Source organism: Coregonus clupeaformis, chromosome 13, assembly GCF_020615455.1.
Source record: "Coregonus clupeaformis isolate EN_2021a chromosome 13, ASM2061545v1, whole genome shotgun sequence".
Taxonomy (NCBI): domain Eukaryota; kingdom Metazoa; phylum Chordata; class Actinopteri; order Salmoniformes; family Salmonidae; genus Coregonus; species Coregonus clupeaformis.
The window spans coordinates 52331345-52462599 of record NC_059204.1 but is presented as its reverse complement, the minus strand read 5'-3'; the positions used below and the strand labels follow the sequence as shown (position 1 = coordinate 52462599).

At 42.9% G+C, this 131255-nt stretch overlaps 1 protein-coding gene and 1 long non-coding RNA gene across 3 annotated transcripts; one reads left to right on the top strand and one right to left on the bottom strand.

Annotated features, from left to right (window-relative positions):
- Window positions 1-19505: 19505 nt before the first annotated feature.
- On the bottom strand, window positions 19506-68856 carry LOC121579726 (segment polarity protein dishevelled homolog DVL-2). 2 transcript variants are annotated; one of them, XM_041894565.2, is made up of 15 exons: window positions 68376-68856; window positions 47184-47253; window positions 46742-46887; window positions 46290-46399; window positions 45876-46002; window positions 45535-45625; window positions 41182-41251; window positions 40791-40930; window positions 40622-40698; window positions 31982-32049; window positions 31529-31720; window positions 30952-31083; window positions 26491-26667; window positions 25852-26076; window positions 19506-21699 (listed from the first exon to the last, which is right to left on the bottom strand). In XM_041894565.2, the coding sequence occupies exons 1-15, from the start codon at window positions 68534-68536 to the stop codon at window positions 21143-21145; spliced, it is 2343 nt and encodes a 780-aa protein (XP_041750499.1). In that variant the 5' UTR covers window positions 68537-68856; the 3' UTR covers window positions 19506-21142. The 2 variants fall into 2 exon arrangements, with proteins under 2 accessions (XP_041750499.1, XP_041750500.1); XM_041894566.2 differs by having other exon boundaries at window positions 31529-31696.
- On the top strand, window positions 33524-34088 carry LOC121581411. The gene is made up of 2 exons (XR_006003198.2): window positions 33524-33936; window positions 34015-34088. It is a non-coding gene; the product is annotated as an uncharacterized LOC121581411 (long non-coding RNA).
- Window positions 68857-131255: the final 62399 nt, after the last annotated feature.

Genomic DNA, 131255 nt, shown 5'->3' with positions numbered 1-131255 from the left:
TTTAAATATGTTATTGGACCATAAACAGATTTGGCTCATTAATCTATACGGTCCAATTAATGATGATCCACGCTTCTTTGAAAATATATATAATAGTTTATCAAACCTACAAGCAATACAAGACTCTATTTTTATGGTGGGAGATTATAATATGGTTCTAAATACCTCAAACGACTGTAAATGAAATCACACTACAAACTATCACCCGAATGCACTTAAGGAAATCAGGAATATCATGGATATATTGGAACTAGTGGATATATGGAGGCTTAAATATCCTGACCTAGTGAGATATACATGGCGGAGGCTCAATCAAGCTAGTATTCTTGACAACTTTCTTATGTAATTCTCGCAGGCACAAAAAGCTAAAAAAGTGTTGATAGGGGACAGAATGCGGTCGGACCATCAAATAATTGGCATATACATTACTCTTACAGAATTTCCACGTGGGCAAGGATATTGGAAATGTAATCAAAGCCTATTGGATGATAACTCGTTTTTTAACTAGGACAGAATAATTTATAACTTACTTTTTCCGACATAACATTGGTACAGCAGATCCCCTTATTGTATGGGACACTTTTAAATGTGCCTTTAGAAGCCATGCAATTCAATACTCATCTCTAAAACAAAAGCAATTTAGGCCAAAAGAGTCCATATTAACAAAGGAAATAGAAGGACTAACACTACAGCTAGATATACAAATCAAAATCTGTACCACAGAGGCACAGAATAAATTAGAGGAAAAACAAAAAGAAATTGAGGAACTTATTCAAGAAAGATCAAGTGTAATATATTATAAAAATAAAGCGAACTGGATGGAATATGGGAAAAATGCACAAAATTATTTTTTAATCTTCAACATAGAAATGCTACCAAAAATAATTGACTGAAACCTGTTACAAATGACAGAGTCACCCTTGATTTACCAAACAATATTTTGAAAGAGGAAGCAAAGTACTTTAAGCAAATGTTTTCGTTTCAGTCTCCTCCATCTCCACTAACCGAAGTTTATTGTATGGATTTATTTCTATAAATAATGTAAAATTAACAGCTGTACAGAAAGACTCATGTGAAAGCCAAATTACAGAGGAACTTCTTGATGCAATTAAATCCTTTAAGTCCGGGAAAACACCTGGGCTGGATGGCATACCAGTTGATGTATACCAAACCTTTTTGAATGTATTCAGAGGACCGTTATTAGCATGTTTTAACCACTCCAATAAAAATTGTAGATTATCAGATACTCAACAAGATGGTCTGAATTCATTTTTACTGAAACAGGACCCAAGTGTTAAATATAAAGATCCAGTCCATTACACTTAAACTTTTGTGATGCAAAAATTCTAGCAAAATGCATAGAATTAAAAAGGTATTATCCAATATTCCTAATCCTAATCAGACAGGTTTTTTACATTGACGATACATTGGAGATAATATAAGACAAGTACCGGAAACAATAGAACAGTATGAAAGATCTGGGAAACCAGGCCTGGTATTCATAGCGGACTTTGAAAAGGCTTTTGATAAAGTACGACTGGAATTTATATATAAATGCCTGGAATTTTTGTAGAATCTCTTATACAATGGGTTAAAGTTATGTATAGTAACCTTGGGTGTAAAATAGTAAATTATGGCTAATTCTCAGAAAGTATTAAACTGTCAAGAGGACTAAAACAAGGTTGTCCACTATCGGCATATCTAGTTATTATGGCCATTGAAATGTTAACTATTAAAATCAGATCCAACAATAATATCAAGGGGCTAGTATTCCAGGGCTTAAAAACAAAGGTGTAACGTATACAGTGGGGAAAAAAAGTATTTAGTCAGCCACCAATTGTGCAAGTTCTCCCACTTAAAAAGATGAGAGAGGCCTGTAATTTTCATCATAGGTACACGTCAACTATGACAGACAAATTGAGAAAAAAAATTTCAGAAAATCACATTGCTGGATTTTTAATGAATTTATTTGCAAATTATGGTGGAAAATAAGTATTTGGTCACCTACAAACAAGCAAGATTTCTGGCTCTCACAGACCTGTAACTTCTTCTTTAAGAGGCTCCTCTGTCCTCCCCTCGTTACCTGTATTAATGGCACCTGTTTGAACTTGTTATCAGTATAAAAGACACCTGTCCACAACCTCAAACAGTCACACTCCAAACTCCACTATGGCCAAGACCAAAGAGCTGTCAAAGGACACCAGAAACAAAATTGTAGACCTGCACCAGGCTGGGAAGACTGAATCTGCAATAGGTAAGCAGCTTGGTTTGAAGAAATCAACTGTGGGAGCAATTATTAGGAAATGGAAGACATACAAGACCACTGATAATCTCCCCTCGATCTGGGGCTCCACACAAGATCTCACCCCGTGGGGTCAAAATGATCAAAAGAACGGTGAGCAAAAATCCCAGAACCACACGGGGGGACCTAGTGAATGACCTGCAGAGAGCTGGGACCAAAGTAACAAAGCCTACCATCAGTAACACACTACGCCGCCAGGGACTCAAATCCTGCAGTGTCCCCTGCTTAAGCCAGTACATGTCCAGGCCCGTCTGAAGTTTGCAAGAGTGCATTTGGATGATCCAGAAGAGGATTGGGAGAATGTCATATGGTCAGATGAAACCAAAATATAACTTTTTGGTAAAAACTCAACTCGTCGTGTTTGGAGGACAAAGAATGCTGAGTTGCATCCAAAGAACACCATACCTACTGTGAAGCATGGGGGTGGAAACATCATGCTTTGTGGCTGTTTTTCTGCAAAGGGACCAGGACGACTGATCCGTGTAAAGGAAAGAATGAATGGGGCCATGTATCGTGAGATTTTGAGTGAAAACCTCCTTCCATCAGCAAGGGCATTGAAGATGAAACGTGGCTGGGTCATTCAGCATGACAATGATCCCAAACACACCGCCCGGGCAACGAAGGAGTGGTTTCGTAAGAAGCATTTCAAGGTCCTGGAGTGGCCTAGCCAGTCTCCAGATCTCAACCCCATAGAAAATCTTTGGAGGGAGTTGAAAGTCTGTGTTGCCCAGCGACAGCCCCAAAACATCACTGCTCTAGAGGAGATCTGCATGGAGGAATGGGCCAAAATACCAGCAACAGTGTGTGAAAACCTTGTGAAGACTTACAGAAAACGTTTGACCTGTGTCATTGCCAACAAAGGGTATATAACAAAGTATTGAGAAACTTTTGTTATTGACCAAATACTTATTTTCCACCATAATTTGCAAATAAATTCATAAAAAATCCTACAATGTGATTTTCTGGATATTTTTTCTCAATTTGTCTGTCATAGTTGACGTGTACCTATGATGAAAATTACAGGCCTCTCTCATCTTTTTAAGTGGGAGAACTTGCACAATTGGTGGCTGACTAAATACTTTTTTTCCCCACTGTACACTAAGAAGCAGAAGGTGAGTTTAATAATGAGAAGAAGCAGAATTGGGGTTCACGGTCGGAAACGATGTCCTCCGGAAGGCCATAGTGCCGGAAGATCTGCTGGAATAGTGCCTCAGGGACCTGGAGAGCGGTAGGTAGACCAGAGAAAGGGATAAAATGGCAGGATTTGGAGAATATGTCAACAACAACCATAATAGTGGTAAAACCATCAGAAAGGGGGAGATCAGTTACAAAGTCGATGGACAGATGTGAACAAGGCCGCTGAGGCACTGGAAGCGGAAGTAGTTTCCCTGCTGGAGCGTGCTGGGGAGATTTGGATTGGATACATACGGTGCATGAGTTGACATAGAGGCCGACATTCCTGCGCCAAGGCGGGCCACCAGTATTTATCGGAGGGGGATTGGATGGTGCGGGTGATACCTGGGTGTCCAGCAGCGAGGGATGTGTGTGCCCAGGTCAACAGCCGATCTCTCACACCCATGGGGACGTAGATGCGCTCTGGAGGGCAGGTAGCAGGAGCGGGTTCCCTCTCCAGAGCCTGGCGGATGTCCTCATCTACGTCCCAACACACAGGGCCAATGAGTCGGGAGGACAGATTGATAGGCTGGAGGGCACTTACAGGACCCTCCACCAACGTGGAACCACAGGGTGTGGGAAAGCTGGTCCTTCGGCTTCCTGGTCCCAAGGCGGTGATTCTCATCCTCGACCAGGAGATGGTGGGGTTATGAAGCTGGAGCCCCGGGAAGTCGAGGATGACTTTGTGTATGGGTGCGGTGGTGATGAGGAAGGCTTTCCTGGTGCATGGGTCCCACAGTGAGGGTGAGTGGTGCTTTGTTGAGCGTAATTGTGCCGGATCCCAATGGTCACGTATCCAGGTCTTGGACAGGAAAAGGAGAGTTGGAAAAGTCGCTCACCTCCCTCTCTGTCCTCTGGAGGATGGTCAAAGACCGCCCTGAACAGAGCCATGAACCTCTCATAGGAACCCAGCTCCTCTTCTCCTCTCTCCCAGATGGCCGTAGCCCACTCCAACGCCCGTCCGGTCAGCAGGGAAATGACCATGGCAATCTTGGACCTCTCAGTGGTGGGGGCTCCCGTCTGATAGGCGAAATAGAGGGAGCACTGGAGTAGGAAGCCACAGCATTTTGATGGAGTACCATCATACTTCTCCGGAAGGGTCAGTGGGGCATCACTGACCTGGGCGGACGGCTGGGTAGGCTGGGGGACTGTCTCACTGTGACAACCCGTGGTAGGAGGCCCTCTGTCAGAGGTATGGAGAACCTCGCTGGTGGTGTCGAGGGGGCGGAGAACGCGGAGGACCTCCTTCATGGTCCTACCCAGTAGAGCCAGCAGGTTGTGGTGTTGCTGGAGTAGATGACCCAGTTCCTCAACCATCCGGAAGATGGCGTTATCTTCTGCTGCTTCCATTATTTTCAGAGGCAGTATTCTGTAACGTATACGCTAGGAGTCAGGAAGCAGGTGCAGAAGGTGAGTTTAATAATGAGAATAAGCAGATAAACAAAACAGGAGAAGCGAACTGAACGTAAACAAAACCAATACTGCTTGAAGACTGAGGCTACTGAGGGCTAAATAAAGGGGAAGTAATCAAGGTAATGAAAGTCCAGGTGTGCATAGCAATGGAGAGCAGGTGTGCGTAATGATGGTTGCCAGGTGTGTGTAATGTGGGTTGCCAGGACCGGTGGTTAGTAGACCGGCGACGTCGAGTGCCAGAGAGAGGGAACGGTAGTAGACGTGACAAAAGGTGTCATTGTACGCTGATGATTCATGTTTTGTTTTAAATCCATAATTTGGATCTCGCCACAGCCTCAGAGGATCGAGATACTTTTTCTAACCTCTCTGGATTACAACCAAATTATGATAAGTGTACTTTATTACGTATTGTATTACTAAAAAATACAACTTTTACATTACAGTGTAGTTTACCAATAAAATGGTCTGATGGTGATGTAGACATACTCGGTATTCATATCCCAAAATAAATAAATGAAAATTTTTATAGAAAGTTAGCAAAAATAGAATAGATCTTGCTACCGTGGAAAGGAATATACAGTGTGGAGAACAAGTATTTGATACACTGCCGATTTAGCAGGTTTTCCTACTTACAAAGCATGTAGAGGTCTGTAATTTTTATCATAGGTACACTTCAACTGTGAGAGACGGAATCTAAAACAAAAATCCAGAAAATCACATTGTATGATTTTTAAGTAATTAATTTGCATTTTATTGCATGACATACGTATTTGATACATCAGAAAAGCAGAACTTAATATTTGGTACAGAAACCTTTGTTTTCAATTACAGAGATCATACGTTTCCTGTAGATCTTGACCAGGTTTGCACACACTGCAGCAGGGATTTTGGCCCACTCCTCCATATAGACCATCTCCAGATCCTTCAGGTTTTGGGGCTGTCGCTAGGCAATACGGACTTTCAGCTCCCTGGGGTCGTGGCTAGGCCACTCCAGGACCTTGATTTGCTTCTTACGGAGCCACTCCTTAGTTGCCCTGGCTGTGTGTTTCGGGTCGTTGTCATGCTGGAAGACCCAGCCACGACCCATATTCAATGCTCTTACTGAGGGAAGGATGTTGTTGGCCAAGATCTCGCGATACATGGCCCCATCCATCCTCCCCTCAATACGGTGCAGTCGTCCTGCTTGGGCCAAGAAACACGAGCAATGGACATTAGACCGGTGGAAATTTGTCCTTTGGTCTGGAGTCCAAATTAGAGATTTTTGGTTCCAACCGCCATGTCTTTGTGAGATGCGGTGTGGGTGAACGGATGATCTCTGCATGTGTATTTCCCACCGTAAAGCATGGAGGAGGAGGTGTTATGGTGTGGGGGTGCTTTGCTGGTGACACTGTCTGTGATTTATTTAGAATTCAAGGCACACTTAACCAGCATGGCTACCACAGCATTGTACAGCGATACGCCATCCCATCTGGTTTGGGCTTAGTGGGACTATCATTTGTTTTTCAACAGGACAATAACCCAACACACCTCCAGGCTGTGTAAGGGCTATTTTACCAAGAAGGAGAGTGATGGAGTGCTGCATCAGATGACCTGACCTCAACCCAATTGAGATGGTTTGGGATGAGTCGGACCTCAGAGTGAAAGAAAAGCAGCCAACAAGTGCTCAGCATATGTGGGAACACCTTGAAGACTGTTGGAAAAGCATTCCAGGTGAAGCTAGTTGAGAGAATGCCAAGAGTGTGCAAAGCTGTCATCAAGGAAAATGGTCGCTATTTGAAGAATCAAAAATCTCAAATATATTTTGATTTGTTTAACACTTTTTTGGTTACTACGATTCCATATGTGTTATTTCATAGTTTTGATGTCTTCACTATTATTCTACAATGTAAAAAATTGTACAAATAAAGAAAACCCCTTGAATGAGTAGGTGTGTCCAAACTTTTGACTGGTAGTGTATATATATATATATATATATATATATATATCTTTGTAAATTATATCATAAATAGGACCGGTGGAGTTATGTCACACATGCAGCTAACAAAAATATATGGAAATGTCTGCTCTACCCACAATTACAAGCAACTAATTGCAGCATTACCGCAAAAATGGAAGAGGCAAGTGGAAGGTGGGAAAAGTAAGGAACTTGTCTGTCGGCCCTGCATTAAAGACCAAAATTGGTTAAAGAAAATTGTGATATGTAAAAAAGTGTACCAGTTTCATTTAAGGACCAAAAAATGTACCGCAGTGCCATATAGATTGCAAAATATTTTGTTTGAGATTTTCGATGTACAAATTCCACGGCACATGGTTTACGAATTGATATGCAAAACGACGCCGGAGTCAAAACTGCATTTTTCCATTTAAATTATACAATATTCTTGCAACCAATAGAATGTTATATACAGTGGGGAGAACAAGTATTTGATACACTGCCAATTTTGCAGGTTTTCCTACTTACAAAGCATTTTCTATTGGGTTCAGGTCTGGAGACTGGCTAGGCCACTCCAGAACCTTGAGATGCTTCTTACGGAGCCACTCCTTAGTTGCCCTGGCTGTGTGTTTCGGGTCATTGTCATGCTGGAAGACCCAGCCACGACCCACCTTCAATGCTCTTACTGAGGGAAGGACGTTGTTGGCCAAGATCTCGCGATACATGGCCCCATCCATCCTCCCCTCAATACGGTGCAGTCGTCCTGTCCCCTTTGCAGAAAAGCATCCCCAAAGAATGATGTTTCCACCTCCATACTTCACGGTTGGGATGGTGTTCTTGGGGTTGTACTCATCCTTCTTCTTCCTCCAAACACGGCGAGTGGAGTTTAGACCAAAAAGCTCTATTTTTGTCTCATCAGACCACATGACCTTCTCCCATTCCTCCTCTGGATTAAACCAGATGGTCATTGGCAAACTTCAGACGGGCCTGGACATGCGCTGGCTTGAGCAGGGGGACCTTGCGTGCGCTGCAGGATTTTAATCCATGACGGCGTAGTGTGTTACTAATGGTTTTCTTTTAGACTGTAGTCCCAGCTCTCTTCAGGTCATTGACCAGGTCCTGCCGTGTAGTTCTGGGCTGATCCCTCACCTTCCTCATGATCATTGATGCCCCATGAGGTGAGATCTTGCATGGAGCCCCAGACCGAGGGTGATTGACCGTCATCTTGAACTTCTTCCATTTTCTAATAATTGCGCCAACAGTTGTCGCCTTCTCACCAAGCTGCTTGCCTATTGTCCTGTAGCCCATCTCAGCCTTGTGCATGTCTACAATTTTATCCCTGATGTCCTTACACAGCTCTCTGGTCTTGGCCATTGTGGAGAGGTTGGAGTCTGTTTGATTGAGTGTGTGGACAGGTGTCTTTTATACAGGTAACGAGTTCAAACAGGTGCAGTTAATACAGGTAATGAGTGGAGAACAGGAGGGCTTCTTAAAGAAAAACTAACAGGTCTGTGAGAGCCGGAATTCTTACTGGTTGGTAGGTGATCAAATACTTATGTCATGCAATAAAATGCAAATTAATTACTTAAAAATCATACAATGTGATTTTCTGGATTTTTGGTTTTAGATTCCGTCTCTCACAGTTGAAGTGTACCTATGATAAAAATGACAGACCTCTACATGCTTTGTAAGTAGGAAAACCTGCAAAATCGGCAGTGTATCAAATACTTGTTCTCCCCACTGTATATGTACCATCCCAGCTCTGCAGATTTTGCTGCGAAGAGACAGAATCATTAGATCATTTGTTTTGGTACTGTCCATATGTAGCTTGTTTTTTGTCGCAGGCCCAGGAATGGCTGAGGAACTGCAACATTTACCTGGAGCCAACTCTGCAAATAGCAATGCTGGGTGATTTGAAAAGTCATAGTCAATCGATCAATAATATAATAATACTTTTAGCAAAAATGTTTATCTTTAATTTACAATATTTAGAAACTATGAGAATAGAAAGGTTCAGAACTTTTGTGAAACATCACAGCACAGTTGAAAAATATATGGCAAATAGAAATCAAACTGGATGGTCTTCAGAGATAGATGGGAGGGGTTGAAGGTAGCTGAAGGATGGGATTAAAAACAAACAAAAGATAACTATTGTAAAATACATTGTGTCTGTAAAATGTATATAGCATGTATAAACTGGAAGTAGAAGCTTAAGTGTTGTTGTCCATTAGTTTACTCCAATTAGGGGAGGGGTGGTAGGGTTAGAGGTAAATAATAAAAGGAACATATATTTAAAAATATATATACACTGCTCAAAAAAATAAAGGGAACACTAAAATAACACATCCTAGATCTGAATGAATGAAATAATCTTATTAAATACTTTTTATTTTACATAGTTGAATGTGCTGACAACAAAATCACACAAAAATTATCAATGGAAATCAAATGTATCAACCCATGGAGATCTGGATTTGGAGTCACCCTCAAAATTAAAGTGGAAAACCACACTACAGGCTGATCCAACTTTGATGTAATGTCCTTAAAACAAGTCAAAATGAGGCTCAGTAGTGTGTGTGGTCTCCATATGCCTGTATGACCTCGCTACAGTGCCTGGGCATGCTCCTGATGAGGTGGCGGATGGTCTCTTGAGGGATCTCCTCCCAGACCTGGACTAAAGCATCCGCCAACTCCTGGACAGTCTGTGGTGCAACGTGGCATTGGTGGATGGAGCGAGACATGATGTCCCAGATGTGCTCAATTGGATTCAGGTCTGGGGAACGGGCGGGCCAGTCCAGAGCATCAATGTCTTCCTCTTGCAGGAACCGCTGACACACTCCAGCCACATGAGGTCTAGCATTGTCTTGCATTAGGAGGAACCCAGGGCCAACCGCACCAGCATATGGTCTCACAAGGGGTCTGAGGATCTCATCTCGGTACCTAATGGCAGTCAGGCTACCTCTGGCGAGCACATGGAGGGCTGTGCGGCCCCCCCAAAAAATGCCACCCCACACCATGACTGACCCACCGCCAAACCGGTCATGCTGGAGGATGTTGCAAGCAGCAGAACGTTCTCCACGGCGTCTCCAGACTCTGTCACGTCTGTCACATGTGCTCAGTGTGAACCTGCTTTCATCTGTGAAGAGCACAGGGCGCCAGTGGCGAATTTGCCAATCTTGGTGTTCTCTGGCAAATGCCAAACGTCCTGCACGGTGTTGGGCTGTAAGCACAACCCCCACCTGTGGACGTCGGGCCCTCATACCACCCTCATGGAGTCTGTTTCTGACCGTTTGAGCAGACACATGCACATTTGTGGCCTGCTGGAGGTCATTTTGCAGGGCTCTGGCAGTGCTCCTCCTGCTCTTCCTTGCACAAAGGCGGAGGTAGCAGTCCTGCTGCTGGGTTGTTGCCCTCCTACGGCCTCCTCCACGTCTCCTGATGTACTGGCTAGCGCCTCCATGCTCTGGACACTATGCTGACAGACACAGCAAACCTTCTTGCCACAGCTCGCATTGATGTGCCATCCTGGATGAGCTGCACTACCTGAGCCACTTGTGTGGGTTGTAGACTCCGTCTCATGCTACCACTAGAGTGAAAGCACCGCCAGCATTCAAAAGTGACCAAAACATCAGCCAGGAAGCATAGGAACTGAGAAGTGGTCTGTGGTCACCACCTGCAAAACCAGTCCTTTATTGGGGGTGTCTTGCTAATTGCCTATAATTTCCACCTGTTGTCTATTCCATTTGCACAACAGCATGTGAAATGTATTGTCAATCAGTGTTGCTTCCTAAGTGGACAGTTTGATATCACAGAAGTGTGATTGACTTGGAGTTACATTGTTGTTTAAGTGTTCCCTTTATTTTTTTGAGCAGTGTATATATATATATATATATATATACACACAGCACATTCGGAAAGTATTCAAACCACTTGACTTTTTCCACATTTTGTGTATTTTTTGTAATTTTTTTTTACATGTCCTCATCAGTCTACACACAATACCCCATAATGACAAAGTGAAAACAGAAATACCTTATTTACCTAAGTATTCCGACCCTTTGCTATGAGACTTGAAATTGAACTCAGGTGCATCCTGTTTGCATTGATCATCCTTGAGAAGTTTCTACAACTTGGATTCCACCTGTGGTAAATTCAATTGATTGGACATGATTTGGAAAGGCACACACCTGTCTATATAAGGTCCCACAGTTGGCAGTGCATGTCAGAGAAAAACCAAGTCATGAGGGCAAAGGAATTGTCCGTAGAGTGCCGAGACAGGATTCTGGCACAGATCTGGGGAAGGGTACCAAAACATTTCTGCAGCATTGAAGGTCCCCAAGAACACAGTGGACTCTTCATTCTTAAATGGAAGAAGTTTGGAACCACCAAGACTCTTCCTAGAGCTGGCCACCCGGCCAAACTGAGCAATCGGGGGAGAAGGGCATTGGTCAGGGAGGTGACCAAGAACCCGATGGTCACTCTGACAGAGCTCCATAGTTCCTCTGTGGAGATGGGAGAACCTTCCAGAAGGACAGCAACCTCTGCAGCACTCCACCAATCAGGCCTTTATGGTAGAGTGGCCAGACAGAAGCCACTCCTCAGTAAAAGGCACATGACAGCCCGCTTGGAGTTTGCCAAAAGGCACCTAAAGGACTCTTAGCTCATGAGAAACAAGATTCTCTGGTCTGATGAAACCCAGATTGAACTCTTTGGCCTCAATGCCAAGCTTCAAGTCTGGAGGAAACCTGGCACCATCACTAAGGTGAAGCATGGTGGTGGCAGAATCATGCGGTGGGGATGTTTTTCAGCGGCAGGGACTGGGAGACTAGTCAGGATTGAGGGAAAGATAAACGGAGCAAAGTACAGAGAGATCCTTGATGAAAACCTGCTCCAGAGCGCTCAGGACCCCAGACTGTGGAAAAATGTGGAAAAAGGGTTCTGAATACTTTCCGAATGCACTGTATATTTACAAAAATATATATATTGCGGGATTGGAAATGATGCAGACAATTACATTGATGGAAGCTACAATCTATCTGCAGTATTAAAGCTGATCTACCCTATTTCTGTTTGTAATAATACCTCGTGTAGGGATTTCAAAGACATTGAAATGATTTGCGCACATTCAACAAATCTGATCTAACAAAGTGCATATTTGTCAAATCCGTCATGATTGACGTATTGTAACAGGGCCACACTGTGGTTACTAAAATCCGATTTGGATATATTTGGCTGTTTTCGCTGCATAACATTTAGAAGTTGTCCCTTTTCAGGTTTAGAAGAAGTGACTACTAAATGCTAACTCCCGATCATATAAGCTGGTAGCATAGCTAGCATACAGAAAATCGGTGGTGAGTCTTTTTTAACTCTAGTGCAGTTGATTGATGACATGAACATGTATTGGGGTTGACATCCAAACAAGCATTATACTCAGATTTCTACCTCACCATAGTGTGAAATACACATATAGGGCCTTAACAACAGCCTAAATGTAAGCACATTTTGCTGGGGGGCAATGGGGAGAAACGGGATGGAGATGCATGTTGGAAAACAGTGCATTGTTTATTTTATTCATGCTATCTTGGCTGAGCTCCTATGTCATGCACCGGAAACGGACTCCAACATCTCAGAAGAGGTAAGGTGTTGTCTTTTCGTTTAGCCAGTTGCTCGTAATTAGCTGGATGGCTATAGAGATTAGCCCTGAATCACTATGACAGCTCCCCAAAGTGCAATAATCAAATAAAATGTTATTTGTCACATGTGCCGAGTACAACAGGTGTAGACCTTACCATGACATGCTTACTTACAAGCCCTTAACCAACAATGCAGTTTTAAGAAAATAAAGAAAATACTTACTAAATAAACTAAAGTAAAAAAAAATAATATATATAAGGGCAAAGGAATTGTCCATAGTGCTCCGAGACAGGATTCTGGCACAGACATGGGGAAGGGTACCAAAACATTTCTGCAGCATTGAAGGTCCCCAAGAACACAGTGGACTCCATCATTCTTAAATGGAAGAAGTTTGGAACCACCACCGCCTAGTATATAGGTCCTGGATGGCAGGAAGCTTGGCCCCAGTGATGTACTGGGCTGTACGCACTCCCTCTGTAGCACCTTACGGTCGGTCAGTCAGGATGCTCTCGATGGTGCAGCTGTAGAACTTTTTGAGGATCTGGGGAACCATGCCAAATCTTTTCAGTCTCCTGAGGGGGAAAAGGCATTGTTGTACCCTCTTCACAACTTTCTTGTTGTGTTTGGACCATGATCGTTTGTTGGTGATGAGGACACCAAGGAACTTGAAGTTCTCGACCCGCTCCACTACAGCCCCGTCGATGTGGATGGAGGCATGTTCGGCCCTCATTTTCCTGTAGTCCATGATCATCTCCTTTGTCTTACTCACGTTGAGGGAGAGGTTGTTGTCCTGGCACCAAACTGCCAGGTCTCTGACCTCCTCCCTATAGGCTGTCTCATCGTTGCCGGTGATTAGGCCTACCACCGTTGTGTCGTCAGCAAACCTAATGATGGTGTTGGAGTTGTGCTTCGCCACACAGTCGTGGGTGAACAGAGAGTACAGGAGGGGACTAAGCATGCACCCCTGAGGGGCCCCGGTTTTGAGGATCAGCGTGGCAGATGTGTTGTTACCTACCCTTACCACCTGGGGGCTGCCCGTCAGGAGGTCCAGGATCCAGTTGCAGAGGGAGGTGTTTAGTCCCAGGGTCCTTAGCTTAGTGATGAGCTTTGTGGGCACTTTGGTGTTGAACACTGAGCTGTAGTCAATGAACAGCATTCTCAAATAGGTGTTCCTTTTGTCCAGGTGGGAAAGGGCAGTGTGGAGTGCGATTGAGATTGCGTCATCTGTGGATCTGTTGGGGCGGTATGCGAATTGGAGTGGGTCTAGGGTTTCCGGGATGATGGTGTTGATGTGAGCCATGACCAGCCTTTCAAAGCACTTCATGGCTACCGACGTGAGTGCTACAGGGCGGTAGTCATTTAGGCAGGTTACCTTCGCATTCTTGGGCACAGGAACTACGGTGGTCTGCTTGAAACATGTAGGTATTACAGAATCGGTCAGGGAGAAGTTGAAAATGTCAGTGAAGACACTTGCCAGTTGGTCCGCGCATGCTCTGAGTACACGTCCTGGTAAAGTATGAATGCTTCGGATTGACCATAAATCGGCTTTAAATAATACAAGCTCCTCCGGCGCAGCGGCTCCAGAGATGTGCTCCGACCAACAGCTGTGTCACATATGCATGCAGGAAAATATATTATGATGCAGACAGCATAGAGAAGAAAAATACATATTTAAAATTGATTGATCGCATGGTGCAAGAATTAATGTAATTCATTGATTATTGAATGTTATGGTGGACACATCTTTGTAGAACCAAAACATACACAGCCTTTGTTCAACAAACTCAAACTCGAGAAATAATTGTTTGGGGTGCTGCAGTTCGAACAATACTTATCACCCTCTCAGCAGTCAAGCAATGCCTTCCGCCAAGAGTTGTTCGTAATTTAGTCCGGTTGCGGCCACTAGACCTCATTTCAAATGTATCAAGAAATAATCGTATTTGTATGCCTAGCAATCAGATAATTTTGTCATGATCATGACATAACAAAAATTGTTTTGTCGATATCACAAGATAAACTCTATAAATAGGAGTGGAGGTATTGGTGATAGATTGCCAGTGTGGCTGAGTCGTCAGAGCCCACGGTGGATCAGTGCATATGTTTTTATTGATTGCTGCACTAAGGGATGGTCCATTTCATGCTAACATCATGCATTCATTTGTGTTTGGAGTTCATTATCAGTGTATACGTTAGAATTATAGCAAGCTAAATGTCCCTTAACTTCAGCTAAGAGCTCTTGGGGCATCTAAGCCCTCGTGGGGCATGTAATCCCTGAATGATGCCTGACAGGCTGAACTGTCTTTGTCTCCCAGGCTGTGTGCCACCCCCAAGACCACAGCCAATCGCATGCAAGCAACAACGCAGCTACCTAGTCTTGTGAGCGAGCGAGCTACCTAGTTAGCTAGGTAGTCTTGTTAGCTAGCTAGCTTGTTATCTATGCTGATGGTTAGCTTCAGATATGTGTATTATCGTATATGAAGATTATGTCTTTGTTAAATGTTTTTCATGAAGAAATGGAATGTTGTTTATGTTAGTATCAAAAGGGAATGTTTTAGTGTAACGTCACATACAACAGACAGGAAGTGTGTTGTAGACAGGGGAGACTGGTGATTGGCCAGAAGAGGGAGCATCTTTTTGCATTGTTTATAAATAGGGGCTAGACTACAGAAAGGGCAGAACGGCCATGACAATCTGAGACGCCGTTCTCCGGACACCGTGGGTCTGTAACTTATGCTGTAACCTCATGATTTTAATAAAAGCCTCTAACACGGTGCAGCTTGAGCGGACTCTTTGTTGACAGCAATAATTGCCACCATTCACCCGATACGACAGTATAATTGTAAGGGACACTTCATGTTTTATGGATAATGTTTACATTTACAGTAGGTGAGCTCCATTCCTGACAGGCTAATCAGATTACATTTCAGCCTCATAGCTTGATCAGATTCTATAGCAGCCTCAGAGGCTAATAAATCAGGATGCTGCCTTGTAGGCTGTCTGCAAGGAGCCTTACATTTGAAACAGCCTACAAGTCAGCATCCTGATTTATCAGCCTCTGAGGCTGCTATTGAATCTGATCAGCCTGCTAGGAATAGAGCGCACCTACTGTAAATGTAAATATTATCCACAAAACATGAAGTGTCCCTTATAATTATACAGATATCAGTTATGCACGCTAACAACCAGCCTAGATAACGAGCTAGCGAGCTAACAAGACTACCCAGCTAGCTCACAAGACTAGCCAAGTTAGCTGGGTTGTTCCTTGCATGCAATTGGCAGTGGTATTGGGGGTGTCATGCAGCCTAGGAGACAGGCATCATTCAGGGCTTAAATGCCCCACACTGCGAACAACGCAGCCACATGATGAAGTGGTTATCCTGCATCTGAACAAATGGATGGATGATGTGTGGTACTTTAGATTATCTTGTGTTCTCGACAAAACAACTTGTATTATGTAATGATCATAAGATACATTATTTGTGATCGACATAACGAGGGAAATAAAATGAACAAAAATATTAAGGCAACTTGCAACAATTACAAAGATTTGACTGAGTTACAGTTCATATAAGGAAATCAGTCAATTGAAATGAATTCATTAGTCCCTAACCTATGGATTTCACATGACTGGGAATACAGATATGCATCGGTTGTCTGCCATCTGCCCAGTACAGTTGAAACCGGGATTCATCCATGAAGAACACACTTCTCCAACGTGCCGTTGGCCATAGAAGGTGAGCATTTGCCCACTGAAGTCTGTTACAACGGTGAACTGCAGTCAGGTCAAGACCCAGGTGAGGACGACGAGCACGCAGATGAGCTTCCCTGAGAAGGTTTCTGACAGTTTGTGCAAAAATTATTCGGTTGTGCAAACCCACAGTTTCAACAGCTGTCCGGGTGGCTGGTCTCAGACGATCCTGCAGGTGAAGAAGCCGGATGTGGAGGTCCTGGGCTGGCGTGGTTACACGTTGTCTGCAGTTGTGAGGCAGGTTGCATGTACTGCCAAATTCTCTACAATGACGTTGGAGGAGGCTTATGCTAGATAAATGAACATTCAATTCTCTGGCAACAGCTCTGGTGGACATTCCTGCAGTCAGCATGCCAATTTCAAGCTGCCTCAAAACTTCAGGGGAAAAGCTCACTAAAAGGGATGTAAACAAATTTGTGCACAAAATGTGATAGAAAAAAGCTTTTTGTGCATATGGAAAATATCTGGGATCTTTTATTTCAGCTCATGAAATATGGGACCAACACTTTACATGTTGCGTTTAAACGTTTGTTGTGTATTTTTTAAAATGCACATCCTCTCTGGACTTCCGTAGAAACTAATACATCAGATGACAAATATTTAAGGAGAGTGAATCGATATACCCAAATCAGCTGTAACTGTCAGTTGTAAAACAAAGCTTAAAATGTTTGAGTGAACCTGAATCTAGAAAATCAATAGTGAAGTTGCCAGAGAGGAAGAGGCGAAGCAATAAGGATAACTTGGACCAAAATCTGTCTTCTCCAGCAGGTGGTGTTTTTTGTTTTTTTCACTCACCAAGCGAGGAGTTTTTGTATGGAGGTCAATGAGTGTCGAATTTGGTCAACTAAAAATGTAATGGCTTATTTGCTGCGTGAGGCTTATTTGATCAAATATACGTTCTGTAATGCTTAGGTTGTTAAGAGTGTACCGATACCCTACATGGACAAAAGTATGTGGACACCTGCTTGTCGAACAGCTTTTTCCAAAATCATGGGCATTAATATGGAGTTGGCCCCCCTTTGCTGCTCCAACAGCCTCCACTCTTCTGGGAAGGCTTTCCATAGAACATTGCTGTGGGGACATGCTTCCATTTAGCCACAAGAGCATTAGTGAGGTTGGGCACTGATGTTGGGCGATTAGGCCTGGCTCGCAGTTGGCGTTCCAATTCATCCCAAAGGTGTTCGATGTGGTTAAGGTCAGGGCTCTGTGCAGGCCAGTCAAGTTCTTCCACACCGATCTCGACAAACCATTTCTGTATGTACCTCGCTTTGTGCACAGGGGTATTGTCATGCTGAAACAGGAAAGGGCCTTCCCCAAACTGTTGCCAAAAAGTTGGAAGCACAGAATAGTCTAGAATGTCATTGTATGCTGTAGCGTTAAGATTTTCCTTCACTGGAACTAAGGGGCGTAGCCCGAACCATGGAAAACAGCCCCAGACTATTATTCCTCCTCCACCAAACTTTACAGTTGGCACTATGCATTGGGGCAGGTAGCATTCTCCTGGCATCCGCCAAACCCAGACTCGTCCGTCGGACTGCCAGATGGTGAAGCGTGATTCATCACTCCAGAGAACGCATTTCCACTGCTCCAGAGTCCAATGGCGGCAAGCCTTACACCACTCCAGCCGACGCTTGGCATTGTGCATGGTGATCTTAGGCTTGCGTGCAGCTGCTCGGCCATGGAAACCCATTTCATGAAGCTCCAGACAAACAGTTTTTGTGCTGACGTTGCTTCCAGAGGCAGTTTGGAACTCTGTAGTGAGTATTGCAACCAAGGACAGACGTTTTTTACGCGCTTCAGCGGTCCCGTTCTGAGCTTGTGTGGCCTATCACTTTGCGGCTGAGCTGTTGTTGCTCCACTTCACAATAACAGCACTTACAGTTGACCGGGGCAGCTCTTGCAAGGCAGACATGATGAACTAACTTGTTGGAAAGGTGGCATCCTATGACGGTGCCACGTTGAAAGTCACTGAGCTCTTCAGTAAGGCCATTCTGCAAATTTTTGTTAATGGATATTGCATGGATGTTTGCTCGATTTTATACATCTGTCAGCAACGGTTGTGGCTGAAATAGCCAAATCCACTCATTTGAAGGGGTGTCCACCTACTTTTGTATATATAGTGTATAAGTAGGACACGTGACATCCAAGCAACTTTGAGAACTTTGCCCTCTCATTGTCTAGAATGGTCCCACCTGATCTTGCCTCCTCCCAACTTTTTATTGTTAGAGCGGCCACTTGAGTATCTGATCAATATAATGGACGTGGTAGACTCCTCCTCACCACTCTATTTGGGAATGCAGAGCTAAAATTGTGGGAATTGTAGTTTTAATATATACACTAAATAAAAATTATAAACGCACTATCTAAAGTGCTGGTCCCATATTTCATGAGTTTAAAAGAAATCCCAGACATTTTCCATACACACAAAAAGCTTTTTTCTCTAAAATGTTGTGCACAACTCTGTTCTACATCCGTTAGTGAGCATTTTATCATTTGTCAAGATAATCCATCCACCTGAGATGTGGCATATCAAGAAGCTGATTAAACAGCATGATCATTACACAGGTGCACCTTGTGCTGGGGACAACAAAAGGCCACTGTAAAATGTGCGGAGGAGTATTTCTGTCTGTAATAAAGCCCCTTTGTGGGGATAAACTAATTCTGATTGGCTGGGCCTGGCTCCCAAGTGGGTGGACCTATGCCCTCCCACGCCCACTCATGGCTGCGCTCCTGCCCAGTCATGTGAAATCCGTAGATTAGGGCCTAATTAATTTATTTCAATTGACAGATTTCCTTATATGAACTGTAAATCTTAGAAATTGTTGCATTTAGATTTTTGTTCAGTATAATAACCATGTTATGTTCTTTTATTCAAGGACAGTGTCAAAAGTCAAATTAAGCTCCTTCTTAAAACAATTAAACAAGTGTCTCAAAAATTGTTTTGCCCCCATCATTGAATTCCAATTAAGGCTTATACACAAAATTATGTTATGTTATCTACAAATAAAAGGGAAAACTCTTTAAATCTAGTAGAAATGTATTTAAACTGTAATACAATTGCAATTTCCCCCTTACTAGCTCTGACTTTGCTTATAGCTACTTTATTGAGGAAAAATGTACTTACTATGACTGTGATATGTGGTTGTCCCACCTAGCCATCTTAAGATGAATGCACTAACCAAGTTGCTCTGGATAAGAGCGTCCGCTAAATGACTAAAATGTACAAATGCAAAATGTAAAAGTGACACAAACAAGCAAATATGACAATGCATTACTGACTGTGCCATACTAGGAAACATAACTATTCTCTTCAAGCACCTTTAATACGATTATATCAATGTATACATAAAAAATGTGTATGTCACTCAGTTAAAAAACAATGTGGGTAGGAGTGTGAGATCAAAGCTATATGAACTATTTTGTATTTTAAAAAGAAACATTCTTTGTAGCCTGGTTAAACCAGACTGAATGCAGCACTCGAAACAATGGTGAGAGCATAGCGTTCAGGCTGGTTTAACCAGGCTACATTCTTTGACCCTCCCCAACTGCTATCCCAAATACTGCAGTCAGTCCGTCTGTAACAGCTTCCATTTCCCAGTCATCCAACCAGTGCTTGAAGTGAACTGAAATAGGTGCCGGTACGGTACTCATTTTGGGTGCCAGTACTCATCATATATTTAAGCCAATATAAGAGGGGCCAGTACTAAAACAGTACAGTATTCGAGGTGCCTGTTATCAGTACCTGTGTGTACTGGCCCAATTCACGCACTGCATCAAGCTGACTGACCAGTGATGTGCAAATCACAACAGTATCAGGGGGCTCCCCAGTTACTGCAGAGGGCAGGAGGCCTCCACAATACCTGGGCCCTTATTTATAAAGCATAGCAGAGTAGAGTGCTGATCTAGGATCAGTTTTGTATTTTTGTCAAATCATAATGAATACGATTATATGGATGGGGGGACTTGATCCTAGATCAGCCTACCTACTTGCTTTGTGAACACAAACCCAACAACAGAGCTTCTCATAAAACACATCCCTACTGCTGTATATCAGTAATAACATTAGGCAAAATGTGAATGCATGAATTCATCCATTCCAATTAACAGATACATGATGTATATAACACTTTTTATCCAGCTGGTAGTGTTTAGTACCATATTCCAAGAACACCACAGCAATTCACTTCCTAGGTAGGCTAAATAACCTCCTAAGTAGACTATAGTAGTGCTATGCTCCATATCGCTACGAGTGACGTGTGTGACATGTTTATAAACATGTTATGACATGATCACAGCTATGTGACAGTGGCCGTAAAGGCGTGGCACATTGAATTATGTACAATTACTTGAATATTCATTTTTTGTTCTGTTTTCATATTGTACAAATGGACATAATAATACTGACGTACCCATGTCCTGTCTGTCTGAATAACAGAGAGAGATATAGGTATTCCTATTACCTTAGATTAAGCTCAATTTAAGGTTTTTATTAGGTGACTGCTCATCTGACAGGAATTAGTTATCTTTGCTTCCTCTAGATGTTTACCAGCTTGTAAGATAAGGCACAGATAGGTAACAATCTAGAGGAAACAAAGATAACGGATTCCTGTCAGATGAAGAGTCACCTAATAAAAACCTTGGTTAACCAATGACATCACAAAGACATAGAAGAATGGTTTGGGCTGGGTTTTTAAAGCTTTCGAAGAGTTCAAATGAATCAAAGCAACATGTGAATGTTGCTGGTACCGCTCTAATGTTGCCTTGTGCTGCAGCGTGCATCCTTCTGATTCTGCACACCAACTTCCCCATATACATACTCTGGGTGAGTCCCAGAGGGCACAACTTTTGACCAGGGCTCAATGGACTCTGGTCAAAAGTAGTGCACTACGTAGGGAATTGGGTGCCATTCGGGACACTGCCCTCTGTAGTGTCTCCACTCCTACATGACGTCCACAAAGAACTCACTGGGGTTTCCCATGGCCAGGTGGAAGGACTGGCGCGAGGCGGTGAGTTCTGGGGGCACAGAGCCCAGGTCACGGGTTGGGGGTGCCCCTGGAGGTCCCCCGGGGGTGGTGCCAGGGGGCAGGCCCTGCATCGAGGGCCCCGTGTGCCCCATGCCCTGGAGGGTGTGTGGGTGTACGTGAGGGTGATGGGGGTGCTGGGGGACCATCATAAGCATCATGGGGTTGTATGAGAGGGGGATGCCCTGTGGGAATTGGAGGTGTGGAGGGGGTGCACGGTGGTGTGAGCGCTGGCTGAGGTGGCTATGGTGGCTGTGTTCGCTGGGGGTGGCCGAGCCTCCATGTTCCCCCCTCCTCAGGCTGCTCCGTACAGAATACTCTGATTCGCTGCCGCTGCCTGAGCGAGAGTCCCTGCCTCCGTCACCGCCTACCGGTGACTTCTCATCCCGGCCGCTAGTACTGCCCACCCCTCCTCCGCCTTTCCCTCCCCTCCGTCTCTCTCCCTCGCTCCGGGTGGAGCCACTGCTCCGGCTCCCTGCGGGAGAGAAGAAGACAGGATAATGTGAGAACATGCCCCCAGGAAATCTGATATCACAGACTAACAAGAATCATACAGAGGCTATCTATAGCTCTGATTCAAGCTAGACATTTTTTAACCCTTGTTTCAATCTTCACTACAATCTAGTTTCTGAGTATGGCCTGTCAGGAAAACACTTTATGACAGCTAAAACTCTGAAATCTGACATCCTTAATTAATAATCCTTAACACATCTATTACACCGAACAAAAATATAAACGCAACATGTAAAGTGTTGGTCCCATGTCTGATGAGCTGAAATAAAATATAAAATACATTTTCCATATGCATAAAAAGCTTATTTCTCTCAAATTTTGAGCACAAATTTGTTTACATCCCTGTTAGTGAGCATTTCTCCTTTGCCAAGATAATCCATCCACCTGACAGGTGTGGCATATCAAGAAGTTAATTAAACAGCATGATCATTACACAGGTGCACCTTGTACTGGGGACAAAAGGCCACTAAAATGTGCAGTTTTGTCACAACACAGTGCCAAAGATGTCTCAAGTTGAGGGAGCGTGCAATTGGCATGCAGACTGCAGGAATGTCCGCCAGAGCTGTTGCCAGAGAATTGAATGTTCATTTCTCTACCATAAGCCGCCTCCAACGTCGTTTTAGAGAATAAGCTACGGACAACAAACACAATTGCATTTTAAATCGATGGCAATTTGAATGCACAGAGATACCGTGACGAGATCGTGAGGCCCATTGTTGTGCCATTCATCCGCTCATCACCTCTTGTTTCAGCATGATAATGGATGGCCCCATGTCGCTAGGATCTGTACACAATTCCTGTAAGCTGAAAATGTCCCAGTTCTTCCTTTGCCTGGATACTCAGTCATGTAACCCATTGAGCATGTTTAGGATGCTCTGGATCTACGTGTACAACAGCGTGTTCCAGTTCCCAACAAAATCCAGCAACTTCGCACAACCATTGAAGAGGAGTCGGACAACATTTCACAGGCCACAATCAACAGCCTGATCAACTCTATGCAAAGGAGATGTGTCACGCTGCATGAGGCAAATGGTGGTCACAACAGATACTGACTGGTTTTCTGATCCATGCTCCTAACTTCTTTTTTTAAGGCATATATATATATATACAGTGGGAGGAAAAAGTATTTAGTCAGCCACCAATTGTGCAAGTTCTCCCACTTAAAAAGATGAGAGAGGCCTGTAATTTTCATCATAGGTACACGTCAACTATGACAGACAAAATGAGAAAAAAATATCCAGAAAATCACATTGTAGGATTTTTTATGAATTTATTTGCAAATTCTGGTGGAAAATAAGTATTTGGTCACCTACAAACAAGCAAGATTTCTGGCTCTCACAGACCTGTAACTTCTTCTTTAAGAGGCTCCTCTGTCCTCCACTCGTTACCTGTATTAATGGCACCTGTTTGAACTTGTTATCAGTATAAAAGACACCTGTCCACAACCTCAAACAGTCACACTCCAAACTCCACTATGGCCAAGACCAAAGAGCTGTCAAAGGACACCAGAAACAAAATTGTAGACCTGCACCAGGCTGGGAAGACTGAATCTGCAATAGATAAGCAGCTTGGTTTGAAGAAATCAACTGTGGGAGCAATTATTAGGAAATGGAAGACATACAAGACCACTGATAATCTCCCTCGATCTGGGGCTCCACGCAAGATCTCACCCCGTGGGGTCAAAATGATCACAAGAACGGTGAGCAAAAATCACAGAACCACACGGGGTGACCTAGTGAATGACCTGCAGAGAGCTGGGACCAAAGTAACAAAGCCTACCATCAGTAACACACTACGCCGCCAGGGACTCAAATCCTGCAGTGCCAGACGTGTCCCCCTGCTTAAGCCAGTACATGTCCAGGCCCGTCTGAAGTTTGCTAGAGTGCATTTGGATGATCCAGAAGAGGATTGGGAGAATGTCATATGGTCAGATGAAACCAAAATAGAACTTTTTTGGTAAAAACTCAACTCGTCGTGTTTGGAGGACAAAGAATGCTGAGTTGCATCCAAAGAACACCATACCTACTGTGAAGCATGGGGGTGGAAACATCATGCTTTGGGGCTGTTTTTCTGCAAAGGGACCAGGACGACTGATCCGTGTAAAGGAAAGAATGAATGGGGCCATGTATCGTGAGATTTTGAGTGAAAACCTCCTTCCATCAGCAAGGGAATTGAAGATGAAACGTGGCTGGGTCTTTCAGCATGACAATGATCCCAAACACACCGCCCGGGCAACGAAGGAGTGGCTTCGTAAGAAGCATTTCAAGGTCCTGGAGTGGCCTAGCCAGTCTCCAGATCTCAACCCCATAGAAAATCTTTGGAGGGAGTTGAAAGTCCGTGTTGCCCTGCGACAGCCCCAAAACATCACTGCTCTAGAGGAGATCTGCATGGAGGAATGGGCCAAAATACCAGCAACAGTGTGTGAAAACCTTGAAGACTTACAGAAAACGTTTGACCTGTGTCATTGCCAACAAAGGGTATATAACAAAGTATTGAGAAACTTTTGTTATTGACCAAATACTTATTTTCCACCATAATTTGCAAATAAATTCATGTGATTTTCTGGATTTTTTTTCTCATTTTGTCTGTCATAGTTGACGTGTACCTATGATGAAAATTACAGGCCTCTCTCATCTTTTTAAGTGGGAGAACTTGCACAATTGGTGGCTGACTAAATACTTTTTTTCCCCACTGTCTATATATATATATATATATATATATATATATATATATATATATATATATATATATATATATATATATATATATATATATATATATATATATATATACACACACACACACATATATACATACATACACACATACAAATCACATTTACATAAGTATTCAGAACCTTTACTCAGTACTTTGTTGAAGCACCTTTGGTAGCGATTACAGCATTCGAGTCTTCTTGGGTATGACGCTTCAAGCTTGGCACATCTCTATTTGGGGAGTTTCTCCCCTTCTACTCTGCAGATCCTCTCAAGCTCTGTCAGGTTGGATGGGGAGCATTGCTGCACAGCTATTTTCAGGTTGTTGTCCTGTTGGAAGGTGAACCTTCGCCCCAGTCTGAGGTCCTGAGCGCTCTGGAGCAGGTTTTCATTAAGGATCTCTATGTTCTTTGCTCTGTTCATCTTTCCCTCGATCCTGACTAGTCTCCCAGTCGCTGCCGCTGAAAAACATCCCCACAGCATTGTGCTGCCACTACGCTTCACCGTAGGGACGGTGCCAGGTTTCCTCCAGACGTGACGCTTGGCATTCAGGCCAAAGAGTTCAATCTTGGTTTCATAAGACGAGAGAATCTTGATATGCCTTTTAGCAAACTCCAAGTGGGTTGTCATGTGCATTTTACTGAGGAGTGGCTTCCGTCTGGCCACTACCATAAAGGCCTTATTGGTGGAGTGTTGCAGAGATGGTTGTCCTTCTGGAAGGTTCTCCCATCTCCACAGCGGAACTCTGGAGCTCTGTCAGAGTGACCATCGGGTTCTTGGTCACCTCCCTGACCAAGGCCCTTCTCCCCCGATTGCTCTTGGTAGTTCCAAACTTCTTCCATTTAAGAATGATGGAGGCCACAGTGTTCTTGGGGACCTTCAATGCTGCAAAAATGTTTTGGTACCCTTTCCCAGATCTGTGCCTCGACACAATCCTGTCTCAGAGCTCTACGGACAATTCCTTCTACCTCAAGGCTTGGTTTTGACATGCACTGTCAACTGTGGGACCTTATATAGACAGGTGTGTGCCTTTCCAAATCATGTCCAATCAATTGAATTTACCACAGGTGAACTCTAATCAAATTGTAGAAACATCAAGGATGATCAATGGAAACAGGATGCATCTGAGCTCAATTTCAAGTCTCATAGGGTCTGAATACTTATGTCAATAAGGTATTTGTTTTTTATTTGTAATACATTTGCAAAAATATCTAAAAACCTGTTTTCACTTTGTCATTATCAGGTATTGTGTGTAGGTTGCTGAGGATACATTTTTTTTTAAATCAATTTTACAATAAGGCTGTAACGTAACAAAATGTGGAAAAAGTCAAGGGGTCTGAATACTTTCCGAAGGAACTGTATACCCCTCCCATCCCCTTCCTCTGTCCCTCTAGTCTCACCCTCGCTGTGCTGGCTCCCTGTGCTGCCTGGGGCATAGCTGTAGCTGGACAGCTCGTGGTAGGGGGGCGGCTGACTGGAGTAGGGGTTGGAGGTGTACTGGTAGGAGGGGAACGTGTGCATCAGGGGCCAGGGTGTTGCCCCCGGGAGGGGCAGGGGGGCCAGGGTGTCCTGGTCTGAGGCCCCACTAGAACCGTCGTTGTCATTCAGGGAGAGGTTCGCCATGTCTGGGAGAGGAAGAGAGAATAGAGTAATGTTACTGTTATAATCAGTGATGTATGATGCATTATTTGGCCTTTATTTTCAATATAAATACATTGGACATTTTACTCACCTGAGCTCTCACAAAATAAACAGCAAGAAAGTGCCATGGCAAATATACATATTTACAACAAACAGCAATGAAACTGTAAAGCTAATATACATACACAAAGTAGTACAGCAGGCATAGGCAACATCTTAAGGCTTGAGGGCCACGTCGGGATTTTGAAATTCAAAGGAGGGCCGCACATATTTATTTGGACCATTTTTTCTTCCAAAATAATCATAATACAGAGATGGCCACCTGTTGCCCATCTCTGTAGTACAGTAAAACAGGCCTACGGGCAATCAGCTTTAAAGGCTTGTGCTGTTTTACTCACAGTTCTCACAGTCGCTGAAGTCACCGAAGATGTAGTAGCACTGCTCTGAGAAGGTGATCTTGTTGACAGTGTGGCGGATGAAGCCAGCCTTCAGCAGGTTACTGGCATACTTCCTGGCTTCACGACGGTCCTGGAAGCCCTCAATGTGTTGGTAGAGCCACTCCACCACATCAGAACCTGCCAATCAATCATCCATTAGAACCCCACACTAGAACCCCACCTATGATCTACTGTAGGGTTTAATATTTTCCTGAAAATCTACCAATTTTCCTTACTGAGAAAATTGCAACCATCCCGGTAATATCCTGGTATTCCCGTTCAAACCGGAAAGGCTATTTAAAAGCATATAATACCAGTCAAAAAAAATTGACATGATTATACCACTGTAAATGGAGAAATATGGACAGGAATCTAATGGGTTTATTTAAGCAATAAGGCTTGAGGGGGTGTGGTATAAGGCCAATATACCATGGCTAAGGGCTGTTCTTAGGCACAGCCCTTAGCCGTGGTATATTGGCCATATATCACAAACCCCAAAAGGTGCCTTATTGCTATTATAAACTGGTTACCAACGTAATTAGAGCGGTAAAAATACATGTTTTGTCATACCTGTGGTATACGGTCTGATATACCACGGCTGTCGACCAATCAGCATTCAGGGCTCGAACCACCCAGTTTATAATATTGTATTTGCCACAACTTAATCAACTCAAAGTTCTGTCAAAGTCGGCACACAATTTGTTTAAAGTTTAAAGGGACACTTTGGGATTTTGGCAATGAGGCCCTAGATCTACTTCCCCAGTGTCAGATGAACTCATGGATACCATTTTTATGTCTCTGCGTGTAGTTTGAAGGAAGTTGCTAACTAGCGCTAGCGCAACTGCTAACTAGGGTTAGAGCAATGACTGGAAGTCTATGGTATCTGCTAGCCGCTAGTAGATAGCACAATGACTGGAAGTCTATGGGTAACACTAGTTAGCATTGGCTCGCGAAACTACCTCCGATTTCCTTCATACTGGACATAGAGACATACAAATGGTATCCATGAGTTAATCTGACTCTGGGGAAGTAGATCCCGAAGTATCCATTTAAATGTAGGCCTAAAATATTATAAGGTTATTAGCCTACAGCCTAGTTAAAATTAGTTTTAGCTCAGCCAGCTTGTTGGACATTTTCTCTCCCCTTGCACCTGGCTATAAGGGGGATTTTGGAAGGTTGTGGCTGTTTTTACTTTATGATAACCCGCTTATTGTGGTGACTTTGTCACAGGGAACATATCCGCTAAACAACAGACAGGAAAATAGGCCTAGTAGCGGAGATTCAGCACCAAGGATAGCGCTGCGGATGATCAAATCCCACGAATCTGAGTCAAGCCCGTGCACTCGCTTTTGTTATTTTAACATCATGGAACAATGTTGCAAATATCTATTTCCTAGAGCCGCGTTTGTAGTCACAATATAACAGTCATTTTGTTAACAGTGAGTAGCTGCAGTTTATAGTTTGAGCTTCTGCCAGTGCCACAAAGACATTTGTGAAAATGAGACGAGATTGCCTTCAGTGACTGCGTCATGTGTAGCCTGCTGCCTACACATGACAGACAGCAATTTATATAAGTCATGCAAGTAAGTGATGTATTCTATTGGGGACATTACATTGAGTAGGCTAAATATGGCTGCTAGCATTGTGATGACTGGTCTAATGTAGGCTATGAATGACGCCAGAGAGTTTGCCAGCAGCATACCACCCTGCATCCCACTGCTGGCTTGCCTCTGAAGCTAAGCAGGGTCGGTCCTAGTCGGTCCCTGGACGGGAGACCAGATCCTGCTGGAAGTGGTGTTGGGGGGCAAGTAGGAGGCACTCTTTCCTCTGGTATAAAAAAATATCCCAATACCCAGGGCAGTGATTGGGGACATTGCCCTGTGTAGGGTGCCGTCTTTCAGAAGGGACGTTAAACGGGTGCCCTGATTCTCTGTGGTCACTAAAGATCCCATGGCACTTATTGTAAGAGCAGGGGTGTTAACCCCGGGGTCCTGGCTAAATTCCCAATCTGGCCCTCATACCATCGTGGCCACCTAATCGTCCCCAGCTTCCAATTGGCTTATTCATTCCCCCACCTCTCCCCTGTAACTATTCCCCAGGTCGTTGCTGTAAATGAGAATGTGTTCTCATTCAACTAACCTGGTAAAATTAAAGTTGATATGTCCGGTTCATGCATGCAGCTATTCGCACGTGCATATTTTGTATTAGTGCAGCATAAATGTTTAATATTATTGGTCCACGGGACCTGACAAAATGTTTCTTGGGAAACTGGAAGGTGCTTGGCCAGGAAGTCCTGGGATACCGGTGTCATGACTCTCCTGACAGTGGATCAAAGGACACAGATCATCTAGGCAAATGGCTGACAACAAACAGACCCTCTCACCCACAGAAGAGGGGAGGGGGTCTGTGCCGGTCTAGACACCTTAACACTGGGTCATAAATTTAAGCAGGAGAGAACTCTCTCCCTGGCTCTCTAGTAATGAGAAAATAATGCCTTTGTGTAGAGAGAGACTTTTGATGCCAAAACCTTTTCCCCAAAAAAAGTGCAACATTGGAACATTTATTTCTATCATCCAAATGTTAAAAATGGTCAGGAGGTACCTAAAGAATAATCATGTCATATCGTTTATTATTTTGTGATGTCATTAAGGATGGTATCAATAAATAACTGTAACTCTGAAAGTGTACACATTCTATTTGTCAACTTTACATCTAAATGTTGTATAAAATACATGACTAAGTATGAGAGTATTTTGGTGAAGACAGGAATGTGATTTTAGTCTTCTAATGAGATAATTGTTTTTCATATAAACTTTTGCCCAGTCAGTAACCACGCCCCAAGTGAGCACATACATTGTGTCGGTGTGATGGAACGCCCCCTTTTTACCCGTGGATAAAAAGCCTTGGTAACGAACTTTACCTCAGACCAGAACGCGTGGAGCTGTGGCTACACAGCTTAAAAATGGTTAGACCAGAAAGACCAGAAAACATGAGAGAGTGGCGACTGCACGTTTAAAATGGTTAGACCAGAAAGACCAGCAGACGTGAAGCGTGAGCTAAACGTTACAAAATGGTTAGACCAGAAAGAGTGTAGCTGTGGCTACACGGCTGAAAATGGTTAGAACTTTGAATCTCTACACGAGGTGAAGAAGATGAACTCCCTAGACCAGAACATTGCCAGTCTACAGCTAGACATGTAAAGTAGTCTAGAACTTTGACTAAAGACACAAGGTGGGAAGAAAGGAGAATCCCATCTCAGACAACCATTGGTGCATCTGAAGTATCTGTCTAACAAACACTTCACTGCCAGAGAAGCTCTACAAAGAAGGACATTGTGACCTCTGGTGGACAATCGGAGCCTTACAAGTGAGCTGAGCGAAGACCCAGCCAAAACCTACTTTCCAGGAGGGCTTGGGTCAACAGAGATAGATGAGTGGCAAACACGTAAATACATTCATTGGTTTCTTACTATGAACGGGCGGTGGTTAGGGTGCTAAGTATTCTGATTACTGTGAGCGTAGTTTCCAATTGTATGTACAATATAAGTTTGAACCTCTTTGTCCATCTCTCCCTCCTTCTATTGACCCCTCCCGTTTTGATAACCAAGCAGTCATGCTGTTGTTAGTCCGCTAGGGACTTTTCTCATGTATGAAGTATGTATGTATTCTGTGTTATTATTTAGTTAGCTAGTAAATAAATGATTAAGCCAATTTGTGTATTGCTGACTCATAAGTAAGGTTAGGGTTCTTGCGGATTCAAGGATTATGCAACGTTCAGAATGTGACTGATATGAGGTAATGATTAATAAGTGACTGTTATCGATATATAACCTATATATATATATATATAAAAAACAATTATCTATATATATATATAAAAACAATTATCTATATATATATAAAAACAATTATCTCATTAGAAGACTAAAATCACATTCCTGTCTTCACCAAAATACTCTCATACTTAGTCATGTATTTTATACAACATTTAGATGTAAAGTTGACAAATAGAATGTGTACACTTTCAGAGTTACAGTTATTTATTGATACCATCCTTAATGACATCACATTTATTTATTTATATCTTCTAAGAGTTTAATACGGGAGATGTTAAACATCTTCTTCCGTGGTGCCCCAAAATCTTAATGAGTTAATTGTTACATGATTAATTTAAATCGAGTGACAATTAAACATAGTTAGTTGATTCGATAAATAACGGTAATCAGATTCAGATTAATGAAAGACACATCACCGGTCATCTGTATTATTATTATTTATATATTTTTCATTAAACCCTAATAATAGTTGTAACTTTTCAACCATATAACCTTTCTTTCCAATCCAAATACAACAGCACCCTATCCATGACAATGGCCATAGAAGTTGGCTATACAGCACAAACAGATCTGGAAGCAGTTCTCACCAAGGAAGGCATTGGGGATGGTGATCTTGAGCCACATCCTGTCCCGGACCTCCAGACCAGACTCTGGAGAGGCCATGGCCTTAGCCACCGACGCCATGTCAGAGTGGAGGGACAGGTTGAAGTCCTCAAAACCTGGAGAGAGATGAGGGGAGGAGAGGAGGGTAAGATTCAGAGATAACAAAGAGACTGGCAAAAAATCTTGTCATTATCAACAACTAAGGTAGACAGAACTTGACACTTGAGGGAGAAGAAGAGCGAGAACTTAAATCAGCGTTTCCCAAAGTCGGTCCTCAGGTCCCCAAGGGGTGCACGTTTTGTTTTTTGCCCTAACACTATACAGCTAGTTCAAATGATCTACGATTGATGATTAGTAGTTGACTATTTGAATCAGCTGAGTAGTGCTAGGGCAAAAACCAAAATGTGCACCCCTTGGTGTCCCAAGGACCGAGTTAGGGAAACCATGACTTAAATCTTAAACAGAGTTCAATGAGAAAAATTACAAAACTTGACTTGAGAGAAAGAGAGAGACACGAGATGACTCAAGCATACAGTGTAGTAAAATGAAAGCAGACCTTACCTTTGTGGGCCAGAGACAGGCAGAGGGACTCACGCTCTGTCTCGGTCACAGAGGAGTTGGAAGTGATGGTGCTGAGAGAGGAGCTGCCGGGGTAGGGAGGGTAGGCCCCTGTCAGGGCCACAGAATGGCTCACCCACACAGCCGGGTCTATGGGCCGGATCGGCTCATCTGGGAGAACAATGGGGGTGTACACTATGAGGAGGGGTTGTAGTCTCCTCTACCGTTGGGTGTATTTCTCAGCCAAGGCTCTTTTTGCAGTTAGTCTTTCCTCGATTTCTCGCGTCCTCCCTCTCCTCGCCTCCTTCTCAAAACACGTTGGAGGAGAAGGTCAGAGGGGAAGGGACTTTGGATTTTCGACCTCCAGTGTTTTATGAGGAGGTGAAGAGAGAGGATGCAAGGAATCAAGGAAAGAGGAACTGAGAAAGAGCCTAGGGGATATAACAGGTTACTCACTGCGTGGGAGAGTGAAGTAGCCCTGGGGTGACGGGTCCCAGCATTTAGCTACTGTCAGGATAATAGGTCTGAGTGGAGAGAGAGAAGGATAAATAGTGTGAGCAAGAGACAGCGAGATAATTATTTATCGTATTTATTTCCCTCTATTTTTTTTTAGGAGGTAGATTAGCTTTAAATAGCGCAGATAGATTGTAGCTTCCATCAATGTAATTGTATGCATCATTTCCAACCCCCATATATTGTTTTGTAAATATGTGTGTGTGTATATACATACATATACATACACACACACATACACACATACACACATACACACATACATACATACATACATACATACATACATACATACATACATACATACACATATATACATATATAGTACCAGTCAAAAGTTTGGACACACCTACTCATTCAAGGGTTTTTCTTTATTTTTACGTTGTAGAATAATAATGAAGACATCAAAACTATGAAATAATACATATGGAATCATGTAGTAACCAAAAAGGTGTTAAACAAATCAAAATATATTTTATATTTGAGATTCTTCAAATAGCCACCCTTTGCCTTGACGAGAGCTTTGTACACTCTTGGCATTCTCTCAACCAGCTTCACCTGGAATACTTTTCCAATAATCTTGAAGGAGTTCCCACATATGCTGAGCACTTGTTGGTTGCTTTTCCTTCACTCTGCCGTCCGACTCATCCCAAACCAACTCAATTGGGTTGAAGTCGGGGGATTGTGAAGGCCAGGGGCCTCATGTATCAATCTTGCGTACGCATGAAAACACGGCGTACGCCAGCTTTCACGTTCACGGTCAGATAATAATAATAATAATAATATGCCATTTAGCAGACGCTTTTATCCAAAGCGACTTACAGTCATGCGTGCATACATTTTTGTGTATGGGTGGTCCCGGGGATCGAACCCACTACCTTGGCGTTTCAAGCGCCGTGCTCTACCAGCTGAGCTACAGAGGACTACAGATGTACTAACAGTGAAATTAACGTAAGAATGTGCGTTCTTCCACGTAAACTTCAGGCCTGGCGTACGTACATTTTTGTGATGTTTGTCCGTTGGCGACTCATAGAGGCAATAAAGTGAAGTGGCAAACATTACACTACGAACTGTTCTATCGCACCTGCCAGATATTGCTTATAATTTGTAATTGATAAATGATTTGCCATATTATTGTCACACGAGTCTTATTAGAATATTCTATTAATTATGCAATTAAGTAAGAACATATATAAAGGATGTGAAAATTGATACAACCCGTCTAGCAATGGCAGCTTTGGCTTTATTAGAAGACATTTTCAATGGACAAATCCGGAGAGAACGAGTTTTTAGGGACCACGGTGATTTTCTGGCCCACGACGATGACTGGCTCATCAGCCGTTTCAGATTTCCAAGGGCTATACTCTTGGAGCTCTGCGCTGAGTTGGGTCCGAATTTGGAAAGAGAGACGGTGAGGAGCCACGCATTACCCGTTCCTTTACAGGTGCTTACTACACTTGGTTTCCTAGCAACCGGTTATTTCCAAAGAGAACTGGCAGACCGCTCAGGAATAAGCCAGTCGTGTTTGAGCCGTGCAATGCCACCTGTATGGGACGGCATCATCCGCTTGTCTACCAGGTATATAACGTTCCCATACGATGCAGGTGACCAGCCAAACATCAAAGCGCAATTTGCAGCGATAGCCGGTTTTCCTAATGTAATCGGAGCGATCGACTGCACACATATTGCTATAAAGGCGCCATCTGAAGACGAATTTGCATATGTGAATCGGAAACATTTCCATTCAATAAATGTGCAGATTATATGTGATGCACAAATGCGCCTAACAAATATTGTGGCAAGGTGGCCTGGGTCAACCCATGATTCATATATCCTTACAAACAGCATGGTTGGGATGAGACTCCAAGCTGGCAGGGTGCGCGATGGGTGGCTACTTGGTAAGTTATGCATTTAAATGTATGGTTCTATCTAAAAGTAAAATGTTTGTGTCTGTAATTATTATTACTGCCCATCAGGAGACAGTGGTTATCCACTAAAGACGTGGCTGTTAACCCCCCTCACCAACCCACAAACTGACCGAGAGCGCAGATACAATGATGCCCATTCCGCTCTCGGTCAGTTGTGGAGCGGGCGATTGGGCAGCTGAAATGTCGGTGGCGCTGCCTTGACAGGACCGGGGGATGCTGTTATACCGCCCTGACAAGGTTTGCCGCATCATACTGGCCTGTGGAGTGCTGCACAATGTCGCGCACAGGCATGGCATACCCCTTGGTGAGGTGGGGGCACCGCAGATGACCCTGACCCAGGACCAGTATATGTGCAGCACAATCAACAAGCCATTCAGGCCCGTCAACGTGTAATTGCGACAATATAAATGGTACTCAGACACAAAGTTCATTTTTGACCAATTCTTTTAATGAATGGCTTATTTCTGTGAGTGCGTCAGTGACATTTTTAAGGTGACTGTTCATTTCTTCAATGGCCCTAACAATTTGTTGTTGTGACTCCAGAACAGCATGCGTCAAGACACGGCCAGATGGACGGGCTTCAGCACTGGGGGAACATTAGAGACACGGGAGACGCTGGACTGAATGGGCTCTGGCTGCTCAGGTGGTGCGGACTCTGAGTGCGTGCCAGTGGACGTTCCCTGCGGTTCCTAAGTCCAATTAAACACAGGCACATCTTAACAGTAATTTGAGTCTGTTCCTTATTAATGGGTACACGCATTTGCAATAAAAGCAGTGGATACGTGAAATCTCTGGTGTACCTTTTTGCTATATTGCATGCATTTTAAAATTAAACGGTGGCTGGCTATGTATATCAAAGTTAAGGAAATAAATCTGAGTCACCTTGCTGGCAGTCCTGTAGTATATCCGAGTCTCCTACATCAGCGGATACGATTCCAGAGATTAACGTGTCTCCTACAATAGAGGCAACTCTCTGATCAAAGGGTGCAAGTTCATCGGTCCCTGTACCACCGCCTGTTCTGCCCACACTTTGTCGGTGCGCAGCAGTTCTCCGCTTAACTTCCACCTTTATGTCTGACCATTTCTTCTTCAGTTCATTTACGGTGCGACTCTCAGATCCCACCGCGTTGACGGCATCAGACAAACTCGCCCACTCTTTTTCTTTCTTTTGTTATTAATTCCAGAGGACAGATTTCCAAATAAAATATTTTTTCTTGTTTCTACCTCTGATAGTAGCACCTCTAATTCGTTTTCAGTGAAATTTCGTTTCTTGCTTGCTTTAGCCATGTTCTTGCAGGTTTCTTTTGCCAAATTGGACTAATTACCATATTTAAATTGATTTAATTGAGGGAGGAGACAGGGTGTGGTGTGGTGCTCGTGCATGTGCGCTCAATTTCGCGTTGATTGGGATGTACAAAGAGAATGTATGTGGAATGCTGCGTACGCAGAGATTCATACATCAGATTTTTTTGGTGCGTACGCACATTTATGGCTTTGTCCGTACGCAATGTTTTAGTATGAATTCAACGCAAGTCTTTGTACATGAGGCCCCAGGTCATCTGATGCAGCACTCCATCACTCTCCTTCTTGGGCAAATAGCCCTTACACAGCCTGGAGGTGTGTTGGGTCATAGTCAATTTGAAAAACAAATGATAGTCCCACTAAGTGCAAACCAGATGGGATGGCGTATCGCCGCAGAATGCTGTAGTTGCCATGCTGGTTAAGTGTGCCTTGAATTCTAAATAAAATCACAGACAGTGTCACCAGCAAAGCACCCCCGCACCATAATACCTCCTCCTCCATGCTTTATGGTGGGAACTACACATGCAGAGATCATCAGTTCACAAAGACACGGCGGTTGGAACCAAAAATCTCCAACTTGGACTCCAGACAAAAGGACTAATTTACACCGGTCTAATGTCCATTGCTCTTGTTTCTTGGCCCAAGCATGTCTCTTCTTCTTATTGGTGTCCTTTAGTAGTGGTTTCTTTGCAGCAATTCGACCATGAAGGCCTGATTCACACAGTCCCCTCTGAACAGTTGATGTTGAGATGTGTCTGTTACTTGAACTCTGTGAACTTATCCTCTGCAGCAGAGGTAACTCTGGTTCTTACATTCCTGTGGTGGTCCTCATGAGAGCCAGTTTAATCATAGCGCTTGATGGTTTTTGCGGTTTTTGATGGTTTTACTTCATGTCTTAAAGTAATGATGGACTGTCATTTCGCTTTGCTTATTTGAGCTGTTCTTGGAATAATATGGACTTGGTCTTTTACCAAATAGGGCTATCTTCTGTATAACGCCCCTACCTTGTCACAACACAACTGATTGGCTCAAACGAATTAAGAAGGAAATAAATTCCACAAATTAACTTTTAACAAGGCACACCTGGTAATTGAAATGCATTCCAGGTGACTACCTCATGAAGCTGGTTGAGAGAATGCCAAGAGTGTGCAAAGCTGTCATCGAGGCAAGGGTGGCTATTTGAATAACATCAATTCTCAAATATATTTTGATTTGTAAAAAAAAAAAAATTGGTTACTACATGATTCCATATATGTTATTTCATAGCTTTGATGTCTTCACTATTATTCTACAATGTAAAGAATAGTAAAAATAAAGAAAAACCCTTGAATGAGTAGGTGTGTCCAAACTTTTGACTGGTAACTGTATGTATGCACGCATGTATGTATATACAGTGAGGGAAAAAAGTATTTGATCCCCTGCTGATTTTGTACGTTTGCCCACTGGCAAAGAAATGATCAGTCTATAATTTTAATGGTAGGTTTATTTGAACAGTGAGAGACAGAATAACAACAACAAAATCCAGAAAAACTTATGTCAATTTTTTTAAAAATTGATTTGCATTTTAATGAGGGAAATAAGTATTTGACCCCTCTGCAAAACATGACTTAGTACTTGGTGGCAAAACCCTTGTTGGCAATCACAGAGGTCAGATGTTTCTTATAGTTGGCCACCAGGTTTGCACACATCTCAGGAGGGATTTTGTCCCACTCCTCTTTGCAGATCTTCTCCAAGTCACTAAGGTTTCGAGGCTGACGTTTGGCAACTCGAACCTTCAGCTCCCTCCACAGATTTTCTATGGGATTAAGGTCTGGAGACTGGCTAGGCCACTCCAGGACTTTAATGTGCTTCTTCTTGAGCCACTCCTTTGTTGACTTGGCCGTGTGTTTTGGGTCATTGTCATGCTGGAATAGCCATCCAAGACCCATTTTCAATGCCCTGGCTGAGGGAAGGAGGTTCTCACCCAAGATTTGACGGTACATGGCCCCATCCATTGTCCCTTTGATACGTTGAAGTTGTCCTGTCCCCTTAGCAGAAAAACACCCCCAACGCATAATGTTTCCACCTCCATGTTTGACGGTGGGGATGGTGTTCTTGGGGTCATAGGAAGCATTCCTCCTCCTCCAAACACGGCGAGTTTAGTTGATGCCGAAGAGCTCGATTTTGGTCTCATCTGACCACAACACTTTCACCCAGTTCTCCTCTGAATCATTCAGATGTTCATTGGAAAACTTCAGACTGCTTTCTTGAGCAGGGGGACCTTGCGGGCGCTGCAGGATTTCAGTCCTTCACGGTGTAGTGTGTTACCAATTGTTTTCTTGGTGACTATGGTCCCAGCTGCCTTGAGATCATTGACAAGATCCTCCCGTGAAGTTCTGGGTTGATTCCTCACCGTACTCATGATCATTGCAACTCCACGAAGTGAGATCTTGCATGGAGCCCCAGACCGAGGGAGTTTGACCATTATTTTTTGTTTCTTCCATTTGTGAATAATCACACCAACTGTTGTCACCTTCTCACCAAGCTGCTTGATAATGGTCTTGTAGCCCATTCCAGCCTTGTGTAGGTCTACAATCTTGTCCCTGACATCCTTGGAGAGCTCTTTGGTCTTGGCCATGGTGGAGAGTTTGGAATCTGATTGATTGATTGCTTCTGTGGACAGGTGTCTTTTATACAGGTAACAAGCTGAGATTAGGAGCACTCCCTTTAAGAGTGTGCTCCTAATCTCAGCTCGTTACCTGTATAAAAGACACCTGGGAGCCAGAAATCTTTCTGATTGAGAGGGGGTCAAATACTTATTTCCCTCATTAAAATGCAAATCAATTTATAACATTTTTCACATGCGTATTTCTGGATTTTGTTGTTGTTATTCTGTCTCTCACTGTTCAAATAAAACTACCATTAAAATTATAGACTGATCATTTCTTTGTCATTGGGCAAACGTACAAAATCAGCAGGGGATCAAATACTTTTTTCCCTCACTGTATACACATACATACATATACAGTGCCTTGCAAAAGTATTCATCCCCCTTGGCGTTTTTCCTATTTTGTTGCATTACAACCTGTAATTTAAATTGATTTCATTTGGATTTCATGTAATGGACATACACAAAATAGTCCAAATTGGTGAAGTGAAATGAAAAAAATAACTTGTTTCAAAAAATTCACCCCCTTTGCTATGGAGCCCCTAAATCAAATCTGGTGCAACCAATTACCTTCAGAAGTCACATAATTAGTTAAATAAAGTCCACCTGTGTGCAATCTAAGTGTCACATGATCTGTCACATGATCTCAGTATATATACACACACACCTGTTCTGGAAGGCCCCAGAGTCTGCAACACCACTAAGCAAGGGGCACCACCAAGCAAGCGGCACCATGAAGACCAAGGAGCTCTCCAAACAAGTCAGGGACAAAGTTGTGGAGAAGTACAGATCAGGGTTGGGTTATAAAAAAATATCAGAAACGTTGAACATCCCACGGAGCACCATTAAATCCATTATTAAACATTTTAAAGAATATGGCACCACAACAAACCTGCCAAGAGACGGCCGCCCACCAAAACTCACGGACCAGGCAAGGAGGGCATTAATCAGAGAGGTAACAAAGAGACCAAACATAACCCTGAAGGAGCTGCAAAGCTCCACAGCAGAGATTGGAGTATCTGTCCATAGGACCACTTTAAGCCGTACACTCCACAGAGCTGGGCTTTACGGAAGAGTGGCCAGAAAAAAGCCATTGCTTAAAGAAAAAAATAAGCAAACACGTTTGGTGTTCACCAAAAGTCATGTGGGAGACTCCCCAAACATATGGAAGAAGGTACTCTGGTCAGATGAGACTAAAATTAAGCTTTTTGGCCATCAAGGAAAACGCTATGTCTGGAGCAAACCCAACACCTCTCATCACCCCGAGAACACCATCCCCACAGTGAAGCATGGTGGTGGCAGCATCATGCTGTGGGGGTTGTTTTTCCATCGGCAGGGACTGGGAAACTGGTCAGAATTGAAGGAATGATGGATGGCGCTAAATACAGGGAAATTATTGAGGGAAACCTGTTTCAGTCTTCCAGAGATTTGAGACTGGGATGGAGGTTCACCTTCCAGCAGGACAATGACCCTAAGCATACTGCTAAAGCAACACTTGAGTGGTTTAAGGGGAAACATTTAAATGTCTTGGAATGGCCTAGTCAAAGCCCAGACCTCAATCCAATTGAGAATCTATGGTATGGCTTAAAGATTGCTGTACACCAGTGGAACCCATCCAACTTGAAGGAGCTGGAACAGTTTTGCCTTGAAGAATGGGCAAAAATCCCAGTGGCTAGATGTGCCAAGCTTATAGAGACATAACCCAAAAGACTTACAGCTGTAATTGCTGCAAAAGGTGGCTCTACAAAGTATTGACTTGGGGACTTGTCTTATTTCTTGTTTGTTTCACAATAAAACATATTTTGCATATTTTTTTTAATTTATTTTATTGTCATTTAGCAGACGCTCTTATCCAGAGCGACTTACAGGAGCAATTAGGGTTAAGTGCCTTGCTCAAGGGCACATCGACAGATTTTTCACCTAGTCGGCTCGGGGATTAGAACCAGCGACCTTTCGGTTACTGGCACAACGCTCTTAACCACTAAGCTACCTGCCTCCCATCTTCAAAGTGGTAGGCATGTTGTGTAAATCAAATGATACAAACCCCCCAAAAAACAATTTTAATTCCAGGTTGTAAGGCAACAAAATAGGAAAAATGCCAAAGGGGGGGTGAATACTTCGCAAGCCACTGTACACACACACACACCTCTTTTAAATATATTTTCCTTTATTATTTTCCCCTAACCCTACATACTATATACATTTAATGGACACAATGTATTTTACAATAGTTATCATTTTTTGTTTGTTTTTAATCCCATCCTTCAGCTACCATCAACCCCTCCCATGTATCTCTGAATCCCATCCAGTTTGATATCAATTTTTCCATATATTTTAACTATGCTGTTTCACAAAAGTTTTGAATCTATATACATTTTACTGACACAGTATATTTTACATTAGTCATCTTGTTTTTAATCCCACCCTTCAGCTCCACTCAACCACTCCCATCTATCTCCATCCATTTTAATTTTTATTTGCCATATATTTTTCAACTGTGCTGTGATGTTACACAAAAGTTCTGAACCTTTCTATTCTCATAGTTTCTACAGATTGTAAATTAAAAGACAAACATTTTTGCTAAATGTATTATATTATAAATCGATTGATAGTTATTTATCTTTGTAGAAGGAGCAGAAGGCATGCACACATAGACCAAGATGCAGACTGAAGGTTAGTGCATACAGGAAAGAGGAGATGCCTTACCCAGGTTTATGTACAATCTCTCTCAGCACACGGACAGCATCGTCATTACTCATGTTCTCAAAATTGATGTCGTTCACCTGAGATGAAGCAACATCAGAGGATAGACCTTAAACAAAGAGCTTTCCAGCTCTAAGTGACGCAACTTATTGTGTGTGTGTGTGTGTGTCACCTGAAGCAGCATGTCTCCTGGTTCGATCCGCCCATCAGCAGCCACAGCCCCTCCCTTCATAATGGAGCCGATGTAGATACCCCCGTCGCCCCTCTCATTGCTCTGACCCACGATACTGATGCCCAGGAAGTTGTATTTATCTGCCCGGGGGAAACCATTAGGATACATATATAGTACATCAGCTAACAGATAGTCTTATTATCCTATTCCATTTGATTTCAGATCAGAAAAACTAAACCTTACAGATAAACTAGCACGTGAGCCTGATGTAGGGATAAGGCAATGGAAGAGCGTGAGGTGATAGTGGAGTGAGAAGGGAAGAAAAGTAGGAGAAAGGGTAGTGAATAAGAAAGAAGTGAGAAGGTGGGGAGCAGTTGAAGGGGGAACTCACCCATGTTGAGTGTAACAGTGATGATGTTGAGGGACATGGTGGAGTCTGTCACACTGCTGAACGAAGACGCCTGAAACACAGCAAAACAAAAACTTAATAATAAAAAATGTACTGTTACATCACATACACCGAGTCTACAAAATATTAAGGACACCTGCTCGTTCCATGACAGACTGACCAGGTGAATCCAAGTGAAAGCTATGATCCCTTATTGATGTCACTTGTTAAATCCACTTCAAATCAGTGTAGATGAAGGGTAGGAGACAGGCTAAAGAAGGATTTTGAGACAATTGAGACATGGATTGTGTATGTGTGCCATTCAGAGGGTGAATGGGCAAGACAAAAATATTGAAGTGCATTTGAATGGGTATTGTAGTAGGTGCCAGGCGCACCGGTTTGTGTCAAAAACTGCAATGCTGCTGGGTTTTTCACGCTCAACAGTTTCCCATGTGTATCAAGAATGGACCACCACCCAAAGGACATCCAGCTAACTTGACAACCGTGGGAACCATTGGAGTCAACATGGGCCAGCATCACTGTGGAACGCTTTCGACATCTTGTCTTGTCATTTCGTCGAGTCCATGCCCCGACGAAATGAGGCTGTTCTGAGGGCAATAGTGGGGTGTGCAACTAGGGCTGTGGCGGTCATGAAATTTTGTCAGCCGGTAATTGTCATGCAAATAACTGCTGGTCTCACGGTCATTTACCATTAATTAACGTAAAGGGGTTCCACACATACAAGCTGTTGATGAAACATCTACATTTTAAAAGTCTAAAGTCTAATAAATCAATTTAATAGCCTGTACACCATCACAATAAATCCATTATTCAACTTTTTTGGGGGGGAGATAGTGCGCACATGGTGCAGTTACAGTGGGGAGAACAAGTATTTGATACACTGCCGATTTTGCAGATTTTCCTACTTACAAAGCATGTAGAGGTCTGTAATTTTTATCATAGGTACACTTCAACTGTGACAGAAAATCACATTGTATGATTTTTAAGTAATGAATTTGCATTTTATTGCATGACATAAGTATTTGATACATCAGAAAAGCAGAACTTAATATTTGGTACAGAAACCTTTGTTTGCAATTACAGAGATCATACGTTTCCTGTAGGTCTTGACCAGGTTTGCACACACTGCAGCAGGAATTTTGGCCCACTCCTCCATACAGACCTTCTCCAGATCCTTCAGGTTTCGGGGCTGTCGCTGGGCAATACAGACTTTCAGCTCCCTCCAAAGATTTTCTATTGGGTTCAGGTCTGGAGACTGGCTAGGCCACTCCAGGACCTTGAGATGCTTCTTACGGAGCCACTCCTTAGTTGCCCTGGCTATGTGTTTCGGGTCGTTGTCATGCTGGAAGACCCAGCCACGACCAATCTTCAATGCTCTTACTGAGGGAAGGAGGTTGTTGGCCAAGATCTCGCGATACATGGCCCCATCCATCCTCCCCTCAATACGGTGCCGTAGTCCTGTCCCCTTTGCAGAAAAGCATCCCCAAAAATGATGTTTCCACCTCCATGCTTCACAGTTGGGATGGTGTTCTTGGGGTTGTACTCATCCTTCTTCTTCCTCCAAACACGGCGAGTGGAGTTTAGACCAAAAAGCTCTATTTTTGTCTCATCAGACCACATGACCTTCTCCCATTCCTCCTCTGGATCATCCAGATGGTCATTGGCAAACTTCAGACGGGCCTGGACATGCGCTGGCTTGAGCAGGGGGACCTTGCGTGCGCTGCAGGATTTTAATCCATGACGGCGTAGTGTGTTACTAATGGTTTTCTTTGAGACTGTGGTCCCAGCTCTCTTCAGGTCATTGACCAGGTCCTGCCGTGTAGTTCTGGGCTGATCCCTCACCTTACTCATGATCATTGATGCCCTCACGAGGTGAGATCTTGCATGGAGCCCCAGACCGAGGGTGATTGACCGTCATCTTGAACTTCTACCATTTTCTAATAATTGCGCCAACAGTTGTTGCCTTCTCACCAAGCTGCTTGCCTATTGTCCTGTAGCCCATCCCAGCCTTGTGCAGGTCTACAATTTTATCCCTGATGTCCTTACACAGCTCTCTGGTCTTGGCCATTGTGGAGAGGTTGGAGTCTGTTTGATTGAGTGTGTGGACAGGTGTCTTTTATACAGGTAACGAGTTCAAACAGGTGCAGTTAATACAGGTAATGAGTGGAGAACAGGAGGGCTTCTTAAAGAAAAACTAACAGGTCTGTGAGAGCTGGAATTCTTACTGGTTGGTAGGTGATCAAATACTTATGTCATGCAATAAAATGCAAATTAATTACTTAAAAATCATACAATGTCATTTTCTGGATTTTTGTTCTAGATTCCGTCTCTGACAGTTGAAATGTACCTATGATAAAAATGAAAGACCTCTACATGCTTTGTAAGTAGGAAAACCTGCAAAATCGGCAGTGTATCAAATACTTGTTCTCCCCACTGTATATTCTGTGTTCAGCTTACAAAGTGATGATTTGAAACCGGTCCTATATGCTTGATTTAGAGTCATGAACGATACAAACCTTAGAATGTCTTACGAAAATCAAAACATATATGGGCTGCATGATTCCACTATATTGATTACTTTTTTTTTTTTTATGGGAAAAAAGGCATGCACCATTTCTTACCGCAGTGTAATTGCCTATATGTGTGAAATTAGTTTCGATTTAAAATGGCCAATTAGCAGCTGGGCAGGCTAAACACCCTCTCTGACGCAGTGCTGGTAGCACAAATTCACATATACTTTTTAGCAAGGAGAGCCAATAAAGGAAAACGAGAGTGGTTATCCCGCCACCATGACAGGGGGTCAGCAGATGTGGCCGGTTCCTTCTCTTCCATATAGCGGGTCATCTCGGTGTCGGCACACACTCTCACAGGTACGGGGGGGAGCTTTTAGGGCCAGTTTCTTCTAAGAAGATCACCAAGATTCATATTTTTAGTCGGGGGCTGTGCAGTCATCCCCATCTCCAGCTGTCCCACTGGTGCCGCCTCCGTCTACTTCCCCGAGTGCCAACATCTCCTGGAGGAGGGCATCTTTCGTGCAATCCAAGCCATCTCCCACACGGCCTTTGCACCAGGGGTCAAGTACGCAGGCCTTTGACGAAAGTCCCTGTAGTGCTGGTTCTTTGTACTTGTCCTGCAATACACTGCCCATCATTTTTTATATTTTCCGTTAGCTCGGAGTCGTCGGGTTTGGGAGAGGTATAGGTTGTCTCATGACAATGGGACATGAGAGACCAATCACTGGATATGTAGTGAAGAGTCAGGCTCATGAATGGGGTCATGTTTACGCTAGACCACAGATCTGTTGTGAGAGAGACCTTTGAGGTCTTGGAGAATTTCTCCCCTCACTTTGTTATACATATTGGGAACAGCCATTTGTGAAAAGAATGCTTGATGGTAACTCATACTGATTGTCCATTTCCTGCATTAATTCTTTAAATGATTGCTTTTCAACTGTACGAAAAGGAACCATCTCCCTTACCAAGTAGCGAGTCACATGGTCAGTTATTCTCTGCCATTTGTTGCTGTCTCGTTTGTATTTCTCCACTCGGGGGAACGCGTGCGCAACACTCAGCTGCCCCTTGCCACACGTTTTGCCGCCACCTGTTGAATCTGGTGTGGTAGAGGTTCCTCTTAGTTCAGCAAATTTTGCAGGGTGGTTAATTCGAAGGTGGCTTCTCCGATTGGCGGCATTTGCATGTTTAACAAATATTTTCCTCACGCATATTCGGCAAATGGCTTCATCCAGGTTCATTGGCTGACCTCTTGCATTTGACTTGAATCCAAAATGTGTCAAAATGGCTGCAGTTGTGTTTGGCTTTGAAACAATATCCATGACAGTGTTTTAGAATCAGTTTCCACCTGTTGTTGACAAACTGGGCCTGATGGGACCACTCAGATCTTCCGCTCTTTTCTGTCCATATGGGAAGGCGTGGTTAAATCAAGGTAAGTAAATACACCTGATTTTTCTAAAATGTTCGTTTCTGCTGAGTACCAGGCCATTAGTGACGATGGCCGTTAGCAAGTGCGCAGTTTTAGAGTAGCCTAGTTACCGTGAATCAACGATCACGTGGAATTTGACTGCGGTCATGATGTGTGACTGCCGGTGTGGCGGTAATATGGTCACCGTAACAGCCCTTTGTGCAACTCAATATTAGGAAGGTGTCCTTAATGTTTTGTACACTCAGTGTATACTGAAACACAAACTGGCCCCTACTGCAGGCCCCTACAGATGTCCTATCCATACCATATCTGCTAACTATAGTATAGTCTTATGAACTGAGAATTACTGTATGTTCCTAGATAAATATGATATATTAAAAGCTGTAGCTGCAGTACCCTCTCTAGCCTGGTGGGGCGCTGCTTCCGGCGTCTGCGGTGGCGCTTCAGTAGCCGAGAGGCTGTGCTCTGTTCTGTGGTGCTGCTGAACCTGAGGGGGGAGAAAGGGAAGCGTTAACGACCCCATTCTGGCTAAGGAAGCCTGTAATTGTCTCAGAAACTATTTCCTGGATATCACAAAAAGGGTTCCCCAAGGCTCTATTTTAGGGCTTGTTTTGTTAACCATTTATATAAATGACATAGGTAAAGTGGTGATGTTGGGCCAAATAGGATTTGATAAAGTTCAAGTTATTAAACAGTCGTGGTTGACGGCCCATGCTCTGTGTGTGTGTGTGTCTGACCTGCTCATGGTGTCGTCATCCGAGTCACAGAAGCTGGTGGTGTCCAGCTCGCTGCTCATGATGGTGGAGGCACTCTCGTAGCCTGCCAGGTGGCGCTCCCGACGGCTCTGACCGTTCATCCGCGGCCCTTTGGAGAGCAGACGGACAACAGAGATAAGGACGATCCGATGGGAAACGAGCGTCGTCCAAACATTACTCCCTCAGCACCTAGACTAGGAGCATTTCACCTATATGCATGCCACTTTGCCAAAGCGATAGTACAATTAACATTTGAGTCATTTAGCGCTTATCCAGAGCAACTTAGTCGCATACATTTTTAGGATGTGTATGTAATGCCTGCAGGGATTGAACCCCCGACCAAGGCGTTTCTTGCGCGATGTTCTTACCAACTGGACCACTCAAACAGTTACTGACCGTGCTGCTCTATGCTCTCCCTCCGTCTGGGCCTCTCCCTTCTGAATGACACCACTGACTCGGTCTCGGTACGCTCATCCAGGTTCTCAACACTACCCGCCACGTTGGGACTGGAGGGGTGGAGAAAGAGTGAGAGAGAGGGCAGAGAACGAGGGGGATGAGATTGTGGAGGATGTTGTAGAATGCCATTGTCATTAATGGAGAAAAAAAACTCCCATGTCTCAGTTTCCCAATTTTTTTTTGACATATTGTAAAGGCATCCTGATGAAAGTAGTCAGCATTTTTCCTGTTCTCCCTCTGAAATGTTCTTCTCACAATCCCAATCCACTGTACCGTTCAATCATTATACCATTCACTGGAGCTGCCACTTTGTATTGCATTTACTTAACTCCCAGCCGTGTGTGTGTGTGTGTGTGTGTGTGTGTGTGTGGGGGGGGGGGGCTTCAACCTACTGGAACGAGGGGGGTCTGGAGTCTCCGATGCCCCCTGTCCTCTCCACCGGGAGGGGAGGCAGGGGGGGAGGAGGGGGAGAGGACTCCGTACAGACCTCCACCGGGGGAGGAGGGGGCTCCGCAAGGGGACTGTCTGAGGACACCAGCTAGAGAAGGAGAGAGGGGAGTGGGGGAGAGAAAGTCGAAAAACTGACCTATTCAAACAAGCAAACGCCATGCTTACTCGCCTACTACCAAACTAGCATGCTGTCAAAACAAACATCAGGATCACATCAGTGAAAACAAGATCAAAGTTATTATTCTAGATGAATAACTCAATACTGTATTGACAGTCTCTAGTCATTGACACAAGTGAGAAGTATTGAGGTTACTGCTGACCGGGTGGACAATGTGTCATGTAACACGATCAGTAGAAGAAAGGTGAAAGAAGTCAGCATCTTACCCATGACACAACTCTCCCATTGAAGCAAGGTAGTTTGGCAGCATCATCCGAAATCTCTTCCTTCACCACACTATGGACATAACACAGATCGAGAGATAAGTGATGTAAACGCACACACACACAGAGATAAAGATCTCAAACATGCCATTGCTAATTCGCCCATGCTTCAGGCAGAGTGGATGTCACATGCTCACTCACTCAGACCTACAACATTATCTCAAATAAACACAATGGATGAATTGTGCACTGATAAGTCTAGAATGCAAAACATTTATGTCATTTAGCAGACGCTCTTATCCAGAGCGACTTACAAATTGGTGCATTCACCTTATAGCCAGTGGGATAACCCATTTATGATGAAATATGGAGGCTACTTTTCCCTGTTATTTCAAATAGGTACTTTTAGTCTCTCTCTCTCTCTCTCTCTCTCTCTCTCTCTCTCTCTCTCTCTCTCTCTCTCTCTCTCTCTCTCTCTCTCTCTCTCTCTCTCTCTCTCTCTCTCTCTCTCTCTCTCTCTCTCTCTCTCTCTCTCTCTCTCTCTCTCTCTCTCTCTCTCTCTCTCTCTCTCTCTCTCTCTCTCTCTCTCTCTCTCTCTCTCTCTCTCTCTCTCTCTCTCTCTCTCTCTCTCTCTCTCTCTCTCTCTCTCTCTCTCTCTCTCTCTCTCTCTCTCTCTCTCTCTCTCTCTCTCTCTCTCTCTCTCTCTCTCTCTCTCTCTCTCTCTCTCTCTCTCTCTCTCTCTCTCTCTCTCTCTCTCTCTCTCTCTCTCTCTCTCTCTCTCTCTCTCTCTCTCTCTCTCTCTCTCTCTCTCTCTCTCTCTCTCTCTCTCTCTCTCTCTCTCTCTCTCTCTCTCTCTCTCTCTCTCTCTCTCTCTCTCTCTCTCTCTCTCTCTCTCTCTCTCTCTCTCTCTCTCTCTCTCTCTCTCTCTCTCTCTCTCTCTCTCTCTCTCTCTCTCTCTCTCTCTCTCTCTCTCTCTCTCTCTCTCTCTGATGCGTATTATTTGGTCTGTATGGGTTTATCCACCCATCTCTCCTTTGTTGGAATGCCCGGGTGCCTGTCCATGCCTGTCACTGTGTGAAAGAAGGCATTATTCTGTGTATGCCCTTGTGATTATCATCCCATGTCCTCCATCACTTGAGCTAAAGATATCATGAATAACCAGACACTGATGATGATTTACAGTTTATGAGAAGCACATGTATTTATTGATAATGTGGGTAGAGATGTCCTCTTGATTGTTGCTGATCACCTGTAAAGGAGAAAGGAACATGTATTAGGAGTTGGGAGCGCTGGCAATTGGTTCGGCGCAGAAAGGTTTTGCGTCTCCCAGTATTATACAGTGCTATGAAAAAGTATTTGCCCCCTTTCTAATTTTCTCTACTTTTGGATATTTGTGATACTGAATGTTATCAGATCTTCAACCAAAACATAATATTAGATAAAGGGAACATAAGTGAACAAATAACACAACAATTACATTTTATTTCATAAACAAAGTTATGCAACACCCAATTCCTCTGTGTGAAAAAGTAATTGCCCCCTTACACTCAATAACTGGTTGTGCCACCTTTAGCTGCAATGACTCCAACCAAATGCTTCCTGTAGTTGTTGATCAGTCTCTCACGTCGCTGTGGAGGAATTTTGGCCCACTCTTCCATGCAGAACTGCTTTAACTCTGTGTTTTCAAGCATTAACTGCTCGTTTCAAGTCCCGCCACAACATCTCAATTGGGATTAGGTCTGGACTTTGACTAGGCCATTCCAAAACTTCCAATTTCTTGCTTTTTAGCAATTTTAATGTAGACTTGATTGTGTGTTTTGGATCATTATCTTGCTGCATGACCCAGCTGCGCTTCAGCTCCAGCTCACAGACGGATGGTCTGACATTCTCCTGTAGAATTCTCTGATACAGAGCAGAATTCATGGTTCTTTCTATTAAGGCAAGTCGTCCAGGTCCTGAGGCAGCAAAGCATCCCCAAACCATCACACCACCACCACCATGCTTGACCTTTGGTATGATGTTCTTACTGTGGAATGAAGAGTTTGGTTTTCTCCAGGCATTACTGGAACCATGTCGTCCAAAAATCATCTGTCCATAGAAAGTTCTTCCAAGAGTCTTGATGATCATCCAGGTGCTTTTTGGCAAACTTGAGTCAACGTTTTGGACGAGATGGGTCCCATTATGCCTGGCGAAAACCAAACACTGCATTAGACAGTAAGAACATCATACCAAAGGTCAAGCATGGTGGTGGTGGTGTGATGGTTTGGGGATGCTTTGCTGCCCAAAGTCCAGACCTAATCCCAATTGAGATGTTGTGGCAGGACTTGAAACGAGCAGTTCATGCTTGAAAACCCACACGTCACTGAGTTAAAGCAGTTCTGCATGGAAGAGTGGGCCAAAATTCCTCCACAGCGACGTGAGAGACTGACCAACAACTACAGGAAGCATTTGGTTGGAGTCATTGCAGCTAAAGGTGGCACAACCAGTTATTGAGTGTAAGGGGGCAATTACTTTTTCACACAGGGGAATTGGGTGTTGCATAACTTTGTTTATGAAATAAATATGTAATTGTTGTGTTAGTTGTTCACTTATGTTCCCTTTATCTAATATTAGGTTTTGATTGAAGATCTGATAACATTCAGTATCACAAATAAGCAAAAGTAGAGAAAATTAGAAAGGGGGCAAATACTTTTTCATAGCACTGTATCTCTTTATGTTTGTGCATTTAGTGATAAAAAGTAACATGTGCAATGTGATAAGAATTAAAAATGTAAAGACAAAGCTGTAAAAATTTAAATGATTACCTTGTATTTCCTCATTGATTGAAGGGGGTATCTGTTCGCTTCCTGGTGGGAGTCTAGGTTGAAGATAATCAATTTTGTTCGACCTAGATGGGCGTTTGACTGTCAAACAGTGGGTGTTTTCGCATTAATTAATGCTACTGGGTATGCAGAAGTAGTATATCCCCAGGGGACGTATACGTTTCTATCCCAAGTGGTTTTATATGGTGTAATACCTTTGACGTTTGTGCTATGGAAATATATTTGTTTATAATATGAACAGGTGTATATTGTAATGTTTGCCTTTGATTGTTTGAAACCAAAGATGATCTACTATATTGACAAGATAGTCGAGTGATAACAATGTAAATACATGTCCTCAAAAGATGGAAGGTGGGACCATTCTAGCCAATGAGAGGGCAGATACATGTGTGAACAACAGGCACAACTCTGATATATATATATTTTTTTAAAGATGCGGAAATACGTGTCCAATTACGTCAGTGCTTTCATAACAACCTAACCATTTCAAAACATATATTTGATCAAATAAGCCTCACGTAGCAAATTAGCAATTACATTTTTTGTTTACCAAAATCGACACTCATTGCCCTCGATACAAAATTATTCACTTCGTGGTCTTATTTTAATGGACAGATTTTGGGCGGAGTAAACCCTCTCGCTTCGCCTCTTCCTCTCTGTATGCCCATTGGCTGATGCATTGTGGGTATTCCTATAAGAACCCTGTAATTTCTTTGTTTGAGAGACAGAGGCAGGGAACAGGTCTGCATGCTGCCGGTCTCAGGCAAATTTGAAGCCTGTATTTTTATTTGGAGATCTCCAGTTTAGTTCATGTCCTTGCTCTAGAGCAGGGATTTTCAAACTGTGGTCCGCGGCGGTACTGCAGAGGATGATAACTTTCTTCTTCTGGAAAATATTTTTGGGGATTTTTTTATGTGAAATATTTTAGGATATTGCTAGCTGCAACCGAATACCATCGTGAATACCATTTTTAATGTCTCTGCAACCAGTATGAAGGAAGTTGGAGGTAGTTTCACGAGCCAACGCTAACAGCATTATCGCAATGACAAAGTCTACAGGAACAGTTAGCATGCTAGCTGTTGCTGTTCATCAGACTCTGGGGAAGTAGATAAATGGCTTCATTGCAAACATCTCTAACTATCCCTTTAATATGGTGGAAATTACAGTCATTGGAGCTAATTAGTGTTTTTTTTTGTCTAGAAAATTCTTACGCGGGCCACCTAAGTGGTAATTATCGGGATGCTTTTTTATTTTTTTTGTGTCAACTTAAATGTCCAAAACCAGATAGAAAGCATGCAGAAAAGATATTGATATATATTTCTATAATACAATATTCGAGAGAAAAAATAAAAAATAAAAAAGCTAGACAGTCAGGGAAAATAAAACATTCCCGAAACTGGTCATTCAGAGCACATGCCCATTGATTTTGTTATGTTTGAACAGAGGAACACAGCATTAGCCATGGCAAAATACATAGCATTGCTGGAAATTAGCTTCAAAACTGCAAAATGTGCTTTCAGCACAATGAAAGTGTAGAATTGCAGAAAATTTGCTTTACAACAGCAAAATTCCCTACACCGCCAAGATACCTTTTTAGCTAATAGACTATGTTAGTTCACACTTCCTCTTGCAATGAACTGTAGGGAGGTCAAAATCATGAAACCTTCTACCAAATCTATTCATATTAAAATGTTGATTACTTCTACTAGCCATTATCATTCACCTGATGACAGGTTCAAAAGTGGTGTGTCAAAATTTGTACGTGACTTCTGGGGCCTGGAATTTTTCCTGATCTCATGACCTGGTCAGGTAAAACTCTTGGTCCTATTCGTAGGCTATAACAGGGTCCAACTTAACTTTTCTTCCTCACTGGCCCGGACATGGTGTAGTTTTTAAATGCATTGGGGTCATGCAGGACCTACAGGTTGGCATGCATTCTCTCTATATGCAGCTATTAATAGGCTATATTTGGTTATTATGATATGCATTAAAAAGCTGTTTAATAGATTACTTACATTGCTAAATTATATTAATCTATTCTTTAGAATTGCATTGAATTAATTGCATTCATTTTTGTTTCTAAAGTATGTAATTTTTAGAAGATGTATTTTTACATCTCAATATAGGACGCTGCCCCTTTAAGACAATTGCGTTCCAAAAAGAGACATCTACCTGGCTACAGGAGGCTAGCCAAGACAAATGCTCGTGTCTTTCTGTAGGTTTCTTTTTGCAGACCATCAACAGTAGCCAGCATATTGCTAGTATGTTCACTATTGAAAGTTTACTTTTGTAAATCACTTCCCCTAAAATAAATAAGCTCAGCGAGTAGATTGATGGGCACTTATTTTTGCTCAGGACAGCTCATGTGTGCTGTGTGAACGTAGCTATCAACTTCTGTATTGCTCGAGAAGTTGTGACTTGAGGGAGAATATTAGTGCTTGAATGAACGGCCAATCACATTGCACAAATAGCACGCTTGTCTGCGTGTAGTCTTCAATGGTTTTTAAAGGTAGACTGCGACGACAGAGCAGGTACATTTTAAACTGGAATGCAAAAATGCGCTGATAAGTAGGCTAACTGGCCCGGTTGGCGGCGCCACACCAGAATGAAAAGTAGGCCTACTGGGGCAAATGCTGCCTCGCCACATGTTTTCCAGATGCTCTGCCTGACGTTAAGACACGTTTTAGTTTTTTTTGCTAACATATGATGGGGGTCCCTGGGTCACCGGTTTGCCCTGGGCAAGAAAAGTTTAAAAATCCTTGCTCTACAGCAGAGGTGGGCAAACCTTTTGGCTCCAGGGCCACATTGAGTTTTTGAAACCAAGTGAAGGGCCACATACTATATGCGTGACAAAACATGTGAAGCCTTTATTCATTTTCACATTGACACGCAACTACTAGTGTACTGTAGGTGTACATATGCTTGCAGAACAATTCTACCCTTGTAGAACAATTCTACCCAAATTTTCCACAATATTTTCACACAATTGTTATAATTTATAACATCACAGACACAGTCAAACACACACACACACACACACACAGATCCTGCATCTCTACCCTTGTAAAGTACAATCAAACTTAAAGTCACAATATGCTAACTTTAAAATAGATACAGTGAGGGAAAAATTATTTGATCCCCTGCTGATTTTGTACGTTTGCCCACTTTTTTGTTGTTATTCTGTCTCTCACTGTTCAAATACACCTACCATTAAAATTATAGACTGATCATTTCTTTGTCAGTGGGCAAACGTACAAAATCAGCAGGGGATCAAATACTTTTTTCCCTCACTGTATATTGTATGACTGGAGACATGCAAAATGTAACAGCAGATGTGTAAAAAAAAAAAGATTCTAAAATTTGAGTGAAACATATGGTTAGAGCATCCGTTTCATTTGGAATGGTCTGTTTTTGAAAGCATATTAAGGAACAATTATCATCTCCATTGTGAGCCATATTTACAGTTATCCAATCACCTCAGCCCAAATCTGACTGATTAGTTATTACCTGTATCCAAGTGCATTGCTGGATAATTCTCATTGCATAACCATCACCAACGAAAAGTATAATCCTTGCCTACCCCAGTCACGGTTATTCGAGTTTTGATGTGAGCAATGGGTCTGGTCATCTCTCTTGGCAAGGGCATCAAAGTCTGTTGTCATCTTTAATGTAGAGATTCTCAGAACAGCTGACAAGTGGTGACGGGATTTGTTATAATTAATGACTGAGAACGTTTGTTCACACACCTATGTGGACCCGAATAAAACAAGCATCCTTTGGGCGTGCTTTTTAATGTTTCGAAACTTTGTTTCATTCAGTGAGCCATAGAACTGGTCTATTGTGGCTGTTTTGTACTTCTCCTTCAAGCACTTTCACATTGTATGTCGATGAGCTCCAATTGTGTGTCTGGTGGTGCTTTCTCACTGTCGAAAGACAGGGGGCATGATACAAGCTCCAGCTCAGTCTCAAATCGGGAAAACTCAGCATGCAGGTCGATTAGGCACTGCATCGCAGTACTAGCTGTGCCACTAGAGATCCTGGTTCGAGTCCAGGCTCTGTCGCAGCCGGCCGCGACCGGAAGACCCATGGGGCGGTGCACAATTGACGATTGAGATTACATTTCTTAAAAACGCAACACTTTCTTGGCATATCAGACATACCGCCTTATGTCCAATATTAGTAAAAAAGTATTTTGCTGTCCATGCTTCTTTAAAACACACGATATTCAGAGTCTACTTTTCTCATTTTCACAGCACTCATTTTTCACGTCAAAAGTCATCAAGCAATGAAGTGGCTATGATGACTGAGCGCATTCTGAATCTGACTGTAGGCCCAAATACAGAGCGCGCTGCCAGGTTACAGCGCCATCTATTGGATGTTGTTTGTATATCATGGAATAAGTCATTTTAGGCCAAAAATCGTAACTCAAATATAATCATATTCAATACATTTAAAAAATGTACCGCGGGCCGGATACGCGGGCCGTACTTTTCCCCCTTGCTCTAGAGCCTGTTAGTATTTTTTGTATTTTTATATATTGTACAGTTGCCGGCTATTATCTTCACTTACAAATAAAAACGCCTCACTCTGGTCAAGAAAAGTCAAGATCTGCTGTTGCCTCACTTAAAATCCAACCGCATGGTCAACTTCACAGGCCTCTAAAGGATATTGAGGTAAAGCAAAATATAACAAATAATTTTCTGCAACTTTACTTCATCGCTTTGACAAACTTTCGAAGGAAATTAAGTAGGGCTGGGCGATATCGAATTCATTAGATTAATTTGAATTTATGTTTTTGCGCAATATTTAAAATGCCTGTATCTCAAGAATCAAGGTTTTGTCATTTTTAGCTTTTATGAGCATTTATGGTCGCTTGTTCTCGTGTTGCATTTTGTCTCTTGTATCCTTCGCTCCTTCTGTGCACCTCCCCATTTACACCAGAGATCTGTATATAATGAAGAGATGCACGTCTCCGCCCTTACAAAGGGAGTCGTTGTCCCAAAGGCTGGAAGGCAGGCGACAAGTTTAGGTCCAAAATAAGCTCATAGAAACGCATTGGGCTTATTTTGGACACATTTTAAGGAGAGGCTTCTTCGCCTTTTCCTCTATGGTTTACACACATCAAGCCCCTCCCTCTGCCTCTCACACCAACAAAGTTGAGAGATCACATCTTTCTCTCTGACAAGCGGTTTCAACTCGCTATTTGCATTTGAGGTTTGGTCCAACAGAAATCGGTTATATGGACACCAACACATTGAGACATTATTTTACTGTAATAGAGAAGTTAACTTTTCTAACGATACCCTTTTTATGTCTCAACTACTCAAATTGCGCGCAGAGCAGACTAAAACGAGAGTATAAATTAACATTGAATCTGGAAAATGAATGCTCAGTTTGTCGCGCACGGTATTGGGGTACCGCTAGCAGCATTTTAGCCAATAAGCATATAAATGTGCAATAAACATAACACACAATAATATATGGAATTGTCAACTCATTCTCATTCTGAGAAATAAGGTAGGCCACTTGATTTCAAGATCTGAACAAAGTGGACAGGCTAACATGCTTTTCAAACAGTTGGAGACAGACAGAAGGGTGTATTCATAACAATTCAACTGTTCAACCTTGTTAGCTAGCAAATAGATCCAAGTTGGCTGAACTTGAAATATAAAGATCAGCTGGCTAATCACTAGCACGTGGGATTGAGAGATTGTGGATGAGACCTGTGTTAATTTTCTATAGCCTAATGCCTGCTACAAGAAGTTAGTCATTATTAGTGAATGTGCATTATGCATGGTTTTAGTTACATTTGTAACAAAAAAAGGGCATTTTCATATACTTGAAAGCCAGATCAGTGATTATTGCAAAAAAAAGCAGGTTTAAGTTTAAGACAATGGTTTAGCTATCTTGGAATTAAGAACATTTCCAATAACTTTTTTTTCAAGAATCTAATTGCTTCTTAACTTTTTGCTTAAGGAGAAACATAAGAAATAGAGCAAGAAAATTTCCAATAACCTTTTTGAGGAATAGCAACTTTGCTTAACTTTCTTCTTAAGTCTATGGTTAAGGAAAAAATGCCAGTTAAGAAGAAATGCCTTCTTAAGAAGGTTATGTGAATCTGGGCCCTGAACCTTCTTTCACAATTATATTTCTTCAATTTCTATTTGATAGTTTACCATTTCAAATGTTGTGTGTGGTAATATGGTGGTGAGCACTGACTATCATTTCTTAGGCTGTGTTTACACAGGCAGCCCAATTATCGGCAAAAGATCTGATTGTTCAAAAGACAAATCATTGGGGAAAAGATCAGAATTGGGCCGCCTGTGTAAACGCGGCCTTAGAGACTAGAGGCTAAGTTGTGTAGTTGTACATGGTAACAGGATGTTGTAGAGTAGACATAGATGTTCAAAGTCTACATTCTCTCCATTATGTCCCCCCCCCACCCCCCCATATGTCTCATAGCCTAATGAATGTCAGCAGTCCATAAATTAAATGTACAGTCAGGGGGCCTCCAGTATAGCTGTATTACCCAGGAGATAATTTGCCTGTTGTAGACGGGAGGGAACTTATCTTACCAGGGAGGCCAGCACTCAAACTAATGGCATAATAACATTTGTCTGAGGTAGAAAATAGCTTTTGTATGTAGTGTGTGTGTGTGTGTGTGTGTGTCAGGGTTTCCTTTAGGAAAATGTGGCGCCGGACAAATTTAACAGACCCATATGCATTGGGTACGTAACCCATTAGGGCATCCACTCACGGTGCTCAGAATGACAGAAATCACATATAGATGATGGTAATTCATCTTAAGAGAACATGCAACTCCTGTAATGAAGCAGCCAATAAAACATCATTTTCAAACATTTGTCAAAATGCAATTCGCAGGAAAACTCTAAACAGCGCACCTCATGAGAGCAGTTCCTTATGTGACCGAAACAAAAATCTTAGATGGGGAATCTAAAGATGCAACAACTAGGATGGGTTGCTAATATGACTAGGCGTATGCCTTTGGCTTCTGGACAACAAAAGCAAGTTGATCTAAAAACCAATAGAACAGGAGAGAAATAGCATATGAGGAAGATTTTCATAGGCGGCGCGTCGACTTGGCCAGGAAGTAAATTGAAATAAATAAGCCTAAATTATAAAATTACTCCTGTCTACACATAAATAAAATCATTCAAAATACTTCACCAGAATGCAGGACTTAGCCACAGCGTAATCATTAGCTTTTTATTTTTTACAGCTGTGCATTGTTTTAAAATCACAAGCTTGTAGAACTATGCCTATTTGGGAAGCCCGCAATTTGGGCAGAGCGCCTGGCAGTAGGCCTAGCTGATTATTGAGTTGCGTATGTCAGTGAAACGCATCTAAAATGTGTGTCTTGAGTATGATTAAAATGTTGAGACAAGAAGGGGAGGGGTGTGTGGCAAAGATATAGGCGGGTCTCTCTCCAGAATGGCTCAGCTGTCTCCCACCAATTCATTGTTTCATTGGGTGAATTGTTTGCCTTTTGATTGTTTCTTTTTTATTAATTACCGATTACATACAGTATGTCACCAGTAGTAAACATATGTAATGGGGAATTGATAAAAAGTGTAGCTCAAGACATATAGAAAGACATATAGAAAGAGATGAATGCAATTGAAAGAACCTGAATTTATATTTTCTACTGTTTTTATTTGTCGACTTTATGTATTTTACTTAGTTGATAATGGAAGTTATAGGCCTACTGCTGCATTGACCTATAGGCTATGAGTTCCACACGCTCATTTCTTTAACCACCAATGGATCACAGTGTATCAATGTGTCAATATGTGAGGCTGGTACAATCACATTAGTTTAATTTTAACTTCGATTTTTAAAATTTTAATTCAGATTTTTATGACCACGTGATAATGATTGAGAAACGAATATTGTATTCTTGAAATTAAACTGTTCCATGAAAATGTGCATATGAAAATCTTAACTGGCATGCAGATCGGTAGAAATGGTAGGATAAATTGTAAGCTTCCCCAAACTTAAAACTCATGCGCCGCCTATGAAGTCTTTATAAAATAATTGCCTCCACGTTTCCATGGTCAGATGTACCTTTAAGCTACTATGAAGCAAGGTAAGACATGCCTCATAATATGAAGTAAAACATTCAGGTTTCAAACAATTAAGTAGGCCTATGTTTTCAAAATGCATACTGCCTCCAGCTCACATTGTAAAGTGGAGGTGACGTGCTGATAGCCTGTTACCTGCTGTTGAATGGTGTATGGGAGGCCTTCTTCAATTAAACTACCAGTTGAGAAAAAATTATATATTAGGCCTAGCTCTTTTTAATCCTGCACCAAAACTGTTAACATGCGATTGCATTTAGAATGGTTGCACAATCAATGGGCTTATAAAAGCATGTTTTACTTCAGCAGCAACCAGTTGAGGAGCTGCAGGAGAAACATCCCCCTCAAAATAGGCTTTGCATGCTGTGCGTGTGTGATAGTTGTGTTGGATAAATTAAATGGGCCTCATGATGACTAACAAAAATACCCACACGCCAAATTATTTCCACTACAGTGCCTTCGGAAAGTACTCAGACCACTTGACTTATTCCACATTTTGTTACGTTACAGCCTTATTCTAAAATGGATTAAATAAAAACAGGATCTGCAATCTACACACAATACCCCATAATGACAAAGCAAAAACAGGTTTAGAATTTTTTGCAAGTGTATTACAAATACAAAAACAGAAATACCTTAAATACATAAGTATTCAGACCCGTTGCTATGGGACTCGAAATTGAGCTCCATGCATTCTGTTTCCATTGATCATCCTTAAGCTGTTTCTACAACTTGGAGTCCACCTGTGGTAAATTCAATTGATTGGACATGATTTGGAAAGGCACACCTATCTATATAAGGTCCCACAGTTGACAGTGCATGTCAGAGCAAAAACCAAGCCTCGAGGTCAAAGGAATTGTCCATAGAGAACAGAGACAGGATTTTGTCGAGGCACAGATCTGGAGCACACAGTGGCCTCCATCATTCTTCAATTTTGGAACAACCAAGACTCTTCCTAGAGCTGGCCACCCGGCCAAACTGAGCAATCGGGGGAGAAGGGTGACCAAGAACCTAATGGTCACTCTGACAAAGCTCTTGAGTTCCTCTGTGGAGATGGGAGAACCTTCACGAAGGACAACCATCTCTGCAGCACTCCACCAATTAGGCCTTTATGGTAGAGTGGCCAGATGGAAGCCTCTCCTCAGTAAAAGGCACATGACAGCCCGCTTGGAGTTTTCCCAAAAGGCACCTAAAGACTCTCAGACCATGAGAAACAAGATTCTCTGGTCTGATGAAACCAACATTGAACTCGCCTGAATGCCAAGCATCACGTCTGGAGGAAACCTGGCACCATCACTACGGTGAAGCATGGTGGTGGCAGCATCATGCTATTGGGATGTTTTTCAGTGTCAGGGACTTGGAGACTAGTCAGGATAGAGGAAAAGAAGAACGGAGCAAAATACAGAGAGATCCTTGATGAAAACCTGCTCCAGAGCGCTCAGGACCTCAGACTGGGGCGAAGGTTCACCTTCCAACAGGACAACGACCCTAAGCACACAGCCAAGACAACGCAGGAGTGGTTTCGGGACAAGTCTCTGAATTTTCTTGAGTGGCCCTGACAGAGCCCGGACTTGAACCCAATCTAACAACTCTGGAGAGACCTGATAATAGCTGTGCAGCAACGCTCCCCATCCAACCTGACAGAGCTTGAGAGGATCTGCAGAGAAAAAACAGGAGAAACTCCCAAAATACAGGTGTGCCAAGCATGTAGCGTCATACCCAAGAAGACTTGATGCTGTAGTCGCTGCCAAAGGTACTTCAACAAAGTACTGAGGAAAGTGTCTGAATACTTATGTAAATGTGATATTTCAGTTTTTTCGGGATATACGCTACATCGGCAGGATAGAACGGCTGACTCCGGTAAGACAAGGGGTGGCGGTCTGTGTATATTTGTAAACAACAGCTGGTGCATAAAATTGAATACTAAGGAAGTCTTGAGGTTTTGCTCGCCTGAGGTAGAGTATCTCATGATAAGCTGTAGACCACACTATTTACCAAGAGACTTTTCATCTATATTTTTCGTAGCAGTCTATCTACCACCACAAACCGATGCTGGCACTAAGATTGCACTCAATGAGCTGTATAAGGCCATAAGTAAACAGGAAAACGCTCATCCAGAGGCAGCGCTCCTAGTGGCCGGGGACTTTAGTGCAAGGAAACTTAAATCCGTTCTACCTAATTTCTACCAGCATGTTAAATGTGCAACCAGAGGAAGAAAAAAAACTCTAGACCACCTTTACTCCACACACAGAGACGCATACAAAGCTCTCCCTCGCCCTCCATTTGGCAAATCTGACCATAACTCTATCCTCCTGATTCCTGCTTATAAGCAAAAACTAAAGCAGGAAGCACCAGTGACTCGGTTAATATAAAAGTGGTCAGATGACGCAGATGCTAAGCTACAGGACTGTTTTGCTAGTACAGACTGGAATATCTTCCAGGATTCTTCAGATAGCATTGAAGAGTACACCACATCAGTCACTTGCATCATCAATAAGTGCATCGATGACGTCGTCCCCACAGTGACCGTACGTACATACCCCAACCAGAAGCCATGGATTACAGGCAACATCCACACACTAAAGGGTAGAGCTGCCGCTTTCAAGGAGCGGGTCTCTAACCCGGACGCTTATAAGAAATCCCGCTATGCCCTCCAACAAACCATCAAACAGGCAAAGAGTCAATACAGGACAAAGAATGAATCGTACTACACCGGCTCTGACGCTCGTCGGATGTGGCAGGGCTTGCAAACTATTACAGACTACGAAGGGAAGCACAGCCGTGAGCTGCTCAGTGACACAAGTCTACCAGACGAGCTAAATCACTTCTATCCTCGCTTCGAGGCAAGCACCACTACTCCGAGCATGTGCTGACCAACTGGCAAGTATCTTCACTGACATTTTCAACATGTCCCTGACTGAGTCTGTAATACCAACATGTTTCAAGCAGACCACCATAGTCCCTGTGCCCAAGGACACCAAGATAACCTGCCTAAATGACTACCGACCCGTAGCACTCACGTCTGTAGCCATGAAGTGCTTTGAAAGGCTGGTCATGGCTCACATCAACACCATTATCCCAGAAACCCAAGACCCACTCCAATTTGCAAACCGCCCCAACAGATCCACAGATAATGCAATCTCTATTGCACTCCACACTGCCCTTTCCCACCTGGACAAGAGGAACACCTACGTGAGAATGCTATTCATTGACTACAGCTCAGCGTTCAATACCATAGTGCCCTCTAAGCTCATCACTAAGCTAAGGATCCTGGGACTAAACACCTCCCTCTGCAACTGGATCCTGGACTTCCTGACGGGCCGCCCCCCAGGTGGTAAGGGTAGGTAACAACACATCTGCCACGCTGATCCTCAACATGGGGGCCCCTCAGGGGTGCGTGCTCAGTCCCCTCCTGTACTCCCTGTTCACTTATGACTGCATGGCCAGGCACGACTCCAACACCATCATTAAGTTCTCCGACAACACAACAGTGGTAGGCCTGATCACCGACAACGATGAGACAGCCTATAGGGAGGAGGTCAGAGACCTGGCCGTGTGGTGCCAGGATAACAACCTCTCCCTCAACGTGATCAAGACAAAGGAGATGATTGTGGACTACAGGAAAAAAAAGAGGACTGAGCACGCCCCCATCGACGGGCTGTAGTGGAACAGGTTGAGAACTTCAAGTTCCTTGGTGTCCACATCACCAACGAACTATCATGGTCCAAACACACCAAGACAGTCTTGAAGAGGGCACGACAAAGCCTATTCCCCCTCAGGAGACTGAAAGGATTTGGCATGGGTCCTCAGATCCTCAAAAAGTTCACTGGGGCCAAGCTTCCTGCCATCCAGGACCTCTATACCAGGCGGTGTCAGAGGAAGGTCCTCAAAATTGTCAAAGACTCCAGCCACCCTAGTCATAGACTGTTCTCTCTGCTACCGCACGGCAAGCGGTACCGGAGCGCCAAGTCTAGGTCCAAAAGGTTTCTCAACAGCTTCTACCCCAAGCCATAAGACTTCTGAACAGCTAATCATGGCTACCTGGACTATTTGCACTGCCCCCCCCACACCCACCCCCACCCCATCCCCCTCTTTTACGCTGCTGCTACTCTGTTTATTATTTATGCATAGTCACTTTAACACTACCCACATTAACATATTACCTCGACTAGCCAGTGCCCCCGCACAGGTACACCCCTGTATATAGCCTCCCTACTGTTATTTTATTTTACTGCTGCTCTTTAGTTATTTGCTTTTCTTTTTCTATTTTAAATTTTTTAATTTGGAAAAAAAATGCATTGTTGGTTAAGGGCTTGTAAGTAAGCATTCCACTGTAATGTCTACACCTGTTGTATTCGGCGCATGTGGCAAATAACATTTGATTTGATCTAAATTGGGGAGAAAAGGGGGGTAAAATAAATAAGAACATACAAAAATAAAAAAAAGTGCCATTTAAGACGGATTTATTGAAACTGTAATAAAAGTATTGGATGACACCCATTCAAATTAGTGGATTTGGCTGTTTCAGCCACACCAGTTGCCGACAGATGTATATAATTCGAGCACACAGCCATCAATCTCCATAGACAAACATTAGTAGTAGAATGGCCTTACTTAAGAGCTCAGTGACTTTTAACGTGGCACCATCATAGGATGCCACCTTTCCAACAAGTCAGTTCGTCAAATTTCTGTCCTGCATGAGCTGGCCCGGTCAACTGTAAGTGCTGTTATTGTGAAGTGGAAACGTCTAGGAGCAACAAGGGCTCAGCCGCGAAGTGGTAGGCCACACAAATTCACAAAACGGGACCACAGAGTGCTGAAGCGCGTAGCGCGCAAAAATAGTCTGTCCTCGGATGCAACTCTCACTACAGAGTTCCAAACTGCCTCTGGAAGCAACGTCAGCAGAAGAACTCCTCGTTGGGAGCTTCATGAAATGGGTTTCCATGGCCGAGCAGCCGCACACAAGCCTAAGATCACCATGCACAATGCCAACCATCGGCTGGAGTGGTGTAAAACTCGCCGCCACTGGAGCAGTGGAGCGTTCTCTGGAGTGATAAATCACACTTCACCATCTGGCAGTCCGACGGACCAATCTGGGTTTGGCGGATGCCAGGAGAACACTATCTGCCCGAATGCATAGTGCCAACTGTAAAGTTTCGTGGAGGAGGAATAATGGTCTGGGGCTGTTTTTCATGGTTCGGGCTAGGCCCCTTAGTTCCAGTGAAGGGACATCTTAATGCTACAGCATACAATTACATTCTAGACGATTCTGTGCTTCCAACTTTGTAGCAACAGTTTGGGGAAGGCCTTTTCCTGTTTCAGCATGACAATGCCCCTGTGCACAAAGCGAGGTCCATACAGAAATGTTTTGTTGAGATCAGTGTGGAAGAACTTGACTGGCCTGCACAGAGCCCTGACCTCAATCCCATCGAACACCTTTGGAATTAATTGGAACGCCGACTGCGAGCCAGGCCTAATCGCCCAACATCAGTCCCCGACCTCACTAATGCTCTTGTGGCTGAATGGAAGCAAGTCCCCGCAGCAATGTTCCAACATTAGTGGAAAGCCTTCCCAGAAGAGTGGAGGCTGTTATAGCAGCAAAGGGGGGACCATCTCCATATTAATGCCCATGATTTTGGAATGAGATGTTCGACAAGCAGGTGTCCACATACTTTTGTTAATGTAGTGGATCAACTGGTTATATTATATCGTGGAACACAATCTTCAAAAAGGCCGTAACTTTAGCAGCGACACTTGCTTGTAGAAGGCTATGGCTGTGCAATGGCATAGCCTTGTTGTTAATTTAGCAGGCAAGATGCTCATTTCTCAGAGCCACAGTCAAGACACCTATTTTATAGTTTAAAAAACAATAACGGAATAAAATTGAACAGAATATATATTTTTCCAAATGAAAAAAGTTGCACATCTTGCGTCTGGAACAGTTATTCCCAGAGTGATAATTTGAAACGGGCCTCAGTTTGGTGAGTTGAAAAAAAAATAATGCAGGGTTACAAACCAAAATGTATTTTCGATATACAGATGTTCGATTGAGTTTATTCTGCCTGTTCTTCTGAATTTTCTAAATGGTCAATTCCACATTGAACATTGCATGGTGATGAATTACGGCCACAACATCTGTTTGGTGAGTAGGCCTAGGCTTAATGATTCTGATGAAAATATGCTCTGTGTCTTTATCAAACTACTGTTTTTGCATATTTTCAGTGGGGAACCTGTATGTTTAGGGGGCTTATAGCAAAGCAATAGGCTAAATAATTATTCTGCATGCTTCGGTTTGGCTGGATCATGTGCTAGAGTGTGCTGGCATACCTTCGACCTTGGCTTGAAAATAGATTCGCTTTTCAAGACCTTCGTTTGTCCATCTTGATACGCCGTAGCCACTTTCCTCAAAATAGTCAAAATAAATCTACGATAACTCAAGAATTTGTCATTGATGTTTTTGCTGAGGAGATCTTAGTCACGCAATAATACATCTAACTAGGATGTTGGGTGCAGTATTTCAAGTGAAAAATGTGCATGAAAACGAGTCATCTATCGTTGAACGACACTTAATTGATGAATCCCTATTGTTGACCAATCACAGACAAATGGGTGGCGTAGACTTAGGCTTCCGAACTTCGGCTTGCCTCGAGAAAATATGTTGAGTGCGAACATCCGAGAAAAAAAACTTGCCAATGGCCAAAACGAACAGAAACGTCACAAAATGTGTTCATAATATATATCCACGAACTGTTCCGAACTGTTTTGGATGGGAAGCATGCAGACACCTTAAGCTGAAAATAGACAGGACGCAATTATTCCAAAACTGCAGCTTGTTGTTGGAACACATTTCCCTACATCAATCAACCAGTCCATTTTGAATGTGATAAAACTGTCGTCATTTGGCAAGGAATGTAGTTTGTGTATCCCATCAGATATGTTCTTATCAAAATGTATTTCTGTAGGCCTAATGGGAGCTTGTGTGCACACTCAGGACGCCTGCATAGAGGGAGCGGTAAGAACGCAATTGAGTGAGTGAGACACGGGGAGGGAAAGGGAAAGAAGAACTGTGTGATGCTTGGCTTGGCTTGGTTTATTTTCTGTTGTGCCCCACAAATGCACATGGAACAAGCAAAGTCAACATCGTCTTCAAGACAAAATGTCAAATTTTTTCTAAGCACATTCAACCGAATAGTTTTACAGTATTTGAATATATTTTTAAATCTCTGGTTAAAAACTGTTTTGATTTCCTTCAAGACTCATGCCCTTCGCTATCTCCGACATTGACTTTTTGTAGTTTGAAGCGCTGTCATAGTGTCACCATGAAAATGTATAAAACTTGTCTCAGTAGCATAAATATTTGATGCAACGAGGTTAGAAATAGCTTATTTGGTCTATATATTACTTACCTAGCAAAGCAGAGCTTTTTCATTTTGCACATAGTTGCATACAGACACAGCTTGGCTACATTGTAAGCATCAAGCGGCCATGATGCACTTGCATATGGGGCTCAGCCCGGACTTACTTTTGTAACTGAATGAAAACATTGAAACAATTTGATTTAACCAATTGACATTGAGAAAATAGACGGCAAAAATACATAACGGTGTTAAAGGTTCACTATGCAGACATCACTCTGACATTTCCTGGTTGCTAAAATTCTAATAGTTCACCTAATTTCTGTTTGTGACAAAACAAGCAAGTATAGTGTAGAGAATCATTATACCATCTAAACCGCTGTGAAATATATTTTCTATAAGCAAAAATATTGTATTTTTCACCTGTTGTACAAAACCGAAAGACGCAAAAACAGGAAGTATAGAAATAGCGCACATAGAACAGCTCTATAACTCGCATTTCTCTGTGAATTTGGTCAGGTTGCCCAAAAAGTTACATATTGCAGCTTTAAAATGGCTGTAAACAGCATGGGGAGAATTATTTTCACATATTTAATATGTTATATTAGCCCTACAGTCATGCCCGTGCTCATCGTGGTTCTTACAGGCAAAGTGAAATGACATAATGTGTTCCTGGTGCATGCAGCACAAATTATATGTAACAACACCCTGAGTGCATCGGACAGGAAACAACGATACAAATGTAACATTTACATTACATTTTAGTCATTTCGCAGACGCTCTTATGCAGAGCGACTTACAGTTAGTGCATACATTTTCATACTGGCCCCCCGTGGGAAACGAACCAGCACAACAAAATAGATAAACAATTTTCTTTTGCAGGTGCATTTTCATTTTAAGCACTCGTGGTGCAACTAGTGCTTTCTAACTGCACTGAACCAAAAGTGGCGCCGGAGGGAAGCAAAACTTTCCAGTGGGCAAAATCATTAACCTTGAGGCATTGGGGAGGGGGTGCAAAAGTTAATTATGATATATATTTAAAAAATAATAATGGACATATCTATTTTAATACAGACTAGCGCAAAACATTACTTATCATTGAAAATGAAAAATTACCCAATGGATCATCTGGGGGTGCAAAAACATACAGTACCAGTCAAAAGTTTGGACACACCTACTCATTCAAGGGTTTTTCTTTATTTTTACTATTTTCTACATTGTAGAATAATAGTGAAGACATCAAAACTATGAAATAACACATATGGAATCATGTAGTAAAAAGTGTTAAACAAAGCAAAATATATTTTATATTTGAGATTCTTCTGTATGTTTGCACCCCTATTTTGAAAGTGGGGATGCAGCTGCTCCATTTTCTCCATCGCTCAGGCGCCTGTGTGTGTGTGTGTGTTTTCAATGGTTGAAGTTGCTAAATCATGGCGGTCATGCTTTAAATCGCTGGAACGGTGAATGTGTGAATCTAACCTCAGGCAGTGCAGAGCAGGAAAGGCTCATTTGTTAAAGAGAAAAGTCGACAGTCTGTGGCAGTGGCAGAGTGTTTTCTCCTGACTCTACTTAAGGGTCGAGAAGGAATGGGGTTTAGGTGAGGAGGAAGTGCAGCTGCTGTGAAGAGGGGCGAGTTCTGGCACTTAGCCCAAACACTGAGATTGCGTTCCCAATGGCACCATATTCTCTATAGTGCACTACTTTTGACCAGGGCCCTATGGTCAAAAGTAGTGCACTATATAGGGAATAGGGTGCCCTTTGGGATGCATTCAAACACAGAGGGATAGATAGACTTAAGACCCCCAGAGCTGTATAGACTATAGGCATTATAACATCCCCTCTGTTTAAACAGTGCTGTTGAATAGGGAGTCGTGAATTTGTTTAATTTGCCCATCTCATAAGACAATATATTAGTTTAGGAACTGCCTGAATATTGGGACAGTAAAAACATAGCTAGAATATCTAAATATAGGCCCATGTTCCATTAGCAGATCATGATATGCCATCAGTCTAACTATTGGTTATTACTATATAATTAGGTCAACATATTACTATTTGATTATAATAGACATATACCCCCTGAATTTCAAGGACAGCAATAAGGACTCAGGGGTGAATAAAGGAGGCTGTGAAATAGCTACATCATGTGTGAGTATAGTACTTTCATTTGAGTTTTTTCTGAACTCACAGAATCATAACTTGTTTGGATAGCTGTTACAATCACAGTTACTTTGTCTCTCGCAAAGAGAGCCAAACGTGTTACATTGTTGCCAAAAGTTTGCAACATTGTTGCAACTCAGCCACAGCCGACTAAACTCAACTCCACGATTTAAGATGGTGTTGAGTCGCCACTAGTGTGGGCGGACTGCGGTTCTGAAGCAACATAAAACATATGTTTCAAAAACAACGGATTTCAGCACCCAAAGAATAGGTCATGTGTGTAGCTTAAATTCTGGCTGTTCTTTGAGTGCTGAAATCCCTCGTTTTCTATAAATAATAATAATTGAAATGTCATGTCGATGCTCCAATCCGCCAACACTAGTTGTTCACGTGGAGTTGAATCGTGGAGTTGAGTTTTGTCGGCTACTCAGTGGTGCCTTTTCAGAATGATCGTTTACATTCGGTAGGATGATGCTGGCCCTGGAATTAGAGACAAAAAAGCTACCTTGTGCGCAAAGTCAGCAGTTTATCACAGTAAAAATAACATCTCCAGCAATAGTTATTGGTAAACTGACATGGGACAGGCCTACGTTAAGAAGCAATATCTGAATACCACTGCCAATTCCTTTAATTTAATTCATACCTCGTGACAGAAGTTCGTTCTGTCCAACATCAATTACCCTAGGCCATAAGGCAAAACATAGCTGGAGTAGCCAGCCAGCTTCTCAGCATCATCACATTCACACCCTTCCTTACCCGAAATCCTGATCCATAGATTTGAAGAAAAATTTATAATTCGGCTTGTTCAAAACTTGTTTGAAATCCAACAGTGTTATCTCTTCAGAAGGAATAGGGATCTTCACCAGATACGGCGTCTCCTCCTCGTCTATGTGGTAGATTATTTTGGTTTCCGCCATTTCACCAGCGCTTTTCGGTCCCTCTAAACTATCCACACCGCTGGTTAGAACAGTACGAGTGGACGAGATCTGACGGTAAAATTACCCTCCCAGCAAACTATTCTACCTCCGAAATCGCGACCATTTAAATCCTTCGGTTGGTTGGTTACTTGCAGCTGTCCTTGCACAGATTAATTATTCGGTCTCTTTCCAGTCTTTGTTAGATCGTTTAAATCCCTCAGGTATGCTGAAATTCGTACGGTTTCCTAAAACTTTTTCTGCATCAACTGGGTAGGGGAGGGGGCACAAAGCTTTCCCTGCGCTGCTAGTAGCCAACGCGGCGTGTGACGTTATAGGCTACACAGGCGTCTCTTTACGCCCCTATATCCCCTTCACCGCTCCGGACATTCCAACAGATACCATAGTAGTAGTATATAGGCCTACTCACGATAGGACTTTCACATGGCACAATACAATTGGCTTGTACCCGATATAATGTTTAATTCCAGGGAAACTTGTGGCAGTAATATTAAAGCGTATCCAATGCTCTGATATATAGGATTTTACCCAGCCTGCTTTCACAGATGCATACACAGTCTGGGCACAAATGTGAAAGCAAAGGTCAAAACAGAATGTTTTAAGACTGATTGGCATCTGTCAATTAGGTCTATCAAAGACAAATCACAGAACATATCACATTAACTCTTTGTGTAATAAGAACTAGATATTTTTTTGACAAGATAATCACAGTCACGCTGTCACAAGCCACAGCCTGAAATGGAATACAGGATACACAATGTTAACAGGGTTGCTTTAGATGGGTGATCCATTGCTTCAAACAGAATAATCTTGGAAACCCAAAACCTTTTGTCCACGAGAGATTACAAACTGAAGGACTTGGATGTGTCCTAGCTACAGATTGTAACACCACATAATGTGATTTCACCCCCCAAAAAAATTAAGATTATACTGGTTACAGGAACCAGTGTTTCAAAAGTTATCTGCTAGGATTTCCCCAATCGGAAACAATTAAATGTTAGAAATTGGGTTTTTCAAAACGGAAAAATTGATTCCGATCCTCCTGATAGGGATAAGAATTTTGTCATCCAATCTCACCTTCAAATCAGGATTAAATGTTGTTTTTGTGTTTTTAAAAACTAAAAAAAGGTAGTGATTAAGATGGAAGGCATCTTGAGAAAGACACCAGTGATTAAATCTTGTTAAGAAGGAAACGGAGAGGGCAAAAAATCAGACTTGTCTTGCTGAAGAGAAGATCAAGTTGGCAGTGCTCCAACAAAAAGAGAAATCTGTGCCTTCACTTACTTCAAGCACGCTTGAAAGATGCTAGGGTTACATTTTCAGATGAAGACTTCTGAACAATATGGATTGATGTTTAGAATTATTTGAGTTATCTGGTGAGATGGTGAATTTTCAAAAAAATTCACCATCTCACCCTTAAGTGTTATATTAAAAGTAATGCAAATACATTTTCTTACAATTGACATGCAAGCTCTTTTCTACATGGCTATATTAATGAAGTTCATAATGCGCCAGTTTTTCAAAAGTTATTTTATTGGATTTTGGCAATCTGCTAGGATTAAATGTAAGCATTGGGTTTTTTCAAAACTGAAAAATTTGATTCTGATCCTCCGGATATTGATAAGAGCCAATTTATGCTTTATCCGAAAATGTGATCGAACACTCCGTATGGAGGGTGTGACGCAATTGTAGAGCCTCCAGAGACACGCAGAGGCCAAATTGAGGTCCGTACCGCATTGTTGTGCGCCTCCCAAACGTTGTAACAATGCGGAGTGCTCTGTATAGCTCCGCATTGACATGATTGGATGATGGTGGGTGGGGGCGGGAGGTCCTGTATAAACACAAACTCACTTCCTTGACAACTTCCTTCACAACAGCTCTGCTCAACAGCTCTGCGCTGCTCAGGAAACTACAAGAAGTATGAATGCCCGTGACCTCTGCAGAGGCCGTATCACCGTAAATGCTGCACGGCCAATGTAGACATAGGATTGATCATGCAGCACGTTTAAGTGTGGCATTTATGGACAAAGGAAAAACTTTTTAAGGTGTACCAAATTGTAAAAATTATACTTGACTGATTTATATGCCAGACCACGCCCACGTGAATGTTTATGTTGTTTTAGGTTTTAGTCTGGAATATATTGCGTTACATTGACATTTTAGTCATTTAGCAGACGCTCTTATCCAGAGCGACTTACAGTTAGTGAATGCATACATGTTATTTAAATTTAAATTTTATTTTTTTCATACTGGCCCCCCGTGGGAAACGAACCCACATCCCTGCCGGCCAAACCCTCCCCTACCTTGGACGACGCTGGACCAATTGTGCACCGCCCATGGGTCTCCCGGTCACGGCCGGCTGCGACAGAGCCTGGACTCTAACCAGGATCTCTAGTGGCACAGCTAGCACTGCGATGCAGTGCCTTAGACCACTGCGCCACTCGGGAGAGACCTTTGAGAGACCTTTGTCCATAAGGGACACACTCTTTTCGATAGGTCTCTATATTGCCATCTACTGGGCGACTTATGTTACAACATTTTGTTTAGCCAAAAAGACAGCAACGTTTTTCAAGACTTTGTATCTGAATCAACATAACTCACCCAGTAGATGGCAATATAGAGACCTAACCAAAGCACTGAATATGGATTCTGTGATCTTGATATTGTGGTATCTGGATCAGAACGATCCCATCCGATAAGTCTGAAAAACCGGCTCAAAAACAGCTAGATCGATCTGATCCTGGATAGCAAAAAAACTGGATTACAGAATCCACATCATTCTGATCATCCACAAAAGGTTTTGATAAATTGGCCCCTGGTGATCACAGCATGCCAAAGACAAATTGTAGCAAAAGCCACATTCACATTGCACTAAGTTCAGGTCTAACAATTACTTGTATGAAAGGATGTGAAAGTTGCCCTCTGCTAATTTTAACCCAGGGTTAAGATGAGCCCTGGGCTAAGATAATGCAGTGTGAAAAGGTATAGAGAGGCCACGATATCTTGGTTAGTGACTAGGCTGATGAATCAGACTGTGATACCAGCTTCTCGTACAGTCTGAAACTAAACAGTGCAAAAACGTGGGACGTTTCCTTACAAGCCAGAATGTTGAATAATATTTTTTCCACTAATTGGTCTTTTGACCAATCACAGATTTTTTCACATCAGATCTCTTTTAGAGCTGATCTGATTGGTCTAAAACGCAGCCATAGTGTGAATGGTCACCTGCTAATTTACCATCTCTGGCTTGTTAAAATCAGAAGAATAGTTACTGTGGAAATCTCGTGTGCATTTCTGACAGTAGCAAAGGTAGAGTTCCTGCCCAACTACATGCATAGGTGTTGCATCAACCAATGGTTGCGTGCCATGTCATCAACTGTGCAGTATGGCTAACTTTATTAGCAATGTTAGCAAGCTTATCAAGCTAGCTAAAATCTTATTGGTTGAAGAATTGTTCCAACTTCAAAAGCACTTGAACACAATCATGTCGGACATACGACTTCCCAGTTTTCCACGAGCACGTGAAGACACCATATGCCACAGATGGCTGATACGATTAACAAAAACAGACCTAAGACCCTGTTCCTCATAAGACCCCTTATAACAAGCCCAACATTGAAAGCCCAATTTCCCTAGGAATGCCCTGTAACTTGATTAATCAGGAACCTTGGGACTTGTGATAAGCTGATTCACATTAAGCCAGGACTAGCGATAGGTCTGGCTTTGCAAACTAATGCAAGCCATAGAAATCTAGGAATGTTAGGATTTGCAGGAACATGTGAAAAGAGTTTCCATACTCCATGTGCAACATTCTTGTTGGTCGAGTCTACGGAATATGCCCCCTGATGATTTGTACATCTGAGTTGGGCTAGAGTTGGGCTGAATCTGCTCTCAATTATAATGAAAAATAATTAACATGTACATAACTGCACTGACCATCTTTAACCCATTAGAAAACCCCCGTAAAACACTGCAAAGGATATTATCATAAAGCTCTTAAATCGGCATTCACTTAAAAAACAAGGTAATATTTCAGATTACTCTAGCCAGTATACAGTGCGTAACGATAAAGACAGAAACGCATTGTCAGACCATACTGAACAAAAATATACATTTACATTTACATTATTATATAAATGCAAGATGTAAAGTGTTGGTCCCATGTAGGATAATCAGACATTTTCCATACGCACAAAGAGCTTATTTCTCTAAAATGTTGTACACAAATTTGTTTACATCCCTGTTAGTGAGCATTTCTCCTTTGCCAAAATAATCCATCTGCCTGACAGGTGTGGCATATCAACAAGCTGACTAAACAGCATGATCATTACACAGTTGCACGTTGTGCTGGGGACAATAAAAGGCCACTCTAAAATATGCAGTTTTGTCACACAACACAATTCCACAGATGTACAGTGAGGGAAAAAAGTATTTGATCCCCTGCTGATTTTGTACGTTTGCCCACTGACAAAGAAATGATCAGTCTATAATTTTAATGGTAGTTTTATTTGAACAGTGAGAGACAGAATAACAACAACAAAATCCAGAAAAACGCATGTCAAAAATGTTATAAATTGATTTGCATTTTAATGAGGGAAATAAGTATTTGACCCCCTCTTAATCAGAAAGATTTCTGGCTCCCAGGTGTCTTTTATACAGGTAATGAGCTGAGATTAGGAGCACACTCTTAAAGGGAGTGCTCCTAATCTCAGCTTGTTACCTGTATAAAAGACACCTGTCCACAGAAGCAATCAATCAATCAGATTCCAAACTCTCCACCATGCCCAATACCAAAGAGCTCTCCAAGGATGTCAGGGACAAGATTGTAGACCTACACAAGGCTGGAATGGGCTACAAGACCATCGCCAAGCAGCTTGGTGAGAAGGTGACAACAGTTGGTGCGATTATTCGCAAATGGAAGAAACACAAAAGGACTGTCAATCTCCCTCGGCCTGGGGCTCCATGCAAGATCTCACCTCGTGGAGTTGCAATGATCATGAGAACGGTGAGGAATCATCCCAGAACTACACGGGAGGATCTTGTCAATGATCTCAAGGCAGCTGGGACCATAGTCACCAAGAAAACAATTGGTAACACACTGCGCCGTGAAGGACTGAAATCCCGCAGCGCCCGCAAGGTCCTCCTGCTCAAGAAAGAACATATGCATGACCGTCTGAAGTTTGCCAATGAACATCTGAATGATTCAGAGGAGAACTGGGTGAAAGTGTGAAAGTGTTGTGGTCAGATGAGACCAAAATGGAGCTCTTTGGCATCAACTCAACTCGCCGTATTTGGAGGAGGAGGAATGCTGCCTATGACCCCAAGAACACCATCCCCACCGTCAAACATGGAGGTGGAAACATTATGCTTTGGGGGTGTTTTTCTGCTAAGGGGACAGGACAACTTCACCGCATCAAAGGGACGATGGACGGGGTCATGTACCGTCAAATCTTGGGTGAGAACCTCCTTCCCTCAGCCAGGGCATTGAAAATGGGTCGTGGATGGGTATTCCAGCATGACAATGACCCAAAACACACAGCCAAGGCAACAAAGGAGTGGCTCAAGAAGAAGCACATTAAGGTCCTGGAGTGGCCTAGCCAGTCTCCAGACCTTAATTCCATAAAAATCTGTGGAGGGAGCTGAAGATTCGAGTTGCCAAACGTCAGCCTCGAAACCTTAATGACTTGGAAAAGATCTGCAAAGAGGAGTGGGACAAAATCCCTCCTGAGATGTGTGCAAACCTTGTGGCCAACTACAAGAAACGTCTGACCTCTGTTATTGCCAACAAGGGTTTTGCCACCAAGTACTAAGTTATGTATTGCAGAGGGGTGAAATACTTATTTCCCTCATTAAAATGCAAATCAATTCATAACATTTTTTACATGCTTTTTTCTGGATTTTGTTGTTGTTATTCTGTCTCTCACTGTTCAAATAAACCTACCATTAAAATTATAGACTGATCAAATCAAATCAAATCAAATCAAATCAAATTTTATTGGTCACATGCGCCGAATACAACAAGTGCAGACATTACAGTGAAATGCTTACTTACAGCCCTTAACCAACAGTGCGTTTATTTTAAACAAAAAAAGTAAGAATAAGACAACAACAAAAAAAAAAAAAAGTGTTGAGAAAAACAAAGAGCAGAAGTAAAATAAAGTGACAGTAGGGAGGCTATATATACAGGGGGGTAACGGTGCAGAGTCAATGTGCGGGGGCACCGGCTAGTTGAGGTAGTTGAGGTAATATGTACATGTGGGTAGAGTTAAAGTGACTATGCATAAATACTTAACAGAGTAGCAGCAGCGTAAAAAGGATGGGGTGGGGGCAGTGCAAATAGTCCGGGTAGCCATGATTAGCTGTTCAGGAGTCTTATGGCTTGTGGGTAGAAGCTGTTGAGAAGTCTTTTGGACCTAGACTTGGCACTCCGGTACCGCTTGCCGTGCGGTAGCAGAGAGAACAGTCTATGACTAGGGTGGCTGGAGTCTTTGACAATTTTGAGGGCCTTCCTCTGACACCGCCTGGTATAGAGGTCTTGGATGGCAGGGAGCTTTGCCCCAGTGATGTACTGGGCCGTACGCACTACCCTCTGTAGTGCCTTGCGGTCAGAGGCCAAGCAGTTGCCATACCAGGCGGTGATGCAACCAGTCAGGATGCTCTCGATGGTGCAGCTGTAGAATTTTTGAGGATCTGAGGACCCATGCCAAATCTTTTTAGTCTCCTGAGGGGGAATAGGCTTTGTCGTGCCCTCTTCACGACTGTCTTGGTGTGCTTGGACCATGATAGTTCGTTGGTGATGTGGACACCAAGGAACTTGAAGCTCTCAACCTGTTCCACTACAGCCCCGTCGATGAGAATGGGGGCGTGCTCAGTCCTCTTTTTTTTTCCTGTAGTCCACAATCATCTCCTTTGTCTTGGTCACGTTGAGGGAGAGGTTGTTGTCCTGGCACCACACGGCCAGATCTCTGACCTCCTCCCTTAGGCTGTCTCATCGTTGTCGGTGATCAGGCCTACCACTGTTGTGTCGTCGGCAAACTTAATGATGGTGTTGGAGTCGTGCCTGGCCATGCAGTCGTGGGTGAACAGAGAGTACAGGAGGGGACTGAGCACGCACCCCTGAGGGGCCCCCCGTGTTGAGGATCAGTGTGGCAGATGTGTTGTTACCTACCCTTACCACCTGGGGCGGCCCGTCAGGAAGTCCAGGATCCAGTTGCAGAGGGAGGTGTTTAGTCCCAGGATCCTTAGCTTAGTGATGAGCTTAGAGGGCACTATGGTGTTGAATGCTGAGCTGTAGTCAATGAATAGCATTCTCACGTAGGTGTTCCTCTTGTCCAGGTGGGAAAGGGCAGTGTGGAGTGCGATAGAGATTGCATCATCTGTGGATCTGTTGGGGCGGTATGCAAATTGGAGTGGGTCTAGGGTTTCTGGGATTATTAGCACATATCATTTCTTTGTCAGTGGGCAAACGTACAAAATCAGCAGGGGATCAAATACTTTTTTCCCACACTGTACCTAGCGTGCAATTGGCATGCTGACTGCAGGAATGTCCATCAGAGCTGCTGCCAGAGTATTGAATGGCAATTTCTCTACCATAAGCCTGACAATGTCGTTTTAGAGAATATGGCAGTACGTCTAACCGGCCTCACAACCGCAGACCACGTGTAACCATGCCAGCCCAGGACCTCCACATCCGGCTTCTTTATCTGTGGGATCGTCTGAGACCAGCCACCCGGACAGCTGATGAAACTGTGGGTTTGCACAACCAAAGAATTTCCACACAAACTGTCAGAAACCGTCTCAGGGAAGCTCATCTGTGTGATTGTCATCCTCACTAGGGTCTTGACCTGACTGCAGTTCGGCGTCGTAATAGACTTCAGTGGGCAAATCCTCACCTTCGATGGCCACTGGCACGCTGGAGAAGTGTGCTCTTCACAGATGAATCCCGGTTTCAACTGTACTGGGCAGATGATATGATGTCTTGTGGGAGAGCGGTTTGCTGATGTCAACATTGTGAACAGAGTGCTCCATGGTGGCGGTGGTGTTATGGTATGGGCAGGCATAAGCTACGGACAACGAACACAATTGCATTATATCGATGGCAATTTGAATGAACTGAGATACCGTGACGAGATCCTGAGGCCCATTGTCGTGCCATTCATCTGCCGCCATCACCTAATGCACGGCCCCATGTCGCAAGGATCTGTACACAATTCCAGGAAGCTGAAAATGTCCCAGTTCTTCCATGGCCTGCATACTCACCAGACATGTCACCCATTGAGCATGTTTAGGATGCTCTGAATCGACGTGTACAACAGCGTGTTCCAGTTCCCACCAATATCCAGCAACTTTGCACAGCTATTGAAGAGGAGTGGGACAACATTCCACAGGCCACAATCAACAGCCTGATCAACTCTATGCGAAGGAGATGTGTCGCGCTACATGAGGCAAAATGTGGTCACACCAAATACTGACTGGTTTTCTGATCCACGCCCCTACCTTTTTTTGTAAGGTATCTGTGACCAACAGATGCATATCTGTATTCCCAGTCATGTGAAATCCATAGATGAGGGCATAATGAATTTATTTCAATTGACTGATTTCCTTATATGAACTGTAACTCAGTAAAAACGTAGAAATTGTTGCATGTTATGTTTATATTTTTGTTCAGTGTAGATATTCTAAACTAAGTGTACCTTGGCAAACATGTCAGAGTGGTCATACTGTCCTGTGTGGTGTCCTGTATACAACAGGAGTTCCCTCATCCTGATGCAGTATACACAGGGTTTCTCCCTCCCCATATTGACTGATACCATTAAATAATAAAACACAATACAAGTAAAAGTTGTCAAGTAAAATGTTAATGCCGATGTCTCTCTCCATTTAGAGACATCAGTATCAAGCCCGTCTGGACTTCATCACATAATTTTGCAAGTCTCCATGTGAATGCTCGATACACATTTCTGTGAACATAGTCACTATTCTACTAGAAATGGCATTTAGGATAGCTAATATCTGACAAACAGGTACTATGTTGAAGTTTTAAAAAAGTCTGACTAAACGTACCCAATTCTGGTCTCTCCATCGACGACTGTTGGTGAGCAGGCAAGAGGTGAGGCTGGAGGTAAGGTTATTGCCAGAGCCCCATTGATGGGCATGGCAGTGTAGATCAGCTCCTGGCCCCTCAAACATACTGGTTGGTTACACACAGAGCACTGATTACATTATCAATAGTGATTATGATTAGCATGGTGGAACCAAACTGATCGCTGCATTTACCTTTCTATTTCTCTTCTGATATCATGATGTGTAGTGAAATAGAATGCTAAATGCAGCGATCAGGCTGGTTCTACCAGGCTAATTTATGAAGGTGAATTCTGACAAAACACGGAACTGCTTTAACCTTTGACCAGGTAAAATGTCACCAACCTGATTCAAGTGTCCTCCCTGTTCCATTTATAGGAATGCTCACAGCGAGGGCATGTCTGTGTGATGCTGAGGGTTCCCTTGCTGATCTTCTCTATGTTGCATATTTGGCTGCAAAACTGGACATCTCTCGAACAACTGCAGCAGGAAATACTCATAAACAATGTATTTCCTAATCTTATGAGGTGGTGTTGACTGGGAGGGCCTGTGACACAACAGACAACCAAGTGGTAAATTGTATTTTGTTATAAAGGACAAAGGTTTTTGATAATACACTTCACAACCAAAATGACTACTACTTGTATCTGCTTGGCTGGGTAATTAACCTACTAGTTTATCAAACCAGTTATTTATTTTATACAACTTTTCACATAACACACATTACAGTTGTTGATGAAGTCTTGTCAGGGCAGTAACTCTGGTCAAGTCAATTCTAGGTCATCACTAGTTACCACAGCCACAACGTCATAAACCCCACCCATTTCAAAAAAATATTCATTTGATTTTAAACCTAACCTTAACCAGACTGCTAACCTCATGCCTAACCTTTAAGACCAAAAAGTACATTTTTGTTTTCCTGAATTTTTATGATATAGCCAATTTTGACTTTCTGGCTGTGGTAACTCTAATTCTATGCTTTACAACAGGGTTGACCAACCCTGTTCCTGGAGAGCTACCCTCCTGATTCATCTTATCAACCTGCTAATTATTAGAATCAGGTGTGCTAGATTAGTGTTGGAGCAAAAACCTACATGACGGTAGCTCTCCAGGAACAGGGTTGGGCAGTCCTGCTTTACAAGATGTAGACTGACTATCTCCAGATTGGATTGATTCAGGCAAGTGACATCGTTACGGTTTGTTGCGCCTAGTTCACTGTATTAGTCAGACTCAGACATTAGTTAGCTACCACCATATCTGCATCCATTATTTCGTTTTGCCCTAGACAATACAGAACACACTTGTTAGATCTACGAACTTGCAAATGAGCTAACTAGCTAGCCTGCCTCGCTAGAGTTATCAAATGAAGTATCTAGACAATGCAAACTTGTATGAGCTATTACCTAGCTAAGTTTTAATCTAGCTAGCTAAGCTAACATTAGCTAGCCTGCCTCACTTTAGCAAAATATGGCTACCTACATAATGTTTTATACTAGAGAGGTCATTAGATTCCAGTATATTTGGTTATACTCATCATGCATGGTCAATCCCAATAGGGCTTTTCAGTCTGCCGTTCTTTGAACTCGTTGGGGGCGATGAAACAACGGAGCTCCATTCAATGAAGGGAAGCGAAGTGGGCGGAGGGGCGAATTGCACATGGAGCTTTTCAAAAGGGGGCATGGTTTGTTGACAATGGTTATCGAAACTTAATTTACTCATTGTGATGCACTGAGGTTCCAAACTCAGTTTTAGACAGACTATGACCAATATTATCCTATTGACACTTTGTAGTTTGACACTAGAATAAATGTGTGACTCATATCAATGCCACCTAGGCAGTTATCAAAGGGATTAGTTGCTTTTTAGGGACAGTCACTCTTGAAATTCACATACGCACCATGATACAGTACATACCATTTCCATAAGTTCCAATCTTAGAACGATCCTTGTCAACCAAAGGCTTGGCATCATCCTTCTCGTCACCTAGATCTTCAATCAGACCCTCTTTCTCTGTGGTAAACTCTGCTCCAAGGTCTCCAATGGGCTCAGGAATTAACTCAGGGTCTGAAGTGGACTCCGGCTCTGAGAAGAGACTATAGTTAGCACAGAGCCTATATTCAATTATCACACATCCAAACTTCTGATAAGCTTCCCAGTAAAGCATTAAAAACAATCAAGCAACCCAGAAACGTGCTAAAAATAGCACATATTAACATATGCAGCCTGAGAAACAAGGTCCATGAAGTCAATAACTTGCTTGTAACAGATTACATAAATATTCTGACTATCTCTGAAACTCACTTAGACAATACATGGTTATAACAGCTACCGAAAATACAGAAATGCCAACGGAGATGTGTTGCGGTCAATTTTCAGAACCACATTCCTGTAACGCTTAGAGACGATCTCATGTTAAATACTGTTGAAGTAATATGGCTACAGGTTCATCTGCCTCACCTATCTTGATAATATGTGTGAAATGCTTAAAAATGTATGTGATATCAACAGAGAAGTATATTTTCTGGGTGATTTAAATATTGACTGGCTCTCATCAAGCAGCCCATTCAAGAAAAAACTTCTAACTGTAACCAGTGCCTGCAACCTGGTTCAGGTTGTCAGGCAACCTACCAGGATATTTACAAATGGCACAGGAATGAAATCATCAACATGTATTGATCACATCTTTACTAATGCTGCCAAAATTTGCTTTAAAGCAGTATGCAAATCCATAGGATGTAGTGATCACAATATAGTAGCCATATCTAGCAAAAACCAAAGTTCCAAAGGCTGGGCCTAATATAGTATATAAGAGGTAATACAATATGTTTTGTAGTGATTCATATGTTGTTGATGTAAATAATATTTGTTGGTCTGTGGTGTGGAATGAGGAGCAACCAGACGCTGCACTTGACACATTTTATGAAATTGCTTATCCCAGTTACTAGTAAGCATGCACCCATTATGAAAATGACTGTAAAAACGGTTAAATCCCCATGGATTGATGAGGAATTGAAAAATGGTATGGTTGAGAGAGATGAGGCAAAAGGTAAGGTATGGCAAATAAGTCTGGCTGCACAACTGTTTTGCAAACGTACTGCAAATTAAGAAATAATTTGACTAAACTAAATAAAACGAAAAATAAACTATACTATGAAACAAAAATAAATGATATAAAGAATGATAGTAAAAAGCTTTGGAGCACCTTAAATGAAATATTGAGAAAAAAGGCAAACTTGGCTCCATCATTCATTGAATCAGATGGCTCATTCATCACAAAATCCACTGATATTGCCAACTACTTTAATGACTTCTTCATTGGCAAGATAAGCAACATTGGCAAGACATGCCAGCAACAAACGCTGACACTACACATCCACGTATATCTGACCAAATTATGAAAGACAAGAATTGTACTTTTAAATTCCATAAAGTCAGTTTGGAAGAGGTGAAAAAAGTATTGTTGTCTATCAACAGTGACAAGCCACCGGGGTCTGACAATCTGGATGGAAAATTACTGAGGTTAATTGCGGACGATATTGCCACTCCTATTTGCCAAATCTTCAATTTAAGCCTACTAGAAAGCGTGTGCCCTCAGGCCTGCAGGGAAACAAAAGTCATTCCACTAACCAAGAATAGTAAAGCCCCCTTTACTGGCTCAAATAGCCGACCAATCAGCCTGTTACCAACCCTTAGTAAAGTTTAGGAAAAAATGCTTTCTCAAACAGCTGTAACTGTATATGCATTTGTAAATCTGGTCCTTTCTTGAGTTGGGCTCTGGGATGTAACAACTGTTGAGCATCTGAGCTTATGGTTGATTGTGGTGGAAAGGGGTTGAGTGTGTAAGAGTGTGTGTGTGTGTATCCCACATCTGTTGCAAGGGGGTAAGGATGTTAGGGAGAATATAGGATGAACCACAATAATTGTTTGCTAAAATAATAATTGCTTGACAAAAATGTAATGTAATACAATGGCAATCCGGGTCATAGGTAACAATCCTTCACATGAACTGCCGCCATTATTACGCATATTAATTGATAATGATGGAAATGAAGATATGCAAGATATTTGAATAGATATATATTTTTAATAGATATACAGTATATGTATATATACACTACAGGTCAATAGTTTTAGAACACCTACTCATTCAAGGGTTTGTCTTAATTTTTTACAATTTTCTAGATTGTAGAACATTTGTGAAGACATCAAAACTTGGCATTCTCTCAACCAGCTTCCCCTGGAATGCTTTTCCAACAGTATTGAAGGAGTTCCCACATATGCTGAGCACTTGTTGGCTGCTATTCCTTCCCTTTGCGGTCAGACTCATCCCAAACCATCTCAATTTGGTTGAGGTCGGGGGAATGTGGAGGCCAGGTCATCTGATGCAGCACTCTCCTTCTTGATAAAATAGCCCTTACACAGCCTGGAGGTGTGTTGAGTCATTGTCCTGTTGAAAAACAGGACACCTCCTCCATGCTTTATGGTGGGAACTACACATGCGGAGATCATTCTTTCACCCACACTGCGTCTCACAAAGACATGGCGGTTGGAACCAAAAATCTCAAATTTGGACTCCAGACCGAAGGACAGATTTCCACCGGTCTAATGTCCATTGCTCGTGTTTCTTGGACCAAGCAAGTCTCTTCTTCTTATTAGTGTCCTTTAGTAGTTGTCACGGTTTCGGCCGAGACTGCTCCTCCTCCTAGTTCGGGCAGGCTTCGGCGTTCGCCGTCCCCGGAGTACTAGCTGCCACCGCTCTATGTTTCGTCATTTGATTGCTTTTGTCTGTCTGTTACACCTGTGTCCATTTGTGTGTTGATTACGTGTCTTATAAGTTCCTTGTTTTGCACTAGAATGATTGTGTGTTGTTATGACTGCCACTGTGTCGGAGCTACGTGTTTGCACCCTGTTTGTTTTGTGTTTAGTGTTTACGCGTGTGCGTAATTTTCCCTCGCCTCTTGGTGTATTTCGAGGTCAGGGTTTTTCTCGTAAACATTAGACTATTAAAGTCTGTTGGACTTAACCTCTGTGTCCTGCGCCTGACTCCTCCACCACATCCACATCGGTTCTAGTGACAGTAGTGGTTTCTTTGCAGCAATTCGACCGTGAAGGCCAGATTCACACATTCTCCTCTGAACATTTGATGTTGAGCGACTTACAGGAGCAATTAGGGTTAAGTGCCTTGCTTAAGGGCCACCTTGTCACAACACAACTGATTGGCTCAAACGCATTATGAAGGATATAAATTCAACAAATTAAGTTTTAAAAAGGCACACCTGTTAATTGAAATACATTCCAGGTGACTACCTCATGAAGCTGATTGAGAGAATGCCAAGAGTGTGCAAAGCTGTCATCAAGGCAAAGGGTGGCTATTTGAAGAAACTCAAATATAAAATATATTTTGATTTATTAACACTTTTTTGGTTACTACATGATTCCATATGTGTTATTTCAAAGTGTTGATGTCTTCACTAGTATTCTACAATGTAGAAAATAGTAAAAATAAAGAAAAGCCTTTGAATGAGTAGGTGTTCTAAAACTTTTGACTGGTAGTGTATATACAGCATTAAAGTCTCACTGCCTCCTTCTCACAAATGATCCCAAAAATATAAAAATTTAATAAAGTTGGTTCAACACAGTGGCGGGTCATTTTGACCCTAGGACAACGGGAGGGTTAAGAAAAATTCTTAATTTTTTCCACAGCTGTATATACAGTATATTATGATAAATAGATTTGAAACTTGTATCTCATTATGGTAAGTGGTGAAATAAGTATAGAGGTCATAATTGTGATGGCTTAGCAGATAATAACAAAAGAAGAACAATATTTACATGGCTCAAAGAGAAGGAATATAATATCTGACTGGGGGGGGCGAAATATACTTCTCCCATGGGCAAAGAAACTCAAAAAGGGTGATGATATTAATTAACAGTAATTTTGATCCAAATGTGCAAATTGTCCAAACAGATCCGCAAGGTAGATGGATGATTTTAAGTATGTTATTGGACCATAAACAGATATGGCTCATTAACCTTTACGGACCAAATAATGATGATCCACACTTCGTTGACAATATATATAATACATTATCAACCCTGCAAGCAATACAAGACTCTATTATTATGGTGGGAGATTATAATACTGTTTTTAAATGGCTCAATGGACCGTAAGGAAGTCACACTACAAACTATCACCAAAATGCTCCTAAGGAAATCATGACATTCATGAATACATTAGAACTAGTGGATATATGGAGGATTAAATATCCTGACCTAGTGAGATATACATGGCGGAGACTCAATCAAGCTTGTCGTCTTGACTACTTTCTTATGTCATTCTCTTTGGCACCAAAAGTTAAAAATGTGTTGATCGGGGACAGAATGCAGTCGGACCATCATATAATTGGCATATACATTACTCTTACTGAATTTCCACGTGGGCGAGGATATTGGAAATGTATTCAAAACCTATTGGATGATAACTTGTTTTTAATTAGAACAGAGGAATATATAACTGCATTTTTTCAACATAACATAGGTACAGCAAATCCCCTTATTGTATGGGACAATTTAAAATGTGCCTTTGGAGGCCATGCAATTCAGTACTCATCTTGAAAACAAAAGCAATTTAGTTCAAAAGAGTCCATATGTCACGACTCCCTCCGAAGCGGCCTCATCTCCTTGTTCGGGCAGGCTTCGGCGTTCACCGCTCCTCTTTTCATCATTCTATTTGTTTTGTCTTGTTTTTCACACACACCTGGTACATACCCCCTCATCAGTCTCTGTATAATTATTCCCTCTGCTCCCCCATGTCTTTGTGTGTTATTGTTCCATGTGGAGGTGTCGCTAGCTCGCATTGAGAATTATGTTACTTTTATCGCCGAGATATTCACCCGTGTGTTTTGTTTTCCCAGTACGCATTTAAGTCGCACTGTATTTGGTTAACGCATTGCTGCAGACTGCTGTATTGGTCAAATAAACCCCATTCTTTGATTCATAACTCCTGTGCTTGGCTCTGTCCTACTCACCATACTAACAAAGGAAATAGAAGGTCTAACAGAACAGATAGAAAGCAATAAAAACTGAAACATACAGTGAGAGAAAAAAGTATTTGATCCCCTGCTGATTTTGTACGTATGCCCACTGACAAAAAAATGATCAGTCTATATTTTTAATGGTAGGTTTATTTGAACAGTGAGAGACAGAATAACAACAAAAAAATCCAGAAAAACGCATGTCAAAAATGTTATAAATTGATTTGCATTTTAATGAGGGAAATAAGTATTTGACCCCCTCTCAATCAGAAAGATTTATGGCTCCCGGGTGTCTTTTTTATACAGGTAACGATCTGAGATTAGGAGCACACTCTTAAAGGGAGAGTACATGTCCACAGAAGCAATCAATCAATCAGATTCCAAACTCTCCACCATGGCCAAGACCAAAGATCTCTCCAAGGATGTCAGGGACAAGATTGTAGACCTACAGAAGGCTGGAATGGGCTACAAGACCAAGCAGCTTGGTGAGAAGGTGACAACAGTTGGTGTGATTATTCGCAAATGGAAGAAACACAAAATAACTGTCAATCTCCCTCGGCCTGGGGCTCCATGCAAGATCTCACCTCGTGGAGTTGCAATGATCATGAGAACGGTGAGGAATCAGCCCAGAACTACACGGGAGGATCTTGTCAATGATCTCAAGGCAGCTGGGACCATAGTCACCAAGAAAACAATTGGTAACACACTACGCCGTGAAGGACTGAAATCCTGCAGCGCCGCGCACTATCCCCCTGCTGAAGAAAGCACATATACAGGGCCGTCTGAAGTTTGCCATTGAACATCTGAATGATTCAGATGAGAACTGGGTGAAAGTGTTGTGGTCAGGCTCTTTGGCATCAACTCAACTCGCCGTGTTTGGAGGAGGAGGAATGCTGCCTATGACCCCAAGAACACCATTCCCACCGTCAAACATGGAGGTGGAAACATTATGCTTTGGGGGTGTTTTTCTGCTAAGGGGACAGGACAACTTCACCGCATCAAAGGGACGATGGATGGGGCCATGTACCGTCAAATCTTGGGTGAGAACCTCCTTCCCTCAGCCAGGGCATTGAAAATGGGTCGTGTATGGGTATTCCAGCATGACAATGACCCAAAACACACGGCCAAGGCAACAAAGGAGTGGCTCAAGAAGAAGCACATTAAGGTCCTGGAGTGGCCTAGCCAGTCTCCAGACCTTAATCCCATAGAAAATCTGTGGAGGGAGCTGAAGGTTCGAGTTGCCAAACGTCAGCCTCAAAACCTTAATGACTTGGAGAAGATCTGCAAAGAGGAGTGGAACAAAATCCATCCTGAGATGTGTGCAAACCTGGTGGCCAACTACAAGAAACGTCTGACCTCTGTGATTGCCAACAAGGGTTTTACCACCAAGTACTAAGTCATATTTTGCAGAGGGGTCAAATACTTATTTCCCTCATTAAAATGCAAATCAATTTATTACATTTTTGACATGCGTTTTTCTGGATTTTTTTGTTGTTATTCTGTCTCTCACTGTTCAAATAAACCTACCATTAAAATTATAGACTGATCATGTATTTGTCAGTGGGCAAACTTACAAAATCAGCAGTGGATCAAATACTTTTTTCCCTCACTGTATCAGTTTTCACGACTATCTCCACATTTCCTGAATGGCATGTCACAGCTACCGCTTTCACTCGATCTGGTCTGGAAACTGCTTTTTGTTGGTCAAGTAGAGGCTGTTTAAAGAGCGGATGATTGCCAAATTGTGGTGTTCGGTTTGGAAGTTGATGTTGCCATGTGTCAGTGCTAGAAGTATATGAACAAGTAGGAGAGATAAAGAAGTTTTCCACCAGTGAAAACAAAACCAGTTGCTTTAACAATACTCTGAGCATGTTTGCCATCGTGAGCCCCATGCTGACAACTAAGTAAGAGGGAAATGTAGCTGTTCTTCTGTGGATTTGATATGGCGGTTGGCATCCAACTTTAAGGTGCATTACCACCACCAACTGGACTGGATTGTGGACCTCAGACAGTGAAGGTCTAAATCCTACCCAATATTCTCCTCTCCCTAAGGAAACGAAATACATAATTAAATACTATATCCCCTGTAGATTTCCCCAGCAGATCACTTAATCCTGGCTCTTCAACCCAATTGCTCATCAAATCAAATAACAATCACTCCGTTTCCCTCCCATATTTCTGGCACTGAAATAGAACATGTGCTACTGTCTCCATCTCCTCCTGACAATGATCACACTTCCCAGTCGGACGTTTCCCACCAATTTCAATGTACTATTGATTTAGATTTTAGTCATTTAGCAGACACTCTTATCCAGAGCGACTTACAGGATCAATTAGGGTTAAGTGCCTTGCTCAAGGGCACATCGACAGATTTTTCACCTATTCGGCTCAGGGATTCGAACTAGCGACCTTTCGGTTACTGGCCCAACGCTCTTAACCACAAAGCTACCTGGCGCCCCTGATCCTTGTTTGTCCCAGTCTCAACCTTGTGATTTACACTTTCCTCCCTGCCCCCATCTTTTCCTGGATCTTATACAGGTGTCTTCCCTTTCTCTCCCTGTTCCACAACTCTTGCCATTTGTTTTTAACCACTGTTCTTATTAACCCCTTGGCTTCTGCTTTACTGATTGACAATTCCATCCCAACATTAGGATATTTAAGAGCCTGCTTGGCGATAACATCCACCTCCTCATTCCCCTCTACTCCCACATGAGCTGGTACCCAGAGGAATATCACAAATACCCCCATCTGTTTCACCCTATACAAGCACTGAAAAACCTCATTCAATACATCCTGTTGGCTCTGAGAGACAAATTAATTTAAGCTCATCAGTGCTGCACAGGAGCAGATGACTACTCTGTCTGGCCTCACCTCCTCCACCCACTCTGCAGCCAATAGTATGGCCAACAACTCCATTTTGTCACTATCACAAACTCAGGAACACTAAAAGCTACACCTGTCCTCCCTGTTTTTGGGTCATTAGATCCATCTGTGAATATATTCAAGAAAGCATAGTATTGTGTTCTTAAATGTTCACTTACAACTGAATCTACTCCTTCCTCAACATCTCTTACCCTCTCAAGCAGCCCTAGAGCTATCACTGGCTGAGGGAGAAACCAAGGTGGTGTTGTGGAAATAAGGACTCTAAGTCAAAGTTAAATGAACAGATCTTTATTATCACAGCTGGAGAGGTTACAACAAACTTAATACTCAAAGTACAAGTCTGTCAGAAGCTCTGAAGGGATGCTCATGCACAAACTAGGCGTCTCTGCCTTCAGGGTGCAGTAGGCTGATCATGACCTTGCACACACAGTTTCTAGGCATTGGGCCAAAGTAACAATGTGTTCCCTTCTTTCTGTTCTTCTATCAATCCTTTCCCTGAGAGCAAAGTCACAGAACATCCTAACACAATAGCAAGAAACAATACACTACATGTAGTCACGCATTTGCAGAGACATAGAAAACACTAAACATTTCCACTACACTCCCTCCTTTTATGACCAAATGTGATAACAAACAATTATTTTACTTCTTAACATACATTCAGTCTATCAACAGGAGTGCATTTAGTAAATACCGATTAGTACATACAATAGGCATAACAACAGACAAAAATCCATCTTCATATTTTATCCTTTTTCCGTTACCCTTTACATTATAAGGTTGCTGTCATTTAACAACCTAACTTAAAACCTTCATGTACTTAATCAAACATGGATACTAACTCATTATTGAATATTATCATCCATTATAGGGGGAAAGGGGAGTTCCTGGAGAGACAGCAAGCTATCAGTATCACCTTCTTTAGTAGCACTGAACATGATAGTTGCTGAGACTCGAGTTGCCAGGGAAGTACAAATGGCCTTACAACACTAAATCAATGTTATCACACACCCAAGGACATACACCCAACATAGCCCATTTTGCAAAGTTCACAGACTATGATTCAAACATAGTTGACAGCCAAGCTGTCACCCCCTCATTATCTTCATTGCCAGAGCAGCTTCTAGCAGTTTCTGATAATGACATTTCAGCTGGAGCTTTTGACTTTCTCTTCCACCTTCGGGTTCCTAAGAGAGTGACAGCAAAAGGCTTGAAAAGAAAAACTGAAAATATGACAAGTATTAGTAATGTCACATTTAGGAACCAATCCAATGAATCATGTTTATGTAGGTTTAGGTAGCCATATATAAGGCTCTATGTAAGGAACGCCCTTTAAGAGCTCACTTCAGACCGTTACTTTATGCATCTAAGTTTGACTGTGACCTCTACAGCTTGCTGACAATAAAGAGTGATTCATTTAAGATTGACTTCGAGTGTCCCTGTGTAAGAATGTCCACAACAATTTGGCGTCAACGAACAGGATGATTGATTCTGCGTGCTGAGCTTTCCAGTGGGAGTCTGCGAGGAAAACCGGTGGCACGTTTCATGAAGCGTGAGGGACATTCCCGTCTGACCAAAAGATGACGAGACCCGCCCAGAACAGATCCTTACTGTGAGCTGCCCAGGAGGAGACACATCATCTGCGAACAGTTGAGGGATGGCAACTGATTTCAGTAAGTCCATTTAAATGAAACTGTATACAAATTTAAAAGAAATGATACAAAATAAAATCAAGGCGAGTAACGCATAAAAAGGTACCCATACTCTTATAGAAAAGGCTATTCACTAGTTTATGAGAAGACTAGAGCGAGGGCGTAACGGTACCATGGAAAGCTCTCCTGACAGCTGTCTGTTGTAGACATTTCTTATAAATGCCGTGGTCTGCAGCCACTACAAATAACACAAGGTATTTTTGAAAATGGGAGTATACATGTGGTGCATAGCAAGTAACAACAAGAGAATCATTGAAGATGCACATGGGTAATAAGGGAGATTACCGAGTGTGTTTTGAGAATAGTACTAAGTGAATGTGGATGTGAAAGTTGTGTGATTGTGAGATATGACACATTAAGCTGATTGAAATTTGGATAATAAATAGGATGAAATTAGTACTATTAAGAATGAAATTTGGATTGAAATTTGGATATTAAGCTGATTTGAAATTATTACTATTAAGATTAAAATGTGGATAATAAGATTGATTGAAATTTGGATATTAAGCTGATTGAAATGTGGATAACAAGATTGAAATATGGATAATACACTGATTGAAATTTGGATAATAGGAGATAGAAATTTAGCTATAACGTACAGAGTGAATGAGAGCTGTCAGGGAACTAGCTCCAGTGTGAATGTGAGCGGAGTTGTCCAGTTCTGTGTGAGAGAATTTTTCCATCTATAACGTTATCTAGGCGTTCCGTCCACCACCACCCATCGTAGTCTTGGACTACTTATAATAGCATATTATCTAGGCGTTCTGTCCACCACCACCCATCGTAGTCTTGGACTACTAATAATAGCACGTGATGTTATTGAACACGGTGTTGCTTTATATGTATAGGAAGTAGCCATCTATAGGCATTTCTGAATTGTCTATGTGGTCTGGGACCACTATCTCTGGGAGGCTAGTAGATACACAACCAGTCAAAAGTTTGGACACTCCTACTCATTCAAGGGTTTTTCGTTATTTTTTACTATTTTCTACATTGTACAATAGTAGTGAAGACATCAAAACTATGAAAGAACACATGGAATCATGAAGTATCCAAAAAAGTGCTAAACAAATCAAAGCATATTTTATATTTGAGTTTCTTCAAATAACCACCCTTTGCCTTGATGACAGCTTTGCACACGCTTGGCATTCTCTCAACCGGCATCATGAGGTAGTCACCTGGAATGCATTTCAATTAACAGGTGTGCCATCTTAAAAGTTAATTTGTGGAATTTCTTTCCTTCTTAATGTGTTTGAGCCAGTCAGTTGTGTTGTGACAAGGTAGGAGTAGTATACAGAAGATAGCCCTATTTGGTAAAAGACCAAGTCCATATTATAGCAAGAACAGCTCAAATAAGCAAAGAGAAATGACAGTCCATCATTACTTTAAGACATGAAGGTCAGTCAATACGGAACATTTCAAGAACTTTGAACGTTTCTTCAAGTGCAGTCGCAAAAACCATTAATCGCTACGATGAAACTGGCTCTCTTGAGGACCGCCACAGGAAAGGAAGACCCAGAGTTAACTCTGCTGTAGAGGATAAGTTCATTAGAGTTACCAGCCTCAGAAATTGCAGCCCAAATAAATGTTTCACAGAGTTCAAGTAACAGACACATCTCAACATCAACTGTTCAGAGGAGACTGTGTGAATCAGGCCTTCATGTTTGAACTGATGCAAAGAAACCACTACTAAAGGACACCAATAATAAAAGAGACTTGCTTGGGCCAAGAAACACAAGCAAAGGACATTAGACCGCTGGAATTGTGTCCTTTCGTATGGAGTCCAAATTGGTCTGGAGTTCCAACCGCCGTGTCTTTGTGAGACGCAGTGTGGGTGAACGGATGATCTCTGCATGTGTAGTTCCCACATTGAAGCACGGAGGAGGAGGTGTTATGGTGTGGGGGTGCTTTGCTGGTGACATTGTCTGTGATTTATTTAGAATTCAAGGTACACTTAACCAATATGGCTACCACAGCATTCTGCAGCGATACACCATCCCATCTGGTTTGGGCTTAGTGGGAATATCATTTGTTTTTCAACAGGACTATGATCCAACACACGTCCAGGCTTTGTAAGGGCTATTTGATCAAGGAGAGTGATGGAGTACTGCATCAGATGACCTGGCCTCTACAATCACCCGACCTCAACCCAACTGAGATGGTTTGGGATGAGTTGGACCGCAGAGTGAAGGAAAAGCAGCCAACAAGTGCTCAGCATAATGTGGGAACTCCTTCGAGACTGTTGGAAAAGCATTCAAGGTGAAAATGCTTGAGAAAATGCAAAGTGTGCAAAGCTGTCATCAAGGCAAAGGGTGGCTACTTTAAGGAATCTCAAATATAAAATATATTTTGATTTGTTTAACACTTTTTTTTGGTTACTACATGATTCCATATGTGTTATTTCATGGTTTTGATGTCTTCACTATTAGTCTACAATGTAGAAAATAGTAAAAATAAAGAAAAAAACGTGAATGAGTAGGTGTGTCCAAACTTTTGACTGGTATTGTATATATGGTGCATAGATGCACATGGAGTGGTGTGGGTGTGAATACCTAATTATAGTTAAATAGGGAAAATAATGAATACCCCAACCAGTTCTGTGAGCTGAATCTTTAAATCTATAACGTTATCTAGGGGTTCTGTCCACCACCGCCCATCGATCTACAGGTAGTGAGCACTGACAGGAGAAGCCATTGAAATATATGAGAGGGTAACAGCCCCCGGACACTGATTTCCTTGATATGGAAGAGATGTGTACCTCTCAGGCTGCTGCGTTGTGATCGTTGCTGCAGTGTGGAGGTGAAAACCTAAAGATTTATAACGTTATAGAGGGATTCTGGATGGAGATATGAAAAAATAGAGTATTATTCCCGAATATGCTGTTAAATAGAACACTAGTGTAAATATCTAAACCCCTGTATAAATAGTACACTTGTCAAAAGGAGGAATTGGTGAAGAAAAGTATAATGGGTTACTAGAGATCTGATGAAGTAACAATATAAATAATTATAATATACAACTTGCACACTCCTACGTAGACGTACGTAAGTGGTGTAAAAAGTATTCTGAGAAATGTTCAGTGGTCCCTTTATGGATCATTTGAGGTATGAAAAGGTTAAAGCATTGTATGGGACTTGACTTACCCCTAACCAATAAAACTATAAAATAGAACCAATGAATGTTGAACATGATTTTCTGTTAACTAAACTTAAGGCTACAATTTATTGTACCCCAGATGGAGTTTTCGTTTATATCCCAAACGATGAGATATTAAACCAATGAGTAAGCAGGGGGTCTGTGTCACGCCCTGACCTTAGAGATCCCTTTTGATTCTCTATTTGGTTAGGTCAGGTGTGAGCATTCTAGTTTTTTTTATTTCTTTGTTGGCCGGGTATGGTTCCCAATCAGAGGCAGCTGTCTATCGTTGTCTCTGATTGGGGATCATACTTAGGCAGCCTTTTTCCACCTTAGTTTGTGGGATCTTGTTTTTGTATAGTTGCTGTGTAGCCTGCAGAACTTTGTGTGTATTTTGTTGTTTTGTCTGTGTTCATTTAATGAATGAATATGTTCGCCTACCACGCTGCACCTTGGTCCGAGCCTTCAATCAACGACCGTGACAGAAGATCCCACCACAAACGGACAAAGCAGCGTGGCCAGGAGGAGCAGACATCTTGGACATGGGAGGATATCTTGGATGGAAAGGGATCCTGGACGTGGGAGGAGATCCGGGCAGGAATGGATCGCCTTCCATGGGAGCAGACGGAGGCAGCGAGGGAGGATCAACGGCGACTCCGAAGTTCACGACCACAACGGAAGCCCGAGAGGCAGCCCCCCCAAAAAAGTGTGTGGTGGGGGGCACACAGGGTGGTTAACTCCCCGCAATCGCTTTAAGGAGCGGGTGACTGTTCAGGCACCATGTTATGCGGTGATATGATGATCCATGGCCCGAAGCCTCCAGTGATGATCCATGGCCCGAAGCCTCCAGTGACGATCCATGGCCCGAAGCCTCCAGTGACGGTCCATGGCCCGAAGCCTCCAGTGACGGTCCATGGCCCGGAGCCTCCAGCGACGGTCTGCAGTCCGGAGCCTCCAGCGACGGTCTGCAGTCCGGAGCCTCCAGCGACGGTCGGCAGTCCAGAGCCTCCAGCGACGGTCGGCAGTCCAGAGCCTCCGGCGATGATCTACGGTCCGGAATCTTTGATGACCCACGGTCCAGTTCCTCCGGCGACGATCCATGGTCCGGAGCTTCCGGTGACGATCCCCGCACCATCAGTTGCCACCGAAGATGGCGGAGCGGGGTCTACGTCCCGCACTGGGACGGCCGGAATCCGCACCTTTAGGGGGAGGTACTGTCACGCCCTGACCTTAGAGATCCCTTTTGATTCTCTATTTGGCTAGGTCAGGGTGTGATTTGTGTGGGCATTCTAGTTTTTCTATTTCTTTGTTGGCTGGGTATGGTTCCCAATCAGAGGCAGCTGTCTATCATTGTCTCTGATTGGGGATCATACTTAGGCAGCCTTTTTCCATCTTAGTTTGTGGGATCTTGTTTTTGTATAGTTGCTGTGTAGCCTGCAGAACTTTACGTTTGTGTGTATTTTGTTGTTTTGTCTGTGTTCATTTAATAAATGAATATGTTCCCCTACCACGCTGCACCTTGGTCCAAGCCTTCAATCAACGAGCATGCCAGTCTGACACTGCCTCCCATTCTATTTTGTCTCAGGTGCCAGAAATCTTATGGATAGAACATTCCAATGACAATTGACTGATAAGCAGTGCTAGCCCAGTTATAATAACTGTGTATCTCTCCCCTTCTGAATTGACTGATGTACTTTATAAATTCGACACATTACATATGAATCTTAAAATAATATACATTTTAAAAGTGTGAAGTAGAAAGTGAACATCCAACAGAAATTTGAAATAAATATATAGCGTAACATTGTTAGTGTAGGCTACAATGAAAACAATGCCTTCCAATATGGAGAAAGTTATCATGTTTGTTTTGTTTTAAACCTTGCAATAGGAGGAAAAGTTGAATGTTGTTTGATATGGAGACTAGTAAAAGTGAATGGTAATTGGCTTTCAGATAGCATTCTAATAATGCAATATCTTAGTAATTTGAAGAAGATTGAGCACTGGGAATGATATTAAATTAAAGGCTGCTCACTCTTAAAGTCCTGGTCCACTGCTCTCGTGTTTAAGACATCTGTTGTTTGGGTTAGAGATACCCTTCCTGTGGAACAATAAATAGCCGCCAGTACACACTGAACTCAAACAGGCTGTAAGAGACAGTGGGGAAATTAGGGACAGATTGCACAGAATTGTATTTCAATGCAACAGGTCAAACTGACAATGATTACAAGAGAGGGGCTCTGGGATTGTATACTTTGGAAGGTGCCTATTCAGCTTGACAGGAGACTGTATCATCTGATGTGTCTGAAGTATAATTCTGTATACGACTGATGGAATGTCCGCTACCAAGTTTTTTTCATGTTTATCAATGATTCTGTATCTCTCCCTTTGAAAGTGTCTTAGGAGAGCAGTTAAAGGTACCCGGATCCAGCTGTTAAGGGAGCTCCAAAATTAAGTAAGGCCTGGCCATTTTGTTTGTTTTTACCCTACGGTTTACCACACACGCCAGTACCTACACACAACCCACTTATGAATATTTGTTAGTCGTGTTAATACTGATTTATGGTGTGGGGTCTTTTTATTTGGTTTTAGTAGGTTTTTCACGGTTTAGAAAGGATGCACCTTAAAGGGCACACAAATGAAATTTTCTGAAGTATTTATTGTTCGAGTGTTGGTTGCAAACATGCAAATTCTCTTGATAAGACATTTCTTTAAATAATGTCTGAGGTACAGGGAAAGAGAAGGGGAAGAAAAACTAACTTAAATGGGGTGGAATGACCTCTGACCTTTGTTCTGACTTCCTGGTGAGGCCTGATCACCCTCACTAGAAAGACTGGAGACATTGGGTGAGATTTAAATGGGCTATGTAAACACTAATAATAAGAAGTTTATAATTTAGCAATAGTCCTATGTTTGATTTGGACCACGAGAAGGACAGAGAGAGAGCGCTGCCCCTGAATGAGGGACACCTGTCTCTAGTCTATTTTACCATTACCTTATGGGATACAATTATTTCCTTATGGAGTTATCAAGAGTTGTAATTCTAACTTGATTTGTTATTCTAATTTGTTTATTTTGGATTTAACAGGCAGTGTTGGTTTTTTGGACGCATGAATCACGATGTGAGTCATGGGTCCAAAGGGGGAATTACCAGTCCCCTTGAACTGGGGCCCTTTGGTAAATATGCAAATTGTTTTTCTTCACATGCCTGCCTGTAAAATGAAAAAATATATATTGGTAATGGTTGACAGTTACTCCAAATGGATTGAAGTTTTCTCCACATCAAGTGATATATGTGTATTGCTGTTGTTGTTGTTTTTTATTTTCTTTGTTTTTGTCTTGCTTCAATAACAAATCTCACCAGATTGGGTCTGCTGGATGGTTGGGATTTCTCCCTAAGGATTAGCCCTCTAACTCCCTGACCCTGTAACTCTGTAGTGAGATCCCCAAAATGATAGGGGAGTATAAGCCAATGGGGGAAAAACAATGTTTCAAATGTGTGTTGTTATTCTCTTTGACATTTGTTTTAGAAATCTGTTGTAGTGTCTTAGAGTCTAGGATTTTGCTGATGTTGCAAATGGTGTAACAGATGAACTTTACTCTACTTTGCTGAAACATCTGGAAAGCATTACTAAAGTTCCTGGAAAAAAGGATATGGGAAGATGTGTGGAAAAGGCCAGGGATTGGATATTAGAATCACGCCATACTATGTCATATATGATATAAAACCATGTCTTGAAGAGAGAAAAGGGAAGAATAGCGAATTACAGAATTGGCTCTTGCTGTTCTTCAGATATCTGCAGGTATCTGTAAATCTGACGCTGAAACTCTTTGTTATAATAAACCTTTATAAACAAAGTACAGTGTCGGCGGACTTCTTATAATCACGGCATTATCAGCAAAGGTTTGTTTTCGACCACCACATAATGGCGACGAGGTTGTTTTATTTTTTTGGGTCGTGATGCATCTTTTCTCTGCATTCCATTCCTGGGCTACAAAGTGAGAAATTTTTCAGAGAGCTGGACTTCATAGATATGTGGGGACTGCAGTGAACGACCCTGAATTGTTGACTGCAAGTAGAAATCGTCTGTGGAGAGCACTGAGAGATACGTTTCCAACAAATGTGCATCCTGACAACATTCTGATTGACCCACTAGGACAACAAGAAAATCCGAGAGCCTACGTGTCAAGAGTTCATCAAGTGTGGAGAAATATTACCGGAAATGATCCAGATGTGAGTGAAAAAGGATATGGGAAGATGTGTGGAAAAGGCCAGGGATTGGATATTAGAATCACGCCATACTATGTCATATATGATATAAAACCATGTCTTGAAGAGAGAAAAGGGAAGAATAGCGAATTACAGAATTGGCTCTTGCTGTTCTTCAGATATCTGCAGGTATCTGTAAATCTGACGCTGAAACTCTTTGTTATAATAAACCTTTATAAACAAAGTACAGTGTCGGCGGACTTCTTATAATCACGGCATTATCAGCAAAGGTTTGTTTTCGACCACCACATAATGGCGACGAGGTTGTTTTATTTTTTTGGGTCGTGATGCATCTTTTCTCTGCATTCCATTCCTGGGCTACAAAGTGACTCCCGCTCAAGAAGCCGGCAGGTAAGGTGAGCTTATTCACTAATATTGGGCGCTGGCCGTTTTGTGAGTCCAGAGTGTGTGCGCAGGGGGGATGTACCGTCAAAGAATCTGTGTGTGCGTTTTGCTGGTTTTTTTTGCTGTGTGATAGGAATTCCGTTCTAAATTTTCTAAATTAGTTTGCGTTGAGAACAACGCAAAAAAGTGGGGAGTGTCTATAGGGCACACCAATAGGGCACACATATATTTAGCTTTAATAAAAGGAAAAGGAGTGTCCAGGAAAATTATGAAGAAATAAGGCATGAAGGAATAAAAGACAGTATACTTTAGGACGCCGTTAATTTAAGGAAGCCCTTGAAAAAGGCGATCAATATGATGGGCCATAAATCTTGATAGTTATTAGATTAACTCTCAAGTCAGTTCTGGGAACTGCAGGTTGGAAGAAAATATGTTCAATTGTATGTTTACCGCTCAGAATTTGTCTGAAGTAATCCTCTCTTTTGAATGTCTACAACCTGAAGGTAGCAGAAATTTAGCAAAAGGAATATAAAAGAAAATAGGAACGGCGATAAGCATGCTTTGTATAAACGGATCCTGTGTGTTTGAGAAAACGGAGCCTGCGTGTGTGTGTGTGTGTGTGTTTGTGTGAAACAGAGAGAGAGTGGCTGCGTGCCTGATGAGTTCCAGCTGTGTGTCGACTCATGTTAAAATAAGATCTATGTTAGAGATTTATACATATATATATATATGTTTTGGTTGAGAACAGGGATGTTTTCATAAGAAGTTAAGCCCCTAGAAAAAAAGTTAAGCCCCTACAACGAAGTTAAGGTTAAACAGCTTATGAGTCTCTGTTTGTGAGAAGTTTATAATTGGAAGGACAATAAGTTTAAAAATCTTATGAGTCTCTAGAAAAAGAGAACGTTTACTAACTAATCATGAGCCTACAGGGAGGACTTTTTAAGTGTGTATAGAGATGTTTTGTAATTGATAACAACATAACTATAAATCTGCAGATTAGGATAAGTGAAGATAACAAACTTGGAAGTGGGATTTGTGTTCTATGTTCTTTGTGTTCCGTGTTCGTTTGTGAGTTCTGTAAAGTCTTATTGTTTGTCTATGGGAGGAGAGAACGGAGCGACAGCGGGTCTGTCTGTTCCTTTCACTCTGAAATCACATTGGTGACTGAACTGCGCACGCGTAGGATTTTATGAGTTTAGAGTTACGTACAACAGATGTGCCACTCCCCTGCACTGAACTGCTGGGAGAGGCAGTCTCAGAGCAGACAAAAAGAAAAGGGAGGGGAAATCCTGCACACAAGTGAAATGTTCTGTTGAATTAACTGTTGCTTGACTGTAAAACTGTTTGGTTGATAATCGGTTGAGTTTGGTGAATGAGAGATATATTGATTAAAAATAATAATAATAAAATAAATAAATAAAATAAAATGTTATTGAGCTATTTATAATATTCCTGAGTTAAGCTGTTTGCTTATTTCTTAGCGTGAATGTAAAAAAAAAAAAAAAAAAACTAAATTCTTGTTTGTTCTTTTGTCTTTCTGTCATATGAGAGACGAGAAGGAGGAGACAGAGAGAAAGAGAGAGAGGAGGTGCTGACATCAGCTGACATCAGCGACAACAACCCAGTCCAATCAAGGCCAGTGCTGTTCTTATCCACAAAACCTACTTTCCCTTACAGGATATAATTGATACATTGTGTCTACATAGAATATTTCATGTTGTGACCATTTCGCAGGAACTTGGCAACAGACTGATGAATTTATGTAATTGATAATTGCACATTAGAGTTTTTGTGAATGACTTGTTTTGATTAGAGTTGTGTTGGAAATCCAGCATTGACATTATTCTGTAAAATTAAGGTAATTAGGTGCTTATTAAGCAATTGGGTTGTGAGTGCTCTAGTGTTGCTGGTACAGGTCTTTTATTTTTGAATTGCTCTGAAGTTGACTACTTTCCTTTACTCTTCCTCATCGGATGTGGTAAGACTGCCACTAATCAATAATTTGGTAAAATAAAATTCACAAAATAAATTAATATATTGATTAATTAGTTGATTGATTGATTTAATTGATTAGTTGATTGATTTGATTAATTGGTTGATTGATTGAATTAGTTGATTGATTGATTGGATTGATTGATTGTTTGATTGATTTAGTTACTTGATTGATTGATTGGATTAGTTGATTGATTGATTGATTTAGTTGATTGATTGATTGATTTAGTTGATTAGTTGATTGATTGGATTAATTGATTGATTGATTGATTTGATTAGTTGATTGATTGGATTAATTGGTTGATTGATTTAATTAGTTGATTGATTGATTGGATTGATTGATTGTTTGATTGATGTAGTTACTTGATTGATTGATTGGATTAGTTGATTGATTGATTGATTTAGTTGATTGATTGATTTAGTTGATTGGTTGATTGATTGGATTAATTGATTGATTGATTGATTTAATTGATTAGTTGATTGATTGGATTAATTGGTTGATTGAATTAGTTGATTGATGGATTGGATTGATTGATTGTTTGATTGATTTAGTTACTTGATTGATTGATTGGATTAGTTGGTTGATTGATTGATTGAAATAATTGGTTGATTGATTGATTGATTTAATTGGTTAATTGATTGTTTGGATTAATTGATTAATTATTTTTTAATAAATAAAATAAAAAAAAAATAAAAAAAAGAGGGGAACACATAACATAGTCATTACAATGGGGAAAAAGGACATCAAAACTACAAAAGCAATTACTCCTCTTGATGTAGTACAGAATAGTAATCCTCTAGTTAATGATATAGCAAAATTATCTGAAAAATGGAATAAACGTTGGCCTAACATTGAACAACCATGGCCAGTGGAAGGGACTCTTAACCCAGACGTCATCAAGATAATGCAAGTGCTTGTATCCACGTATAAGGCAGATCAAAAGAAGGGGAAGAAAGGAAAACTACGCAAAGAAAAAAGACAAAGAGAGCTGGGTGTTCTTAAGCTGTTTGAAAATGAAGGACAAAAACTGATAAAAGATACAAAAGATAAGAGAGACAGAGGTACAGAGAAAATGGCAAAAGAGGTGAAGGTGACAGAAAAACTAATGGCAGAAGTCAATACACCTTTCTCATATATGGATTCAGCAAAAACACCCCCACCTTATGAGAAAGAAGCCAAGTTTAAGGACGTTTATCCTCAGCTTCCAGTGATCATTCAGGAGGGTGATTATTGCATCAGAGATGAAGATGAACGAATAATAGAGAGAGGACAAGCAGAAACGACCATAAAGATGAATCCAAACTCCAAAAGCAGGAAGAAAACGAGATGTCTGCAGACTAAGGGTAGAGTGATGTCAAGGAGGATGGAACTTTATGATGATGATGATGACGATGATGATGATCAGAGTGATTCAGAAGAGATCATGGGTGGATATGACCCTGTCATCAGACAGAGGTTGGCCAGAGCAGAAGGAAGGGGTGATGGAAGTTGGAAGAAGAAGAATACAAGTGATTTGAGTTCTGATGAAAACGAAGATGGAGACAACGATGAAGATTTGGAGACTAAAGGTGCTTCATATTCAAGAGGATTTCATCCTACAATGACTAGCACAGAAGAAATAGAAAGAGATATAGACCGATGCGTATCATACCTGTATAAGGCCAATAATTTAGAAGAAGTAAAAGAACTGGAAGAACAACTCAAGAAGCTGAAGACGAAGGAAAAGAAGCTGCTGAGAAAAGAATCCCAAGAATCTGAGAAGAAATATACATTGAGGCCAAGGAAAGATGGCACTAGTAAGAAAATTATGCCGGTGATCATTCGAGGACAAAACCTAGAATATAAGCCTTTGCAGAATACCGATATGTCAGATATACTTGAGAAGCTGCCTACTCTTCAAGATGGAGCATATCCTTGGATTTCAAAGTTGGAAGAAATTACGGTGGGAACACAGTCTGCCATAGGAGACATTAAGAGACTTTTGGCTAATCTCCTTGGGATTCCAGGCATGGAAGAAATTTTTCAGAGAGCTGGACTTCATAGATATGTGGGGACTGCAGTGAACGACCCTGAATTGTTGACTGCAAGTAGAAATCGTCTGTGGAGAGCACTGAGAGATACGTTTCCAACAAATGTGCATCCTGACAACATTCTGATTGACCCACTAGGACAACAAGAAAATCCGAGAGCCTACGTGTCAAGAGTTCATCAAGTGTGGAGAAATATTACCGGAAATGATCCAGATGTGAGTCAAATTGAGCAGTCAATCTTGAGAGCTAAACTACAGATGGGACTGCCCTTACCGGTAAGGAGCAAACTGGCAGAAGGGGTTGGACTTGGGAGCATGACAAAAGGTGTCTATACAGATCATATAGCCCATCAAGTGGATCTGTACCGGAAAAAGGAACACAACCAGAAAGAACAGGACCAAGAAACTCTCAGAAAACTCAATCAAATACAACTGGTGGATAATAAGAAGGAGAAGAAACAAGCTCTGGTTATGCAGAATCAGGGTAAACCAAATCAACAATCACTGCCACAGCTTCAACCGAACCAGTTCCAACCACAATTGTACCAGACACCAATAGCGGTACCAGTTGTTTCATATCCACAGCCAGTTTCTGGACAGAGACAGAATTGGAGAGGAAGAGGACGAGAAGGTTTAGGAAGAGGAAGAGGAGGAAGATTTAAGCCACAGTTCCAGCAATCTTCAGAACTGTGTTATAATTGTGGACAGGTTGGTCATTTTGCCCGTGAGTGTAATGGGCCAGAAGGAAACATCAGAGGGAATTTCAGAGGAAGATACAGGGGCCAGTCAAGATCATCTGGAGGACCGGTGAACCCTTATAGGGGCCCGGAGCAAGGATTCTAGAGGTGCCCAGAAGATCCGAAAGGGGGGTGTCAGCTGGTAGCATCAGGACCGGAAAAAGATCCAACAATTGAGGTGAAAGTAAACAAACGACCATTGGAAGTGATGGCGGATAGCGGAGCTGCTTTTACCTGTGTTCGGCCTGAAGATGCTACACATCTCCCTATGTCCAATCAACTAATTAGGACAATCGGATTTGAGGGAGTGAAACAGCTGATTCCTCTTACGGAACCAATTGAGCTCTGCTATGAAAATCAGAAAATTACAATACCCATACTAATATCAGAACATACACCTATTGCATTGTTGGGAAGAGATGCATTGTGTAAATTGAACTGTACAATAAAATGTACACCAGACGGCTGTCTGGTAGAGGTGCCAAAGGAAAATGTTTACCAATTGTCAATGACGACAGAGATGGATTCTTCTTCAGTATTCTGGATTGGAAATCTCAGTGAAGATTTTTTGAAGCAGGCTAAGATATGGGAGAAATTCATTGTGACAAACATGCCAGATGCGAGGCTTCCGGAATATCCACTTCATTGTACGCTCAAGTATTTCAAGAATGCTGCCCAATCGGACTCAGAGGAATGGCTGAGTCATCAACCAAAGAAAGTTCAACTTAGCTCATGTTGCATAATTTTAGGACCACAAGGAGCAGCTATGAAGATAAACACAGACGATTATCTGGATAAAGAATTTGAGATTGAGAAGAGTGTGCCACATGTGACCTTGTTGGTTTCTGAAGGCTATGAGCAGAAGCAAATAGGAGAAATGATGACAGAAGCAGAGAAAGCTGTTTTCATACCGATGAAAGAGAATTTGGCGATTTGGAGGACTGAAGATCATCGATTTCTCAAAATCATGATTTCGGCTCAAGGACAAGGAGAGCCACAAGCTGTACGGATAACACACGAATCTATTTGCAGTGTGAAGATGGATTCAGACCCTATGAAAGAGGAGATGTTGCAACAAGTTCCAGAATTTTTGTGGTCTCAACACAGTACCGATATTGGACTTGTGAAATCAGCCCAACCGGTGAAAGTTGAACTTCGACCAGGAGCCAGACCTCCTTGGAAGAATCAGTATCCATTGAAAGATGAAGCAATCCAAGGGATCTAACCACAAATTGAAGGACTTTCGAAAGCAAGTGTTTTAAGGACAACAAAAAATCCTCAGAGTAACACACCTTTGTTACCTGTGAAAAAACCAGATGGAACTTATCGTGTGGTTCATGATTTGAGAGCAGTGAATGAGGTAGTAACTGACTTTCCAGCGGAAGTGCCAGACCCGCATACTTTGTTAGCCCAAATTCCTCCTGATGCGACACATTTTACGGTGTTAGACTTATGTGGTGCATTTTTTAGTGTTCCACTTAGTGTAGAGAGTCAGGGTTTATTTGGGTTCACATATAAGGGACAGTTCTATGAGTACAATCGTTTGCCACAGGGTTTTCGGCAAAGCCCTCACATTTTCAATAAAGTATTGAAGGAAGATTTGGTAGAGATAGATCAGATATTGCAAAGCACTGTCATTCAGTATGTAGATGATATAATTATCTGCTCACAGGATAAGGAAACATGTCATAGAGACTCAATTAAATTGCTACAGGTATTGGCAGAAAAGGGACATAAGGTTTCACAGAAAAAGTTGCAATATTGCCAGGAGAAGGTTGTCTATTTGGGTCAGAAAATAACGCACCGAAACCGAAGCATTTCGGATAGTCAATTGGAAGCTATTCGTAAGGCTCCGAAGCCTAGAACTGTCAGAGAGATGATGACATTTCTTGGTATTGCTGGATATTCTTCAGCTTGGGTTGAGAGCTATGCTAGTTTGACAGGACCTTTGAGAGCTATGGTTAAGGATACTGGAAATGGTCAACTCCATAGCAATCTTTCCTGGACACAGGAAGGCCTTGTGGCATTTGAAACGATCAAACAGAGGTTGCAGGAGGCACCTGCACTCACATTACCAGACTACTCTAAGAATTTTTTGCTATATGTGTCTACTTCTACTGGAGGTAAATATGCATGTGCAGTTCTTTGTCAGCCGACAGGCACAGGGATGAATTCTCAGCCTATTTCCTACTACTCTACTGCCTATTCAGAAGTAGAACTAGGACTACCACTGTGCTACAGAGCAATGGTGGGAGTATATTCAATGTATAACAAAGCATCATCTGTTACAATGGGTTACCCAGTAACAATTCTTACCCATCATAGTCTCAGAAATCTTCTGAACTTTGGGAAATATACATTGACTATGCCTAGGCTCAGAGACTATCACAGGTTCTTAGAGCAGGAAGATGTCACCCTAGTAAGGTGTGATACGGTGAATCCAGCCGAGAATTTGCCAACTTCAGAGGATGGTGAGCCACATGATTGTGTCCAGGAAGCAGAGAAATACTCAAGGCTTCGATCAGATTTGCAAGCCTTTCCATTACGTGAAGCAGACCTGGAGTATTGGACTGATGGGTCTTGTTATCGTGTGGGAGACAAATTGTGCGCTGGCTATGCAGTAGTCAAAGCCCAAGGCACTGGATTTGTCGTCGAAAAGGCTGAAGTAATACCACAGCCTGCGTCTGCACAACTTGCTGAACTTGTGGGGCTAACAGAAGCATGTTTGTTAGCAGAAGGAAAGCGAGTGACGATATACACTGATTCAGCATATGCACATAGTGTATGTCATCTGTTCGGAGCAGTGTGGAAAGGTCGAGGGTTTAAGAAAACGGATGGTTCTCCGATACAACATCATGCGCAAATAATGAAACTGTTACACGCTATGATGAAGCCTACAGAGATAGCGATAGCTAAGTGTGCAGCTCATAAGACAGATGTGTCAAAAGTTACACAAGGGAACAAAGCTGCTGATGAGGCTGCAAAAGCCGTCACAGGAGCGGACAAATTGGGCAAAGTTTTTCTGGTCACTCATGCAGTGGACTTGGAAGACAAAATTACGCTTAAGGATGTGATTTTGATGCAGGAAGCTGCTTCTACGATCGACAAACAATTATGGTTTGACCGAGGTGCCGTCAAAGATGCTACTGGTCTGTGGAGAAACCATGAGGGGTTGATAGTAGCGCCTCCAGACCTATTAGGTCTGATGATTCAGGAAGCACATGGGTTAGCTCATGTTGCAAGGGGGGAGGTTAAGAGAAAGATCACAAAGGAGTATGGTTTTGGGCACCATATTTGCTTGAACAAGTTGACTATGTCATAGGCAGGTGCACAATTTGTCTGAAAAACAATGTTCGCAGGGGTGTGACTGTTCTTCCTGGCCACATTCCTACACCCGAGAGGTCCTATGCGTGAGTTGGTTATCGACTTTGTTGATATGATAAAACCAGTTGATGGGAAAAGATACATGTTGGTGGTTGTAGATAGATTTTCACGATGGCCGGAGGCCTGTCCAACCAAGCGAAAAGATGCTCAGTCGGTTGCTAAGTTCTTGTGCAAAGAAGTCATAAGCAGGTGGGGATTTCCCGACCGAATATCCTCAGACAATGGGAAAGAATTTGTGGATAAATCAGTGAAATTGACGTTGCAAAAATTGGGAATTAAGCAACGTCTTGGAGCAGTTTATCACCCACAAAGTCAAGGGATTTGTGAAAAAATGAACGGTGTCTTGAAAAATCGCATTGTCAAAATTTGCCAGCATACGGGTCTAAACTGGATAGCGCCGCTTCCTTTAGCATTAATGGTGTGTCGCTCAAGTGAGTTGCGTGATCTACGTATGACACCCCATGAACTGGTCACAGGAAGAAGGATGCCTACGCCTTGTTTGCGAACAAGCGGAAAGGGTCCAAGCTTGGCTCTCTTGGAAGATGAAATGAGAGCGTACGTTACATATATGGCCAATTTTCATAAAAAGCTGTCCACATATGTTTCTGACAGGCAAAGAAAAGAAGAGGTGCAGGAGAAGCTTGATGAGCAAAAAAGGAGTACAGTGCAACGCGGGGACAAGGTGTTCGTGAAGGTATTTAGAAGGAAGTGGTATAACGAACGTCGTGAGGGACCATTTGAAGTTGTTCGTAGTACTGGAACAGCTGTCCAGGTTAAAGGATCTCCAACGTGGTATCATTTGTCACATTGTGTTAAAGCACCTGGAGAAGTGGTGCCACGCACAGAGAGACAGGATGTTGAAGGCTCAAGAGAGCAGGATGAAGATAGGGAAGAACAGGTGGAAGGAGAGATGCCTGACAATATCCAGAGTCAAAACCCAGAAGGAGAGATTGTTCATGTTGTGGACAACATTGATGATAATGTGTACACTTCTGATGATGCCAGAGATGACTCTGCAATGGATGGAAAGGAAAAGAGATTTGGGGACATTGATTTTCAATACGTCCCAGACACAACAGGGAATATTTCAGTGGAATGTGAAACCACGGAGATCACCAAGGGCAACTCTGTTACAGGAGAAGCTGATGATTCAGTTAGACAAAGTAGGCCCAGACCAGCTAGGAGAAAAGTCAGACCAAAACGTTACGAAAACTAGGGTTGAAGTAACCCTAGGAAAAGTCAGCTCAGCTTCCATGCCAGTGCACGAGAGAGAACAGTGGTGAAGGGAAATTTAGAGTTCAGTGGGAAGACAACCATGGCAGGAGTTTAGATCTGTTAGGAGCAGTTGCATTGAGAAAGTATGCGTTGCTGAATGATAAGAGAAGAATGAAGATTGAGGGTGATTGTACTCTCTATGTGTACAATTCCCAGCAGGAGGATCAAGGTGATTATAAATCAATTTTTTATAATCCACAGTTTGAAAGTGAGGGATTAGAGTCGGGACTGAGAGTTAATGTAGTGACACTAGTGGTGATAGATGGAAATACAAGTAAAGAGCTCCAAGGTACAGGGAAAATAGATGAATCCACAACTATTACATCAACACTTCAACCTAATGCAACAACAGTAAGAAGCAATTCAACTCTTTCAACATTGACAGCTATTAAAGCTATAAATGTATCACATTTCATTACAATGGCGCCTCAGAAACTCGCTCCAACACCAATTTTAGACAAAAAGATTGTCATTAGGGCTAGGATGGGTGGTACAGCTCATCTCCCTTGTAGATGTGAGAGACGGAGTGGGGGTGGTGACATTCCTCCCACGTGGAGAGATAATTATGGAGAAGAATTGTTGTTATCAGGACTAGAAGTAGAAGCTGTGCCACCTAACCAAAGGAAGTATATTTTGTACAACGATATGAAATGGAAGAGGGTTATGAGTGATTGCTCACTTATTTTGCGTAATATTACATGGGAAGATCAGGGAGAATATACTTGTACTTATTTAGAGCCAGCATTCAAATTTGTTCCGGTTAAGAATTACTGGTTAGAAGGCTATGTAACCCGTAAGGTGACGCTTATGATAGAAACTTTAAAGTCTGTTGAAGTTTCCACAGTTACCAAAGGAGTTCAGGAGCAGTATACTACAGTAGCTACTCCAACAATGAATAATACACAGAGGACATCTGTAACCTTGCCACTGGACCTAATTAAAAGTGTTAATACATAAACTAAAGCCACTATTTTTACAACAGCGATAACACGCCCCGGAAATGTGACACAGACACCAATAACAACTTTCCTGAAACTAAAGGATGTAGTAAACATGACTCAGAAGTCTGTGATACAGATGGAGAGTGTTGTAAATGGTAGTAAGGATAGTGTTGAAACAGGAGAACAGATGGTAGCAGTGAATCATGTACATTCATCTGAAATAGTGGAGAATACTATCCCGGGGGTACAGGATGAGTTCTTTGATTTTGATGGAAGACCAGAACATATATCTGATCAATACCGCTCGTTAGGGAAGAGAGAAACTAAATGGAAGGCATATGGATTTGATTCTTCTGTTTTGCAAATTAAAGATGGATGGGCAGGTAAGAATCTATGGTTCCAGCAGTTAACTCATTCTGTAAGATCAGTGAGGAATCTTGAGGGTCCATGTCTGCTGAGAATTCCATCACCAGGCACATGGGGTTCAATCTTAGAGACAGTGGCTCAACCTCTATCAACCGCGTGTCAATCTTATGCTTTATCATGGTTGTTGTATCAGCAACAATCAGTAACAGATATGATGATGTCATTGTCGAGGCATTTGTTTAGGCCTAGGTTTAATTGCTCTTGGTTAAATGAATTACCCTATGTCAATTTGTTAGATCAGAATGAAAATCAGCTAACAGCGATTCCTGAAGCATTGGAGGTGAAACCAGTAAGGGCTAGAAGCTGTTTTTGTTCAAATAAAACATATGATGGACCAGGTATGTTTATGGGAATATCTGATTGTGATGAGTATATGATGACTTTGGGTAAGCATGAACGTAAGGTTAGTGGTGAGACATATAAAGTAACTTTTTATGTTCCATTTAGTAAGAACAGAAGGACTTTGATGGTAAAAGATCAGCTTTTGCCTGGAAATGTGACTATTGGGAATTTTCGAGATATTTGGTGGGTTTGTGGTGATAAAGCATATATATTCTTACCCTATGGATGGACAGGATGTTGTTACATGTCGACGTTGAAACTTACATATGAGGTTTATACTATCCAAAAGGGAAAGGCATCGGACACTGCTAAATCTGATTCTAGGTCTGGAAATAGGGTGAAAAGGGAAATGGCACAATTTAATAGTTTGGAGTCCTACCATTGGAGGATAAGTCTAGGAGAGAAGTGGGGACTTGGACTTTTTCCATGGTATGGTGTAACATTTTTGGCAGATCACATTGATAATATTACCTATACTTTGCAGGGTTTTGCAAATGAAACGATACGAGGGTTTGATCTTCTGTCAAATACTCAGAGAAGTCACAGACTGACGTTGTTGAAACATGACATGGCTCTTGACTATATTTTAGCCAAACAAGGTGGCTTATGTGTGGCTATGAATCTGACGGGAGATGATTGTTATACTTTGATCCCCGATAGTTCCGATAATATTACTAGTGTTATAGATGCATTGAAGAGTATAAGGGATGCGTTTGGTCAATCTGAAGGAGCTGGATGGTCAGCGAAGGCTTGGTTGCAAGATCAGTTAGGCCCAGTGGGAGCAGTGATAGTTCAGATTTTAGTAGCAGCTCTTATAGCACTGTGTGTAATGTTTTGTTTTTGTACTCTGTTATTGACTTTTGCGAAGGCTATGATATTGAGATGGGTTGGAGTTGTGATGCCTGGGGACAACACTCAGATGCCATTGTTAACTGTTACTGAACTGGATGGAGATAAACAAGTAGGGCTAGATGGAGTATTGATGGATAGATATCCATTTTGATTATCCAATCATTTTTCATGTCTTTACATATTATTGTGATATTTAGTGTTTTGTTATGAATCAAAGGGGGGAAATGGAATGTGATTCATTTTATATATAATCGTATATATACATTCTTATATTATTGCTGATATTGATGTTTTAATTTGCATGTGTTGTTTTGCAAAAGATACTGTTTGGTATTTTCTTTTCTTCCAGAAGCATATGGGGGAATATGTAGAGGGACTCAAATACTCAAACATGGACAATATGAATGGACTGGAGGAAGTGGAACAAGGAAGGTGTGGAAATGTTCAGATTCCATCATCGACGTCACATTGAAAGTCGACACTGTGGAGGAGATGAAGTGTAGTGGACTACATTCCAGTGTTATATTCTTTCTGTATTAATTTTTGAAGAATTATGTTTTCTGTTGTTGGGTACATGTGGGGACCTCAGATGTTTTTGTTTATTTCGTTGAAGTTTAGGGATATGGGGTCTAGGCAAGGACAGAGAGAATCCACAGGAGGGTCCGATGGGTCGACCAGCCTGAATGTGGACATTTTGATTGTATTTTGTTTGCTGGGGTTTTCATATGTATTCAATTGCATCATAGCTTAAAATGTATTGATAAAGATGTATAAATTGATCTGGAGTACTTAGGTGGTCGCCTAGGGCAGAGGGGCCGTGAGAGAATTTTCCTGTCTTGACTGACTGATGGATATTTGGAAGGAAAGCTGCCAGACAGGTTTTTCGCTCTTACACTCCATAACAATTTATTTACACTCCATAACAATTTATTTACACTCCATAACAATTTATTTACACTCCATAACAATGTATTTACACTACATACAAAAATGTGTCTATATAAACATGTGTTTACTCTCCATAAATTGTGGTTTATTGTTAGTTACTCAAGAACAAAAATTGTTATTTGTCATAATCCTATTCTTTTTGTTTTCGAGACTTAATTAGTCTCGAAGGGGGGAAATATGTAGTGTCTTAGAGTCTAGGATTTTGCTGATGTTGCAAATGGTGTAACAGATGAACTTTACTCTACTTTGCTGAAACATCTGGAAAGCATTACTAAAGTTCCTGGAAAAAAGGATATGGGAAGATGTGTGGAAAAGGCCAGGGATTGGATATTAGAATCACGCCATACTATGTCATATATGATATAAAACCATGTCTTGAAGAGAGAAAAGGGAAGAATAGCGAATTACAGAATTGGCTCTTGCTGTTCTTCAGATATCTGCAGGTATCTGTAAATCTGACGCTGAAACTCTTTGTTATAATAAACCTTTATAAACAAAGTACAGTGTCGGCGGACTTCTTATCATCACGGCATTATCAGCAAAGGTTTGTTTTCGACCACCACACTGTAATAAGAATATTGGTAGTAGTAGTAATAATTTGTCATAAAGTAAATAATCTGGATTTCCTGAATCAGAAATGCCCTAAACTAAACGGTTGTTCTGGTCTGTCCTCTCTCGAGGTTATGGCGAAGGTGAACACTGATGGTATCTAGATGCATGGAAGGGATAATTTGACCAAGAACAGCGTGAACCTCAACATTTTACTTTGTGCATCTTACAGTTGAAGTCGGAAGTTTACATACACCTTAGCCAAACACATTTAAACTCAGTTTTTCACAATTCCTGACATTTAATCCTACAAAAAATTCCCTGTTTTAGGTCAGTTAGGATCACCACTTTATTTTAAGAATGTGAAATGTCAGAATAATAGTAGAGAGAATGATTGTTTAAATAATTGTTGAAAATTGGCTTATACTCCCCTATCATTATTGCCGATCTCAACGTAGAGTTACAGGACTAACCCTTAGGGATCCCGACCATAAAGCAGACCCAATCTGGTGAGATTTGTTTTGAAGCAAGACAAAAATTAAATAAACAAAACAACAGCAATACACTTCTTCATATTTACCAGCATTTACATATTATGCTTAAATCTCACCCAATGTCTCTGTCGAGGGTGATCAGGCCTCACCAGGAAGTCAGAACAGAGGTCAGAGGTCATTCAACACCATTAAGGACTGTCCTTTCCATTTTATTTCCCTCTACTTCAGACTCATTACTTCAAGATATTTCAAACATTTTGTGTACCAGGTTTACATTGGGTTTTTCAGTACATTTCTTATCAGGAGAACTCACGTGTGCAACAAAAATTCGGACAATAGATACTGGTGCATCCTTTCTAACCCCGTGAATAACCTACTAAAACCAAATAAAAAGACCCCACACAATAAATCAGACACGTATTAACACCACTAACAAATATTCATAACAGGTGGGTTGTGTGTGTGTGTGCTGGCATTTGTGGCTAAATGTAGGGCAAAAACAACCAAATGGCCAGGCCTTACTTAATTGGGAGCTCCCTTTAACCTCCTAGGGCTTAGTGGTCACATACGTGGACAGCACTTTTTAGCTCTTATGTCCACAATTGTGTAGAAGTTCTGTCATATTTCATGGCTTATTCTGATTTAGATATTTATAAAAGCCTTGTATATTTGTCATGACATGCAAATTTGAAAAAAAAGTGTAAAACTAGCAACTTTGTAGGTCGCTAAACATGAAGTACACGTAAGTGTACTTATGGACTGAGGCTCCTCGAAACAGCTAATATGCTTGTAAACATGCACACACGTAAAATGGGAAAAAAGCTAGCTCTGATGCAGCTAAAAAGCTGTACATGGTCCCAATGAAATAAATAACAATTAAATCACTAAATACATACATACATACTTAAATTAGTTGTGTTGAAAATGTTAGCCTAATGCAAGAGTGACTATTTAAAATGCTTTGAATGTTTTATATTTTGTTACAGACATACAATGTCATCCTGCAACTATTTTGCAGCATATCAAATGTTCCAAACACTATTTTTAACTGTCCAAAATGGGCAAAAATGCAATGTTTCCATATTATTTTTACTCTCCGATAGTCAAAACATGTTCAAAAAATATGTGTATGTGTTATTAATACATTAAAAAACAGTCAGGCAAAAAACTGCTGTGTTCAAGGCAGAAATGAAGAGTTTTTCATAGAGTCTCCTGAGTGGCGCAGTGGTCTAAGCCACTGCATCGCAGTGCAAACTGTGCCACTAGAGATCCTGGTTCGAATCCAGGCTCTGTCGCAGCCGGCCGTGACCGGGAGACTCATGGGCGGCGCACAATTGGCCCAGCGTCGTCCAGGGTAGGGGAGGGAATGGCCGGCAGGGATGTAGCTCAGTTGATAGAGCATGGTGTTTGCAACGCCAGGGTTGTGGGTTCGATTCCCATGGGGGGCCAGTAAATATATATATATATATGTATTCACTAACTGTAAGTCGCTCTGGATAAGAGCGTCTGCTAAATAACGTAAATGTAAATGTATTACACAAAGGTGACTTTATTGTGTTTTATGGAAATTCGGACCATGAATCCACATATGTGGACATCATTTTTCTCTAAAAGTACATCATATCAAAAGATGGTTTCAATAAGCCCAAATAGCAAAGAGAAATAAAAAATGCATGTAAAAAAACAGCTTGGGCCTTAAGAGGTTAAGGCTGGATCTGGGTACCTTTATACTTAATAGAACTGCATAATTTCACTAACTGCTCTCCCAAGGCAACGGCCTTGGCAAACATTTCAAAGGGAGAGATAGGGAGACCCCATCCTCTCCTAAAAGAGAAAATAACATGTTGTTAGTTTTCACTTTGCTAAATCTTAATCAGTCCAAACAATTCAAAATTCGAATTCTTACTTTCCATTTTACTTTCCAATTAACTTCCCATTTCCGTTATATCTCACTTTCTTTGTTACTTTCACTACTCTACATACAGTGGGGGAAAAAAGTATTTAGTCAGCCACCAATTGTGCAAGTTCTCCCACTTAAAAAGATGAGAGAGGCCTGTAATTTTCATCATAGGTACACGTCAACTATAACAGACAAATTGAGGGGAAAAAATCCAGAGAATCACATTGTAGGATTTTTAATGAATTTATTTGCAAATTATGGTGGAAAATAAGTATATGGTCACCTACAAACAAGCAAGATTTCTGGCTCTCACAGACCTGTAACTTCTTCTTTAAGAGGCTCCTCTGTCCTCCACTCGTTACCTGTATTAATGGCACCTGTTTGAACTTGTTATCAGTATAAAAGACACCTGTCCACAACCTCAAACAGTCACATTCCAAACTCCACTATGGCCAAGACCAACGAGCTGTCAAAGGACACCAGAAACAAAATTGTAGACCTGCACCAGGCTGGGAAGACTGAATCTGCAATGGGTAAGCAGCTTGGTTTGAAGAAATCAACTGTGGGAGCAATTATTAGGAAATGGAAGACATACAAGACCACTGATAATCTCCCTCGAACTGGGGCTCCACGCAAGATCTCACCCCGTGGGGTCAAAATGATCACAAGAACGGTGAGCAAAAATCCCAGAACCACACGGGGGGACCTAGTGAATGACCTGCAGAGAGCTGGGACCAAAGTAACAAAGCCTACCATCAGTAACACACTACGCCGCCAGGGACTCAAATCCTGCAGTGCCAGACGTGTCCCCCTGCTTAAGCCAGTACATGTCCAGGCCCGTCTGAAGTTTCCTAGAGTGCATTTGGATGATCCAGAAGAGGATTGGGAGAATGTCATATGGTCAGATGAAACCAAAATATAACTTTTTGGTAAAAACTCAACTCGTCGTGTTTGGAGGACAAAGAATGCTGAGTTGCATCCAAAGAACACCATACCTACTGTGAAGCATGGGGGGTGGAAACATCATGCTTTGGGGCTGTTTTTTCTGCAAAGGGACCAGGACGACTGATCCGCGTAAAGGAAAGAATGAATGGGGCCATGTATCGTGAGATTTTGAGTGAAAACCTCCTTCCATCAGCAAGGGCATTGAAGATGAAACGTGGCTGGGTCTTTCAGCATGACAATGATCCCAAACACACCGCCCGGGCAACGAAGGAGTGGCTTCGTAAGAAGCATTTCAAGGTCCTGGAGTGGCCTAGCCAGTCTCCAGATCTCAACCCCATAGAAAATCTTTGGAGGGGAGTTGAAAGTCCGTGTTGCCCAGCGACAGCCCCAAAACATCACTGCTCTAGAGGAGATCTGCATGGAGGAATGGGCCAAAATACCAGCAACAGTGTGTGAAAACCTTGTGAAGACTTACAGAAAACGTTTGACCTGTGTCATTGCCAACAAAAGGTATATAACAAAGTATTGAGAAACTTTTGTTATTGACCAAATACTTATTTTCCACCATAATTTGCAAATAAATTCATTAAAAATCCTACAATGTGATTTTCTGGAAAAAAAATTCTCATTTTGTCTGTCATAGTTGACGTGTACCTATGATGAAAATTACAGGCCTCTCTCATCTTTTTAAGTGGGAGAACTTGCACAATTGGTGGCTGACTAAATACGTTTTTTCCCCACTGTATCTGTTTTCTACAACTCAGACTCTTCCACCACTTCCCAACAGGAAAGCCCTCTCAATCACCATCGCCCAGTACATTTCTCTCCCACTCTAACACTTGTTTCCCTCTACAATCTCTACTATACTCTACCTCTCTCTTTCCATCTAGCATTACTTTACCAGGTGAACAAAAAGGTTTTTAATTACAGACAAAACAAAACATTGTCGTAGAAATTACCACTTAGGACTCCAAGTTAAAGTTAAATGAACAGATCTTTATTATCACGGCCGTAGAGGTTAAAACAAACGTAATACTCAAAGCACAAGTCTGTCAGAAGCTCTGAAGGGATGCTCTCCCTTTAGCCAAAAATAAATATGATGAAGTCCACGCCTAACTAGATACATCTGACGAGTTAGCTACAAACAGGGGCGCGCAACTTGATAACATGCAGTTTTGATGAACGTTACTCAAAGCAATAATGTTCTAGTCCAAAAGCTGCAGACCAAAGACGATCAGTTAATGAACACAACGACCAAGATGGATGACAAAACAGCGGAACTCATTGAAGTTGCTGACCAAATTAATGATGAGAGAACCCAGGTGAGGAATATGGACAAAATGATCTCTAAGCAAGCGGAGGAAATCTCCTCACTGAATCTCTTGCTCCGCACTCAAGACCTCTACCTGCAATCCATGACAGATAAGTATGAGGCTGAACGGAGCAAGTACTCTAAAATAAGTACTCTAAGTGCCCAAGTGGATTCTACCATGCAGCAGAATACCACCCTTAGGTACCAGCTGGAGGAACCCGGGAACAGTCACACACTACAGCGTGACTCCCCAACCAAGCAACCGGAGCTCGGTACACAAAGGAGTGAAGACAACAAAAGGTGTCAGACCTTACCTCTCTCAAATGTCCCTCAGTCTTTTTCTCTTGGCCATTCGGCACAGAGTAATATGGCACCTTCGTGCCAACAAAGCCAAAGCTTGGCTTCTCCTCTTGGCCTTTTGGCCCATAATTCCCCACAGGATGAAGCAAACCCTCCCCGCGCACATGGCGCGGAAAGCCTTGACAAAACCTTTGACACCGTTCCAGGGAAGCCAAACGAAACTGAGACGTTCTTAGCAGACATAGAGGACGCCTTGGATGACTACCCGAATGCTACGGGCACTGACAGGCTTTACCTGTTGAAGCGAACGTCGAATAGACAAGTGACAAGATTCAACCGTCTAAAACAGCAACACGTGCAAAACGACTACGCTAAACTTGCCACGGCTTTGAAAATAGAATTCAGTGGTTATATGACTCGCATACACGGCAGCTCGCTGGCCAACACTGTCAAAAAAGCTTGGAATGAACACCCACAAGTATACTATCATAGGCTTCGTTCAGCTTACTTTGGCCTACTCACTGAAACAGGAATGGAAGAGCTATTACCATTCAAACAAATGTTTCTGTTGAACATGTATCCCAACTTCATGAACTACTTGGGCCCTACAGCCCACATTTGTTTGCCAATCTCAGAACTCAGAGAGCTTGCGAGCACAGCTTTTGAGGCATCAAAAGGGAGCAGTGCTAAGAGCCCTGACATCTCGGTTTTCAATATTGAGCTGGAGCCTTCACTCCAGTTAGAGGGTGCGGCATCAGGGATAGGTGCTGTGAGAGATGACGCACAAAAATGGTGTCTACCACGAAACCACGACACCAATAACCACCGCAGTCAAAATAACTATAAAGAACGTCGCCAACCAAACAGGTACCGCAACGATCGACCTGGCCGCTATGTTCCTGCACTCAACCCACACAATGGTAACAAGGGTAACAAAGGGTTCAATGACGCAAAAAATATAAACCAATACTCTCTAGAAGTTCTGCTAAGAGAAGTAAAAAAGCGCCAAGTCACTATGACTAGGCGTCGAATTGCCGGAGAACGGGTCCACCGAAATTAACACCATTAGTGAGGACGTAAACAATCCAATAACCCCCATTCTTACTCTGAACCCAATCCAGTGCCAGCTCGATCCAGAAACAAGCCCACAGGCTTTGACAATAGACTCCGATACAAATGTTGTAACACACAAGGTCAAAATCGCAATAGCCAATTCCATTCAAACTCTGATAAGTCGATCTGTTTTTACCATGAACACAAATGACACATCACGCCGTTGCGATCAATCACTCCACTTTGTGGGGAATATGACCACAAAATGCAACTCAGAAAGTCGCTACCTGGAAACAGTCCTGGAGGACTACTTAACCCGTGATGTGCTAATTGATTCGGGCTCAACAATATCGCTAATTTCTCAAACATTGTTCAATGATCTCAAAAGGGCTGCGAACCCTGCTAAACGTTGGTTAAAATTGGAGCTATGCGACACTAAACTTCAAGGTTTCACTCAGACTACCTCGCCTCTCACAATGCGACTTATGCTGAAACTTAACATCGAAAACGTATTGCTTGTTCACCCTGTGTATGTTACTAGCCTTGACACTGAATACCTGCTGCTCGGAGCAGACTTGATGGATCGTTTGGTGCCACTGATGGATTGGAAAAACAACCAATTGTGGTCACAAGTAGATGTGCCATCTCCACTGACCACAATGTCTTCTCCTAATGCTGGCTGCAACACAGTCATCCATGTCACACCCTGGCTCTGGGACTCTATTTGTTGAGCCAGGGTGTGTTTATTCTATGTGTTATATTTCTATGTTGGGGGTTCTAGTTTGTCATGTTCTATGTTGGCCTGAGTGACTCCCAATCAGAGGCAACGAGTGTCAGCTGTTTGCTGGTTGTCTCTGATTGGGAGCCATATTTAAACTGTCGGTTTTCCTTTGTGTTTTGTGGGTTCTTGTTTCTAGTTGGTTGTGTTTAACCGTGTACTGTCACGTTACCGTCTTTTGTTGTTTTGATCACGTTTCGCTAATAAATGAGTATGTTTGCCTGCAACGCTGCGCCTTGGTCTACTCCTTACCCTGACGTTCGTGACAATCCACAAGAAGTATCTGTTGACAGAACAGTCCTTATAGAGTACTTCCGCCGTGAGGTTAGCTCCTCCGTGGATAACATAGCTATGAAATAGACTCCTTCATACCTATCGCCACTACAATGGTGTAAGACACATTGACTTGTAGTAAAACCACTACAGGTCCCCTTGGCATATGGCTTGAGGTCGGCACCGATTCTTACTGACACACAGTCATTGACATGGAAATGATCTGCTGATGTCAGACTCACTCTGCCCAGGTTGCAGCCTACCATGTGTGCTTGTACAAGCATAAATGCACATGCACAACGGAACATTTAATGAGGATTTATTCTAGGATCACTTAAGGGTCCGAGCAAAATACCAGTCTTGGTAAAGTTGTAAATAGACCCTGAAGCCCCTTTGACTCTACAACTACATTAGTCACCAGTTTCTCCCCAGAGGTCCATAGGTCATCCCTGTAGACTGTCTGAAGCTAGTGCCTTACAGCTGTAGCCTTATCATGTAGTTATCAACTTAGGATAGTGCCCTAAGCAACACACCACTAAGTAGGATCACCCTAAATATGTCATTAGACAAAATGCCATGATGGAGTCATTTAGCCAAGACCATGGACGTATATAGAATAGAGTCCAATTAGATGATTAAGGTGAGGTAACTATTAGCCAAGACCATGGACGTATATATAATAGAGTCCAATTAGATGATTAAGGTGAGGTAACTATTTTGTATATCTTTTTGTTTGTGTTTCTATTCTTGTAATTTTTTTATTTTCATTTTCATTGACACTTAGGAAGTGATACTACCACAAACAAGTTACCCATACAACCACCAGTTAGTGCCACAACGCCGCTCATTTAGGGAACAAATGTAATGATGTATTGTGTGAGTGTTGTGCGTTATTAACGTCTGCCTAAGTTACTGCCTAGATCCACCAGCCTGAACAACCGGACGACGGGTCCGGAACAACGATCCACAACCAGGACATCCCCTGGCCATTCTTGTGGTGGGCTGCAGCTTGCAGAAATTCTACCAGGTTAAATCACCAGAGGGGGGCTGCTACGATGATCCATAAACCAGGACGTCCCGTGGTCATTCTTGTGGTTGGTTGCAACTTGCTGAATCCTTCCAAGATTAAACTCACAAGAGGGGGACTGGCATGACTGTCCTGTGAGGATCCAAATAGGTCAGATCAGGTTTGCAATGAATAACTTCAACCAGACACACTTCAACCAGATGCCCTGTTGTAAATCAAGGAGAGAAGATTCAGGTCTCCCTCTCCAATGTTCAGCAGAGGAATGTGTCTTTGTTTCCACAGACTTTTCCCGCCGAAACCCTAACACGTTCTAAAGCGAATACTGGAACAATATTTCTAACATAGAACATGGGGAATGGTCAGAGGTGATCTAAAGAACACTAATGTCTTTTGGTTCGTTATTTTGTGATGTCATTAAAAATGTTATAAAGGAAATACTGAAACTTGGAAAGTATACCCACTACATGTACAAAGTTTCCATCTGATGCGTTGTGCATGAAATATGAAAAATGATGAAAGTGTTTTTGTTAAGAGAGGGATGTGATTTGAGAACGCTATAAGAGGTAATTGTTTTCCAAAAGCTTGGCACAGTAAGTAGTCACGCCCCAGAGTGAGGTCAGAGAGCGTGTCAGCCTGACGGAACCGGCCCTTTCGAGCAGAGTGTATAAAAGGATGAGTTATGAATTAACCTATCAGACCAGAAAACCTGAAAGCGGCAGCTACACGTTTAAAATGGTTGGAACTCTAAATTGCAACACGAGGTGGAGAAGGAAAACTCACCTCCCGGACAATCACTGGTACGGCTGATTAGCTGTCCTAAGTAAAGTATCTTCGAAAGCGAATTTAAGAAGGCCCATCCTATTACTCTGCTCAAACCATCGTATTACGCTATTCTCATCACCCCACTGGGGAACCATCAATACGGCTGGCTAGCCTATCTTCAAAGAAGCAACTTCTAGAGCGACGGGAAGGAAAATAATTTCTGTAGTTCTGTTCAGGACTACATTACAAATCATTGGAGACCAGACAACTATGAAGAAGGACATTGTGAACAATTTTGGACAAGAATAGCCTTACAAGCGTGCCGCGAAAAGGCCCAACCCCTTTCCAAGGCGGCCCGGTTCACCGAGAGATCCCCAGTGAACTAAGATATTTCACGTAAATACATTAATGATTTCTTACTCAAAGCGGGCGGCGGTTCGTGTGCCAAGTATGTAATTATTGTAGGTGAGAGTAGTTTCTGAATGTATGAAGGTTATGTGTCTCTGTCTCTCTCTCTCTCTCTTTTTAACAAGCATCAATGTTGTTGTCATTCCGCTAGGTACCTGTTTCTCCAGTCATTAACCGGTGCAGTGTGTATGTTTATCCTGTGTTCCCATTTAATTAGCTAGTAAATAAATCATTAAAACAATTTGTGTAGTGTTGAATCATAAGTAAGGCTCAGGTTTCTGCAGATGCAAGGAGGTTACAACGTTCAGAATGATGGTATGATACAAGGTTATGATGAATAAGTTGACTGTTTATAGATGTGATAGGTAAAGACCTTTTAGAGTTTAATTCGGGAGATGGTGACTCTTTAAAGAACTGCTCTCGTGGTGCCCCAGATCCTAATGAGTTAATTGTTACATGATTCATTTAGACCAGGGTTCTTCAATCCTGGTCCTGGAGGGCCGAAACACTTCTGTTTTTTATTTCTACCTGGTAGTTAATTGCACTCACCTGGTTTTCCCAGGTCTGAATTAGCCCCTGATTAGAAGGAGAGGATGAAAAACAGAGGTGTTTCGGCCCTCCAGGACCAGGATTGAAGAACCCTGATTTAGACTGTCAAGAGTGTGCAAAGCTGTCATCAAAGCAAAGGGTGGCTATTTGAAGAATCTCAAATATAAAATATGTCGAATAAGGGAAGGGGTCTGAATACTTTCCGAATACTCTATACATCTTCATGCATTCTTAGCTTTTCTTCCTTACATTCATCACTTAGATTGTCAACTTTATACACTGCTGCAAAAGCTCTTCCTAGAGCATCTGCTTTTTCTTTGTTTGAAACAGCCATAACATCTTCCTCAGCTAACACAGGTATCTGTACTGTCTTCCCTTTCCCCATCATCCTCTTTAACATTTTCCACACATCCCCCAGTTGTTTCCCTTCCTACAGAAGAACAGAACTCCCACCATACAATTTCCTTTGCATTCTTAATTACTTTCCAAACCAACACTCTCTTTCTCTGAAAGACTATCATACTATCAAATGTCAAATTATACCTCACAGTTTTAAAAGCATTATCACAATCATTGATGGCCTTATTACATGCTTCAGTTCACCAAGGAACTCTTTCACGTACCATCCTCCCTCTAGTTGAAATATCCAATAAGGAAGCATCCAATATGACGGAATTCACAAGATGCAGCAGTCTTCTACCTACCCTTCCATTGACAATTTATGACTCTCCTTTTCACACAATGTGTAAAAAAAGTTTCCAGTTTGCTTTGTCAAAGCACCAATTTGAAACCAGTTCCCTTTTCTGAAAACATACGTCAAGATCTATGTTGCACATGACTGGGAAATGATCACTGCCCAGTGGCGATTATAGCATGTAAATCTTGTTTTTTTGGGGGTTTTTTTTATGCATGCCAGCAAAGCCACTACACATCACAACACTAAACAATACATTAATTGCCCTATAACGGTGACAAACGGTGCCCACAAACTGTTAGGGCCTACATAAAGCTGTCCCAACAGCAGAGCTTTCTTTTCAACACCATGGAGTAAATCCTTATCACTGCAACACCTGGCTATCAGCGGAGCATTGTCTGGCAGCGAAACAGTTCATTCAGCCTCATTTACTGCCTTTTTAAAAAACATAGCTGATATGGCTGACTTGCTTTAACAAATGTGGTTTCTACTGACAATTGAGATGTACAAACTATGGCATAAGGGGACGACGAGCGTATAAGAGGCTATCCGGAATTTCGATTAAGACATTAATGAACGAGCTAAGAAGGACGTAGTCAATATAACTATTTGTTCAGCACTTTTAAAATGTACAGTGACAGAATTCAGAACATGGGCTGTTCTTACAGTATTCTCCCTGTAAACAAAGTCAGAACTGTAGGATAAATAAAGGGGGCATATAAGCAGACAATAAAAACTCTTACAATATTTGATGATTACATTTCTCTAAAACAGGCTATAGGCTACATGTGCACCACCAAATCAGAACAGTAGGCTAAGTTATGAGGGGAAAAGGGCCCAAATTATTAGGGTCAGGCACATGCGGTACTAACAGCTTAGTACACAACATACACTTAGTATTACTTTCTTAGCTACAGTATACATATCTCCCTGGTATATTACATAATTTATGCAGCAGCAGTCAAGACATTTTTGGACTCAACTTGTTGTGCTGTGCTCACTTGAACAGGAAAGTGGTGCGACGGTCCTTCTTGTGGGCAAGTTTTGACATCAAAATTTGTCAAAGTCTGGCATCCTCTGGATTTATGGTGCTTTCAAGACAACTGGGAACTGGGAATAAAACAAGGTCGAATCATGACGTCAGTGATCTTCAGGTCGGATCTCTAGAAAGAGGCCCGAGTTCTCGACTTGGAATTCCGAGTTGGATGACCGTTCAAAACGTATTTTCCCAGTCGGAGCTCGTTTTTTACAGAGTTCCCAGTTGTCTTGAACTTACTGAAGCATGAGATTTCCCAGTTCCGAGTTTCCAGTTGTTTTGAACGTGGCAGAAGTCATGCTGGATTGACAGCATGGCCAATCTATTCAGCTTTTTCTGGCCCATGGTGTTGCATGTGAATGTTTATCCCTTTAAGCTTGGAAAAGAGACCCTTAAACCCAGACTTGGACCACACACACCCTCTCGGCTGAATATCAGGCTAGTGATTGCTTTGCAATGCGTGCAGTTAGCTACTGATTCCTTCCAAACCACTCATTGTTGAATTTGCAATTTCAAACTTGTTGTTACATTTTACATTTTAGTCATTTAGCAGACGCTCTTATCCAGAGCGACTTCCAGTTAGTGAGTGCATACATTTTTTTTCATACTGGTCCCCCGTGGGAAACGAACCCACAACTCTGGCATTGCAAACGCCATGCTCTACTAACTGAGCTACACGGGACTGTGTAATGTTTATGTCCAATGGCCAATGAGCACCGATACGTTTTATCTATCATTTCTCTTCATATGACAAGGATTGAAAAGGATTTGCCAGTAGATTGTCGTCTTGATTCATGATGATGACTGCTTGTCTAGCTTGCTAGATAATATTTTCAAAGTATGATGTGGTCCTCTGTAGCTCAGCTGGTAGAGCACGGCGCTTGTAACGCCAGGGTAGTGGGTTCGATCCCCGGGACCACCCATACACAAAAATGTATGCACGCATGACTGTAAGTCGCTTTGGATAAAAGCGTCTGCTAAATGGCATATTATTATGTTGACATGATCAGTTCAATCAAAGCTACGGTAGATATAACGTGATTTGACATCATTTTATCTGTGGCCAATGACCTTGAGCCTTCTTGGATGGGTACTTCTTATGTAAATCTATGGCAGCACCCAAGGTGCTTGAATTTTCGAGCTCTCCCTGTAGATTTTGTGGTGACGTAGTGTCCCCATGAGTGACAGAACACTGAGCCAATCACGGCGCAACTAGAGAACATTGCCAACCCCTATACCACAGAAAGCACTGAGCTAGGCTGAAACACCTGCATTTTGGAGCTGCCTTATGAAAGCAAAAAAGAGACCGTTTTAATTCAGATACAGAAATTGGCATACAAGGATTATAGTAATTAAACAATGTGATATTACCCCCTTCTCTACAAATATCCACTGCCTACACATTCATGTTCTTTGAAACCATTAATTGCTTTATGTGCTACAACTTCTTTGATAAATGTAGCACACCCACCACCCAAACCCTCTATTCTATCACTTCTCACAGAGATAAACCCAGGTATAATATTATCCAATTGAGGTTTAAGCCATGTTTCTTGTATACACACCACGTCCGATAAAACATCTAAATCATGTATAAACTTCTTAAATTCATGTCCATCGGCTATCAAACTCCTAGCGTTCCATTGAGCAACAAGGAACACCATAATACTATTTATTATCCTGATCATTAGAATTTTGGTTCAGCATCTGACGTATCACTTCTACCGTAACTTCAGAAATCCCCAGAATGTCTTTGGCTGCCTTCACTACTTATTTTATTTGTGCAGTCCTGCTCTTATGTGGAGCAGTCATATTGATTGCCCTACACATGAAGGCCAAGAAGTCTACACGATCTACTACCATGGTTTTCTCTGTAATCGATCATTTATGCTCTAGGGTTTCTGGGATAATGGTGTTGATGTGAGCCATGACCAGCCTTTCAAAGCACTTCATGGCTACAGACGTGAGTGCTACAGGTCGGTAGTCATTTAGGCAGGATATCTTAGTGTTCTTGGGCACAGGGACTATGGTGGTCTGTTTGAAACATGTTGCTATTACAGACTCAGTCAGGGACATGTTGAAAATATCAGTGAAGACACTTGCCAGTTGGTCAGCGCATGCTCGGAGTACACGTCCTGATAATCCGTCTAGCCCTGCGGCCTTGTGAATGTTGACCTGTTTAAAAGTCTTACTCACATCGGCTACGGAGAGCGTGACCACATAGTCATCCGGAACAGCTGATGCTCTCATGCATGCTTCAGTGTTGCTTGCCTCGAAGCGAGCATAGAAGTGATTTAGCTCGTCTGGTAGGCTCGTGTCACTGGGCAGCTCGCAGCTGTGCTTCCTTTTGTAGTCTGTAATAGTTTGCAAGCCCTACCACATCTGTCAGAAGGCAACGGTGAAATGCGGTAGGCGAAGTCAAACGCAGGACACAGAGCTTACTGGAAACATACTTTACTTGAAAGTAACCAGAGAAGAAAACCATCTCCATACAAGGAGGAAAACAACCCGCACACTAACACTGCCGAAGACGAATACAATAACACACAACACACAATGCACGACAGAGGGTTAAATAGGGGAAACAATACAACATAATGGGGAACAGGTGTACACAATCAGGACAAAACAAGTCAAACACCGAAACATAGATCGGTGGCAGCTAGTACTCCGGGGACGACGAACGCCGAAACCTGCCCGAGCAAGGAGGAGGAGCAGCCTCGGCTGATTCCGTGACAGTACCCCCCTGACGCGCGGCTCCAGCCGTGCACCGACCCCGGCCTCGGGGACGGCCAGGAGGACGCGGAGCAGGGCGAGTCGGATGACTCCGGTGGAAGTCCCTCAACATGGAGGGATCTAGAATGTCCCTCCTGGGGACCCAGCACCGTTCCTCCGGACCGTACCCCTCCCACTCCACAAGATATTGCAGGCCCCCCGTCCGACGCCTCGAATCCAAGATGGAACGGACTGAGTACGCCGGAGCCCCCTCGATGTCCAACGGGGGCGGAGGAGCCTCTCCTACCTCATTCTCCTGGAGTGGACCAGCCACCACCGGCCTGAGGAGAGACACATGGAACGAGGGGTTAATGTGATAATACCTGGGCAGTTGTAACCTATAACATACCTCGTTCAATCTCCTCAGGACTTTAAAGGGCCCCACAAACCGCCGACCCAGCTTCCGGCAGGGCAGGCGAAGGGGCAGGTTTCGGGTCGAGAGCCAGACCCGGTCTCCTGGTGCATACACCGGAGCCTCACTGCGGTGGCGATCGGCGCTCGCCTTTTGCCGCCTGATGGCACGCTGCAGATGGACATGCGCAGCGTTCCAAGTTTCCTCAGAGCGCCGAAACCACTCGTCCACCGCAGGGGCTTCGGTCTGGCTCTGATGCCAAGGTGCCAGAACCGGCTGATAACCTAACACACACTGGAAAGGCGTCAGGTTAGTGGACGAATGGCAGAGGGAGTTTTGGGCTATCTCTGCCCAGGGAATATATCCCGACCACTCCTCTTGCCGGTCCTGGCAATATGACCTCAGAAACCTACCCACATCCTGGTTAACTCTCTCCACCTGCCCATTACTTTCGGGGTGAAAACCTGAGGTAAGGCTAATCGAGACCCCCAGACGTTCCATAAATGCCCTCCAGACTCTAGAGGTGAACTGGGGACCCCGATCAGACACTATATCCTCAGGCACCCCATAGTGCCGGAAGACGTGTGTAAACAGGGCCTCAGCAGTTTGTAGGGCAGTAGGGAGACCTGGCAGGGGAATGAGACGGCAGGCTTTAGAAAACCGATCCACAACGACCAAGATCGTAGTGTTCCCCTGGGAGGGGAGAAGGTCCGTGACAAAATCCACCGATAGGTGAGACCACGGCCGTTGTGGAACGGGTAGGGGTTGTAACTTCCCCCTGGGCAGGTGTCTAGGTGCCTTACACTGGGCGCACACCGAGCAGGAGGAAACATAAACCCTCACGTCCTTGGCTAAGGTTGGCCACCAGTACTTCTCACTAAGGCAGTGCACTGTCCGACCAATACCCGGATGACCAGAGGAGGGTGACGTGTGAGCCCAGTATATTAACCGGTCGCAAACCTCGAGCGGCACGTACCTCCGACCCTCTGGACACTGTGGAGGAGTCGGGTCGGAACGTAACGCCCGCTCGATTTCCGCATCCACCTCCCACACCACCGGTGCCACTAAACAAGACTCCGGGAGTATGGGAGTGGGCTCAATGGACCCCTCCTCTGTGTCATATAGTCGGGACAAGGCGTCTGCCTTAGCATTCTGGGACCCTGGTATATAGGTGAGCTTAAATACAAAGCGGGAAAGAAACATTGACCACATTGCATGGCGAGGATTCAGCCTCCTCGCTGCCCGGATGTACTCCAGGTTACGATGGTCAGTCAGAATGAGAAAAGGGTGTTTAGCCCCCTCAAGCCAATGTCTCCACACCTTCAGGGCTTGAACCACAGCCAGCAGCTCACTATCCCCCACATCATAATTGCGCTCCGCCGGACTGAGCTTCTTAGAATAGAAAGCACAGGGGCGGAGTTTAGGTGGCGTACCCGAGCGCTGAGACAGCACAGCGCCGATCCCAGCATCGGAGGCATCCACCTCCACCTCCACCTGGAATGCCAAAGAGGGATCCGGATGCGCCAGCACCGGAGCCGAGGTAAACAGGTCCTTCAGACATTTAAACGCCCTGTCCGCCTCAGCTGACCACTGCAGGCGCACCGGACCCCCCTTTAGCAGAGAGGTAATGGGAGCTGCTACCTGTCCAAAGCCCCGGATAAACCTCTGGTAGTAATTGGCAAAACCCAAGAAGCGCTGCACCTCCTTTACCGTGGTGGGAGTCTGCCAATTACGCATGGCAGAAATGCGGTCAATCTCCATCTCTACCCCTGATGCGGACAACCGATGTCCCAGGAAGGAGATGGACTCCTGGAAGAACAGACATTTCTCCGCCTTCGCATACAGGTCATGCTCCAACAGTCTACCAAGCACTCGACGCACCAGGGACACATGCTCGGCTCGTGTAGCGGAATATATTAGAATGTCATCAATATATACCACAACACCTTGTCCATGCAAGTCCCGGAAAATCTCGTCCACAAATGATTGGAAGACTGAAGGAGCATTCATTAACCCGTATGGCATGACGAGGTACTCATAGTGACCCGAGGTGGTACTGAATGCTGTCTTCCACTCATCTCCCTCCCTAATGCGCACCAGGTTGTACGCGCTCCTGAGATCCAATTTTGTGAAGAATCGCGCCCCATGTAAAGACTCCGTCATACTAGCAATCAGAGGGAGAGGATAGCTGTATTTGATGGTGATCTGATTTAGACCACGGTAATCAATACACGGGCGTAAACCCCCATCCTTCTTCTTCACAACAAAAAAGAAACTCGAGGAAGCAGGGGAAGTAGACGGCCGTATGTAACCCTGTCTCAAAGATTCGGTGACGTAGGTTTCCATAGCGGCCGTCTCCTCCTGAGACAGAGGATACACGTGACTACGTGGAAGCGCAGAGCCTACCTGGAGGTCTATCGCACAATCCCCCTGTCGATGAGGTGGTAATTGAGTCGCCTTCTTCTTACTGAAGGCGAGAGCCAAATCGGCATACTCAGGTGGAATATGCAAGGTGGGAACTTGGTTCGGGCTTTCCACCGTCGTTGCCCCTACGGAAACGCCTACACACCGCCCAGTACACTGATCAGACCATCCCTGGAGAGCTCTCTGCTGCCATGAAATGTTGGGGTCATGAGCGGTTAACCAGGGATGCCCCAACACCACGGGAAACGCAGGAGAATCAATCAAATACAAACGTACTATCTCCTCATGACCCTCCTGCGTTTTCATCCGGAGAGGCACCGTGACCTCCCTAATCAACCCAGACCCCAACGGGCGTGTCACGTCCGTCGTAAGAAGTGGACCAAGGCGCAGCGTGATATGCGTACATCTTTTAATGAGTACTTTTCAACAATAACAAAACAACAAAACGATACGTGAAGTCCTAAGGTTAACAAAACACAAACCTCTCCGGAACAAGATCCCACAAATGACAAGTGCAAAACAGGCTGCCTAAGTATGGTTCCCAATCAGAGACAACAAGCCACAGCTGCCTCTGATTGGGAACCACCCCGGCCAACATAGAAACACATGAACTAGAACATGACCATAGAACACTAAACATAGAAACTAACACCCTGGCTCAACATATAAGAGTCCCCAGAGCCAGGGCGTGACAGTACCCCCAAAGGCGCGGACTGCGACCGCGCCAACTAAACCCAACAGGGGAGGGGCCGGGTGGGCATTCCGCCTCGGAGGCGGATCCAGCTCCGGGCATGACCACCACTCTCTAGCTACCCCCCCGTAGCGCCCCTGCTCTGGTCTGGCCCCGCTGGCTGGAGCTGGACTGGACATCGGTGGAGCGGATTGCTTAGGCTCCGGTGTGGAGCAGCTGACCGGTGCCTGACCAGGCACCGGTGGAACAGGCACGGGCTGTGCCGGACTGACGACGCGCACCACTGGCTTGGTGCGGGGAGTAGGAACGGGCCGGACCGGGCTGATGACGCGCACCCCTGGCTTGGTGCGGGGAGCAGGAACAGGCCGGACCGGGCTGACGACGCGCACCACTGTCTTGGTGCGGCGAGCAGGAACAGGCCGGACCGGGCTGGCGACGCGCACCACTGGCTTGGTGCAGGGAGCAGGAACAGGCCAGACCGGGCTGGCGACGCGCACCACTGGCTTGGTGCGGGGAGCAGGAACAGGCCGGACCGGGCTGGCGACGCGCACCACTGGCTTGGTGCGGGGAGCAGGAACAGGCCGGACCGGGCTGGCGACGCGCACCACTGGCTTGGTGCGAGGGGCAGGAACAGGCCGGGCCGGGCTGGCGACGCGCACCACAGGCTTGGTGCGAGGGGCAGGAACAGGCCGGGCCGGGCTGGCGATGCGCACCACAGGCTTGGTGCGAGGGGCAGGAACAGGCCGGGCCGGGCTGGCGACGCGTACCACCGGCTTGGTGCGAGGGGCAGGAACAGGCCGGGCCAGGCTGGTGACGCGCACCACAGGCTTGGTGCGAGGGGCAGGAACAGGCCGGGCCGGGCTGGCGACATGCACCACAGGCTTGGTGCGAGGGGCAGGAACAGGCCGGGCTGGCGATGCGCACCACAGGCTTGGTGCGAGGGGCAGGAACAGGCCGGGCTGACGACGCGCTCCACTGGCTTGGTGCGAGGGGCAGGAACGGGTCGGGCCGGACTGGGAACACGCACCACTAACTTAGTGCGGGGAGCAGGAACGGGTTGGGCCGTACTGGGAACACGCACCACTAACTTAGTGCGGGGAGCAGGAACGGGTTGGGCCGTACTGGGAACACGCACCACTAACTTAGTGCGGGGAGCAGGAACGGGTTGGGCCGTACTGGGAACACGCACCACTAACTTAGTGCGGGGAGCAGGAACGGGTTGGGCCGTACTGGGAACACGCACCACTAACTTAGTGCGGGGAGCAGGAACGGGTTGGGCTGGACTGGGAACACGCACCACTAACTTAGTGCGGAGACCGGGAACGGGTCGGGCCGTACTGGGAACACGCACCACTAACTTAGTGCAGGGAGCGGGAACGGGTCGGGCCGGACTGGGAACACGCACCACTAACTTAGTGCGGGGAGCAGGAACGGGTCGGGCAGGACTGGGAACACGCACCACTAACTTAGTGCGGGGAGCAGGAACGGGTCGGGCCGTACTGGGAACACGCACCACTAACTTAGTGCGGGGAGCAGGAATGGGCCTGACCGTACTGGGAACACACACCACTGGCCTTGTGCGGGAATCAGGAACGGGCCGGACCGGACTGGTGACACACACCACTTGCTTGGTGCGAGGAGCGGGACTGGGTTTCCTCATAAACCTCCGCTCCCTCTGCTGCCTACTCAGTTCCTCTCGCCGTGCCTCCACACTCTCCTTCTCCCTCTTGACCAATGGCCCCCGTAACCTGGTGGCCTCCTCTCCTAGTCCACAAACTCGCCCTGTAGCTTCCTCCAGCAGCCCCGTCGTCCATGCCGTGTGCCCCCCCAAAAAAATTTATTGGGGTTGCCTCTCGCCTGTCCGACGACGGCCCGGGTTGGCGCCGCTTCTCCTCTCCTGCCTGGACATCCTCCCTCATCGCCCTCCGGTAGCGGACGGCCTCCTCCTCGGTGATCTTCCCCCAACCGAGGAGGACATCCACTAGCGTTACCTCCGGCGTTTGCTCCTGGACACGCTGCTTGGTCCTTAATTGGTGGGATCTTCTGTCACGTCCGTCGTAAGAAGTGGACCAAGGCGCAGCGTGATATGCGTACATCTTTTAATGAGTACTTTTCAACAATAACAAATCAACAAAACGATAGGTGAAGTCCTAAGGTTAACAAAACACAAACCTCTCCGGAACAAGATCCCACAAATGACAAGTGCAAAACAGGCTTCCTAAGTTTGGTTCCCAATTAGAGACAACAAGCCACAGCTGCCTCTGATTGGGAACCACCCCGGCCAACATAGAAACACATGAACTAGAACATGAACATAGAACACTAAACATAGAAACTAACACCCTGGCTCAACATATAAGAGTCCCCAGAGCCAGGGCGTGACAGGGCGGCTATCTAGGGCATGAATGGGGAAGGGCACATCAACAGGTACGATAGGAATCCCTAACTTATAGGTGAACTGGCGATCAATGAAATTCCCAACTGCGCCTGAATCTACTAGCGCCTTATGCTGGGAGTGAGGAGAAACCTCGGGAAACACCACTTTAATACACATATGATCAGCAGAGAGCTCTGGGTGAGTTGGGTGCCTACTCACCTGGAATGACTCATCAGTGCGTCGCCCACTGCCTCGATTCCTAGGAGGCCCTCCCCAGCACCGACCAGCAGTGTGTCCTCTGCGGCCACAGTTGGTGCAGGGGACGGCCTCCCTCTTGGTCTCCCTCCTGGTCTCCCTAGCACCAGCACCCCCGAGCTCCATAGGGGTCGGCTCGGAAGTGCTGGGGGATGGAATGGACGGCCCCGAATCCGGACGTCCGCGGGTAGCCAACAGGGTATCCAGGCGAATCGACATGTCCACCAGTTGGTCAAAGCTGAGGTTGGTGTCCCTGCAGGCTAATTCCCGACGCACGTCCTCCCTCAGGCTGCATCTGTAGTGGTCGATGAGGGCCCTCTCATTCCATCCCGTGTTGGCTGCTAGCGTCCGGAAGTCCAGCGC

Excerpts from the sequence above, each read along its gene's own strand:
- LOC121579726 (XM_041894565.2), bottom strand. The coding sequence starts at position 68,536 with ATGGCGGAAACCAAAATAATCTACCACATAGACGAGGAGGAGACGCCG. Across the intron at positions 45,626-45,875 it reads GATGACGACACCATGAGCAG|GTTCAGCAGCACCACAGAAC; the intron begins GTCAGACACACA and ends CTCCCCCCTCAG. Across the intron at positions 26,668-30,951 it reads CATCCCCAATGCCTTCCTTG|GTTCTGATGTGGTGGAGTGG; the intron begins GTGAGAACTGCT and ends ATTGATTGGCAG.